Here is a 143482-nt window from a genome sequence, read left to right on the forward strand (position 1 = left end):
TGCCGATGAGCGGTGCCAGCCCTGCAACCCCAGCTCTGCAGGTGCAGTCGTGGCAGGGACAGTGCAGGCCACTCGCCCCTGGGCCAGGAGGCTGCCCCTTTATGTCTGGCGGGAAGTCCAGTCTCTGGCTCAGTAAATTCACAGCCTCTCTGCTGTGGCGGCCAACGGATGGGATGGGCCGGGCCACTACGAATTGCATCCAGCGCCTCCAGCTCATCTCACAGAGCCACTGCAGCCAGCCAAACAGCTCCCGGCTCCCCTGCCATTTCTAGAAAGTCCATCTCTTTACTTCCTGTTCTAAACCACTGAGCGGGGGTGCCCTGTATTGCCGAGCTGCTGCTGTGTTCTGCCCCAGAGGTGGCCGCACTCACTGCAGTGTTGGATGAGGCCTACATCTCCCTAGCAGGTGTGCTGCAAAGCTTAGTTAGTTAATGACACAGGCAAAGTGCTTCGAGCTGCTCCCAGGAAAGGCAGAGAATTAGCGTGAATGACCGTGAAACAGGCACGCGAGAACACCCTGGAAGTAACCGGGTGTCTGTTGGGAGTCCCCGCTCGTTATATCAGCGCCTAACGGACCCGACGGCAAGTCTGATTGGCCCCCATAACCCAGGCACCAGGCTGCACGTTCCAGAGCGCCATCTGCTGGCACCATGTCTATTTACAGCTGTGCAGATGGCGCACGCGTGTAACACTAGCATAAGCCACCTGCCCAGAGCCCAGTTAGGATGACCCTCCTGTCTCCACTAAGCGCCTCATTTTGCACGCTCACTGGGGTGGTACGATGTTCCAAGCTGCAGCCCACTGCTGCATTTGAACTCATGACCGAGAGGGTCTCTGTAGCCAGTCATTCCCCACCCCTAAGCCCTTCCCCCCCAGCCTCTCCCACAGGCAAACGTCAGACTCCAAGCACGTCTCACCGCCGTTGTTTCAGCCAAGCCCATCCTGCCCCCCTCGTCCCCAGGTGGGTAACGTAATCGCCTTGATGTAGCTCCAGTTACAGTCAGTGCCGCTCGGGCCAGAGGTGCCCTGGCAGCCTGGAGAGGTTACGCAGGAGACATTCCCTCTTTCTCTGCCTTTACAACCCGACTCGCTTGCCCTCCCCGCTCCGCCACCGGGAAGGAATCAATAGCATTTCGAGCTGACAAATGAATAACGTTCCTGAGCGGAGAGGAGCTGGTGGGACGTGGAGCTTTTAGCGTGGTTGATAAAAACATGTCGTCGTCCCATGAAAAATGAGGCTGGTTCAGAGACGGGTTTTAATGTAGCCGGATCACTTTGGGGAAGTGACATTGAATGGAGATGGTGGGGAGAAGGTAATACACGCTGCAACCAATCTCTGACCGGTTCGGGACCTTGGACGCCATCCTGTGCATTGCAGCCGCTCTCAGGGTCGGGGATAGAACTCAATCTTGCTCTGAAAGCGCAGGCCTAAACGGCTTTGAGTGTTAGCGCTATAGAGACAATGAAACACGTTGCAGCAGTCTGATTCTATTCAACGGAGGGCAGCGGTGCACATTTCCTACACATCCGTGCACACGTGTGTGCACGCACTGACACACCCACACCCATGGCAGCAGCCAGGCTGTAGAACTCCTTTGCATTTGTATAGCGCCTGCCAGCAGAGGATCCCATAGTGCTTTGCAAACGTTGAATGAAGCCTGACAAAATGCCACTTGGGACAGCGAGAAACCTGTGATCCTCGTTTTACAGAGAGAGAAACTGAGGCACAGAGAGGGGACGGGGCTGGCCCCGGTGGGCAGACAGAAAGGAACATGGGATGGAGACTGGGAACGAGGGATGGGCAAAATCGGCGCAGCGAGGCTCCCTAACCACAAGTACTTTGGGAGGAGTTTGGAGCAGGGTCTCCAGGGCCGATTCCCTTCGTTATTTGCCCTGTTTCCTAGGCCTGGACCCTCTGCAGCTCCCCCATCCTCCCCAGTGCAGCCCGGAGGCTGGCAGCCTGGCAGAGTGAATCAGCACCACAGGGTGGAGCCTGATCAGCCAGAGACATGCCAGAGCCAGATCTGAGGGGCACAGGCCCTGGGTTTGCCCCTCAGTCTCCCATGTGGCTTTGCTGAGAGCTTTGTGCTCGAGGGGGGGATACAACAGCCCCAACACCCCCCACCTCCAGCGTGAGCCCAAGGGCACTCGCCATTTCAGGGTGGGGGGCGCTCCCGGCTCCCTCCTGCCCCGGGGGTGCTCACAAAACAGGGCAAAGGGACAGAGCCCCCCTTTTCCCCCAGTCTCTAAAGCTGCTGTTTCGTTGCATTCTCTTTTCAGGGTCCAGAACGGGCCTCCCAGGGCAGGAGCTGGAGCAGGGGGGAAGAGGGAGCAGCTGCCTCGGAGTCTCCAGGAGATGGGGTTTGTCCAGTCCAGGAGGAGCACTGGAAGGCAGCCTTGAGATGGTGGTAGGTGCTGACCCTGGCTGGCGAGCCCCGTGCATGCTGCAGGGAGCCGGTACACGTGAGGGCTTGCCCCTCGGGGCCTCAGCACCCCAGCAAGGGCCCAGAAAATGATTTTCATACACCCCCCCATCCTGCCCGTGCAGCTAGAGGCCCGACTCACCCAGCTTAGGGGATGACAGCAGCAAGCCAAGCACCGACGGGGGCTGCCGGGTGCACGGCCTGGAGGAGCAGCCCCTCCCTCCCAACCCTACATACTTCTTCATATGCCCATAGGGAGTCAGCCGGCGTTATGGAATGTTAAGAAGTATGTATCTTTGGGCTGGGGTCCTCACGTCCTGCAGGCACCGGCTCAGGACAGGGTCTGCACACCACCACTGGAGGAAGACCACGGGCTCATACTCGTCTGGTGGGGACAGAAGCCCCGACGTGGGACTGGGCCCTGGAGAGAGTGTGTCCCTGGGGCTGGTAAAAAGGAACCAGATCAACTTGGAACTGGATTTGGTCCCCTTCAACCAGCTGCAGTGGCGCATACGCCAGCCTCACCAGGCGACGGACAGCACGCGTGTGCGGCATGCTATGTACATGTGTCTTACGGGCCTGCTATGCTTGGGAAGAACGAGACGTGGGAGAATGGGGCGGCTTGGAGGCACCAGGGTATTTTAATAGGATCCAGTTCGTTCACCTTCCCCTGGGGCAGGAAGACAGGAGCGCCCAGAGTCATTGGAGGACAGTCAGGGCCGGCTTTAGGCCGATTCAGCCAATTCGGCTGAATTGGGCCCCGCGCCAAGAGGGCCCCGTGCTACAGCTCTCCACCCTGCCCCCAGCTCACTTCCCCCTCCTCCCCTCCCCTGAACGCTCCGCCCCCTGCTCCTCCCCCGCCCCTGCTTCCCGCGAATCAGAGGTTCGCGGGAAGTCTGAAAAGAAGCAGGGGCGGGCAGGCAGCACCTGGTAAACTGAGTCAGGGGTGTGGGAGGGGGACGTGAGAAGCGCTCCGGGGAGGCGCGGCGCGGCCCAGTCCGGCCCCGGCCGAGCACCTCCGGCTCCAGCAGCTCCGGCCCCGGGGCGCTGGCCCCGGTTCTGGCCGAGCGCGCCGGCCCGGCCCGCTTGGCTCAGCTCCGTCCCGGCCCCCGCAGCTCGGCTCGGGTCCGGCCCAGGCCCCGCAGCTCGGCTCGGCTCCGGCCCGTCTCCCTCGGCTCGGGCCGGGCCCGGCCCCCAAGGCTCAGCTCGGGCCCGGCCCCCAAGGCTTGGCGCGGCTTGGGCCCATCCCAGTTGTCATCACTGACGATGACAATCCGGCTGCTAATCCTTCACTAGAAAGGGTTTTGAAACATCCCTCTCCAGGAAGACCTCACATTTTAGAAGAAAAAAAAAATTGGCTTTTGCATGTATTCAATTAATGCGCTTTCTTATGCTGGTTTGTTCACAAGATGTACCAAAACAGATCCGTTTGCCCCAGCATCTATAAATCACTATTGTCTCCATCATACAAAGCAAACGTGAGAGTACAGGTCACCTCTCATTGCCAGGGTCTGGAAGTCTAGTAGAAAGTAGCCTGTAAAGATTCAGATTCTTGAACCCACTCAGTCTAAAGCATTCCCTTTATCTTCTTAGTTGTCTCCTGAAGCTCTGCATGTAACTGACACATTCTCCTGTCAACATCACACCTTGCCATTCTCTGAGCAAGACTGTTACTGGGACACCTACTGCTGCTTTCTGCTGTACCTGCTTCTCTTGCCTCTCGCCAAGACGTCAGTAGCTCTATAAAAACTGCTACTAGCAGCAGTGTGTCATTGCCCTGTGCAGGATCCATGCCACCACACCTGCTGGCTTCCTGGAACTAGGTGGATCTTGGGAGTTTCCAGGTTTTAGATCTTTGCAGTCTCTGATCCCTGCCTGGCGAGGAGCAGAGTTCTCCCACAATGCCGAGGGAGAGTGGTGCAGTTTGTAGTGATGCTGTGAACCCTGGGACACACTCCCAGAAGCCTTAGCGTAACACAAATGGATGCAGTGCTAGTGCGGACACAGGGAGTCACAGCCTGCCGCAGCACACACTTGTTGGCTTATGGCATGGTCACGCTGTCGCATGTTAGCCTGAATCAGGAGAAGTTCACTGAGATAGGGTCAGTCAAGGCAGCTCTGTAGAGTAGATACACTTCCACAGCAGAAACCAGTGGTGGGGTGAATTTGTTGGGACAGCTGGAAGAAAAACCATTCTAAGATGGTCTAAGTGAATGGTTACTTCACCCCTCAGAGCAGACAATACTGAGGCAAATCTGCTTTAAGTGTGTAAGGACAGAAGGCCTCCGCTCCGAGTGATGTTCATGGAGAGTGTGCTCAGTATGGGTTAGAATCCAGTGCTACTGGTAATGTATTTTCTGCAGCATCTGAAACTCTCTGCCTCTTTCCTCTGCTGCTTTTACCTGGACCACCGTTTCTGGAATGCCAGTAGAGTACAATCTTCCCACTCCTGCTGCCCCAGTCTACTCCTCTGGGCTGGTCAGAGACCTTCCTAAACAAAGAGGACAAAGGAACCCTTCAGGAAGTGGATCTGCTGGGTAAATGTGTCCTGTTGGAAGTGCCTGCTTTGTGTGGAAGTACTTGCTGATCATTGTAGCAGAGCAAAATCCAGCAAATTTAGACAGCGATTTAGAAACAAGCCTGGACCGTGGAGGTGGCTGCACCAGGAGCTGGCTTCTTCCTCCATGTGTGTGTGTTTAAAATGTGCTGATCTCATTGTAGTGATGCAAATCTTCTCCTTCCCTAGAATCCAGAAGCAAAGCAATGAAAGCAGCAATTGGAGCAGGTTTCGGAATAGGTAAGGGGCTAAGTCAAAGCACTTAATTCATCCAGATTTTTTTGTGGCCCAGCTTCTCCCCCTGCAGACAGTGCAGGTGTCATGCTGAGTGGTGGCAAAGAGACTCCAGATGCGTGAACATGCTGGCCTGTAGGGAGCAGGGACACCTCATTGGCTGCTTGACTCTGTCCCAGTGAGTGGGCAGCGGCTCCAGAGGAAGAGTGGGGTCACTGGCCTGGGGAGCAGAAATCTGCATTTGAACTCATGTGTGTGCCCATGGGGGGCTGAGTCTATTCTGCAGAACTGGACGGCCCTCCAGGCATGGGGTGTCCTAGCCATGCTGGTTCCAGTGATCTGCCTTGCCTGGGTTGAGTCTCCCTGTAGCCCTTCCTGGGAGTCTAGGTCAGGACATGCAGCTTGGTGGGAGCTGTGGGTGGGAGCTGGTTCATGAACGTTCTGGGTGGAGCCAGTCTAAGGGCTTGTCTACACATACACCGGTGCTGCTGTAGCGCTTTAGTGAAGGTGCTACTACACCGACGGGAGAGCTTCTCCCATTGCCGGAGTTCACCCACCTCCGTGAGAGGCAGGAGCTGTGTCGATGGGAGAAGCTCCCCTCTTGACATAGTGCTGTCTACAGAGCTGGCGTTAGGGGGTAGCAAGCAGGGCAGTTGCCTGGGGCCCCACGCCACAGGGGGCCTGGCAAAGCTAAGTTACATGATCGGGTTTCGGCTTCAGCCCCGCATGGCAGAACTCGGGCTTCGGCTCCTTAGCTTCTGCCCGGGGCCCTGGCAAGTCTAATGCGGCCCTAGCTGTCTCCACTGGGGGGTTAGGTCAGTAGAAGTACATTGCTTAGGGTGTGAATTTTTTTAGGTAGTTATACCGATTGTTAGACCTGGCCTACCAGCCAATGCTCTGCTTAACACGGCAGTGTCTCTAACGCAGGAGTTGCAGTCATTGGGGCCCCAGTAGCAATCCGGGCAGCAGGCTTTACAGGAGCAGGCATTGCAGCTGGGTCGATCGCTGCCAAGATGATGTCAGCAGCTGCCATCGCCAACGGAGGAGGAGTGGCTGCTGGGAGCCTTGTGGCAACACTGCAATCAGCGGGTAAGCCTACGAGGTGAAGCCTCATTCAGACCCGTGTCTGGTGCTCTCCTGCCTTGCGATCCTGCCACTGCCACACAAGCTCCGATTTTCCTTTAGAAGGAAGAGCAAAGTCTGTCTCTATATTGTTTGACCAAATGTGTTGCTAACGTGTGACCTGCTGACTTTGCTAACACGTGCCCTGCAGGGGCAGTGGTGCATGTACTCAACAGTATGCTGGTGATGGTGGTGGTCTGGGTAGCCTGGGCCTGACCTCATCGAAATAAGTAGCATTGATCACGTTGTGTATTCAGTATTTTACCAAGTATAGCTTTATAACTTCTGTTAAACTGTCAGGCCAGGCCCCGGTGCTCCATGGCTTCCAGCATTTGCATCTAAAGGTGGAAGTCCCGATTGCCATGGAGGTGGGAGGGATGGAAGGGAGGTGCTTTCTTGAATCCACAGCTCAAGCCATTAGAAATTAAGGCAAGGATGCTGTACATATCCCAACATTGCACTGGGGTGCGTGCTCAGGTCACCGCAGGAACAAGAACTAACCCACCTGTTTGGGTTTAGACACTCAAAGGATTGATTTCCTCTAGGAAGGAGTCGTGAGGGGGAGAGGCGAGAGCTAAAACCCTGGCAGGTTCGTAATAAATACAGTACTAGGGTCACTGTACCCCTGATCAGGGACTCCTCCAATAATGGGTGATGCAAATGAACCAAGGCAGAGGCGCACAGATCAACAGGTGATCAACCCACACGTGTCTTGCAGCTCTTGGGAAGAAAGAAGACTGCACCCAGCGGCCTTAAAATAGCAGAGTCCGTTGTGTCAGTGCAGAAAGCATTAAGGGTTAATTCTCAGATTTCACTGGCAGTCTATCCCTTATCAGCAGAGGCCAGGGGCAGGGGTTAGCTGGTGGCTCTGGGCTAGATTCTATTCTCAGTCATGCTAGTGCAAATCCAGAGTGACTCCACTGATCTCTGGAGTCTCTCTGGACTTACACTACTAAGAGCAGATTTCACTCCTCTAGGAGAGTCAAGGGACTCGTGCAATGTAGTGATACTGACTAGCTGTTCCTCTGATTCCTTGCAGGTGCTGTAGGACTCTCGCCAGGTGCTAAAGTTAGGCTGGGCACTGCACTGGGATCTGTAGGTGCAGCTGTTGGCTTCTGGTTCTCTTAGGATAAATGAAAGCTATGCAAGTCCTGCTGGCATCTGAAGTAGACACTGACCAGTCCTGGAAACCCTTAAGCTGCAAAGCGGGGCCAAAGCAGCAAGCTATGTGATGTGGGGTGGTAATTACTTCGTTGTTGCCTGGGAAAAGCTACTGCAAACGTGTCGCTTGTTCTGCCTTCTCTTTAACGGTTGTTGAGCTGCTCTGATTATGGTGGGGGGGTGTGTGAAAACAATAAAGCTGGTTTTAAATGGACAAACTGGTTAGTTTGAAATTGATGTGGGGAGAGTCAAAGCCCTAGGGAGCGTCGGAGGTGGTTATAAGCCTCTCCCTTGGAGAGGCTTTGGAGTGAATTCTGTGCCCAATCCTACCTGGGTGGCAGGTTGCTATATCAGCTGATCCTCCCTGTATCTTTTCCCTCAAGCACTCCTAGGGTGACCAGACAGCAAGTGTGAAAAATCGGGACGGGGGGTGGGGGGGGTAATAGGAACCTATATAAGAAAAAGCCCCAAATATCGGGACTGTCTCTAGAAAATCAGGACATCTGGTCACCCTACGCACACATATGCCTGTCCCCTGTGGGGTTTTTGAGAAGAGACAATATGCTGAATAGAGAAATCTCACATCAGATGCATTGTCTGCTCCTGAGTGTGGATGCTGCCAATCCCTAGCTAGCCCTATACCTCGCTCTCAGCCAGGCCTTCAGTCGCCCTCCTGGGTTTAAGAGTTTCTATCAAGTTTACTCTCTTGCTGCAATTGAGGGCTATTTAGCCCTCCTTCTGAAATGCTGATAACAGTGTTCTTGTCAGTAGCCTGCTAAGATCAAATCAGTCTGAGTGCCTGAAAACTGCTCCCAGCCGGTTAGACTGGCTGAGCCAGAAGTCTCTAGCTTCTTGGGCATTGGCATGAGAGAAGAGAAGCACTAGCCCCGTGGAGAAGAGATCTGATTCGCAGGTAGAAGTTAGTTCTGTGATGTAAACAGCCTTTGTCAGATGTGTTCATCGGGGCTGATGTGAGAAACCTTCCTCTGAAGCACAAACTGTTGCTTAGCTCATGCAGCTGTCCAACGTGGCAATAGAAACGTTATACACCTCTACCCCGATATAACACGAATTCGGATATAACGCGGTAAAGCAGCGCTCCGGGGGGTGGGGGGGGCTGCACGCTCCGGCGGATGAAAGCAAGTTCGATATAACACGGTTTCACCTATAACACGGTAAGATTTTTTGGCTCCCGAGGACAGCGTTCTATTGGGGTAGAGGTGTAGTTGCAGTTAGTTGTGTCTGCAGACTGAACTATGTGGAAGTGGATCCTTGCACACGAGGAGCTAGTGTGAATATTCAGCCACCGCAGGTTGCTTCATTTTGGCTTTATTCCCACTAGTCCGACAGCCCCATGCCGCAATGGGAGAAGGAGCTAGATTCCATCTCCACCTTGTGCATCGTCCACAGGCTTGCTTACTGCGGTCCAAACAGTTGCCTCTAGGAAACCCGTTGAAGACGGACGGGCTGCATACGTGTCACTGGGGGCAGAACGCCACATGTGGCAGCAGTGGCTGGTGAAGATGCAGACGGAATCCCATCCAAAGCAAGGGAGGTGCAATGGCTCCCGAGCCGATGCTGTTACGCTGGTGGGTGTGGAAGAAGCGCCAGGCTCAGCCTCTCACGGCTAGTGCCTTGCCTTCGGTTGGCTTTAGTGCCCACTATACAGTGAGGTTTAGTTTCAGTTCAGATCCCAATGGACAGTTCCCTGCATCCCGCAACCGCATTTAACTTGCTTCTATCCCTACCCTTTGGGGGTAGTTGCAGCAGAGAAACAAAGGACTGAACGGACCTCAGACTGTGCTTCCCTCTCCCTCCAGCCCAGGTATGTTGGCAGAGGGTCTGCTATGTGAGGACAGCTTCCAATCCAGGGCTGCCAAGCCACTAACCTGCCTTTTTACAAAGGGCCCCTTTTCCTGTCAGGGGAAGAGAAAAGAGGATGGGGGGGGACGACTGTTCAGGGAGACTCAGGAAAGTTTCCGTTTTAATTCTGCCACGTTTCTCTTGAGGATCGCCAGTCAACTTGCAAACCAAGGAAGGAAACCTCACCGAACCTGTCCCCGTGAGGCTGGGGAGGTGTCATGCCAACAGCCCATAGAATAATCTTTTGAAAAGGGTTTTGGGCCCTTGGTTATCCACCAGGAAGCAGCAAAAATAGAGAAAGAGGCAGAACTCGAGTGGCGTGTTTGCTCTGGGCCTCCTTTGGATAACCTTTGTCAGGGAGGCGGACCCATGAGCAGGACGGGAAACTTTCAGAAAATGTTTTTCGTTTTGCACACAGACTGTACCATCTGGCTCTGAATCGCAGGGCCGAGGATTTGGAGGGGGGGGCGAGGGGTTGAGCACACTTTGACTGCTCACAAGTGAATCCTCCCTAAACCTGTGTTTAAAAGGGAGCGCGGGGACCCTGGCATTTTCCCTGCCTTTGGGGTGGGCTGCTTGTCCTGCGGTCTAGACACCCACCCAAAAGCTGGTTCACTGTATATAGCTGGGTCCAGTGCTCCCTATATATAGCGACGTCCCTCGGAGGGTGGACCAGTCCTCTGCCCCAAGGCTGAAGGTAAGCTGCTGCTCTATTGATAAGAGAATTTTACCTTCCAATGGTGGGAGGTTGCATTTGCTAAAAACAAACAAATTGAAAATGACAGGAACCCGCAGCTCCATCAATTTTACTCTTTCCCCCCATAACATAAGTAACATTTTTAACTTTGCCTGGGCTTCAGGTGCCTCCTAACTAGGATTGGAAGGGTTAGATTTTTATTGGTAAATGTGGATTGCCTCATAGGCACCCCCACCAAAAATATTTCCAATAACTGAAGTTTATGGATAGGCAAAGTAAGACAAATGCTGCTGGAGAACTTAGAGTTTGAATGAAGGATATTTATTTACTTTGTATACACCTCTACCCCGATAGAACGCTGTCCTCGGGAGCCAAAAAATCTTACCGCATTATAGGTGAAACCGCGTTATATCGAACTTGCTTTGATCCGCTGGAGCGCGCAGCCCTGCCTCCCCCGAGCACTGCTTTACTGTGTTATATCCGAATTCGTGTTATATCGGGTCGCGTTATATCGGGGTAGAGGTGTATTTTGATATGTGATGTTGACAATTCGTCGTAACGGTTATAAGGCTTTAACTTTTTGAATTATGTCTTCTGCCATTAAAAAATTATTGACTCACACACACACACACACACACCCCCCTACCCCAGTTGCCTGCCCATCCCCAATAATTTTCTGCAACGGTGAAAATTTAAATCTATAAAAATGCTTAAAACCCACAATTTTGCACAACTGTGACCATTTAAATAGACACATTTAAAAAACAATATTGTTTGTTAATTTATTTTTAAAAATTTAATTCTGCCAACCTTATCTCTGTGATGCTCTCCCTGGGGCAGACAATATTTATAACAGATGTGGAAAGAAGGCTTCCAACAAAGTAACTTCCCCGTTAGTAATCTGATTTCTTTCCCGTGCTTAGCCGCACTTCTAAGAAACCTCGTACAGTAGAACCTCAGAGTTACGAGCTGACCAGTCAAACCGCACACTTCATTTGGAACCAGAAATACGCAATCAGGCAGCAGCAGAGACAAACAAAAGCAATTACAGTACCGTGCTGTGTTACATGTAAACTACTAACAAAAAGGGAAAGTTTAAAAAAAAAAAAAAAATGTTGTGACAAGATCAGGAAACTATTTCTGTGCTTGTTTCATTTAAATTAAGATGGTTAAACGCAGCATTTTTCGTTCTGCATAGTGACGTTTCAAAGCTGTATTAAGTCAATGTTCAGTTGTAAACTTTTGAAAGACCAACCATAACATTTAGTTCAGAGTTCTGAACATTTCAGCGTTACACACAGCCCCCGTTCCCAGGGGGTTCGGAACTCTGAGGTTCTACTGTATTTTTTAAGTCCAAGTTTGCTTTTACTTTCGTTTCTTGCAGCTTGGGCTGGGAAATTGAAACCTAGGGATCCTCTTTCACCTGCCTGTCCTCAGTGATTATGCAAACTTCTCTAATGCTCTTGAATTGTGGGGTTTGGTTTGGTTTGTTTTTCGGGGGGGGGGAGGAGGGAAGGGTTGTCTTTGATTTTGGGCCAAATTTCACGTGAGTACCCCCTGAAGAGCCTCCCAAGTCTAACTTAAGTGCAGAGAGCTTCGAAAATTCTTAGTGGATGCATTTGAGTCGGTCTCAGACAATCTTCTGAGACTGGGCGGGGGAGTGAACAACACTGTTTGAAAAAATAGTCTGGAAGGGTTCAAGGCAGGAGGATCTGAAAGCTGTTTCCTTTGAGTCCCTCGCTAATGCACAGCGGAGGGAGAGCACGGATGGAGGAGGTTAGTACAGCGAAATTGCAGGGCAGTTAGGGCAGGGGTGAGCAAACAATGGCCCGCGGGCTGAATCTGGCCCGCCAGCTGCTTTAAGCCGGCCCTCGAGCTCCCACTGGGGAGCAGGGTCTGGGGCTTGCTCCATTCCAGCACTCCAGTCGGGGAGCAGGGTCAGGGCCGCTCCATGCGGCTCCCTGAAGCCGCAGCATGGCCCCCCTCCAGCTCCTACACGCTCCAATGGCCCCGCTCCAATGGCCCCTCCAGTGGGAGCTGCAGGGGCGGTGCCTGTGGACGGGGCAGCGCGCAGAGCCACCTGGCCGCGCCTCTGCATAGGAACCGGAGAAGGAACATGCCACTGCTTCCGGGAGCTGCTTGAGGTAAGCGCCACCCAGAGCCTGCACCCCTGAGACTCTCGCCCTGATCCCCCTCCCGCCCTCCGAACCCCTCGGTCCCAGCCCAGAGCACCCTCCTACACCCCAAACTCCTCATCCCCAGCCCTACCCCAGAGCCCGCACCCCCAAATGGAGACTGCATCCCTTCCCACACCCCAAGGCCCTGCCCCGATCCCCCACCTGCCCTCCAAACCCCTCAATCCCAGCCTAGAGCACCCTCCTACACCCCAAACTCCTCATCCCCAGCCCTACCCCAGAGCCTGCACCCCCAGCCGGAGGGGAAATGTTCAGCAAGAATTTAAATTACAATCTGCCCAAGAATGAGAGGGGTGAGAGGCAACCCCCTTAGCATGGCGCAGCGAGGGCAGGTCTTGCGTGGGTGGGGACAGTCTGGGCAGAGAGCGAGGCTGGATGTGTGCAAGCACAGAGCGATGCATCCCCCACGTGCAATTGGAGGGGTGCACTCACGAGAGCCAAGCGGGGGGGTGGCTAGGAGGGCAATGGGGTTTGGCGAGACAGCTTGCAGATCAGCTGTGAGAATGGGTTACCCCTGGACACTAGCTCTGGCTGCACGTGGGGAAGGAGCTGAGGTCTAGTTAGTGACACTGGGGCATGTACAAACACCAGCAATTACACGGGTAGCCCCACACCCGTGGCACTGGCCCCCAGGGGCTGTATTTGGGAGGATGCTCGGAACTGGACTAACTGCGTTTCCCACTTTCTGTGCAGGGCCAACGATACCCAGGTGACAGACTTAGAGCCACACGCAGCAAACATGCTTGGTGAGAACCTTTTATTTACCTGCGCCTTGAACAAGAATTGCTCCCCGACGAAGTCACCATGCCGTGCTGGCAGCCAGCCACCCCTCGAAAGCCAGAACAGGGGGAGGCCCTGGACACTTCCCGTGCAGCCCCAGCGCGTGAGAACGTGTCTGCCTGTGGCATGAAGAGAATAATTCAGAACTAGCCTCACTGGCTGGGTTCCTTCTACCTGGCGCTGGCAGTACTGAGGCGAATCTGCTTTGGACTCATCACCACCACAGGGCAAACGTGGCCCTGCTCCCACGGATGGCTGGGGCGGGGCCAGGATGGGATGGAGACTTCAGAGCCATTTCTTTTTTAAATGTTCCTTTTGCAACAGACTGGAGCATCCCCAAATCCCTTCCCTCTTGCTCTGCTATTCTGACCCTTGGTTACATTGTGCTGAGGCTCTTCATGGCTTCCCTGACCTCGGCCGCAGCCTCCTGGCCAGTGAGATGCTGCTTTACAGAGACAGGGAACCCATCAGGTAATTCCCCAGCCTCGCTCTCCTTATCAAACCCTTCACATTGGACACAGGCACTCCAGCTGCTTTAGATGCCGAGGTTCGAATAAAAAAAAAAAACCCTGGGGCTCACTAAGGGCACCGACCTCCCCAGCTTTGCATGGTTACGTGTTTATAGCATGCGAATGTCTTTGCTGGGCCACTAACATCAGATTCTCATTCCCTAGACAGTCTTGTTACTTTGGCTGGAGCAGGCGTTGCAGCAGGTAAGGGGCTAACCCATGGCACTGATTGGTTGACACTTGACAGCTGTACTTATCAAAGACTTATTGAAGGGGGATGGACTAGATACCTCCGGAGGTCCCTTCCGACCCTGAGATTCTCTGAGTCTATTCGGCCAGGGACTCTCCTGGTTCACCAGCTGCCCCTCCTAGTGCGAATGAACCTCAGGAGAGTCAGGCATCCGATGTTATTGACCTGTGGAGAGCAAGAACTCTGCCCCTGTCTGCTTGACTTCTTCCCCAGCCCACATGAGGCCGCAGGGTCGGGGGCCGTGGGAGCAGGGAAAGGGGCTGGAGACAATCCCTTTGAAACCCTGCAAGCCCACAGTTCCTTTTGCTGGTGTGAAAACGGAGAGCTTGTACCCACTGGGCTATACTGAGCCTAGGCCTTCCTTGTACTGTACGTGCCCTTGGTGAGAGCTCCATCCCCAGCCATTGCCCCGGTGCTGTCCTTTCAGGGGGCGACCGGCCCCACGGGGATATGGCAAGGTCCTGTAGCATCAATGCACTCTGCTGAGCAGAGCTAGGAAGGCAAGATGCTGCTTCTAAGCTCCACTTGTGCACCCGGCTAGGGCTTGCTTTGCAGATTAGCGAAAGTTCAGTTCAGGGCGTGGTTCACATATGGCTCTGACCCTGTCGCCCTTCCTGGTTGCTAACCCCACGATCCATTGGACCACCCAGGAGAGGAGCTGGGCGGGTGGACGGATGCAGGTCCATGGAGGGCTGGCTCTGCTGCAGAAGCAATTGCTGTAAGAGCCTGGACTGTGCTTAACCTCGCTGTGTCATGAATGCAGGCGTGGCATGCGTTGGGATCCCGGTAGTACTCGGGGCAGTCGGCTTTACTGGAGCAGGCATTGCAGCTGGGACCCTTGCTGCCAAGATGATGTCAGCAGCGGCCGTAGCCAATGGAGGAGGGGTAGCTGCTGGAAGTGCTGTGGCAGTTCTGCAATCCATTGGTAAGTAATGGGGAGCTAACCTTTCATTGAAATGCATGTGTGTCTGGTAGTGGTCTCCTGCCTTATGAACAACCCTGCATGGAGAGAGTCTGACATTTCTGTGCTGGTTCTGATTTCTCTTGCATGTAATGAGGAATAAGTCTCTCCCCTGACTGGCCAAACCTGCTCCCCACAGACCCTGCTAATAAACTGCTAAGCACTTAGATGCAACATGCTCTAGCTTCTCTCTTCACTATCCCTCTGGCTAGCTGCTCACTCCGTACCATGGCTCGCTTCCATTGTTGTAGAGGAACAGTTGGTATCTTCAGAGGCGCTCAGGGTTCACCCATCTCACTCTGTTCTCCCTGGGGATGCGCCCCATTGACTTTAAGGGGAATAGTGTTAGTGCCCTGTTTGAAAATCCCACTCCTGTTCAAGGCTGCACCATCAGGGCAGGGCAGCAAAGTACAGAACTGGCCTCTTGGCTCCTGGTAAAAGGGACTCTACTACCAAGCAACAGTGTAACCTATTGCATCCATACAGAAAGCGTCATGACTTCTATAGTGCCAGGACATGGGAGGGGGATAACTGGCCTGCTAGCAGCGTCGTGATACTGACTAGCTGATTCTCTGTTTCCTCTCAGGTGCTGCAGGCCTTCCTGCAGCTGCCAAAGCCGTGATAGTAGGTGTTGGGGCAGCAGTCGGTGCCTTAGTCTGAAAGCTACAACTGCTCCTTTATGCTCTAGAAGACGCAACGACTCGTCCGCTGGCAGTTTTTCAATTGCACCATCAGGCTAATGCAACAAGTAGCAAGTTAGAGAAATGGCTTTGTAGTTGAATGCAAAAACAAGTGGCCTGTAGAAACAGATCCCGCACGTCTGTTGCTTGTTCTACCTTCTCAACACCAGACATCAAGTTCTGCTGGGATTATGGCTGAATTATTGCTGTTGGCTGAAATGTGACAAATCAATAAACTTTTGCAAATTTAAATGCCCTGAGTTGTTATGGTTGATTGTGTGTCAGTGCAAAATAGCTCACCGAATGTGCACACACACCTTCACGCCAGTGTATTGCCAGGACCAAAGCAAAGTGTTGTCAAAGTGAAAAAAGAGCTAGAATCTCTCGGCCTCTGCCAGAGGTAGATCCATCCAGCATCCTCCTCTGAGCCGGCTTTGCAATAAGCCTGGGGTTTAATCTTGTGGCCACTCAACGTGGCTACAGCTAGCCATTCCTAGCTCAGTGGCGGGTTACGCGGTAGAGAGCTGCCACCTCTGCTGAGTGTCCTTGTTTCTTGATGACTCAGCTCTAAGACATGCAATAAAGCTCTAACAAAAGCAACCCCTGCTACTAGGGCCCTCGGGGAGTGGATTGCTGCAGCCGGTCCTCCAATCCCCCATTACTGTGACAGGCTCAAACCAGGCTGAAACCATTCTCTGTCTAGCCCAGACATCAGAGTTACGTGGGTATTAAAATCAAATCAGAAACAGAGTTTTGGGCCATGTCACTAAAAATCCCTCCTAATTACACACCTTTCAGCCTCTTGTGATGTCACCATTTCACTAGTTCGCCTTGACCACTGAATCGTCTAGGCTAATGTAACAAGCAAAAAAAACGTAACCAAGCAGAATTTTAAACCACAGAGGTCCCCTCTATCCACTCTACAGCCGCACAGAAGAGGGCAGAACCCCGGGGGAGGGGGGGATTCAGTTGTTTTGCAGCTTATATCTACAGACTGTTTCTTGGGCCAGGAGACGGGTGGGTGGGACTCTGCCCGGCTAGGATGTGGCAAGGACGGGGTTTGCTGTCTTGGCATAGAAGGACTGTACCACCTGGGTCTGGATCACAAGGGGAGGCACTTCAAGTGGTTTTATCTATTTGTGCCCTAAGAATGTGAACATGCAGATGCTCCGGAGTCCGTGTGTCCAGCGGCAGGGAGGTTCAAGGGGAGCAGGGCGTGGGATCTTGCCATCCCTGCTATTAGTGGGGGATGCGACGTCCTCTCTGCACACACACCCATGTAGTGGCAGACGCCTGGAAACTGGGCTCCTGATACAGCAGCATTGCCCAGCAATCAATTCATTCTGCTCACCGGACGGACGCTGGAGGTAAGTTGCTGCTGCTCTGAGGGGAAGAGACCCTTCATTGTAACAGCACTGACATACCTCTTCTAAATCTGCCCAGGGCTAGGGCATTTGCATGCTGTGGGTGATGAGTCAAGGAGAAGTGAGGGGATGTCTATAAATTACATAAAGCATTGGGGAGGGGGCTTAATTTTGCTGGTTTGTTTCAGTGTTACAAGGGGTGGATGGGTCAGTGGGTCTTGGCAAAAATCACCAAACTATGTTATGTCATTTATAGACAGTTCCTGAAAGACGAACTGCCAGGGAAGTGACTGATGCCTTTAAATGAAATCCTAATTTGAAGGCCCAGCGTTCCTGATTCATGTTACTAATCGGGCTTTGGAAGAAAGATTCTTTCAGGGCTGAATAAAGTCCAACTTGGGCTGGAAAATAGAAACCTAAGAAATCCGTTTCGTTTCCTGTGTTGTTTGCGCACACAGCTGTAGGCGGGCCTTCTGTTTGGGCCAATCAGCGTAGAGAAGCCCTGTTAGAGCTTGCGTAGCTACAGCCGAGAGGGGGGCAAATCCTTCGCCAAAGCGTCTGAATCTCTGTCTTCTACCAGCTTTTAGGGGAGACAAGGTGGGTGAAGTAATAGGTCTTACTGGCCCAACTCCTGTGGGTGTGAGAGATGAGCTTTCGAGCTACACAGAGCGCTTCGTCAGACCTGGGACAGGTACTCCGAATGTCACAGCTAAAGGCAAGGTAGCACAGATTGTTTAGAATACGGAGTTGACACCTAGTCTAAGGGACCAGTCCAGGTGATGTGGCCCGTTTAACACCCCGGCAGTCATGGGACAAAGGGGTGAGTGGGTTACGGATTGTTGTCATAAGCCAGAAATCCAGTGTCTTTATTAAGCCCAGGATTTTTAGTGTCTAGCAAAATTATGAATTTCAGCTTCCAGGCTTGTCTTTTGAGGGTGCTGTGCTGGTTTCCTTTGAGGACAAGGCCTGAGACAGAGAGATCACAACAGAGTGAGCCTTTGGTGAGAAGCGTTTGCCCCCCGGGTGATAGCATGTTTTGTCTTTAATCATTTTCATGCGTGAGTCCATTCGAGAGCGCAGCGATTGGCTGGCTTCACCCACATAGGGACCGGCAGGGCTTTTCCCCCAGCTGGCTTATTATATGGTTTTTAGAAGCCTCATCCCAGTTTACACGGCAGCTGCTATAGAAGGGGAGGAATTCACACATGCCAAGAGTGGAGCATTGAGTACATGGCTCACTATCGAGTAGAAATGCTCAAAGATGATGGCAAAGTGGAATCCAGCATGTTTAGAGGCAGAGAACGTTCAAACAAAATCCAGGTTACTGCGGCACAGGCCTCTCCCCCTTTCTATTCTCATCTGCTGATCATCTGCTAAAGTCTTTGATGGCTCACTACTATAAACATCTCCTTTCCTAGGATTTATCCCCATTGCTGTTGGAGCAACTGTTGGATTAGGTAAGTTGCAAGCTCAGGACAGTGGGTCAATATTGCAAAACACTTGAGATTGTAACTGAGATTTATTTTGCCTTGGGTTTACTTGGCTCATCTGCTCTCCCGAAGCACAAGGGTCTCTCCTACTGAGGATATGTTGGCCCTTATGGCCTGTGCCTGCCCCAAGCCACGCGAAGCTGCAGGTGCTCACAGGAGAGCAGGGAGAGTGGCTGGAGACAAGTCCTTTGGACTTCTGCTTGCAGCAAGTTTGCTTGGAAATGTTCAAGCCCTGTAATGACTTTTGACACTGCACAAATGGAGCCGTGGGTGGTGGTTCAGTGCATGAGCAATTGAAGCAGCGAGGGAGTCGGTCTGGGGGTGGCTCTGGGGACCGAAGCTGGAGATGCGGTGCTCTGGGATCCCATTTTGTAATTAACATCGCAGCACTTTTTGTCATGCAGGAGTTGCCACCGTTGCTGTCCCAGTAGCACTCGGGGCAGCCGGCTTTACTGGAGCAGGCATTGCAGCTGGGACCCTTGCTGCCAAGATGATGTCAGCAGCGGCCGTAGCCAATGGAGGAGGGGTAGCCGCTGGAAGTACTGTGGCAGTTCTGCAATCCGTGGGTAAGTCTCGCAGGCATTAGGAGCTGAGCTTCATTCGTACGCATCAGTGTCTGAGCTTATGACTGGCAAACGATTCTGCAGTGAAAGATGATCTTAGTATTTCCACATTTGCTCTCACTTCTCTTGCATGTAAAGAAGAACTGTCCCTCCACTGTCTTGGCAAATGAGCTCTGCTCCTCCCGGCGCGTATGGTCCTCCAAACTATACTGTTATCGGTGGTCTGACTAGTGGGGACCTGGGCTCACTGCCTAACTAGCACTGGCCTTATCCTGCACTCACCTAGGATCCTGTTCACAATCTTCTTACATAGTGTAGACCCGCCGATGCAGGACCTCTAGCTGCAAATGCTGTCAGGCAAGAGGTGGAATTCCACATTGCCGTGGGGCATGCTTCCTCAAGCTCACCACTCTAGCCAGCCAGGGATGCTAGCCACATCCCAACACCGAACTGGGTGTACGTGCAATTCCACTCGGCTGCCACTACAGTGCAGCGGTACAGAAACAAGCAGATGCTTGAACGAAAGTGTTTTGGTTTTCTAAGTGCCCAGGAGAAGGGAGTGAGGGGAAGGGGAAGGGATTAGAAAGTAGCTGCGGTTACTCATATAAATCCACAGAAGGCCCTTAAAGATTATGGCAAAAGAAAGCCAGACGTGATTAACTCCACTCTAGCTTTGGACTGGACTCACTCACTATTCTGCATTAGACATAAATGACCCAAGCTAGAGGAACGCAGATTCCAATGTGTTCTGTGAAGACAGGTGAACAAAGCACACAGCTGTCTTACTAGTCCTGGGTGACGGCAGGCCGATTTAAGAACGTAATCAATTACATCCATGCCAAAAACTAAGGAGGGTTATTTGTTTTGTTGTGCCCCCAGTCAGATTGTGCTGGCAGGAGCTTTGCTGGAAATTGATGCACCAATGGCAGGGGTTAACTGGCCTGCTAGGAGAGCTAATGAACTGGGGTAAAATTTCCTCTGTTTCCTCTCAGGTGCTGCAGGACTTTCTCTTGCTACCAAAGGTGCGGTGACAGCTGTTGGGGGAGTACTTTCATTCTTCTATCCAAAGTGAAAGCTACGACTGCTCTTCCCTCTTCCTCCTGCAGAAACAGCCGCTGCAGCCTGCCTCTTGCTTGTCCTGCCTTCTCCACAAACAGCCCTTACAATCGGTTTGGCTGGTGGCTGAAATGTGAGAAAACAATAAAAGCTTTTTGCTGATTTAAATGCATCTGGTCGTTACATAGCTGACAGCTGTTGATTGTGGGCAGAGTGGAAGTTAACCACTGAGTTTGTACACGCATGTCTGACACACACACACACACACACACAAGCCGAGTGTTGTCAAAGTGTGACCACAGCCCCGGTCATTTGGAGTCTGCTCATGCCCAGCACCTTCCCAGAAGAGGGCGCTGCAGGGCATTTGGGGTTCCAGCTTGTGTCCATTCCTGACTTGGGGCAGGGTGCTGGAGAGCACGATGCTACTTCTCTTTCCGGTCTCGTGGGTGTCTTTTCTTTTGTTCAGCACAGTCCACCTATGTGCAAAGCCCCAAAAGGGGAAAGCTCCAACAAGAACTAGCGTCTGCCAATAAGGCCCCTGTGGAGTGGAGATACAAATGGTCCCCTGCATCCAGGCCAATGTGCTGGTGTCTCCAGCTAGCCCAACGGCACAAAAACCATTTCGCATCCTGATTGCCAGGGGCGCTGGATCAATGTGTATCATGGGGGGGCTGAGAGCCATTGAACCAAACTGTAAACCCTGGATATCATGGAAACCACTTCAAGCCGGGGGGGGGGGGAGGGGGGGGAGGTGCAGCAGCACCTCCAGCACCCCTAGTTCCAGCACCTGTGCTGAGCGCTATTCACCTGCTGCCCCATGGGAACAAAGCTTAATCTGATCATCAATTCTGGTCATCTACATCTTGTGCTTTCATTTGCTGCAGCTGAATCAGAAACCGCTGCCTGACTTAGACCCCCACCCCCCTTGCTGAAATGCTGATACTACCACTCTTTGCGTGTAGCTGGATAAGATCAAACAGTCTGAGAGCTGAATGCTCATGTAAAACAGCTCCCGGTATCGGTTACATGGATTTGAGCCAGTGATTATTGGCTCAGCAAATACCAAAGACGCTAAGGAGCCGCTATGGGGAACCAGAGACCTGATTCAAAGGTAAAAACTAGTTCTGCTGTCATATAAAAATATTCTCCACCAGCTGTCTCAGAGAGAGATGAATCTACGCTAACACGGACCATTAGCCTCCAACACAGAAGCTGAGTTTGCTCAGCTCATGCAGCTGGCCCTGGTGTGCACAGAAAAATGAACGGGCACTGCAGTTTTCCTTCAAGAGGCCAGTTCAATGGAGAGTGATGGGATGAACCAACCCCACCCTGGGCCAGAAGGGGTTAATGAGAGCCTGGAGGCGCTCAATCAACCCTGCCCTGCTACACCTGCCCTGTGTGTCAAGCCCAGAGGGAGGCATTAAAGGGCTGAACCTGGGGCAGGTGTGGCTGGCTAGGAGGGAGAGCAGGTGCTTGGCTCTCACTCAAGGAGGGAAGCTTGGCTGGAGCCAGAGTCGTCCTGAAGGTAGCTAGGCCTGCAACAGGGAGCCCAAGGCCGTTGGGAAGGACAGTGGCAGGGAATGAGGCTGCCCAGGATTGCTTGCTGGGTCAGAGACTGCCCTTCCAGGGGGAGAGAACTCCCCTCCTGCAGAATCAGCAGGCAGGCAGCTCTGCAGGGAGTCTGGGGAAGAGGCTTGGAGGAAGTGGACCTGATACACCAAGAGGCTGGGAAAAGGCTGGGAGAGAGGCCCAAGACCGCAACGTAGGAAGAGATTCCACAGAGACAGCAAGGGGTCTGCGTAGTCAGGCCTTGACTGCTGATTCCAGGCTCCCTGGACCAGAACCCAGTGGAGAGGCAGGGCCTGGGTTCCCCTCTCCGCCCACTGAGGAAGGTGGAGCAGAACCCGCCCAACAAGAGGGGAGAACCGATGAAGTCCCCTGATGCCGTGTGTAAGGACTAGTGGGACTGGAGTCAGACCCAAGGCCCACTGCGAGGTTGGTGGACTACTTGTCGGACCCTTGGTTTACCGTGGAAGGAGTGGGACTATGCGTGACCCAGCCAGAGGGCCGAGCCCCAAGCAGAAGCGGAGCAGGGCCCCAGTGGCTGTCAGCAAGGGGTGCAGAAGGAGAGCCTGCAGTCCCAGGAGCAGCTCCCAGGGGATGGGCTGGCTGGTGAGTCTCACTTGTACCTGCTGTTTTATACAAACATGGCCCCCTTCCCCACGTCCGCTCCCTGGGTGAGGTCCGAGTCGCGTGCGCTTGCTGTGGTGACCATGTACCTTTTTATGGCTTTTACTCTGAGCTCTGCCTCCCCAGCCAAGCTGCAGATGCATGAGCAGGATTCAGCTCCTTCTGATGTGTGCTCAGCAGAACTGCGTACCAGGCTCCAAGCCTGCGTGTGACTACACAGGTGTCGCTGTGAGTTGAATTTGGCCTGTAAAACCTCTTGCAGGTGACGGCACATAAGGAAAGCCCCCAGCTCCACTCTCTGATCTGGGGGTGGGGTGGGGTAGTAGGGCTGGAAGTTAAAGGCCTCGCTTTAACTTGCAGCCTGACCACATTTAGTCGTGGAGTCTGGTAGAATGACTACCTAGGACCCCAAAAGGCCAGTTTCGCAGAGTAACACCCCACTTGAAATCCCCTTTTCCCTTGTATAAAAGAAGAGCCCTTTTCCCTGTTGCCTGTGGTTATTCTGTGGGTAAGTGGCTCCCGCTGCTCACCGCGTGGCCGCTGTCTTTTCTGTAACTAGTATTCCATGCCGTGACTTGAATTAAAGATGCATTTCAAACAGCGAGCAAACCAGCTGCTCTGCTGGGAGTCCACTCCAGGTTAGCCCTTGGCCTCCCATCCTCTAGCTCTTGCTTAGAGAGAGAACATGCTGCCTCCACAGCACCCTGGGTATTTGGGCTTTACGTCAGCCAGACTCCTCATAGAGAGGGACTCTGGTAAGCACCCTCCCAAAATACAGAGATGTGACCAGTCAGCTGCCCTTCCCAAGGGAACTGATCGGTGTACTGCAGCATCAGGAAACACATCAGTCACCTGTCACCAGTCTACTTGTAAATGTATCAGAGCCTAGTTCTCCAATGCATGCACCAAGCTACCAGCCTGGGGCCAGAACCAGATCCTCGGCTGGTGTAATTGGAAGTGAATGACAGCACTCTGATCTACACCAGCTGAGGAGTTGGCCCATGCCATTTCATCTCTTTGACCTTTTAAGGACAATGGTGCCTGGTGATAACCTGGATTTAGCAAAGCAGGAATTACTGTTTTGGTGCAAAACCTTGTTACTTGCATTACTGCATACCGAAGCCCTCTGTGCTAGGCACTGTACAAACACAACACAGAGAGGGTCCCTGCCCCAAAGAGCAACAAGTGACAACACATGGATAGAGACAGACACGAGGAGATAATATTGGGCTGCATGATAAGAAATGGTCTCAGCACACCAGAGGTCGAATTTAAGGGTTTTTTTCATAGGCATCACAGAAAAGGAGAGTTTTAAGGGAGGAACTCAAGGCGGACAATGAGGTAGCACTGTTTATATTCAGGGGGAGCAACTCCAAACCTGAGGGGCAGTGGGGGGGGGGGGGGAGAGAGAGCACAAAGTGGCTTGTTTGAAAATGTAACAAGTGGGCAATGGAGGCAGAGCTGATCTCCCAGTAGCAAATGACTGATGATGGGTGGGGTGGGGAGAGGCTGTCAAGGGCTTTGAAAGTAAAGACAAGTAGCTTGGGGGAGGGGGGAAGTTGGAGAAAAGGATGTTTTTGAAATGCATATATGCTAATCACTGCTATTGAATGGCAGAGCATTGCAATGATGGGGAACCCTGTACTGCACACTTCAGAGCTGAGGGCGAAATATTACAGCCTCCTGCGCGTGCTCAGAGCTGGTTTGTTGCCAGTGAGAGATTCTCTCCCACACACACGTTCTAATATTTGCATAAGTCTCGGTTGTATTTGGTGCCCCAAGTGTGGAAACCTGCTGACTCAAACTACTCCTCTGATTAATCCTGGTGGAGTCCAACAAGGTCATGCCGACACTCTCTAAAGAGACCCAGGGTTTCCTTCCGCTGGCAGCACTTCCCTCTGGATGATTAGAGGGGGTGGTGAGGGCAGAGACCCAGCACCTGTTCATGCTTTAAAACTAAGAAGGTTTGCTCAGAGACACCGCTCGACTGACCCTCATTTTATGGGATGTCGCTTGTTTTTTGTCTCAAATTGCTCCATGCAGATTTGGGGTTTTCTCACTCTTGGCACTGAAAGTTATTTGCGTCAGCCCTGTAGAATCATGAGGCTGCTGGTGATGGCAATAGCCCTTTCTGTAAAGGAAGGCATCCTGCAGCACTTTGAGGTTCCTGCATGAATACATTTTCAGGTCTGTCATCCACAGTGTCCCACACTTGCTTACAAACAAGCGAGTTACCCAGCCAAGAGGACCAGCAGCACAGCACCTCCCCAACCTGCTATTCATCCCTTACTTCATTGTGTGTGACCAATTCATTTTTAAAAAGTTTGATGCCGACTTTCAGAGCGTCACGAAACTCTTCACCCCCAAGTAACTGGAGCTATTTTAAAACAAGGCAAATTGTGGGGTGTGTTGTATATTCAATTAAAAAAACAGTTTTGCATGATTGTATGAAAATGGAACCTCTGTTCCTTACCATAATTTATTCAGACTAGGAGGAGGACAATATTTAATTGGTGGCCAGATGCCAGGGCTCCCCTAATCTGCTCCAATCCATGAGTTCAGGCCATAGCCAGCTGTTTCTGCCAGAGAATCTCAGCTCTTCTGATTGGGAAGCAGCAGCCATCAATGCCTAGTGCTTTACCTACATGTTTAAAAACCACCAAAAAGTCCTTTCCACCTTACAGTCCCCAGCAGGTTTCAGTCAGTGATCGCTCCATAAAGCACCCTACTCCCCAGGGATAGACGTAGGAGCAATAGAATAAAATTAAGGGAGAGTTGGGCTCAATATCAATAAAATCTTCTCAATGGAGAGAGAGTAGCCTAGGAACTAGTCTCCGACTGCTCTTCAAGAAGCCCTATCCCTCAAGCCTCAGCCAGTACCCTGGAGAAACCACGCAGCTCCCCAGGTCTCACTGCTCTGCTCACCTACAGAGGCCACTACACAAGTTACAGGTTGACTGAGTGCAGCCTATTGTACCGTTGGGTGTGTTGAGAGCAAGGGGACAGACGGGTGGCACAGGGCATTTGGCACTGAGGTTATTCCAGGTCACTTGCATTAGGGCAGCATGTAGAGGATTCCAAACAGAGATCAGGGCCCCATTGTGCTTGGCCCTGTACGGACATAATGAAAAGGCAGGTCCTGGCCCCAACAGCTTATTTAGAATCCAGCCTGGGTCAGCAATGACCAGAAGTCATTAACTCATTGCTCAGAGACTGCTGATAACGAGATCAGGCCAGTTCCTGATGCACAGATGTCCACAAGAGTTAGTCTCTGGGACCCCAGAGGGTCAGGACAGAGCAGGGAGACTGTCACTTTACCATGTGCTTGGAATAGGGTGGCTGCCGATTTAAAGCTTTACTTTAATTTCATGCAGGATACACGGGGACCTGGTTTGGGGCACTCCCAGCCACTCCTGGTAAACTGGCCCATGGGCACACTCTCTACTGCATTCAAGAGGGCAGCTGAGTTTAGCCTGCTCCTGCAGCAGTGCTGGGAAAGCCTATCGTTCATTGCCAGGTCGGTTGCCTTCTTTCACGCCCTACAAACAAGCCTGCACACCAGCTTATTCCCTTCTCACCCCAACCCCTTACTGTCGGACCCCCTGCCGTGGAGACAGGTCTGAGATGGAAAGGAGTGAAGGGGCAGAGGTTTTGTTCTGCAAACAAGTGATGGGTCGGTGTAAAAATATATATTAAAAGGCTCAGGGAACTTTCCTACATTTTCATGGGAAGGTACTTTGCTCACCCACTCATCTGCCCCCATAACAAATCCTCCCCTCAACCCTGTTTTTTAATTCTTAAAAAGACAGCCTGTCGACCAGCCTCATGATGTTAAAGCTGTATTGGCACACTCAGCTCTCAAGTGACCCTCCAAAATCAGAGCACAACCTCCCAGCCCTTGCAGACCAGCTCTGTTACAGCAGCAAACTGGTATGGGACCAGATTTCAATGCTAAGCTTCTAGGGGAAGCCTGTAAAAGATAACATCTCATTGGTCAATGTGCTGGTCAATGGTAGTATGATACTCTGATGCAGAGAAAAAACAAGTTTACTTCCAGATGCCACAGCTCCGGGGGGGCTGAAAGGACCCCAGGTTCCCCTCCAGCAACCCCAGGCTGCAATCCCCTGCCTCTGTGTGGGATACGCCTCATCTTTATTACCCACTTGGTTTTCACCCCCAACAGTAGAGAGCACGTGGGTCCCCGTCTGAGCCTTGCTGCAGTTAAGCATATTCACATGACACCTGATGTAAAGAATCTCAAAGCAGGACAATCTTACCTCACCCTGTTCACACCAGCCCAGGCAGCTTCGCTGGGCTGTGCAAGCGGCAGGTCCAGCATGTCACGCTAGCTGTAGGGTCTCTCCAGCATGTCCGCCGGCTTGACCTTCATATTGGCGAAGGTCGCCTTTACCAAGCAGCAAAGCTTTACAGGCTGCAGAATATAAAGTTCTCCCTTTGTTACTGTTCCTAAAAATGGCTGACCTCCTGCTGAAACCACCTCTGTGCACCTCCAAAGCTCACCCGCTAATATAAGGCACCTGGTGGAGAAGTAAAGGCTACCTAAGCACCATATAGAAACGAATTCCTTTCAGGTGGGCTTAAGAAAAAGCTCTTTCCCCTTTTCCTACCCAGACTAAGTCAACATAGGGCTGACGTACAAATGAATGTTAACTTGTGCAGAGCACTCTCTATGCAACCTCAATACGTTAATTCGGGAGTGGTCTGCATGATTCCATCAGACACAGCTTTGGGGGTGGAATGGGTAGGGAGAGATGGTTGGCTGGACACACATTAAACATGCAGGGTAAATGGGGAAGAATACTTGGGGCCAGGTTCTGCACTTAGTTACACCAGTGTAAATCCTGAATTCCTCAGGATTCATACTGGTGTAAGAGCAGAATCTGACCAGCCCTTGTTTCCTTTTAAAACTTTCCCCACACACAGATGAGACACTGACAAAGATGTAGGTAGTTTTATTATAAACAGTGTTTAATTCAAATTGTACATGGTGACAGATGACTGACTGGACTGATATGTGAAATGAGACCTTTTTATCGGCACAATATTAAAAAAAAAAACTACAAATGCAGTAGGTACTTAATATACACACACACTTAAACCTGCCACTTTCCCCGTAACCTCCTCACCCCACTGCAATTCCTCAAAACATAGCTACTACACACACGGATAGCAAAGATCAGACATACAACTGTTGGTTAAAAAAAAAAAAAAAAGTCACTACAATAATATGGACCAGCCCAAGAACTTGTATGGATTTATCATTTGTTAATTGCCTAAACACTTTGTTATAAAGAAAATAGACTAACGCTGAAATCATATTTGTATATACTTAAGGCCCTGATCCTGTGAACACTTATGCACATGCTCAACTTTAAGCACATGAATAATCCCATTCATGTCTAGGGTTCTATTCACAAGTTTAAAGTGAAGTCTGAGTATCTCTGGGATTTGAGCCTAAATCCTGGGGAAAAGAAAAATATCATTGCAAGAGCAATAATAAACATTTACTACCTAGAATGGATTTGCTAAAGTATCTTAAATTCTTTTGATATTAATGTGAGCCTTTTCCCTGGGGCAGAAAACCATCACTTGTGTTCCCTTTGAAATAGAGTTCAGAGTAGTTCTGCCTCCGAGGTCAGGAATGTATTTCTGTGCCTTCGCACCAATACTGATGCCCTCCCTAATGTCTAGGTGTAGCAAGCACAGGATTAAAAAAAAAAAAAAAAAAAAAAACACCTCTCCCCTTTTCTCTATTTTGAAGCATGTATAAAAAGGGAGCCTTATCCAGTGTTATACACGTATAATACATTAGTGTGCAAGGTGGTCTATTGCAAACGTTTGTATTCCAGTTACTAGATCTTCTACAATAAACTACCTAGAATAAATGCCTTAAGCAACGGTACTGGTCATCGAGCTGCCATTCCCATAGTTTTGCTATTGCCTTTTCAAACCACATGCCATTATTTTTAACAAAAGACTTGGTTTAACTTTTTCTGTCTCCTTAAGTGAACACCAGCTGTTAAAGCTCATGTTTGGCTCCCTTAAAATGACACTACAAAGATACCAAAAAAATCATACAGAGCTTCCATAACTTGTCTTGATAGATTTGGCTTCCTAAGAACCTCAGGTTACAGCTTTGGAAGCGGGTCTAAAATATCTGGTCACTCTTTCTTTGGTCTACCTAGAGGAAAATCCTGTAGTTCAGTAGTTTGCCACTAAACAGCATTAGTGCAATATTTAGTGCTAAAAAAAAATGGGTGCGTGTATATAAATACTACACATACTCTATCAGGACAGGTATTTGGTGTGGCAAATGTTAACGGCACTGTTCTAAATTTATATCTTTACCTAAACAGAAATGTCACCAGTGGTGTATCATTTCTCGTACCTATTGCGGCACTTAGTCGTGTTCAGCAAGTTTAAATGGAACGGTCATTCGACTTTAAGATGCTTTCTGGGAACCAGGAAGGGGTGCTAGTAGGCTGCAAATATACCACATCGGTTGCAGGATTGGGACCTCTTATACACATGCTTACGCGTACTCGTGTGGGTGCACCCACTGAAGTCAGTGGGACTATTCATGTGTTTCAGGTTAAGTGTTTCTGCAAGTTTTTGCAGAATCAGGGCCTTAAAAACACTCCCACTCGCCTCCCACCCCCAATGTATCCAAATACAAAGGGGAAATGGGGATCTATTTAGAAAAACAGGAGAATTTCACTGCACACATTAGAGGGCAGAAACCACATTTTGGATTGATTTTTCCCCCCCCAGCTAAAGTGATGTTAACATCAGAATGTAAAAACAGCCAGATTGGGTCAGACCAAAGGTCCATCCAGCCCAGTATCCTGTCCTCTGACAGTGGCCAATGCCAGGTGCCCCCGAAGGAATGAACAGGACAGGTGATCATCAAGTGATTCATCCCGTCACCCATTCCCAGCTTCATTACAGCTACATTATCAAGCTGATAAGATAAACTGTAACTGTGGATTTTCAGGGGCAGCAGCTAAATTCAGTTGTCCTGTACCAAGGAATCTAGCTGGCCGTTAAGGATTATTACATGTCATTCATAGCAGCAGACCGGTAATGCCAATTGTGCTCACATGCAGCTGTTGCACTTATGTCATCAGCAACTTTATTTTTACAGTTACCATCAAGCAAAGTGATTGATGGCTTATTACAATGGCAGGTGGCCTTATTCTTTTGTAAATCTGTCCACATAAGTAGTGTAAAGATCCCCAAAACCTTCAGGGACAGAAGTTAAAAATTGTTATAATAGGATGTATATGAAAATTCTTTTGTAAAGCAGGGAAATGGAAAAGGAAAACTAGGACTTGGGCTTAGCTGTATGTAATTATAGAAGAATAGGGGGAACAAAGTGATTTTTTTCCCCTCAAGTTTTGCTGGTGCGTGCCACAACTTTTGAAGTTTCTTGATATAATTATGGTAGCAGTCAGACATCAAACAGGATCGAGTCCCATTGCGCTAGGTCCTGTACAAAACACATAGGAAAACATGGTCCTTGCCCTGAAGAGCTTAAACTTTGGATTTTTTAAAAATAAAAACAGGTTACAAGACATAACTTTAAACTGGGATCCTGCCATTATATGTGAAACAAGGATTTAACCTTTCAGCCAGGTTGAAAAACGTTTAGTCAATTTTCCAGAATACAGGTATTGCGGATAAACAAAAAACATCCTTAGCCAGCCAGCCCAGCTGGCGAGTGAATAACCTGTCTTTTAGGTGCCACACATTTAACTACACCCATCTCCACTTTTTTAAAAAGCTGATTTTTATAAGAGGTATTTATTCACTACTTACCCATTTAGGCCTTTTAAAGTAATACTTTGCAGTTGCATAGCACCTTTCATCAGAGGCCTGCAAAGCACTTTACAGAATTTAGTCTTGTAACACCCATGAGGTAGGAAAGTATATCTAATTGACAGATGGGGAAACTGAGGTACAGAGGGGCAAGTGACTCAAATAAGGCTTTCATCTACAGGACAGGAGCAGTTTTTATAATGTAGCTATGTCTAGGGCTACACAATGAGTCAATTGCAGAGCTGGAACTAGAATGCAGGAGTCCTGTTTCAGTCCTTTTGTCAAACACTCAGAGAATTTTGTTAAGGTCACTAGCTGCCCAACAGATCCAGACTGTGCCCTTTGGTATATTCTGGTTGTTAGAGTTATACACACATGTAGGAACTACTAAAACATGAAGCAGTTCCACACAAGATAGTCTGTTCATTTGTGGATAAGCCATGAGAGCCATCTATTCCATACCCAATCCAGCTGCTGTACCCACGTAGTCTGGACACCGAGAATGCAGGCTGGATTTTGGTCAATGAAATGGACTGTACCTTTATGATGATCTGATTTTCAATGTTTTAAAACTTGACCACTTTTCAAGAGCTGCCCTTTGCATTTTATTGTTTACCCCCCAGTCAAGAGTGAGGTTGGGAAATTCCAGTTGTTAAACACAAACCTCCACCAATTAGCACCGAAAATCCTTAGCTGAATGTTACCATCTTATCAGTGTTTAAGAACTAGGCATCGGAGAATCCAAGGGGTCTGGATTTTATGAAACCGTTAAAACTTTTAAAACCATTCTAGAATTTTTCAACATGTTGGGCCAGATCTACAGCTGGTATTAACAAGTGTAGTTCCATTGATTTCAATAGATGTGGCCTCTAACTTTTATAAATTAAAAAGAAAAAAAAATTGTTGGCCAGAACACCATCATAACCCTCTTCCTCAAATCTAAATAGCAAAAAAACTTGTTAGACAGAGGTTGGAATTCTAGACCTATGAACTTGTAAATTAGGACTACCATAGACTTGTTCCATCTCTGCTGCACATCATGTTGTTGATTAGGTTGGATCTTCTTTGAATAAGAAACACTGCATGCAGAATGATGGAACGCATACACCTTAAGCCTATCTAACATTATTCACCTGCTATACAAAAATCACTTGTCCGCATAAACTGACTCCAAAACCAAACATGATAAAGTATTTGCAACGCAGAGCTCTTGGGAATACAGTGCAGCAGCTGTAGATTCTCCACTTTTATTTAAATATTCCATTACCCCTTGGCAAGTGCAAAATAACTTCCTTCTAAGGCAAAACAACAGAACAAAAAACCCCAAAAAGCATCAAGAGACTTTTTGTTGAAAATCACAGACAAGATTTTACACATGCTCAACCAGACACTGTGGGCTTGGGGGGGGGGGATTGCTGGGTGAAATTCTATAGGCAGGTGGTCAGACTAGATGATCATAATGTTCCCTTTTAAACTCTCATCTCTGAGATTTACAGCTGGAAATCCCAGTTTTAAAAGCAAACTAGTCAAAACAGTCATAATACAACCCTATTGTGCACAAAGTGTGTACCCTCTGTTTTCCAGCTCAATTTTCCCTGAGCAAAAATGTATTCATATTTCTGGTACATGTATGGGTAGGGCTAATTCCTGGCCATGCTTTCCTTGGCTTTACTGAGCTACAGATGGTTCTCAAGCTACTGACCATAATAGAATGAGGGATTAAAATTATTATGTAAAATCTTGTCCTGCTCGGTCATCTTTCAATGAATCTATGAGCAGAGCCATAAAATGGCAATAGACTGCTTGTCTTTGGGTATGCCTACAATTAAACAGCCACAATGCTTCAGTGTAGACATAGGTCATCCACCTCTCTGAGACGCAGTAGCTTGGTTGACAGAAGAATTCTTCTGCCAATCTAGCGCTAGGTCAGTTTAACAATCTCAGGGGTGTGGATTTTTCAGAACCCTGAGAAAGACAGAGCTATGCCAATGTAGATGAGCCCTAACAAGTACAAATTTTACTCCAGTGGTAATACTTGTGTAATGCAAGCAGGGTTTGGCTCTAAAGTTGCAGCTCTTAAGGGCAAAACTGGACTCCATGATTCAGCTTTACTACGGCAGAAGAAAGATAAAACTATCATCCACAGTACATGAAATAAGAAACCAGCAGCTGGTCTGCCACTTCTCACCCAGTAATCCATAATCCAGTATGAAATTGCCATGCCTTGACATTGGCTGCACAATTTCTCTTGAGAACTAAGAAAAGTCTGATTCATGTTGCTCTCTGGACACATGATGCAATTTACAACTAGAGAAGGATTCAATGGGCTTCGAAAGTTTTGTGACTCCAAAAAAGATTTACAGTGGGCTGGTCTACGCTGGGAATTTGCATTGGCATAACTACGGCTCTCAAAATCGACACCTCTGAGCAATGTAATTATGCCATCTTAACCCCCAAGATATAGACAGTGCTAGGCTGATGGAAGAATTCTTCTGTTGACCTAGCTACCGCCTATCTACCTATGAAGGGAGAACCCCTCCCATCAGCGTAGGTAGTGTCTACACTGCACTGCTGCTGTAGTGGTTGAGGTATAAATATACCCAGTATATACAGTGAACATAGGTAGATTCCATCAGTCTTCTGCAACTTGTCTGCTAAATTGGCTGCTCAAACCTAGCTCCTTCTTTCAGGCCTGCAAAGATGTTCCCTTCTACTTGGAACATACTGTAGAGCAGCAGCGGCAGAGAGCAAATCCAGATTCTGAATCCACTGGATTGATCAAGAACATTAAATAGGGTAACACATAAAGCAACAAGAGAATGCAACCATGCTTTGTTAAGGCCAGCCAAACTCCAAATGCCCTCCCTCATTTTATACATGAAGCATGGAGACTGAAGAAGGAGCACAGTACACAAGGTTTTATACACTGTAGCTGTTTTGTAAGGCAACAGTTCATAACCTTGGCTCTAAAGCTTCCTCAGTACTGCTTGGCCATTATATTACTGTACCCTTAGGAAATAAACTGATACCACTGCTGCCATTTTACTTTAAGCTTGTGAGGAGACATGACTGAACTGGAGACTGTTGCCAGCTGAATGCAGATTTTTTTTAGATCAGTGGCTAATGAGGTCAATGGAATAATTAATGAACCATGCATCTTTCCTTTGTGCCTGATTCTGAAGTCAATGGAAGCTGGAGATCAGCACATACAGGATGCTCAGCATATTTCAGGACGCATCCCACTAGAAAATGTCAGAATTGGGCAGCGGACAACCACGCCCCCAAAAGGCATTTTTAAAATCTTTGCAAAATCGATAGTCTCAAATGATTGGCTCTAGCTGTAATTCACTATGTAATATACCCTATAATATATAACTGGGCAGCCTGGCTTCCAGGCCCTCAAGCGAAACAATCTTAACAGCTATGCTGTCCTATCTGCGCCCAGAAAAGAAACACTTGAAAATCATAAGTGTCATTGGGTTAGGAGGCCTAAAAATAAGCAAATAAACCTATTGGCAGGAAGCAGCATCTTCTGTTTGTCCTGCTTGCACTCACCACTGTCATTTCTTTGCCACGTGCAGACTAAAAAAGGGATTTTTCTCCTTAAATAGAACATTTCAAGTTACGAAGAGTATTGCCTGGGCAGCAAGCAATACGATAGAACTATTTATAATAAAAATAAAGGAAGTGTTTTAGGATACCCAGTAACTTTGAAACTATGTGTGTGTAATTAATATATATTGAAATCTTCGATACAACAGATCTTGCCTCAGTGTTGAGTCCAATCAAAACAACCACAGATCTGAGAGGCTGAGGCAGCACTGGAATATCGAGGAAATGCATATTGTCTCTTACAAAGAGCCACAAAGCAGAAGTTGTTACACTGGAAAAAATTGAACTATTGTCCTGTTAATGACAAAAAGAACCAAAACGGCAATTAACTGTTTATCGTATAAAAAATTAAATAAAAAGACACATACAACATTCACCAACGTTGCTTTCAATCCATCAGGCTAAAGTAGTATAGATTTGTTTGCTAAGAGGATATGAGGGGTAATTATTTTTCATTCCAAGAACCTGGAACAAACTGACATTCTGTAGTTCCATAGACAACAAAAGAGTGAGGTTCTCCAGAGAGAAAGAAAAATGAGTAAGTCACCCATCATATACAAATATACTATTTTATTCTACGGGAATATTTCTGTAACTTCTATCCAGGGAAAACCAGAAATTTTTGTTTAAAAACAAACCTAACAGGATGTCTTGACTGTTTCCCTTATTCATTGAAAAAAATTCACACAACTCTCTAATAGAAAGGGAAAAAAACAACAACCTGACAAAGACATTATAGCTGCACTCATGAGGAATGTCCAAGAATTACAATAATTCATGGATATTTCCTGTGATGTGAGGTTCTGGGTAGACCTGCATGCAACTGAAACACTACTTGTTTTATTTTTTAGGGGCAATAGGATTGTGGGGTTTTTTGTTTTTTTCCAACCATACGGTATCTGTTGTCAGTTAAAGGCATAGGGATATTTTTTCTTCCTGAAACACATCAGCTGTCCAAACACAAACTGTGTGTTTGCTATCTAACTACTTTTAATATTACTATAGGGAGAAGGTTAGTATTTATATACTGTAAAATTAATGTAATTGAGATCATTAAGCTTCCAAGTCTCTGGGTAGTTTATTGGTAGGGTAATAATGGCCAGGGTATTTTCCCCCACAGCTTTAGGACAAGATGTGAAGTAAACAGTCTCCGATCAGAAATGACAGACACAGATGGGCTTGGATCATACAGAATCAGGGGCAGGTTTACTTTTCACACAGTTTTCTGTATTAAAAAATACATCAGTGAAATCTGTTACAGGCAGGGACAGGACTACCGAGTACACAACGTCAATAGACTACTTTCCAATTGTCTTGTTTAAATTACCTTTGTTGCTGCTAAAAGTAAAGAAAATTAAAAAAACAAATTTAATTCAAGGCTGTTGATTTTCAACTCCTGAAACTGCAGTGAGAGGGTCAGATATCAAACCCCCTGCTACAGAAGTTGGGCAACTACTGATTTTAAAAAAAGTACAATTCTCTTTAAAAATAGTCTTGTATGACCTGTCGTCCTTAGAAACGAGCATCTTAAGCTTGAGAAAATGGAGAGACAGATGTTACCTAATCAGTGTCCTGTCCTCTGGATACAGTATGGGAGATTCCCCTTTTAAAAGATACAGTAACAGCCAAGCCATTGAAAAAAAATATTTCAATTTCCAACACTATCACTAAATTTCTTTGGGTGGGGTGGGGTAAAAAACCACACAAGGTACTTTTCTACCACAGTTCTGTTGTCAAAAGTAATACTGCACGCGTTGAAAGGGTGGAAAGAGTATCTTCACTTTGAAATGACAAGGCCCTCCAGACTTGCACTGTATAAAAACAAAGAATTAGGTGGGAATGGGGGGGGGGGGGGGGAAAAGGGAAGGAAAGCTGCCTTATGCCCAAACCAAAACAACTCCCTCCAAAACAACTATTTTTGCGCACCACAGCATTTGCTCGATTACATCAACAGACTGCAGAGGCTATTCAGGAGATTTTCTGCACACAGCCCTAGACCCTCGTTCTCCTATATGTATTCCAGAGATTTTTGTCCCATAACGTGATTGCTCTGATGCTTGACTTATAGCATCTCCCCCACATCAGAGATCCAACAGAGTCGTAGTTGTTAGCATGGACTAAGAGCTAGACTCTGGGGTCATGTGACTGTTTGAACGCAGTCCAGGTAGTCATCCACTAGGGTAGTAATCTGGCAGATATAACATTGACTTCTGGCTTAATATCTTTCTTAATCTTTGATCCAAGTAAAAAATAAAATAAAACTTAAAAAAGTGTGTGTATACATAACGGAAGGTGTCTATTTGTCTAGACCTCACTGCACTGTGTCTCCTGTCCACATGCTTTTTGGCAGCAATGGCTGCCAGCCATCGGGCTGCAAAGTCATGTGAGCCACAGTCTAGTTCTCTATGCCCATGGTTACTATGGTAGAATTTATACAACAGCTTTGCTTAAAAATATTTCACAATTTTGTTTTAATCCCAAACAAATGAAGGATTTATGCACCGCTTGAACAGGTTCATTCTTGAGTTTGTTTAGAGAATTTATCACTGCACTGGACACTGGCGTTTCTTGCAGCTTAAAGTAGTTTGCTTCCTTCTGATTCCAGTTTGCACATCCATTGTGGTTCAAAATATGCCTGTGTAGTGACGTTAACTTGGCTTATTTGATACACAACATTTTCTGAAGGCTGGATGTGTTCACAGTTTGGTACTTGCAATGTGTATTGAAAGGAAAATACCCCACTTCAGTTAGTCTGACAATTCAATATCAGAGTCCTCTGATCTGACTTTGGCAAGTTCTTCGTGTACCTCCCTCACCATAAGAATACGTGTTAACATGATGTCCAAGGTCCCGGGGTCTATTGGCAACGTGGAGTACCACATAGGGCTATTAGGTACACAAGAACGCTCAGGTTGAAGGTAAAACACATCACTTCTCTGCTTCACGCTTTCAGAACTGTTAGTGTAAAGAAAGGAAGACTATGTATCAGAAGGCAGCATTAGCAGTCCTGTTTACAGCACAGTTAAAGAGACATAGGGAAAGTAGCTTAGACCTACTACCTGACATTACCTTGAGACTGGAATAACTACAATTTAAACAGTAAAATTTGGATCTCCATTCTAGTGCCTCAATCTCTGCCCTTCATTGCAGCGAGTTGCCAATCCGTCTCCAGCTCAAAGGGCATTAGCTATTTATAGAACCAAACAGAATAGCTGCGTCTCCTTATAGAGGTGGTTCTTCAATTGCAGTTTCATCCCATTACATGGCATCACCATCTTAACACAATTAACGTTCAATCTCAGAACAAAACTGGTTCTAGTGTTCAAGGCAACATGGGAACTCCGGCTAAGTCTATGCAGGCTAACGGCATTACTGGTATTTCCTGGGACACTTGATAACTTTTAAATGTTCTTTGGGATACTGAGGGTACAAGAGCCAGTGATCTACAAAACCAGAGCTTCGCCTGCCTGTTAGTGATAGCAGAATGGTGAACCCATCCACTTGAAAGACTGACCTTCAGAATCAGAGAGTGCCTTGCAGTCTTGCGGAGCAAGGAGTGTAAAGCCTCAGCTCCCTGCTGGGCTTTAGAATTGTCACATTAAAATCCAGAAAGTGAAAGAGGCTTTTCACTGCCACTTGCCCCTACTGCAGAGGCTGAACTATGATGTCATAGGAGGTGGTGCTGCAAATGTGGGATAGCTCAGAATGACACCAGTGAACACAAGGAATGTGTGTGAAAGGAGCAGGGAGTGGAGAGGGGTTGCTGGACGTGGCTTTGCCTGGGCAGGGCTATTTTGCCCTAATTTGGTTGTGTGTGTTTCAGAGAATGATTTACAGGGCTATTAGCGGGCACTAATGATATGTCACTCTCTGGCATGTATGTTCTTTTGAGAGAGAATAATACTGAACTCCATTGCTCAATGATCTTAAGTGGAGAGTGGGGGAGAGACTGAATGATTTATACCAGGGGTCCCCAACCCGGTGCCCACGGGCACCATGGTGCCCACCAGGGCGTCTAAGTGCGCCCGCGTACTGGCCGGCGAACGAGCATCCACCGAAATGCCGCCGATTTTCGGCGGCATTTCAGCGGCGACGCCTCTGGATGCTGCTGCTTGTTGGCAGCGACGCCTATTGACGTTGCTGCTTGTTGGCGGCATTTCAGCGGATGCTCGTCCGCCGCCATGGTCCTCCGTAGCTCGTCGTCTGGCGCCCGCCAGACAAAAAAGGTTGGGGACCACTGATTTATACGTTCATCCTTGTTCTGTGGCTTCCTTTGTGACTTCTGGAGTAAAGTTAATCTCATCTTTCAGCAAGTAAATGTCAGCATCTCTAGTTGTTACCTCTAGTCACACTCTTCCACCCTGCTTAACGAGGAAAGTGCGACTGAGACGTTGCTTATCTTGCGCAATGGATTACTGCATTGTAGAGCTTGGCTCTACTTCTCGGTGCAAGGGGCCAGATTGCAATCATTCTGCAGGGTCCAGAATCCGTGAGCATGAGGGCAAAGGAATGGCGGGGGTTACTGCATCTTCCTCCACCCCTCTTCCCCCACCCAGCCCGGGGAACTCTTGGCAAAGTTAATGCAAACCACAGCTGTATTACCATGTGACAGCATTTCCCCATCACTGGTTGAACCCTGGAGGATCTGCTGGTGCCTGGCTCCATTTGAGCTGTGATGTTGTTGAGGAGGAGTAGGGAGCCTCAGAGCCTGTGCAGAGGCAAAGGGCTGGGTGACCCTGATCCTGAGGGGCTCAATAGGGATTGGGGGATGGATAACTTCCTTGCTTCTTTGCAGGGTAACTGTGTGTGTGGGAACCCCCTTCTTGTGGGGTGTTTGAAGAAAACTCCCCCAGAGGAGCTGCAGAGTTGCCCTACCCCACCACAGGTTTCCTTGCAGGAGGGCACAATCTGGTCCAAGTATAATCCAAAAGTAGGCTGTGCCAATCACTCACCATTTTGACAAGTAAAACTCATAGAGTCGGACTGGACATCTCAGAGGGTTATCTGTGTTTTCAGCCATTTCCACTGCTGTTGGAACCTCCTCGTCCTCACTCCGTTTCCTTTTTCCTACAGATAACTTATCTGGATACAGGAAAATGACACATGAGCTCAGTGGAGAACAGTCCTCCTCTGTGACAGTAAGCTGAAGCTGGTTGGTTTAAGTTCTGCACCCTGATGGGGCTTTGCGCAGCGCATAAATGACGTGCTGTTTGAGAGGATCACTTTTCATGCAAACTGGCACTGCCAAGTCAAACACTGGAAACAACGTTATCAAATGAATGCCATCATTTGTGTCGCTGATAGTTAAAAAGGAGCCCAACATAACAGAAAGGATCTGTTTCTACACAGATTGAAATGCTGGATCAGGAAAATGTAATTGCTTAAACAATATTTAGTTTCACCTTCTTAATGCTGGTTTACAGTGACTGATAAGACCCTCGCCCCCATCCACAGCTCAAATGCTAGAACACCATAGTACCAATGCATGGTCATCCTCGGTGTGTCTGTTCCCCATCTACCTCCGAGTGCGTACATCCTTTCCACGACACATCCACTTACCTGCCACTATGCTTTTCTCCACCTGCTGCACCTTCAGAGCATAGACCCCCACTGCTTTTAATAGCAGTTGTATAAAAATGAAATCAAGATCTACCACACAGTGTATCTTGCTTATGCAAATGACCTTTGCCAGGACACAGAATGAATTTTTGGTAAGTTCCAAAACTAAGGCTATATCTGTATATGCAGCTGGACCAATACCGCGGCGGCATGTGTGGTGAAGATGCCGATGGGAGAAGCTCTCCCACTGACATAAGCGTGTGTGTGCACAGTGCTAGGACGGTGTAACTTATGTTGCTCAGGGGGGTGGAATATTCACACCCCTGAGCGACATAAGTTTTGCCAACCTAGGCTATGTCTACACTACAGCCTAAGACATAGTGGCCCAATTCTGCACGGACTTGTCACACTATTGGAATCAATGGAGCTACACACGGTGTAAGTCAATGTAGAAATTTGCCCAGTATCCTCCAGAGCCCATAGAACAATCAGACCAGACATATTACAAAGTACCTCCCCCGTGAAAGATTGTATGAATAAAATGGCACAACAGCAGAAACCACCTGACCAGCATTTAAGAGAGACTTTATGGTCACTCACTTAGAAAATCAGTAGTGCATGTTATCCATCTTATCAAGGACTTCAACTCGAGGAGGGAAGAGTAGAAGCGTTACTCCCCTCCTGGAGAAGGTAAGAAGACCTAGCGCACAAACAATAGCATCTATCTTAATAGAGAGAATTCATAGCTTATCCGAATTAACTCAAGTAGGCAGTAGCTTGATGATCCTGCTTGCTGTCCTTACAAAGGACACTGTCTGATGAGTGGCAGTCAGCACGCTTCCACCGAGTTTTCGATTCACAAACAAGTCAAACATCACCACCACCAACTCCTCTCCCAGGGCTCACTGCCACCCCTCACAGAATCAGATGGAGCTTTAACATTTCCCAGCTTACTAATACACTGCTCAACCACTACCGCAGCGAAGGAAAGCTGCATTCTCTCTCTCTCTCTACATCTGGGGCCTGCAAAAGGAGAGTTTCCACTCCCTCCTCCTGAATTTCATGTGTGTCAACAGCTCTGGCTGGCTTGGCTTTATCTGAACTGTTGTCCTGTGGCTGGTCTGTCTTAGGGCCTGCTCCAGTGTGATAGGGTGTGCATACTACAAAGCAGATCCTACCTAAGCAGACTAACCTCAAGTGCCCCTGACTTCAATGGGGGTAAAAGGTGCTCAGCACCTTAAGGAGCCTGGTCCTTTGAGCTATTAGCGCGTCAGGAAGGGAATGACTCTTCTTCTAGGTTTGAATTACTGGATGTGCTTAGGCTGCTCTAAAAATGATAGTGAAAATCTTTCAAATATTTTGGGCATCTCATCCACAAGTTTCTATCAGCTGTTGGGGCTCATACAGAATTTTGGTTTTAAACCCAGCTAGAAGTCAAAAAGAAAGGGGGGGGGGGACAAGGGGAAGGAAGTTAAAATATCAGCAGAAGCCCAAATATTACTAAATGTGCAAAATGCACAACATTTTTTCCTCATTTTAAAATAAAGCATTGGCAATGCTCCTGGGGCTATGTAAATCCAAATTAAAACCACCTCAAGTAATTAGAAAGCAGCAACACACCTGATTCTACCTCTTGTTTTTGAAAAGGTGGGAAAAAACGCAGGTATGTCATCTTGGTGTTGTATTTCAGAGTCCGGGTGCGTCTCATAACGTGGGCAAAGGACAGCTTCAGATGCTCACTGACATTCTTTAGTTGGAAGTATTTGGTATTGAAGAACAGAAGTGTGTTCAATAAGACTATAGGGGAATATGCACCGAGCTGTTTACATTCCCATAAATGTTCCTCTTCAATTCTCGAGAACATGTAACCTGAGGATAATGGGTAAAGGAAAAGTAAAAATCAGCTCTTTCCTAAACAGTCATCTCATTGTAAGGGCAACTCTCTGCCCTCAGGTATGAGTAAGCAGCTTCAGCAGTGACTTGAGGGCACAATGTGATCCCTGAGGATTTTCATAGGTTTAAGGAAAGCAATAAACCCCTGTTGGATGGGGGGGGGGGGGGGAGTTACATTAAAAAGGCAGGTCCTGCCAAATTATAATATAAATGAAATCCTCCTAGACAACCTGATGCATCAATGAACTGTACATCAGGTCAAACTCAGATCTACAGTAAGTAGATTTAACTTGACTGAAATCAACAGAACTGCATACACTTACACAAGGGATAAATATGACCCATCAAGCATGAGAAAGACCAAGCTATTGATCAGTGAGACTTTTCAAAAGCAAATGGAAAGCAGCCATTATTTATCTCAGTAAGACCTCAGCACAGTTTCATGTTGTATAGCTCAAACAAGTGCTCAAACATTACACTTCTTGGGTGTAGAGCATGGATAATTGTGAGATACCTCCACGTGGAGATAAACTGCTGTGACATAGTGAACCTGAAAGCAGGTAAAGAAAAGGTATTATGGAGGTTAATCACAGGGTACGTCTTCACTACCCGCCGTATCGGTGGGTAGTGATCGATTTATCGGGGATCGATATCACGTCTTGTTAAGATGCAATATATCGATCCCCGAACGCGCTCCCCATCGACTCCGGAACTCCACCGGAGCGAGCGGCGGTAGCGAAGTCGACGGGGGAGCCGCGGCCGTTGATCCCGCGCCGTGTGGACCCCAGGTAAGTCGATCTAAGGTACTTCGACTTCAGCTACGTTATTCACGTAGCCCAAGTTGCGTATCTTAGATCGATTCCCCCCCCCCGGTGTAGACCAGCCCACAGATGTGTTAGGCAATCAGAGGCCTTGGTGGATGTAGCACCGTGTAAATGCGTGGTTTTTTTTTTTTTTTTTAATTTATTAAAGGAAATACACAGAGAGATGGTCACGGATCCAGGTATGCAATCACCACAATCACTAAAGCTTCTTTGGTATCCTGAAACCAATCTCCTCTATCCAAATTAGTTATATATATAAAAAAAAAAGTGTTCAGCTGTTTTAGTTGTATTTATAAAATTACCACCTTTGTTTCGTTCAGTGCCCTTCCCAAGTATATCAACCAGCCAACTCTGCAGGAAACAGAGGGAGGATTTATAACAATATTTTGAAAGCCTCCAATGAAAGATGCTAGATGAAGAGCACTTCAAACATTAATTCATGAAGCTCCATGACATATGGCTAAGGGAAGCGTTATACCCATTTTACAGAGGCATAACCTGAGGCAGAGAGATGGTTAAGTGTGTCTTGCTAAAGGGCCCATAGTAAGTAAGTGGCAGAGTTGAATACGGAATCCAGGATTCCCGTCTCTCACAAATGACTACATGTTGTGGAGAGGGGAGGAGGATAGCACCTCACAGTACAGATCATTCTCCTAATCATGGTAGACTTAATGGAGTAGTTCAATGCTGCTGTTCTTTGGCCACAGCACTCTTCAGATGACCTGTACTGTAAGGCGCACCCCTGAGAACTCATTCATTTATAAAGATGGGTTTCACTGTCATGCAGGTACATAAAAACAACACAGTATGAAAAATAATTGTCCTACCATTTGGAAGTATTGTAGGTTCCCAGATTTTCAATAGTTTTGTAAGTTCAATCATAAACCTGGAATAGGGCTCGGTAAATATGTTATCTATTCTACCATTCTCAAACAGGTACTACAAGAGAAAAGAAAGGAAGAGATACAATTCATAGTTACATAGAAGAGTGCTGACAGGTTACAGGGTGTCAGATTTATTTTGGTTCTCTCCTACAGTATTTCTCTTTGCCTTCCTTTACAATTATGCTCAAAATGAATGTGCATTTCCAAATGTGTTATGCTCCAAAGCATTTTACTGGCATCCCAGGTATGATAAACAGAGGGGCAGTGGCCTCTCTTATTAAATGGGAGATGCAGGCGAGAATTATTATTAATGCACAGATCTAGACCAGTGTTCTGAAAATTCACCATCCGTGAACACAACAAAATACATCCCCAAATATGGCTCTGTCTACAGATGCCGGCGTAATCATTTTAGCATCTTTCTAATGAACTGGGCTTAAATATGTTAATACAACGTCTCTTGCCAACACAGACAGCATCTTATATAAGCCTACAAAGGGCACAACCACAGACTTATTATGATGTCACAGGCAGGCTTGTTCTCAGTAATCGGGGTGGGGGGTAGGGGAAAGTTCAATCTTCATCATGAATGTATTGTCCTTTAATGGCTAATGGACTAGGATACATTCTACTCCAGTCTGGAAAAAGAGTTCGCTTGAAAAGAAAATGCAATGCTAAGAAATTTCTGATCTTCCTGAATGCTGGTCACAGGCAAACCAAATTTATAGCTCTTCTTCCATTCTGTCAAGCATGTCTGGTGAAAAAAGTTAAGGTGACAAATCAACAACCAACCAAATGAGGTTTAATGCCCGGGAAAGCATTTGATCCCTAATCTCTGAATGGTTACTGGAGACAGTGAACAAATATGCTACCTAAGGAAAAACTGGTCCCACCCTGAACTGAGTCACTTTGCGTTTTATAAGGTTATAAGGTTCTGGGGTTTATCATCGTTTCAGCTTACAGTAAGCAAGCAGGCCACAATAACTAGTTACATTTTTTGTTCCTATTGGTTAATTCTAATTTTATTGTTCTCATGATATTATTTCTGTAAGTGGTATCTCTGTGATAACTGTCTAGCAATGGCAGTCCAAGACTTTTTTTCAGATATGCTAGCATGTTAAGGAAGGGTGTTCCTTAACCACTCATGATAGGGCCTGCCCTTGCTGCCAGACAGGTTTTAGAGGTATGTGTGAGGGTTTAAGAATAAGCCAAGTGGCCCTCATCTCCAAAATAAATTCCCAACAGCTACCAATTACTACAGACACTACATTAAAAAACATCTAATTTACACTTGGCAATGCAGTAGTTCAATGAGTTACCTGCTGAATTCCAAGGCACAAGTATAAGATGCTGTCGGGATCATATTTTTCACCGTTTGGTCTCCGCACCTCTTGGATAAACTGGCACAAGCCAAAACTCAGCTCAGCAAAAGTGCATGAGAGAATATCCTCCTTGAGTTTCACAGGCCGAACTGTGGGGAATAGAAGCACAGGAGACGTAAGACTCCATTCTGCAGGTCAGTCCTTCTGTACTTCCTGGTCCCGTACATCACATGAGCAGAGTTGTTACAACAGCCATCTCCAACACACAACTCAACTCACACCTAAAATAACAGTTCATCACTTTCCCATTTGTTAGTTAACAATTATGAAGCAGTTATTATTTTCTGAATATTTACTAACAACCTTAACTGCCACCATATGTAACCAATATAAATTTTAACTGACCAATAAGAAAGTGGGTACTTAAAACTAAGCAAGACTGTACAGTAGTGTGATCACTGAACCCAAGGAATAGTGACTTATACTTTAGGCTGGCTGTGTAGGTTTCATAAATCAATTTCATTTCTATAGCTGGATTCAGGGGAATATTGAATGGGAGAATGATCTTGAGCATTTCCTAGTAGCTCCGGAAATGAGTTGGGTGCAATATGTTTGACTCATTTACTTAAAGAGAGGAAGGAATTAAAAGTTTAAAGAGCCAGGATATGGAGAGTGGGAAGAAGAGCAAACATAAGAGTTGGTTCCAGAATAAATGGTCAGAGAACTCTTGCACTGGGCTTGCTCCCTCCATCCCATAGGCAAGACAGAAAGCCTAGAAGTCTTGCTTCTGCAGACTAGACAGAAAGCCTTTGTGGGGTAAGTTTGGGCATGGAGGCGGCTCCTCGGTGTATGCAGGAAGATGAGTGAAGTTCCCTCACCCGCAAAAAATAGGATAGACAAAAAAACTTAATGGATTGCATTTCTGTGGGGACCTACAACCAGCTGTTCTCATATAACAAAAAAATTCCAAAGGAGCACAGGGGAAGCGTTCTCTTCCTAATCAGAAGATTTTCCCACTTTCTTATATAAACCCCTCACATTCTGTTTCAGAAAATTTTTAAAAAAAGTTTATTTCCCCAAAAGTATTTTAAAAATCTATGAGTTTCTTCACTTCCCTGCAACCAAACCACTGGACAACTCCCAACTATTATTTCTAAATTAAGGGCCAAATTTTCAGTTGGCCTCTGAAAGCATGCCCATAAAACTCTTGGTGTATTCCTAGGTCAGCCTAGGGAAGAGGGAAAGGGAAGCAATGACATTTGACTCAGACTCTGCCAGAATTACTGGATGCTTCTGTTAAAAATCATCACCAGTGAAAACGTTAACATGGTTGACATTTCAGCCATCATTATTAGGCTCCAGAGCCAACATACCAATGGTAGGAAAGGAATGGTTCATGCTTTTCGGAGCTAGTTTCAGGTTGGCTGTAACATGGCATTGGGATGCATTTGGAAGATTTTCTATGTAACTGTGAGGGCAAGAAATGAAGGGTCCGATTCTCTACTTCTTCATTCACTATAAAACCAGTGAAGAGTTACGAAATTGGCATATGAATGCTTAAATTCTGGAGAAACAGATGGGGACAACACAAAGGTCAGTACAGGGTCCTACCCTATGCTAGCTCAATCAGAACCCTGCACTTTAAAAACACACCTGTGCTTCAAATCAAGTACAAATGTGCATAAAATTAACACTTACAGGGACATGAATGACTAATATTTATACTGTTCAACTTCCAAATTTCAGTCTGAGTCCTGCTTCAACAGGTGACATAGATTAAAAGCAACAGACAGACAAGATACTTAAAAAAAAAAAAAAAATATATATATATATATATATATATATATCTATATATCTATATCTCAATAGCCATGAAACTTGAGACCTGTTTCCTAAAATCCTTACTCCACTCACAGGGACATGGGCCTCAGTACCAATGGCATGCCTCCAAACTCCATCTTGAAAGCTACATCACAACAGCTGCCCTCCAAGTAGCAGGTTTTGCTTCAATAGAAACAAGTTTACCTCCAAATTTTAGTTCCCCTTGGTCTTCCTGTGCATTCTTCCATTGGACCCAATTCCTCCAGGCATTTACCCCATACATGTACTTCAGAGTCATCCCGGAAACAGAGCAGCCGGGATAGGAACCCTGCATAAGATTCCGAGGCTCCACAGAAACTATGGACTTCTTCCTCCCCTGCAGGAAATCCAAAAAAGCTCATAACACAGTGCCCAATTCTGGACCCCTTTTAACCTGATCTCACAGGAAAAGTGCATTACACTTTGACCAGCTACTAGACGCTTACACTCCTGACGCTCCTGTTATAACACAGTGTCAGAGGACTTCACAAAGAGTGGAGAAATATTAACTTCGTTTTAAAGAAGGGACAACTAAGGCACAGGGAGGTTCTGCACACACAGCTAGTCAATGACAGAGACAAAACAAAGAACACAGGTCTCCTTGCCTAGTCCCCTGCCCTAATCACTGGACAACAATGCCACAGCCCATGATTAAAATACATAAACGAGTAAAACTTGATAGTTTTCTCTGCATTATTATACAACTAAAAATACAGGCTCCAAAGGAGTTGCTTTTAAATGCTACACACTCTTTAAATGCTACCCCATAAAAAGAACACTGATTCCCCCTAGCAAAAATACCTAATTTTATAGAATAAACATAAAATGTAGATAAAATATTTCAAATCCTGATCTTTGTTTCCTTATTCTGATGAGTTTGTTCAAACTCAAGAGATGTAAATATGCACGTAAGATTAGCACCTTAGATACATGGAGTTTTTAATAAGATGGAAGGATGCTTTCCTTACCCGTCTTTTTGGCTGTGGGAAGCCATCTCTATGTCTCCGCCTTGCTCGCGAACGTGAGTGGAGACCCAGTCCTTTATTGAGCGGGTCAAATGAGTCTAAAGTCAAAACAACATCAGCACAAGTTAAATTAATTATATGATTTAACGGGGCCATCTAGAAATGAGAGTTTGAGTCATTACTAAGTATCTTAAAATTAGAGATGCCACATCTGGATATTCCTATTGCATTACCACTGGATAATTAAGCAGTGGTATTAAAAGTTGTAAAAGCAGCTCTGTCTATGTCAGCTAGAAGGAAGCTCTGAGATGGAGGACTCCCATGTAAGGGACATGGAATTCTCAGAGTAGGGGGAAAAACCCCAACACACTGATGTGCTTCTGTACTTAAACTGATATCCTTTGTACTCATGAAAGACTCCCACCAGGACAGAGAGGTGACAAATTCACAAGCAGTCAAGGAAGAGTAACCACTATTCTCTATCAAATCATCTAAACTATGTTTTTTAAAGTGTAAACAAACGTGCTCTATCTTATTGGGATCAAGTATCTCTATTAGAGAAGATGTATTTCAGCTTTAACAACATGCATTTGCCCTTTGTGGGCAAATTAACTTCTTGCAATAAAGATACTGGAAGGATAGTTTCTAGCAAATCATGTATATTTTTTTTAATACGTGACAGTGTGTTTTTCTACATGTTACACAAACCTGAGGGAAAGTCTGCCTCCAGGTCCTGCTCCACGTCCCCTTTGGAGAACTGCCTCAGCTCGGGGTCTGGATCCTGCATGGCATTTGATCGTAAGGCATAGTGATTCAGTTCATCCTCCCAGCTGTGTGGAGTTGACACTGCTTCCGATTCTAGATCTCCACTGTAAGTGCTGCCTTGATCTGTAACGAAGAGGACCCATATACAAAATGCACCAAAAGGAAAAAGATGTACAGTAGGACCAAAGTCCTCTCTACAAATGAAATACCAACCTTTCTCAAATATCTTAGGGTCCAGGAACAGCTCATGCTCAGATGTTTGGGATCCTTAAGAAAAAAAACAACTAGAATTCATATGGACATGAAGTATTTTACTTATTTAAAACAGTAGCTGAAATGCAGAATTTCTTAGCTCATACAATTGATCCAAAAGGTCAGGAGACTAACCGGTCAATCTTGGGCTAAGAATAGTGGACTGTGTTTAAAGTATTCAAGAAGGCATCCTGGCTTTAAGAGAGAGGAAACCAAAATCCCTTATGGAGTAAGACCATTTTCACTACATTTGCCCTTGGGAAAATAAAACAGCAGCTTGCTGATGGGGCAAAAGGAAGGCTTATCACAGCATGATGCAGGGGCATCTGGTCTGATGCAGGGAAAGCTGACATTTACCTACCTTTCACAGGAATGCTTCCTTTAGTATCCTTTTTAAAATGATCACATACCTCCATGAGAGTGCGTTTTTTCCTTCTCTTCATCTTCTGCAATCATTTCTGCCATTTGAAGGAGATCAGCCTCAAATGGATTTGTGGGAATCTTCTCCTTGATATCCTGAATAGTCTCTATGATCTTATCGGCATTGTCCAGAGTAGTTGGGATAAGCATGGGAACTGGTACCTAAACACACGCAGGAAAGTTTAGATTTCTGAGCTTGACTTGTTTTGTCGCACATGAAGTAGTTTTTTGCGTACCAAATGCATTAAAGAGGATCCAGCAATTTTTCTTCCTCTGGCACTTAGTCTGTGTTGCCCCTTTAGTCTATCTGCAGATTGGACAACTTGCTGTATCTCTGCAATAACCTGAACGATTCCTTTTACCACCACCCCTTTCCCCTGCTGCCCAGCTTTATGACCCTGCGTAATGACCAAAATCAATCAAGCAGAAGAAGACCGGATGGGATTCCCTCCAAACCCCATAACTGACCAGAGATTTGAGTGCCAGAAGAACTCAATGTCTGAATACATTGTCTTTGTGGCACTTCCAGCCTCTGAAAACTCTAGGACCTACAGACCAGGATCTGAATCTGCACCTGAGATTCTCACATTGGATTAGCCTATGCTAACTCTTTTCCTAAAAGGATGTTTACAGTACTTTCCTTGCTAGAGGTTCTGAAAGCTCCCTGGGAGAGTAGTAGAAATGCTACATAACCAGATATTTGGTTATAGATAAGAGAGACTCAGGCTGAAGATTTTAGGAAATCTCTCTCTAATTCAAATCTTTTGATGATGAAGTTGGAACCCCTGGGTTATAATTTAAGGCACAGCAGCAGAGGAGCTTTTTGAGGCTGGGTATTAAATTTTAAGTGACCTCTAAGGCAACGTGACATGACTGTAGCTCTTGCAACCATCTTTTCCCCCTGAATACTGCCTACTGGGACATGTTCAGACAGAGTAAGAACAAATATAACCCTCACGGTTCTTTGTTCTAGTGAAACCAATCTTTAAACTGCAGGCCACTGAACAGAACCATGAGTTGTCAGATGAGCTGAAGGGTAACTTACAGGTACTGGGACCCCAAGTGGAACTGGCGTATACTGGGTGAAGAGGTGAAGGGGCACTGGCACAAACACTGGTACAGGAACAGGCACCACAAGGATTTGGGGTCGAACTTCATCTTCCTCTGTCATGTTAAAAAAAATAAAAGTGGTTTGGTTCCCAGAGGCAAGGGAGCGTCTGACAACTCAGTAATATCTTGGAGTGGTCCATGAAGAATTATTATTACTAATTCCATTAACAGTGACTTCTGCTTGTATCTCCCCATGCACAACCTGGTACGTTCATCCCAGTGACTGACACGTCTACATAGCTGTGCGCACACCTCCTGCCCCTAGCTCTTAACAGAGGATTACATGCCAGGTAATAAGACAGATTTACCTGAAACAGGACAGTATTCCTGTCAAGACAGATAAATGTATGTATCATAGAAAGTCAAGAGCTATGACTTAGACCACTCTTCACTGGACTAGCTCCCACCCCCTTTGTATGGCAAGGGCTAAATCCTGGTCGCAAAGGGTCAAATGGGAGTTTTACAATTGATTTCACTTGAAATAGAATGTAGCCTTAAAATGTTTAGGCCAATTATTCAAAGAGGATGCCAAATTTGTGCCTGTGTCTGCATCAATAAAAGCCAGCATTTTATTTAAAAATTGCACCTACACATGTCAAATGGATTATTCCATATCTAACTATTTAATTCACCCACACTGGATTTAAGTTTGACACTCCACTCTTTTTATGGACTTATTCTAGCAAATCCCCTGCATCTTCCCTGGAAGTGACATTTAACTTTAGTGCTATTATTAGCAACTGCTAGGTATACAATTCAGATGTAAACAATATTGTGAGCATATACATGAACAATGAGGGAGAAAGAGGTATTTCATACACCGTTCTGTATATCAGAAGAAGGATGATTGCAATGAATACTAGACTGTGTGATCTTGTGTCTTGTACTCAAATTGGGAGCCAAAAACTCCTTAATTCTAATCCTAGAGCAACACAAGCTCCCTCTGTAGCCTTGAGCATGTCACTTGACCTCCCTGCTTCACTTTCCATATCTATAACCTGATGATAGCACCCTTGTGAAAGTTTGAGCTGATTCCAAGATGCATTCCACATGCAGTTTTCATGGACTTCAAGAAAAGCAGACAGAGATTGTCTTATATAGTTATAACACAAAATGATGCTTAAAAGCACTACGCAATCAAGCAAAACCCTTTTATTTTAATATTAAAAATCCTTGTCACACACTATGTTACTCATTCACCTGCAATACAGGCCTTTTTTTTAAAAAGGAAGACAATCTGACACATACCTGTCTGGCATTCCTTATTCTGGGTATGAGGTTTGCAAGATGTGGCCTTGGTCTGGGTGATTGGCTTGCACAATAATGCTTTGTTTTTTAAAAGCCTTGGAGGTTGTGATGGTGGTAGTTTCAGGGCGTCTGTCTGAGTACTAGCCTGGTTTTAAATACAGAAAAGAAAGTATGGTAAGTTCAGTACATTTGGCTATGGTATTTTGTTACAATATGAGATGCAAGCCTCCTGCAATATAATACAGATGTAATTTAAAAAATGGAGAATTTGGTATGCAACATGCTTTACTGTTAGTGTGGTAACCACAAAAAAAATTGCAAAAATGGTATCTTATTTGCTCCTCGTGTGTCTTCACATCTCTCTCTTATTTCTGTCAGTGAAGCAAAGGATGTTTTTGTTTATTACTGTCAACACTGCTGAGAATAAACCCGCAAGAGTGTCTGGTTTTAGATAACAAATAATGTTGGCTAAGTTCTGATTTTGAAACCTTAACTGTTTAACAAATATCTAAGACCCAGAAAGAACATAGCTTAGTTTTCAGATGCCATGTGGGGAATGCAATTAGAAATATCCCATCAACTAGGAAAGCTGCTGTGAAGTCATTAAAAGGGAAAAAATATTAAAGTAGAACAAACAAGCCCGTCAATTTTAGGATCACTTTTTTGACGGTAAGCAGACTGATTAGTTTTGCTTCTAGTTTCCTGCACACTGTGCTGAATCTCTCTCTCTGTCATCATCTATTCCAACAGCATGATCAGATTACAGTAGAGACTCCACTAGGGGGGAACATATATTTGCATTAATGGGCATACTGTAGTTTAGAACATCAAATCAGCAGTTTACCAGTGTACACCAGAAGAAAGACTTCTCTATGCAGTAAAAATTCTAGCTATCTATGAAGATATTCGCAAGTTGGATGTATCTTGAATCTCAGTCACTGTCAGAAAAAAATCAGTTCAAATAACCGCTGTAACGCTACATATGGAACAGAGATATTTGATGTTTGGCTAATATCTCTAACAAATCAGTGTGTCTGAGCAAAGCAGAGGGAGGGAGACGGGGGGCAGGAGGAAGTTTAAAGGTTCTTTTGCAAAAACTTACATCTCCAATGATCTTTGCTGTCACAGTAGGAACTGCACCTGTTAATTAGAACAGCATAAACTTAATTTCTGTATTGCCTAACAGCAAGGCCCGCATCCTACAGAGGTCAAGTATTAATCTCCATTGGGCCCAATTCTCTGTTGAATTTAATTAACATTGTAGTTATTTACACCTGTGCAAAGTGAATGTGACAACCTCGCCATTCTAATTTGGTAGCATTTTACATTCGCTCTGCAGTGGTGTAAATGAAGGCACAAAGTACAGGGCAATGAAGAACTGGGCCTGTTATCTTCAATGGGAGCAGGACCTAATGCTGCCTATCAGACCTATGAACAACCAAAATACAAGCTCAAGAAAAAAATATGTAAAGACTTTGAAACTGCATATTGAGAAATTCTACCTTGTAAGACGTTGTTGGAGTTAACCGTGGGCTGGGCAGCAGGGGCACTTGCTAGGGATACCACGTTTGCTATAACCGGAGTTGAATCCTTCCTTAGAGAAGGAGGGCCTGATGAAGAAGTTGGTGTCATGGAAAGGTTTGCTGTTTAGAATGAACAGAAGAAATCTAGTGTAAGCATTAATATTATAGTTGTCTAACATATTATGCAAGATCCACCCTCCACTCCAATACATACAGTCTTATAGTTAAAAGCTTGTGTAAGTATCAACTGCAGGTTTTTAATTCAGATTAAAAAAATCTGTTTCTTTAAATTCCATATGCAAACCATGCTACCCAGTCAGTGGGACATCTCAGAAGTTGATCACAGCATGAAAGGTCCTATTTGTATTATTATGTTTTATTACATAAGTACCATGGGGCCAACTGAGAACGGGACCCCACTGTGCTAGGCACTGTATAAACAGTAGTATAAGAGACAGTCCATGCCCCAAAATCCTTATAATCTAAATAACTCAGGTGAATTGTAACACTGCCCTACGAGACTCTTCACTGTCAAAGGCTGGTTTAAGTCCTTGACATTCATAATCCCCATGTTTACCATATTTCACCAAAGGTACTGTTCCCAGCAGTCTCTGGTACTACCCCGGACACATGAGGCCAGATTGTCAGAAGTGTTGCACATCTGTAGCACATCTGTTTCAGATGAAGTTGCAGGTAACCTGAACTTCTGAAAATCAGGGCCATGGTACCTATCACTATCCTTTCTACTTAAAACACACTAACTGACAAACTTCACACTAGACCAGGCGTGTCAAATGTTTTAGTAACGGCGTGAGAGTATAAATTAATTACTGAGTTACATATTACCCTCAATCCACAGCAAAAGTCCCACTGCTATCAATAGGAGATTTGCACAAGGATCAAGGGTAGAATATGGCCTAGAAGCATACAATACACTAATATTATTTATTATCTGGTGAGTAACTTAGTGTTGCAGTCACTATCATTCACTGGCAGAATATGCCCCTCTTTAGGACCACTACTATTTCTCCCCTTTGTTTCTCTTCCTCTTCCTGTCTTCCTCCCCTCTAACACTTCATTCCCTACAGCAACTCACAGTTCCTATTCCTTTGGGACGAATTGTCACCATCCTTCCCATTCCATCTGTTCAAATAATCAGTGAGGAATAGCTACAGCTTACATCAAGCTTAACACTAATATTTTAAGAGTCAACACCTAACGAAACTGGAGCTCAGAGTCATTGTTTCAAAATGTCTGCGCATTTGGGAAGACAACTCAGCACTGGTTAAACTGAGTTCACATTTGAAAGTTTGTCTTCACAATCATGAAGTTTACAAATGTGTATTTTTTAATGAATACTTAGATTCTGCCAAATATGATGCTGCCATGTGGGCTGCTTGAAGAAAACCAGGTGCCTGACATCTCTGCAACAGATATTGCTCTAATCAAATGGGCTTTTGCAAACAGTGACACTCAAAAGTAATTTTTAATTTGTCTCGTTTTCTCTACATTAAGCATTTGTGTCTACTTAACACGTAGAGAAATCTTGTTTCTCCGCTACAGAGGATTAAAGTCACAAGAGGCAGAAGAGCCCTAGATCAGTGTTTCTCAACCTGGGTGGGGAGGGATCACAAGTACAAGGCTGGCATTAGGGAGTGGGAAGCAGGGCAACTGCCCGGGGCCTCACTCCACAGGGGGGCCCGTGAAGCTAAGTTATATACTTCAGCCCCGGGCAACAGTGCTCGGGCTTTGGCTTAGTAGAGGGGGTCACAATTTTTTATTTATTTTTTGTAAAAGATCAAAGGAGGTTGAAGGGAAAAAAGGTTAAGAAACACGGCCCTGTATCATAGAAGCATCCGAAGAAGTGAGGGGTTTACCCACGAAAGCTTATGCCCAAATAAATCTGTTAGTCTTTAAGGTGCCACCAGACTCCTTGTTGTTTTTGTAGGTTTAGAAGGGACTGCTAGGGTCATCTAGTCTAACCCCCTGCCAAGATGCGGGATATACCTGAGTCCATCCAATGGCTATTCTCTCAGTAGGGGATGTGTGTGTACATTATATGATTTATGAAAAGGTCCACTGAACTGAGTTTTCCCCGAAATGGTCATACTGCATTATCCAAAGCAATTGTTCTGTTCGTATGTTCTAATTCACATCCTATTTTACCTGTGTTGTTCTGAGGTGGGGGTTCAGACACAGTTTGCTGATTACAGAACATCAAAATACAAAGCAGGTTGCAAAAATGTTTGATCTCCCCTTGCCATTTCATAGACTCACTGAGTTTACCTTGTCTTTTACAACCATCACACTTTGCCATCTAAAAAAAAAACAGCACGGGGAAAAAAATTAAAAACACTCAAATACCAGGATAACAATGAATGCATATAAGTGAGCCCCTTCCCACCTACCTCCAAAAAAAGCTTTCAGCTTATATGCTGGTACTTTTAGAATAGCTGCAACATTTATTGGCGCTGCCACAAAACAGCCTAAAGAATGAGAGCATTAGATTGTGTTCTCCTGTAAGATTCCTTTATATGTAGAACTGGTGTTCACAACAACTTGTGGGGGGTGGGAAGGACATTCAAAGGCACAAAGGGAACCTGGGCATCCAATTCCCCTTTCTGCCTTTGGCTATCTCCCCTGCAAAGCCCAGGAGCAGCACCAAAGCCAATAAACAGGATTTTATAATTATAGAGGCACAGGGTGGTGAGCTGAGTGTGCCCCAGAGTGAGACAGAGAACAAGCAGGGCTGAAGACCCAAATAACCTGACTAATTCTGACAGCAAATGCAAAACACCAAAGAGTGAAGACTTCTTTTTCATTCAGCTCCCACAGATATGCAAGATCTTTAAAGGAAGCAGAGGTCCACTGCAGACAGTTTCACGCAGCTCTTGGGCTTCAGAAGTTCTTTTGTTATGGCATTTACATTTCAGAAAGTGATGCATGAAAGCTACTTACCTGATAAAACAAAACCGTAAATTTAGACATGCATTCTTCTGAGCAGAACTCCTCCATCTTTCCCCCAAAGTGATTCTGGACCAGTTTGGGGGAAGCCTGTAAACAGTAACTGCACATTTTACAGTGGTTTCCCCAGCGTTTAGCCAAGTCGTGTTTATAGAGCAGTTTACAACCTAAGACATCAAAGGAAGAACAAAAAAAAATATCAAATTAAGGTGTTTGTTTAGTTCTTGCTGTTAATTGTGACTTTACGATAATTTATTAAAATTGATCATGAAAGTGTAAAGTATGGACAAAGACCTAGTTAGGTTAACAGATGAGATTTCTCATTTTATTGCTCTAATTTTACGGCAGGATGCTTTCTGATAGGATTTACCTGACACACAGGCCTGCCTTTTCTTACCTTCACTACAGAATGGCTTGTCTATTCCTGAGAATCGCACGGTCTCCTTGATAATCTTCTCAATTTTGCAGTATGCACACATTGCCATTACACTACTTCTCTTCTTGTATTCATCACAGCAGGTCTTCCCACAAAACTGAAACATTTTACCCTGTAATTACATGAGACTAATTCAATTATGCCAAATCTTGTTTTCCCCCCCAAAACCAGTATTTTTAAATAGTTTAAAAAACAAAACAAAAAAACATGTAAGAGATTTCTAGTGCTGGTGAAAATCACCATTTGATAATGCTGGAGAATAAAGTCCGCAGAACAGGTGCAGCACAAGGAGGGAGTGGAAAGGTTCCTATAGATGCACCTACCAATGTGCTTCACTCCTGACCAAAGGGATCATCTCTAGAGGCAAGAAGGAACGCTGCCTACATAGTCATTTAATCCTTTGCCTTTCTTCTGAGGCAATCAAAAAGGAAGCAAATCAATGCCAATTTTGATGGTGGTATTGCTGTACCGAACCTACTACCCAAATTGCAGGATAGCTGGCCATAGCAAGACACCAAAGGACTATTGCCAGATTGCCCCACATTATGGTTTTGTGTCTGTTTCGGATTCAGAAAGATCTGCATTCAAAGCTCTAATCTTTATTACCTTGTAGTCAAGCAGCTCAGGTTTGGTTGCAAACAGTCGGTTACAGTGCTGACACTTGAGTTTCACAACAGTGCGGGCGAAAGTGACTTGCTGGGACTGAGCAGCCAGCCTCTGGAGACCAGCTGCAGCTGAGCTGCTCATGGAGCTGGGGGAGACAGTCGAGGTAGTGCCACCTGATGCGGATACCGTTGCCCCCGAGGGAATGCTTACAATGACTTGACCCTGCGACAGGGGCACCACAGAGGAGTTCATTCCTGCAGGCTTGTTGAACAGGTTCTGTTGGAAAGCAATTAGGAAGGTGTAGTTTGCAACAGGAAACCCATCTCTTGGCGATTATAGCACTAGTCTGCCATTCTATTAATGGAACTTTGAAAGAAAGTCTAGACATGATACCTGAAAAGCTACAACGCAGCTGTAACTGCAGAAATTGCGTATACTCCCATCTGACATCGCCAGGTGATACTGAGGGATTGCTGAAGTTTTACAGCTGTTACACTGAACTTGGACACCTGATGGAAAAACAAAGAAAAAAGAAAACCCAGTGAATAAAGCCACACAAAAGCATTGCAAATGGCTTTATACTGTGTGTACAAAAAACACCAAGGACTCTGAATGACCAAGTTAGATATAGCTAAGAAAGAATATGACCAATGTCCTATAGAAAAAGAAGCAGTAGCCAGAGTAGATTGAGCACTTTATGATAGGTTGACATGAGCACTGCAATGGTGGTACATAGGTGCCTGCATAGTACTTTATAGCTAATTAATGCTCACAGTATTGGTGGCAGGTCAGTAAGCATTTGCCCATTTTACAAGAGAAGCATCTGAGGGACGGAAGCTAAAGCCAAAGGGGGAATGAGTGTCAATCTGGAATATTAAAATGCAAACGTTCTGGGGCCCACACCTGTCATTTGTGACCTGTAAAACCCCCAACCCGTTTAAAACAAAAAATAAAAATACAAAAGCTGCTGTTTAAACAATAATACATTTGAAGGGCTTGGCAGAAACGTGATCACCTATGTACAAGATACAGGAAGCAGAGTACTAGAGTGATTAAAGTCCACCCAGTGCTTTTGACTATATGAAAAGCTATAATTTTTTAAAATTAAAATTGTAGTACTGGAATACAGTGTACACAGAACGTGATAGAATGTATGTTCCTTGATAAAATCCCATGGTTAACTGGCTGAGAAAGAACTTGGCCTGCAAAGAACTGGAGTGTTTTACAAACAAAGGCCAACAAACAAACCATGCACTGGTTATCACCTCAGAACCATCATTTATGCACAATTTCTGTAGGCATGCCCATGACAAAACAGTACACCAGACTAGTGCACCCTGCCACTCACACCACACCTGTCTGTTTCATGCTTGTGAAGAGGAAGTACATTAAGATTTACAGGTATCTTCCTGCTCTCTGAAGTCATAGGAAATTCTGCACAGGTTGTTATTCTAGCAGACAGGGAACAGGATGTGCATTAGATACCAACACAGCAGATAGATCCACTTTTAGGGTTATCAGCATTCAAAGCATGCAAGTAAGTTTACACCCAAGTGCACAAAAAGAAAAAGAAGGAGTAAATGAAAAGTTGATAAAACTTTAGCTTCTTCTTTTTTCTGGCAAAATAAGATAATATTTAAACTGGAAGCACTGCAAAGTTAATAGTTGTATATACAACAGGAAAAAAAACATAGCTCTTATTTCAGCCTATTATTCAAATTATTTTTTAAGCTTTGTTTTCAAGATGAACTAAGTTTGATCTAAACTAGATGGAACTATGGATGTAAAACAAAACAAACAAACAAAAAAACCCCAAAGGAATAAAGTTACCTGCAGATGTAACCATTTTAACTCTGTAGGCTGACAAGCAGTTAACAGAGCAAAAGAGTTCGGTCTTTCCTAAATTATTTGTGCTCTCTATCATCTCAGCTGAAGATCTCAAAGACTTGCACAGTGCACAGGGTGTAATTTTTGCTGATTTCTGTGGAAAGAATAAAATAAGTCACTCATTTGCAGGTTTGATGCAAATTTTAAGCTCCAAATTAACCACTAGCACATAAAATGTACATAAAATATGAGAGCCAGTGTATGTGACGTTTGATTTCTTATGAAGTTATTGCAGTGTTTATTACTTACAATATATTTCTTCACTGTAACCTTATGCTCCCTCATGTTTGTTTGTACTCCTGGTTTTATATCTAGGTTGTAAGCCCCTCTTTTTATGTGTTTAAATAGTACCTAGCATAATAATTCTGGGGCCTCTAGCCACTGCTGCAGCACAAACAATTCCACGCATCTAGTAGCTTTTGTTGGAGTGTCTCAAATATTTTGCTAACATTAACTTTCAACACACCAGTGAGGTAGGTACACACTATTGCCATTTTTGCAGATGGAAAGATGAAGGCACAGACAGGTGAAGTTACTTGCCTAGGGACACAGAGTCAGTGGCAGGGCTGAGACTAGAGTTAACTACCATCTCCTATCCTTAAAAATGCATTTTGTTCTGTAATCAAGTAATATCAGAATTTTGTGGAAGGACACAAGGGAAAGATAGACTATATACAATTTAAGGATTTAAAATATCACAGACAAGCAGTTGGTTAGAACTGGTTTATCAGTTGCGATAAGTATTATTTAAAAAAAAAAAAAAAGTTAAAGGGATCAGAAAGGGCAGTGAATCAAGCAGGGTTGGGAAGAGAGGAAATAAAGCCTCTCAACTCATTGTCATATGAAAATATTTGTGATACATGTTCGTAACTCAGTACAACCGGGTTTCCTCCAATGATATACAACATAAAACTTAGTTTGAAATTATTTTTTCCTAGATTTCTACTGCATAAAGACACATTTTTCTCCCTTTTCCCATTTAAGACCTGTTCCTTGCTCTTTCATTCAGGTTTAGGCTACAATTTTCAGCAATGATCATTGTTTTTGAAGGTACATTTTTGCATCTGCACATCAATTAACTGCAGATACAAATGCCACCATTTAATCAGCCAAGTACCTGATTTGCAGGCAGAGTCAAGTATCTTGACATCTTAATGGTGATTCCTGAATGGACAATGCAAAAATGGAGGTTACATTTAAAATATCAGGGCCTTAGTATTTATCTTCTATACAATGCTATAAATCTACAGGGTACCATATTGTGGTAGGTAGGTTTCAAACAGGTAACTGGTCCCTACACTTAAGGACTTACAACCTGAAGACAACAAAACAAGGGGCATAGCCATTAGAGCTTGAATGTTCAACATAGGGTTTTCTTAGAGACGGGCTTGAGATATAGTTTGGATGTCAATTTGAATTTCTCCAAAGTTGGTGGTGTCTGGATATAAGACTTTGGTTCAGGTCTATTTCTAGTTTATCAGAGGTGGAGTCAGAGGAAGCTTAGCATATGCTGGTAGCCGTTCTAGGCATACAAGGTGGCATGAAAAAAGGTATGGAGACAAAGTGACATGTTTGAGCAGAGCTTGAGAAATTAAAGGGCAGAGAGGTATTCAGGACAGAGTTAATGAGAACTGAAGCCTTCTATGAATAAACCAGGTCTATTCCTTAAATGGTCTATTCTAAAGTCCACACTGACCAATTAAAGTAACTTCTCAATCAATGGGACACATGACGTTTTATAAGTATCAAAGTACCTGTTTATACCCAGTAACACATGTTGAACTGCAGAACTTCTTTGACTGTCCTTCTATTTGAAGAACGTGGCATTGGCCAGAGCCACTGTAACAGTAGCCCCCACAGTTCTCACAGCAGTTCATAGTCAAGTTATTAGCAGAACGGAACTTGGAGAAGCAGGCATCACTGCAGAGTTTGTGTACAACATTCTGATAATTCACTTCATGTCTAATCTAAAAGAATAAAAAGTAAAATAGTTGGTGTCCGAGACATTAAACTGTTCTGATCTGCAGGAAATTCAAACTAGAAAGTAGAAGTTACATATAAATTACCACTGCATTCTTCTGGCACATGCTGCACTTGGTTGAAATGCTGTTAGTATGAATAGTAACAACAGGTTTCCTTTTCAATTCATATGTAGAAAGACATGACTGGCTGCAGAAATCCTTGCTGGAGTTTGTATTGTCAAACTGTGCAGTGATCACATCCTTTGGATTCAGGATCTCTCTATTTAAATTAAAAAAACAAACAAACAAAAAATCCCATCAGCTTGATACACCCATGGCCCTTGGCAGACCAAACACATTATCTGGAATAGTAGTAGTGCAGTAATAAGAGAGCATGACAGTGTCTCACTCCCGTGGGCTTTATTTCAATACAGTAGCCTTCCTCAACTATAAACCCAGCAGAATACACTGAGACAAACTTCTTTGTTTAAAAATCTTACTCTCAAGGTGGGTTGTGTTTTTGCGACTGCTTTACTCATTAACTTAGACAATCTGGTTTGCTTAGATGTCACTAAGTAACTTGGTTTTTAAATGCAGTATGGAAAATAAGGTGATGTAGACTGTGCAAGAGAAACATTTGTCAAAAACTTCAGAAAGCAGGATACATAAATTCAATTCAGAAGAGTGTTCCTTTAACAAGGAAAATACTCATCAGAGGGGAAAAACAACAACAAAATACACCTCCTGATCACTGTGAAGCCCATCCCAAGATGCTTTGACAGTGCTGTTCAAATCCTTCTTTTTCACCTCTTGTGCTGCTCTATTTGATTCTTAACTGCTGAATTTGACAGAGACGAGTTAGTTTTTCGTCTTATTTCCTGCCCTGCCTGCCCTCTTAATTACTGCAATTCTTTTGGCTAAAATGCTTTAAAATTCTTAAAGAGCAAATCTTCTATGCCAATGCTCTTGATGGAAGGCTTCTGACAGTAAAATCAAGTTTAAAATAACACTGCACTTATAGCAGATGAGAACTACTTTTCTGAACACAAATGTGAACAGCAGACAACTGAACATTGTTGTATGGATTTTTCACAGTGATGCATTTAAACAAACCAAAATAACAAATTACAGTTTTATATTTAAACTCAGCTGACCCTGTAAATCTGAAGGTAACAAATCTGTTGTTGAGGGAGTCACAGTGATATATAAACAAAGCAGAATTCACTTTGCAAAGTGACTTTCATAACTAAAAATACCACATATGAATAATGTATTAATTAGATATTGATGAAAGCTTGAACAGCTACACCCAAAATTTCTCTTGGTTTAGTTTGGAGATAAGGACACAAAAGAAGATATGGTTTATAGGAATTAGAACTGCTTCTGCAGCAGTAGACAACAAATGCTGGCTCAATGCTACTTTCATATTCAGAACAGGTTTTTCAAATTATGCCTATAAAGGGCAACGTTTCTTTTTCCATACTTGACAGAAGTTGCGAGCATCTGATTTAGGTCCTGATATCCCCCTAAACCAGAAACTTATTTCATGCTCAATAATTTCATCTCTTCAGCTCAGCAAGGGTTAGATATTATATAATGAAGTGCCACCAGCGTGCTTTCAGGTGGCTTCTTTGGTCAAAAACTTAATGGACAAAACCTAACCTTGCAAAAGTGGAGAGACTACCCCTATTGCTAAGTTTGATAAATAGCTTAGAGAGCTAGAATTTGTAGGGAATCTCATGAAATACAATCTATCAATTACAGTCAACTACTAAAACTTGATTTTACTTCATAGACTTTAGTAATTTAATTGTTTTAAGTTGAAGAGCATCTGTTAAATGTATTCTCAAAATATATTTAAAACTTAAAGAAGAGTAAGTCTAATTTTGTATATGATTATTTTAAGAATGGGGGAAGGGGACCAAGTACCTTTTGAGAGGCAAACTTTTATTTCCTGTTGATTTTAACTGGAAAAAAAGAAGGTGTGCATATCAGGGTAAGCGTTTTAAAAATATATATGTAGTTGCATACAACAGCCCATTTGCAGTGATGGAAAACCAAGTTCACACTACCATTTGCAAACAGCTAAATCAGCAGAGGCAGAGAATGAAATGTATTTCTGAAAGAAAAGACTGGTGGTAAAAGTGGGTACTGGGGGGAGGAAGAGATGTAAAATAGCGATCCCTAACAAGCTAACTTTTCTTCACAAACAAAGCCTTTGATTATTCATCTGAATGTTAGTTATTACTAGAACTAGCTAGAACACTGCTTTACTTTGAGCAGCTTGAGCACGTCTTCTTTGTAGAAGCTGGTGGACGAGAAGCTGGAACAGTGTATCCAGTGAGGCACAGTGTGGAGCAGAAGAGCTGAGTAGACCCTTTCCTCTGGTACGCCGTTTGTCCCTTCTGGAGGATTTTTTTACAGCCAGAACAGGAAACCCGAATGGCTGTGGTTGGAACTGAAGGCAGCATTTTACTCATGCCAGAGGATGCCACAGCAGGCTGGAAACCTGATGTCAACTGTGGAGCTAGAAAAACAAGAGGAAATATATGTTAACAGCCAATACGTGCTGGGTGAAATCACGCTGTGCAGAAGGCCAGCCTCTGCATTTGAGGGACTAACTGGGACTTCAGTAATGCACAAGCTTTGTCCATACATACATATATATGCACCTTGTGCTGGCCTTCTGCACAGGAACAAATTCCACCCACTGTTATAACTAAACACATACTTTTACATCCCTTTCAGATTTAATTCTCTCTTGGGTTCTGAAATACAAGCATTTGTAGGTCTACAACTGAAGAGTGTCTAGAAGCTGAACCAGACTTCATTTCTGCTGCAGTTAGATAGCAAATGAAAAGCATGCTAACCCATGGGGTCATTTTTTGAAGCTGAAACATGTGGAAGATTTAATTAAATTTGGTTGGTCTTGTTCCTTACCAAGAGGACTGCCACTGACTGAAAATACAGCACTGATCTTCAGCTCCCCTTCCTGAGTTTTTGGCTGCTGGCCATACTCCTGAACAAAGGAAAAAGGAGACCAAATAAACAAACCTAACTAAAAGTGACATTAAAACAAATGAAATGACATCAATTCCTTCATAATGTGCTACTGAATACAAGGTCCAAGAAACCAAAAAATGAGAACTCTTCATAAACGTCTATGTCAAAAATCAAGGGCCACTGCATTCACAAAGCTCACATTGGTGTATGCAAATTGTGTAGTGGTGTGTGGAGATTTCATAGCACAAATTATATGTTCCCTTCCTTGGTTATATTTTCAAGACACTTTGATGGCCAAGCCTTAAAACATCTCCATGCTTCTCCCCAAATAATTAGCAGTTATTAGAGAGCTTTTCATCTACAAAGCACGTTGCAACTTATTGTTCTTGACCTTGCCTTGTAAAATAGAGGCAAGTATAATACTTAATCTCTGTTTTCTCATATGTAAATTGAGGGACTTCCTCATGTCCATAAAGGGAGTAGGTGTCAGAACTAGAATGAGGCGTTCCTGTCTTCTATTCAAACCATGCTCCCCTCCTTGCTCTCTCCAGACATTTAAACTAAACAGAGGCCACCACCCAGAAGCAAGGCACATTCTATATGCAGATTCTAAAGTTTAAAAAAATAGTTTCATGGAACTATATAAATGTTTAAACAATTTTCAAAACAAACAATACATTCAATGTTTTATAACAACAACAACAACAACAACGAGGAGTCCGGTGGCACCTCAAAGACTAACCAGTTTATTTGGGCATAAGCTTTCGTGGGTTAAAAAAAAACACTTCTTCAGATGCATGGAGTGAAAATTACAGATGCAGGCATTATTATACTATATTAGTTATATATACTAATATAGTATAATAATGCCTGCATCTGTAATTTTCACTCCATGCATCTGAAGAAGTGGGTTTTTTTACCCACGAAAGCTTATGCCCAAATAAACTGGTTAGTCTTTGAGGTGCCACCGGACTCCTCGTTGTTTTTGTGGATACAGACTAACACGGCTACCCCTCTGAATGTTCTATAACGGAATCTACAAGGCAGATAAAGTTTATCCTATTTCCAGGCATGTGGGGGCAGTAAAATCCACATACTGTGTATAATGTCAAGCTTTATATTTCTATTGGGGCTGGAAGTAAAGAAGTTTGGAATTTTCCAAGGGCTTGTCTACACTATGCAGCTTTTTTTTTTTTTTAAAAGTCAGCGTGTGAGAACACTCTCTATCGATATTTTGTCGGCACTTTTGCCGACAAAATACCTCCAGCCCCATAAGCGGCATAAGCTTTGTCGGCAGGAGAGCGTTCACACTGCTGCTTGCGTCAGACAAAAGTTTTGCCTTGGGGTGGGGGGGTGAGCTTTTTAAAGTACCTGCGAAAGACAAAAGATTTGGCGACAAAGTCACAGTGTAGACAAGCCCTAAGAAAACTGAGTTACATCTCTTAGAATTTCCCACAAGAACACCCAGGGATACTAGTCCCCTTTGGGAACTGATGGACTGCAACATTTAAAGTTTCTCCTCTTTTAAAAGTGAAGATTTATCTGTGTGCAACAGAACAGAGCTTTTTTTTTTTTAACTATAAAAAACTTAAAACAACTGAAAAACACTATAACTTTTAAAGTTTACAAATCAGCTGTAATCAGATATTTTAACAACTTTAATTATAGTGTTAGCTGCAGGCATTGTTGGTAATGGGAATTGGATTACACCCTGATGTCCATTATGCATGATTAGGTCCTTAGAGAGCAAAATGTCAAAGCAATACAATTGAGCTGAAATCTAGAAAGCATCAACCTTAAAAATCACTTGCAGCAAAGTGTACTGTGTATTTCAGATTGGAGAAAAAACACATTCCCAATTTAAAAAAGCCAAATTAAGAAAATCCTCACCAGCTTCGATATTTCTCCTCAGTAACGAATAAAGATAATTTACTATAGGATTCTTTTACCCAAGGGATTTGTGTGTCTAAGAATTTAAACTTCCTATATCTAAGTTTCCAAGTCTTCACTGACATTCATTAATATGACTTTTGATAAGCAGAGGATATCCTGCATTAAGTTCTGCTTTCATAGCCAAACCCATGCAGCCTGAAATAAGAATCTGCAAATTATTTACATACAGGAATGAATGTTTAATTACAGTAAACAAAATAAATAAAACAAACAAAAAAATCAATGTTGTATTCTCCAACCAAACACTGACACAGATACCAACTAGCAAGTCCTAGAGTAAACAAAATTCATGAAATATTTTGTCAAATAATTTGGAATAATACATACACATGAGAAAAAAAAAAAATCACAAAATATTCATGAACTTTGCACAAACAAAGTGAGGTGAAATTTGAATAAATAGTTGTTACAAATGATATTTCCAGCTTTAACCAGTACACAGGAAACTTTTTCTTTACATTTATCTATGAATAACAACTTTGTTTATTTGGACCCAGAAGGCACCGTAGTGCAAGTTTATAAAAAATTTTAAAGAAAAAGAAATGGAAAGACTAAAAGGGGCAGACACAGAAGAAAGAGTACAAAAAGGTACAGAAAGAACAAAAAACCAGAACTAAACAAACCCCACCACTAAACAAAGACACCGAAACACAGGCAGCAGTGTCAATACTGTATTTACAAACACTAACTTTGTTCTCCTCTTACCTAGGGAAGAATTACACACACACACACACACACACACTTTATTTTGAAAAGCCTTAGGCAAACACTAATTAACCATCATAATACCCTATGAGGATATTATACCCATATTAGGAATGAGGAAGACTGAGGCACTGTCAAACCAAATGATTTGCTTAAGGCCACAAAAAAAAAAAAAAATCAAGTGGCAAAGATAGGTTAGAACTTTTAAAATCCTGCCCACACCTCCCTGCCACCACATTCAATCCACTAGCCCAGTGGTGCCCAACTTATTACACAGGAGGGCCACATAAACCTAAGCACAACCTTGTGTGGGAGGCCAAACAGATTCTACATATTTTAATAAGATTTAAACTCACCTGTATTGATTTATATTTTAAGTTCAGTTTGTTTTGTATGTATTTAGATAGACAATACTGTATCTAGAAACAACCTATTTATACATTTGTGTAATCTAAAATGATGTAAACATGACAAAACACTAATGAATCGGCCATTAGTATATTGTGCTGAAGCAGGCTGCGGGCCTTATGAAATGCTCCGGTGGGCCACGTATGGCCTGCTGGCCGTCAGTTGGGCACCACTGCATTAGACCAATGGTTCTCAACCTTAGAATCATTAAACTTTTTTCTGTATGGTCACAAAAATTTCTATAAAGCTCAAGAATTCAAGAAAGCATTTAAGCATACACTTAAGTGTTCTTATAACTGAAGTCAAGTCAATGGGAGTTAAGTATGTGATTAATTGCTTTTGTGAATCAAGGCCTGTACGGGTACGTCTACACAGGGATAAAAGATCCGTGGCACAGCTGTAGCTGGCCCGAAGCAGCTGACTTGGGGTTTATGGGACTCAGGCCCTGGGCCTGAAAATACTGCTATGTAGAGGTTTGGGGTCGGGCCCCATGAGCCTGAGCCAGCTGATCTGGGCCACCCACAGGTTTTTTATCCCCGTGTAGACATTCCCTAAGCTCTATTTCCAAAAAATTGTTTCTAGCCCTTATGCTTGTGAAGGTAACCTTTAGGATGTAAACAGCAGATGTAGTCTATTTTTATATACTGCTATGGTGTGACAATTCACAAAATAAATAGTCAATAAAAACCATGAATTATACTTTAGATTTTTTTAAACAGGACATAGACACGGGCTGGACCGAAGTGTCTACTTTAGCCACAAATGACATCATAAACTTATATGCAGTGCTATGTTTTTAAAAAATTATGTATTACAGCATTTTGGTTTTTACCTAACAAACAGTATGAAATATTCTGAGATATGGGGTCATGGGAGGAAAAAACGTTGTTTGGTTTTGGGATTGGGGCTGGTAAAAGATAGAGAATCCCTGCACTAAGCTGTAATGCCTGTATGGTTGAAGCTTCAACCACCAACCAAGTGCAAGATTTAATTCATATCCAGTTTATAGGACTGAATGTAAGAAACCAGAATATAAAAAGTAATGGCAGACTTACCTCAGAGTTATCAGGTTCATCTTTAATTTTGTCTAACAGTCCCTGCTGTGGTGCCATAGCTTTATCATATTCATCATCCAAAGGCTCTTCCTTAATTCTAATATTTGATGCAAAGGAATTCCCCAGCTCCTGACCAATGGAGTCCTTGCTAGCAAACAGGTAGCTAGGCTCCTGAGGCACAATAATATGAAAAAGAATTACACAATCTCCAATGTTTAGATGACCATTTCCTATAGGTCTGTAACTATTACCTTCCCTCTTCAAATGCTTTGGCTCTTATAAACAAAGCAACAGACACTTAAAAACAGTAGGCTCTACAAATCTAGGATGAAATCATGGCCTCACTGAAGTTAATGGTAAAACTCCCACAGACTTCAGTAGGGTCAGGATTTCATCTATTAAGTAGTTTCTCCCGCATAAGAACGGCAATAATCGGTCACCAAAGGTCCGTCTAGCTCAGTACCCTGTCCTCCAACAGCGGCCAATGCCAGGTGCCCCAGAGGGAATGAACAGAACAGGTAATCATCAAGTGATCTATTCCATCGCCCATTCCCAGCTTCTGGCAAACAGGGACACCGCAGAAGAGCTCACCAAAAAGCAACTACTTGTCTAGTAGTTGGTCTCTAAATTATGTGTACAGCAACTTTACTATCAAGGGCCCCCATCCAAAGAGGGTGGGCAAAATTAAAATAATCTGCATTTGATCTTTCAAAGTAGTAAAAATGTATATGGAGACAAATGCAGTTATTTTGAAATACCCAAAACAAACATTTTGCTATACAAAAAAAAAAAAAAAAAAACCCCACACACCTGAGAGTTCCATAACTTACCCTGAAGTTAGTTTCTGGAATCTGTGGTGCTAACTGCGTCCGTAACGTTTCTTCTACTTGATTAGTAACTGGGGAAAATGTATATTAAATAAAAGTTAATACAGTTCTTAGACAAAACTGCTTCAAATCCGTCTAGGGTCTTATACCAATGTCCATCAGCATAATATCTGAGTATCTCCTATGTATTATATTCAAACTTTTCCTCCTCTTCCTTCCCAAAGCAGGTCAAATATAATGCTCAAACAGAATTAAGATTTTTGTTCTTCTATTAGACAATTTATTTCCCGACATCAGTGAAATGGTCATAAAATTCTGAAGCAGATATCCCTCCCTGTGGGTTATCTGCATCTGAATAAAGTGGATCCTGCCATGTTTCTGCATTTACATTTATATCTGGCTATTGATTTTTTCAAAACAAGGAAGCAAAGACGACTCATCTATTTCTTGCTTTTCTGCCCCTCTCCCTCGCTCCATAAGTACTAGCAGCTAATACATGAAGAGATGTATTCAGTGCATGCTCTTCTTAAAATGTTCAAAAGATACTGCATTTGTTACATAATTAACAAAGCAAGTTTGTGGCTACTTTACTCAAGGTTGCAAAAATAGTTTCTGAGAGTTCAACTTTAAGCTCATCATAATTTTCCAAAATATGCCCTTCTGGGGCAGAAATATTTTGTTCTTGGTCTCTGCCCAACGGTGACGTGGTCTGGGGAAAAAAATCCCATTCATTTTTTTAAATTGCCCTTGTGTTGTTCCCTTTACATATTCTGAGATTTAAACAAACTGAGATTGTAAAACATTGATTTTAAAATTCTTGTAGAGTTACAAGCCTTTGAAAATGCAGGATTGGGTATGCACAGCAGTAAATACCGGAGTTGTAAGTTGTACAGAACACTAAGAGGCAGCAATCAGAAACCTCTCATTCCAGGGCCAGCCCTACAGCCTACTTTCTCCCCATCCCCAGAGATTTCTGAACATGATTAGATCATATGTTAATTCAGCTTGTTCTGTTACTGTCAAGCTTTGCATCCCACACTGTACTGAGGCTTCCAGAGCCTGGGAAGTTTGAAATAGGTGCATGGGTAGCAGGATCACTAGGCCACTTTCAGGCTCTCTTGACTGAGGAGAGGATCCCCAGGCATCCCTTTGGCCCTGTCCATGATGGCTGGAGAGAGAGTCTGAGAAGCAAATTCCTTGTCCCAGTAGAGAGTGTGTCTCAAAGCTGCTCTCTAGCTGACTACTTGGAGGCACCAGTGTAGCTTTAATAAACCTTCCCCCAATGCCACTCTGAAAGGCACATTCCTTGAAGGGCACACATATTAATAGCATGCATTTCACAGAAGCATCAGTGCATTACTGACAAACTTTTAAAGACAAAAATCATGGAAGAGAAGAATGGAAGTATAAAGAGACTGCAAAGAACATGATCAAAATCACAGTAAGAAAGCTTAAGGTGACATTGAGCTCACTTAATAAAGCCACAATAAAAAGGTTTAGGTTGAGATATTCAAAGAAGGCTAAGGGAGTCAAGCACCCAATGCCTAAAGGCTAGAATTTTCAGAAGAGCCTAAATATATAATTTCTATAATATGCATTTGTCATATTTCAGGGTTCAATGTAAAATGCTTTCCCTGCATTCAGGTGGACACATTACCCTCCCCAAGATAATGGGTTACCTAACTAATTCTTCGAGTGGTCTGTATCTACTTCTCTTTTTCCCCTCTCCTGAGCTGTTATTTCTGTGGGTTAAACTGTTACCTGCTTTATCAAGGAAACTGCTTTTCAATCTGGAATCCAACTCTTTAGGAATTTTTTCCAAACGTTTTTCACGTTCTTGGAAAGGTCCTTCTCTGCTTTTCTCTTTTGTTGAAAAAGTCTCTTTACCATTATCTCTTGCTATGCTAAAATCCTTCCGAATGGGTTTAAATATAGGGCCCTGATCACATGATGAAGTGATGTCCTTTTGGATTGCATTTTGTATTTGCAATTCTTTTTCACTGTCCAATTCATGTTCTGTAACTCTCTTTCCGTCCTCCAGGTTATCTTCAGTGTGAATCGTAGACGGGAGACTGTCTTTTGGAGTAAAATTTTGATCGTCCTCATTGTCACTCCCAACAACTGGAATCCCTGCAAGATCCCCTGAGTTCAGAAAATAATCATCTTCATCCAGCAGTGAGTTTTCAGATCCTGTTCGATTCTGCATTTCATAGGATATGCTTTCAAGGGCAGGTATTAAATTGTGATCCGCGTCCTCAGACATTTCTGCATCCAGAATATCACCACCTATGAATAAGGAAAAAGAGTGCAGGTCTTCAAAAACCACCATGTTTGGGTTTAACAGAGAATATGCATACAGCATTAAACGTTAGCTTACTCATAAATACATATATAAATAAAAGAAGCACTTACATTTCTCTGTAATGTCAAAAACTGCATTAGATTTGTCTTCAAACTGTAAGAAGGAAAACATTACATGATTATCCATGGCAAGTGTGGTGTATTGTGGTGTAACTTACCCTACAACAAAATTCACCACCCACCACTACCAAAATTGTCAATATAAGATTTTGTAAATTAGGATTACTTTATTCTGCAATATAACTACATTAGAAGTTGCAAAGTGACATTTATTGTAGCTGCTTTAGTAGTGTACAGAAAAGCACAGCATGGAGGTTTAGAAGTAATACTGCCTCACTTCAGAAAAAGGGTAAAAAAAACAACAACAACAAAACAATTTAGTTTAATCCCTCCCCACCCCCACCCCCAAATAAAACCAACAAAAAAAACCCACACGCCCAAACAAATAAAGATCAGGGATTTCACCCAAGGGAAACTAAGGCCTAATGTAGACCAAATTAGCCTTTGTCATACCCAAATACTAAGGTGACCAGCACACTACGACTATAGAGACACCAGCACACAGAACTTCCATTGACCTTATGGGCTGCATAACCACATTTGGCCAGGGAAATCTTCCCTTTTCCATACCGCACATAGAAAGTACGGTAACACCTTCTTTCCTAAGAGTTTTGACAGTGCATGAGAGTAAGGCACAGAACTGAAAAGTGCTTGTGTTTATGTATTGTACGGAACATGTGTTTTCATTACACATTCCCTGACAGATGTTAACATTGATAGCATCCTTTGAGGCTTTTCAAAGCCAAAACGTGCACCAAGGAGAACCAGAATGTCCAACAGAATTATTATTATTTCTTCTGGTGACATAACTTTCCTTTCAGTGGAAATGGTAACGCTTCCGTTTTAAGTCATATCTGCTTTCTTAAGGCAACTGTAAGAGGTAAAGAAATTAAACTTCCCATCGAGGCTAGAATAATCTTTGCCTTCCTCATCCGGAGCACAAGCAATGTGTAGATCCTGGAAGGTTTGAGCTTTCTTACTGCTGCAATGAACTGGGCAATGTCTGGTGAGATGCAAATCTCAGGCTGGTCTATGGGCCCAATTCTCTCCTCAATTACACTAGTGTAAATCAGGAGTATTTCCACGGAAGTGAACTGAGTTACATTAGTGTAAAATCAATGTCAGAATAAAATCAGGATCTATAAATCCAGAACTCTTCCTAGCGCTGGTACCTAGATGTTGAGAACTCAAGAGAGAAGGATGCAGTACTGGAAGTGTCCCTGGTAGCAGAATCTCAGTAGGCACTTGCTGCCATTTCCCCAGGGTGTGCAGGTATGTATCCAGACTGGAAGTCTCCTGGAGATACAAAAAAGGAGCAAGGTTCAGTTCTACATCCAGGTCCAGTAGCAATGTTTTCACTCTTCTTCATGAGGACAAAGAACATACCAGAGAGAACTTGCTAGTGGGGCATTTTAAGTTTCCAATGGAGGTGAGGCATTAGATCAAACTCATTCTCCTTCTTGAGTTGCATTAAGATCTTAAGTGATTCTTGGGCTCGTTTGAGATCTCTTGAGCATCTCTGAGAACTAATTTTTAGGATCCACCATAGCCTTTGGTAGTCATCCTAAATGTGTTCAGAATCTAGCTCCCAGAATCTTCCTCCTCTCCGGGTCCCATACGTGCTGAAGTCCTGTAGTTACTGGAGGCTGGAGTGTTAGAACCCTAATTATTTCTGCTCCATGGAGGGGATTCAGAACCATAAAGTGTTAGAGATGAAGAAGGGGCCAGAGAGATATTTGCTTTATGGCAGATTTGCAGGATGTGTCCTTTATAGAATTCAAAACTTTGTCATGATCAATCTGACATGGAATCAGATGATAATGGAGTCAACATGGAGGATGTTGAAGCTGGAAAGCTGCACTTCAAGAACACATCAATTTTTCCATCACTGAAGTCTTTTGGAAAGAAATCTCTGTTAAAGAGACATTTATCCTGTAGAGGACCTCCCTAACTTGGGCGCTTCAACATAGTACTGTACAATCCTTTGTCACTTTATAGGAGGTGAGAGATCCTGTGAATTGTCACTGTAGGTTTTGCCCCTTCAGTAAACTAATTGCTTCATTCAGGGAAACGAGAGGTTCAACTTAGATTGTAAGCAATGTTTGTACAGCACCTAGCACGATGGGACCTTCGGCACCAACATACAATACCAAGTTCTTTTTCTGAACAGGTTGAAAAATATTTGCAATTCAGACAGCTTGGAATGGCTCTTTAAAGTGTTTACCACATTTTCAACCATCAGATTGTTCTTGAAGGAAAAACCTGTTTTGGATTTCTTGTCTCTTTCCTCTATGGAGCTGTCAGAATGAGAGGTGATGTGTACGTTTGCCTTGGGCGTTATTAGATCCTTTTGGATTTATTCTTTTTACAAGATTCAAGGCATACATGAAAACATGAATAGATCACTAGTACATTTTTATTTCTACTTTGTTTTACTTCTGCTGGCAACCATTGAAGGCCCTAGTTTTATATACAGTATATCACACAATCCACCTTAGAATTAAATATCCTTCTTGATAGGTTCCCTTCTTGGGACCCTTAGCAGACTTGGAGGAGCCTTCAACCACAGCAGGAACAAGGAGTAATTGACCTGGGAAAGACATACTGGAGTGTAACTGCTTAGATCAATGCAGAAGCAAGAACTGGGAACAGAGGTACCAGGTCTAGATGTATTGGAGAAGCTTCTCTGCCTATTGCCAATAAAGCTTCAGAACATAGGAACTATAATACCTGATCGGTCCACCTTGTCCCGTATCCCATTTCTGATGGTGGCCACCACCGAAACCCTCACAGGAAGATGCAAAAATCCTCAAAATGGACAACTCAATGACCAGCCTATTGGGACTGGGGAAAACTTCCCCTCCCAATCAGTGGTTTAATTATGCACTGAAGGGTGAGGGTTTATATCCCTTTTTTTCTAACTAATATAACTGTGGATATTCTCACTACTCATATACATTTCTAATCCATTTTTTAATCCTATTAAGCTCTATGGCTCCATGTGATCTCTTGGAAGTAAGTTCCACATGTTTATACATTTTGTTGTAACAAATAATTATTTTTTAGCAGTTTTGAATTTGTTGTTTTCAATTTCTTTGGGTCCCCCCACCATTCTTGTATTATGAGAAAGGGTAAATAAGAATGCCCAACTGGCCTTCTCTATACCTTCTTTACTTTGTATACTTCTATCATGCTCTCTCTTAATTGTCATCTCTCTAAGAAGTCCCAATATTTCCTCACATGGAAGTTTTTCCATGTCCCAAACAAATGTCATCTATCTCTGAATGGCCTCTATTTATTCTGCTCTAGCCTTTTAGAAGGTGCCCAGAAATGAACAAAGTATTCCAAGTGTGGATATATATTTGACTTATACAATGATATTAAACATATTTTTTCATCCCATTCCTTATGCATCCCAATATTGTTTAGCTAAACAAAAAACACTGCTGCATATTGAACAGGAATTTTCACTGAACTTCCAAGGAAACCCTAATAATGGCTTGGCCCCTACTTGTTGGAGAGCAACCCTGGTTCTTGACCTATCCAACCTCCCTTAATCTATCTACACTCCTGCTCTTCTTTACCATCACACTGTTGCATTAAAGGAACAGACCCCAAGAGCCATTTGGAGGCACGGACTCAAATTGCTCAGATTGTCTCCGGAAGAGGTACCGACCTCTTCCTATGTGTATATAAAGACAACTTCTTCATTTTTGCTGCACTGAATAACTACCTAGCAAGTACAGCACCTGCATTCTCTTTTTTCCCTTTTCAGCCACGACCCCCCCCAAAAGCCTCTGACCTTCCAAAGTTGAGGCTAGACTGCCTAATTTTCTAAGAGCAGAACCCTGTGACATGATGAGAACCCCCAACTCCCACAGAAGTCTTTGAAGGTTGAGGGTTCTGAGCAACACACATCATCAAGTCCTAAAAACATGAGTCTGCAGATTGGCTATTGCTTTTTCAAAAAAGGCAGATGTTTTGCTTGTCATAGTGCAATCTTGGGAGGCTCACCCTTCAAGTGTCTGATCTACCACCAGTGTAGCTCTGATGAATGGTGCACAATCCTTTAGAAAAACATTTCTAGAAAATTTTAGGAGAAAAATAATATATTCCTATAGTTCCATAATGGGGACAAAGAGCTGGCTTCAGAGTTTGAGGTTATTTTCATATACAAAATAGTACATAACTGTATAGAGCAATTTGCTCACAGGACAGTATCCCACTGATTACAAGAAGCAGTACACAACTACTACAAACTGGGATAATGAGAACATAACCATCTTATAGGAAACAGAAAAAGTCAATATCCAAAACCAAAGTGTTGTTGCATTGAGTAATATAGTGAAATTAAAATAGCAAGGTTTTTATAAATTACCATATTATGCTAATACAGATGTTCTGGTGTGATATTCTAAGTAGACTCACAACAACTGCAATTAACAAACAGGAGGAGGAGGAGGGAGGAAAGTTTTTCCCCATAAAAACCTGCTTGACCTGCACTGTCCCAAAGCAGTTTTAAGGAAGCTGGCTGCAAAAATTAGCAATAAAATAAGATAAATGAGTGTTCTTGCTACTCACATTACAACATCACTTTGTAGTCCTGACTTGACTGCACATAGTTTTAATAAACGACAGCACAATTGACACACTCCTTACCATTGGATCATAATACTCTCACACTAGTTACCACAGGCCTTATTGGGTGCTTCTGCATGTAGTCTTTTTCCTATACTGGAAAAAATGCTGTGTTGCATTTAAGGCAATGTTCTGATCCTCTCTCCTACTACAATACTTCATGGTAGCTCTACTGTAATTTCTACAGCTCCAGTCAACATGAGAAAATTGTTAGTCCATACCAATTCTTTAAATTCTTCTGAAAACTGCCTTCACTTTGCCCTAAGTTTGGTCTCCTGACATCGCTGGCACTGTGTTTTAGTGAATCAAAGTATGGAACTGGAGTCCATGCATTTCCATCACGGCTCAACTGCTGACTCACCGCATTACCCAGAGAAAGTTAATTTGAACATTGCACCTCAGTTTCCCAAACTAGCATGAGGATGCCAGTACTTCACAAAGATGTTGTGAGGATCACTTAATATCTGTAAAGCTATTTAAACATGCAAGTTGCTATATAAGTAGCAAGTATTATTTTGGAAACCAGATCGTACTGCTTATAGGTCTGATCTTGCTGAATATCTTCAACCCCTATTCAAGATGGTGGGAATTGGGGGCATTCTGCATATCATATGAAGTATCCCACATATTGCAGGGCAGAGCTCCATGTACTGTATCTATCACCCACACTTCTTTATGATGCACATTTATTATAGCTAGAAGGACCTGAGAGCAGCTGCCTCCAGATTACAGACCATGTTCTGGGCCAGTGATGAGGAACTGTAAAAGAGGATGGAGCACACCAAACTCCAGTAGTCTGTGCCTGAAGTTCCAAGTGTATTCCCAAAAGTGATCTTAATAATTAAGGCAAGATGTAGGATTACTGCACCACTTTGCTAGCCAAAGAGCTTTTTTTCTAAGTGAGGATATTTTATTTTGCTATGTATTCATGTCACATCATTTCTATGAAGTGCACTTAGTGTGATAGGTATTACTTAAAGTATGCTTATGACAGCTAAATTCTGAAACTAGCAAAAGTTACATGTAGCTATTTTTCATAATGGAGATGTTTTAGAAGACTATGGGTTTTAGGTATTTTCTCTAGTTTGAAGATTACATTAGCTTGTATTCTGCATACCCGAAGTGCAAAGAGAAAAATGCTCTTCAGCTGTGCACACAAGAAGCCTGGTTAGGTGTTAGCTTGTCTAAAGAAAATAAGGGTTTTGATAAGCTGGGCACCAAAATATTTAGCAGAATTGTCAGATTAATTTAAGTAAATCCGATATGTTGTGCTTTAGTTTAATTCTTCCTTCTAAGTCTAAGCATCTAAACAACCACACTGCTGTGTAAAATGTATTTTACTCAAGTTGCAAGGCACATCAGAATTATTAGACACTAGAATGCTTACCACTAGCTCCTTTTTTGCCTGGCATGGGTGACAGAAGGGTATTAACTGTAGTTTAGTATTATACACTTTAATTTGTAATAATTAAAAACTTGCTCATAATTACAATGGCATTCAAAACTGCAACAACATCCATTAATAATAATTAATAATTATTTTTGTGCAATACTAAGAGCAAGACTGCCTTGAGGCTGGCAATTTCATTTTTTATGCAAAACAGGTAAGTATAACATTTTTAAAAAAGAAACCATTAAGTTCCCGCCCTTGTTCCTTTGTAACAACCCCTTGGAAGCTTGAAATATTTTTTCCCTTCACCGTTTTTCACCACATAGGTTTTAGGGCTGATTATGAGCAGGGATGCTAGGTCAACTGTAATATATATATATATTAAATCACAGATTCCACATTTTCCTATCTCCTATGCAGTTTCCCTTGTGCACACACACCACAGCCTACGCCATCGCTTTAGAAAACAGACAACTTTTACAGAAGACAACTTTTTTTTTTTTAAAAGGTCATTCAACATTTAATTAATATTCCTGAACCCAGGTATAATGAAGTCAGGAAGTGCTCCCTGACCCTTGGTGCATGACATCACTGGAGGGTTGTTAGGCACTCAGCCAATCACATTGCCCCTCCTAGATTTGAAACCTGTACAACACAAATAGTTAAAATTAATCAGTGGGCCATTCTTAGGGCTCCTTTTGCAGAATAACAGAGAGACCAATTGATTCATACCTTCAAAACACCTAGAGAGTGAGGAGAGCAGAGGGTAACAAAGAGCCAGCCTGCTGCAAATACCTGCTACAGGAAAAGAAGCACTTCAACAGGAAGAGAACCCCTAGAGGTCAGAAGAGCCATAGAGATCTGTGAATAAGAGAGCCACAGAGTTGTGCATTAAAGACTGCTATTTAATTCTACAGAGCCCCCTAGCAGTTTCAGCAGTTTCAGCTGCCTGTAGCTAGCGTCTTATTTCTGCCATTCAGTTGCAGTGGGTGTGTAATGTATTTCTGTGTTATTTCTGGAGATAGTTGAAATAAAGTTTTGCTATAACATGTCTCTGGGATTTTAATTTCTACTACATTGTAAGCATTTTTAGATACAAATCTATTCTGAAACAGAAAAAAATACAACTAAATTTAAATTTAACAATGGGGAAGTATCAACAAGTTGCTGCAACAAGACCCTACCATTTCTCCACATGTATGGGGGGAGGGGGGTATTATATATGGGTTGTCAGTGAACATGCCGATTTTCTTTTTAAGTCAAAGAAACTGCATTACAACATGCATTTTAGAGAATAATTGCAAAGTACATAAACGTGGTAATACTGTGAGGTATAGCCTTTAAAATCAATGGGACTGTAAATACTCAACACCTCATAGGATTGGGCAAAGATTTTTTTTAAATCAAAATGTTAGCCTAACTTTGATAATGTCCCTTTAATTACTTTTTTTTTTTTTAAAGCATAGGCAATTTCTAACAATTCTACATACATGTTAAAAAATACTAAGGAAGACATTTTTCTGTTTCATATTGCTTCTGACCTTGTTGTTCACAATAAAATGTAAAGTTATACTTCATCCAAGGATATTAGGCCATCTAAGCACCAAAATAAAATTCTCAAAATATCCTTAATAGATTAACAGTGAGTTGCTAGCATCTTTACCCAAACATCTAGGCTTCTACTATACATGAAACCTAACCCTGCATTATGCTGCACAACCCCCACCCACCCAGAAATCTCAGTTGCAGATTGCAACAAAACTATAGGAGGTCCGGCAAATGGTTTCCTCGCTTGCATACACACACTTTATTGCATATTTTTTCAAATTATTTGGTACTCTTAGTTTGTATCCAATAAAAGCAGAAGGGGCTCCTACCCCCATAAAAAAAAATCCTCACCAAAAAAAAATGCAATAGTGGGGGGGAACCTTCCTACCTGGCCCAATGGCCCCCTATAGGAAGGCTGTGGTTTGCAGCAGTTTTGTGCTGGTTGCAAAACCACCAGCCTAGTGCACATGGAGCGGAAGCCTGCCAGTCTAGATGCCTGGAATCTACAACCATTTAAAACAAAAACAAAAAAAGCGGGGAGGGAGTGAGGGGAATTGGGGGGTTGCATCAGTTACATGCTGAACATCCTTCCTCCTCCTGCCATTTAAGTCATTCCACACACATCCCCCAAATCCCTGGATTATGGTGAAACACATTTGCAACTCACTTAGAATTTTAGAAGAACTTTCACTTACATCAGTGTAAATCAGGAGGAACTTCACTGAAGTCAGAATTATAATGGTATAAAAACCAGGATGAAATCAAAATCAGGCCCTGTACATTTTAGCAGCAAATGTTACTGATGTGATATTCATTAGATGAATTATTCCAAACCAAGATTCACTTTACATATTTTATTAATTCATTAGAATGCTTGTATTTTCCAGATTGAACGTGTATGCTTAGAAGGATTTGTCCGCAGCTTCCAAAAAATTAACATTTTTTCAGTTAGGAGACTCTATCCTGCAAGGTGCTGAGAGCCCTCTGCTCCCATTTAACTCAATGTGAGTTGAGGTCACTCAGTATCTCACAGGATTGAGATTTTGATTACATTAGAAAAAAACAACAACGCATGCATTTAAAAACAGACTATCTGGGTCCAAATAATACAGCCAACTGACAATGACGACTACAAATATACTGTTTGGGGCCAGAGGACCAGCATACCAGAATCTAAGAGTCACACTTTCCTTTGCTCAGTGTATCTCCCAAGAGGTTAACTAGTTAACCACACTAACAATTGTTTTGTCAGCAATTTATATTACTAACAGTTTTGTCAGCAATTATATTACTAACAGAACATAAGTTGTTTTATTAGACTTACGACAATAAGTCTTTGAAGACAGTGATAGAAACAGACTCTTTAGATTTTTCTGGTTTTGGCTCTAGTCCACCCCCAAATAAGAGACCTACAAGACGGCTTTGCATATAAATTAAGACAATACGGGAGTGAGGTATCCTCTGGTTGCTGAAATATTACTTCAGGGGTTCTCAGACTTTTTCACCATGTGGTCGACATTATATTAATAGGTTGGTTGGTGGACCAGATAACAGTCCTGTGGTCTTTGCCTACAGTTGCCTCCCTTCCCATAACTGTCCTGTGGCAACTACAACAGTTGCTTATATGGAAGATAGGAAAGCCTTTATTTGTTTTTAGATATCTCTACTACAATGTGTTTTGTCCTTACTGAAACAATGTAATCAGGACATTGACTTTAGCTCTTTAATTCATCTTCCGTACTGATGCTTTCTTTTACCTGTTCCTCCTCTCCCTTTTACATGGTGCCCTGCCACCTGATCCTCTCCTTCCCCTACTCTCATAATCCTGAACATTCCCCTCCAGCTGGTGGCTAAAATTCCAGTCCAGCTTGTGGTTCTAGTTCCCATGGTTGGCTCCTATTTCCTCTTCTCCTCCTACATAGTTGTGGCTCTTAGTAGAGACAGCTAGACTGGATGCTCCTCCTTATTTCCAATGTCTGTTATACGTAGTCTGGATACCTCCAAAAACAGGTGGAAACCAGAACACCAGTATTATGTGACCCAAAAACTCTCCACAACCCACCAGCAAATGCTCCACAGGACAGTTTGGAATTGTTGCACCACATAAATAAATGGGAGCACAAAAACAAGACAGTCTGTACAAGATGCCCCAGTAAAAATAGCCAACATAAATTAAACATGCTGGAAACAACTATCCAAGATGAGGACCCTAGTGGTAAAGATTACACTGTTTCTCCTGTAGCATCTGGCTCCTATGACAGCATTCAAAATTACTGTTACCAGCTGCCTAGAACACCTTCATCCATTGTGATACTTTCCAGAAAACTCACTCCATGGTCGACAGGAGTGAAGCAATTTTAGGAGACAAAAAAGATATAGAAATTCATACCACAATGCAAGCACATGACGCTCCAATGCCCTTTCAGAAAAATAAGGTGTTGGTCTACATAGCAGATATTTTGGAAAACAAGCTAAAACTAAACTCAATCTCACTCAAAAACAAAACATTGTAAAACTTTAGAGCCTACAAGTCCACTCAGTCCTATATCTTATTCTGCCAATCGCTAAGACAAACAAGTTTGTTTACATTGACGGAAGATACTGCTGACTGCTTCTATTTACAATGTCATCTGAAAGTAAGAACAGGCATTCGCATGGCACTTTTGTAGCCGGCGTTGCAAGGTATTTACATGCCAGATATGCTAAACACTTGTATGCCCCTTCCATGCTTTGGCCACCATTCCAGAGGACATGCTTCCATCCTGATGATGCTCATTAAAAAAATAATGCATCAATTATATTTGTGACTGTACTCCTTGGGAGGAGAACTGTATATCTCCTGCTCTGTTTTACCCGCATTCCGCATATATTTCATGTTATAGCAGTCTCGGATGATGACCCAGCACATGTTCATTTTAAGAACACTTTCGCAGCAGATTTGACAAAACGCAAAGAAGGTACCGATGTGAGATTTCTAAAAATAGCTACAGCACTTGACCCAAGGTTTAATAATCAGAATTTAAGTGCCGTCCAAAATCTGAGAGGGATGAGGTGTGGAGCATGCTTTTAGAAGTCTTAAAAGAGCAACACTCTGATGCGGAAACTACAGAACCCGAACCACCAAAAAAGAAAATGAACCTTCTTCTGGTGGCATCTGACTCAGATGATGAAAGTGAACATGCATCAGTCCGTACTTCTTTGGATCGTTATCAACCAGAACCCATCATCAGCATGGAAGCATGTCCTCTGGAATGGTGGTTGAAGCATGAAGGGACATATGTATCTTTAGCGCATCTGGCACATAAATATCTTGCAACACCAGCTACAATAGTGCCATCACCTGTTCTCACTTTCAGGTGACAATGTAAACAAGAAGCAGGCAGCATTATCTTCTGCAAATTGTAACCAACCTTGTTTGTCTGAGTGATTGGCTGACCAAGAAGTAGGACTGAGTGGACTTGTAGGGTCTAAAATTTTACATTGTTTTATTTTGGAATGCAGTTTTTTTTGTACATAATTCTACATTTGTAAGTTCAATTTCATGGTAAAAAGGTTGCACTACAGTACTTGTATGAAATGAATTGAAAAATACAATTTTTTTGTTTTTTTCAGTGCAAATATTTGTAATAAAAAATAAATATAAAGTAAGCACTGTTCACTTTGTATTCTGTGTTGTAATTGAAATTAATATATTTTAAAATGCAGTAAACATCCAAAAATATTTAAAATAAATGATATTCTATTGTTGTTTAACAGTGCGATTAATCATGCAATTAATCATGATTAATTTTTTTAATTGCACGATTAATCGCGATTAATTTTTTTAATTCCTTGACAGCCTTAATAAACATTGGTGTTGAATTTTAGTAAGTAGCCTGAGTATTTGTATATATGATTTCAGATCGTTTTAATTCAAACAGGTAGATGAACTTTATGCTTTCTAGTTAGAGAATTAAATTTATATGTAGAACTCTGTTGTGGCTTTTCCATCTAAACTGAAAAAGCATAGGTTTGATGTTTGCTGTAGTGCCGTTTGATTGGGACTTTTTTCTGAATGGTGCTCTAAAAAGGATTGTTTGATTCTGAACTGAGAGAGTCTGGGGTTTAATTTTTCTATTATTACTGTGTGTTTAGTACAGAGGCGTTGTACTTTGGCCTGAGGAATAATGAGGCTGTTAGTGGTTCATATCCCAGACTCCATTGTGCTATACTGTCAGTGTTCAGTTGGACCAGCCTCCGCTGTCTCTGGAGCATGACTGGAGATTCCCCTCGGTGATTTATGAATAATTATGGATACAGCTCTAAGGGGGAAATTTTATGAATGCTGTATATGTTTAATCGGTCTCAAATGCTAATTTCAGGAATTACCTTTTGTTACTGTTTGTACCTAAACATTTCTTGGTTTATTTTTATTTACACAGTGAATATCTCTACATTATTTCTACCACATATATTTCACTGTTTACTTGATATTAACCTTTAGATGGGAGTCTTTTGAACATTAACATAGTAAAGACTGAAGTAAAAGCTGATTATATAATCTTCCCAAAGACAGCTGATTTTTTTTGTTTGTTTTTTCTAAAACCCTACTGATTTCCCTAAACAATTTTCTAGCTAATGCTACATTTTTTGTCATGGATAAAGTGTCATTTTTCATAAAGAACCATGGCAACTTTCACAGGGTAACATCAAATTTCATAAACATTCATGTTAATAGCCAGTATCGATTAAACAATACTTCATCATGAGCTGAAATATTTCAGTACGTACCAGAATGAAGAAGTAAAGAATTTCCATTTACTTTTTTTAACTTGTTGGAACTTTGAAAATATTCAAGAATCAAAGGGAGAACTTATTGAAAAAATAAGAATAAATTTCAATAAAAAATGTAAACAAAAGATACAGGAACAGCTAGGAAAATTTTTGTTCAGCTGAGTTCATCATGCCACAATATTCTGGGTACCACATGCATTACGAGACTTAAAGTTGGTATAGATATTATTTACTCTCATTTTGAGTCCCTTTGCCAGAGTAGTGTAAAGTGGCCCTATTATAAATGAGAATCCAGCCCAAATTCTCTGGTCTTATGCTCCCATGTTTAAAATTCTGCAGCGCAACATAGTGTGAAAAGGTTATTTCAGCACTTGCATTGTGGACTGGCACACAAAGACAACTGCAACATTTGTCAAATCAGAAAAATTATCGAAGTTCTTATACTTTGCCAATCTCAGTCTGGTGAATTATGGCGTAAATAAGAGATTTTCAGAGGATGTGGGGAGAAAGACGGGACTGCTGGACAGCTAGAATTTTATGTTTTTGAAGCAAGTGATAAATTCTATGATTTCCATAAAATTGAAACCACGGTTAAGAAGTTTTAATTACAATGATATTTGAATATCATATATATTTTTCAATGAAAATTAAGAGTTACACATAGACACTTTGAAACGTCAAAACGTGTTCCAATTTGCATATGCTTCTGAAAGGCCACTTAAAAGTTTCTAAATGTGCAATTTCATTGCAGTATTATTGAGTTAGAGACAATACTATTGTCAGAGCGCTTCTAGAATCTGACTGCTAGTTCTCTCTGGATGAATTAAAAAAAAAAAACAACCAAAAACATTTTTGATATGTGACCATCTGTGATTTTACCTTTCTAATTTATTTTTTGCCAAAAGCCAAAGAAAAGCAATAATTTTGCACTGATAAATCAAATATTACATTTGAGATTTGCTTTCTAATATGTAGCAAAAATGTATGGAAAATACAAAGCAGCTATGGGTTTCACAACATTACCAGTTCTCAACTGGTCTAAACAAAAGGCAGTAAGTAGCATGCATTTGTTGAACAAACAACATTTTTCTAACCTAAAGCTACAGATAAGAAGTCTTTAAAAAACTAGTTACTTTTATTTTTGTTTCCCTTGCAGTTTCTGGGAAGTAGCATTTGCAGAAAGCCAGCACTAAGAAAAAGGAAAGGGTAAATAGAGAACGAGATGACATTTAAATTATGAGGTGAGCACCATTCCCTAACCTTTCTTATGGCTTACATGGGTGTCCTTTTCCCTGAGAGGGCTAAACAGCAAATCAGGGTAGCAGACCTCCTATCTCTCTCAAACTCACCTGTCATGTGGTCTTTGCTTCAGCGTGAACTATGCTGCTAGCAGTGCAGACACTACCTGCTGGTGGAACCAGTTCCACACAAGAGGCCAACTCGACAGACTTCCTACTGCATTCCTGATATAATCCATTTAATCTTCCCTGTGGCACAGCTCAATTTCTTCTCCAGGTAATTCCCCATATGGATCCTTGCACATCCTTTTTCTGTTCCCTTTAGACATCTGACATTAAAAAATGCACTTCTGTTGCTGTTCTCTGCCTGTCTCCCTTTTTCACCCGTAGAGACATGATGTTGCTTTCACTATAGAACGGAAAGCAAAAAATAGGCTAAGACACTAGAAAGCAGGAGCAGCTGCCACCCTAATGACAAGTGCTGGATGAAAAGTCTTCTACTGGAGAAGTCTTACTTTAACAGGTATAGACAATTACAAAGCACAGATGTTATCAGCAAGATAGCTCTGTTTCTATGCAGCTAGGAACTTGTTATCAAACGGACAGACGGTAGCCATCTGCATAGAGGGGGCTATTGACAGGAGTCCTTCAAGAAAATTCAATAAATAGAATCAGCTACAATATTATTTAGACATTATTAGAAGGTGAAGATGGAAATAGGTCCATTTCAAGAACGTTGGGCATGATTCTCACTGCAAGGCCACTTTACACAGCTCTCTAGTTGTGTGAAGGGCCTTAAAGTGTGCTTAAGTATATTTTACTTCCACTTGAAGACCCCTTTACCCTGCTCTGGCAATGTAAAGTGGCCTTAATGTATAAGAGAATCAGGCCCATTACATTCACATATAGCAGCCAAGTGTGGAAGGATAACGGTAGCAACATGTTCTTTGAGAAATGGATTGTGACAGTAAATGCCTTTGAGAATCATAGAATCATAGGGTTAGAAGGGACCACAAGTCTAACCCCCTGCCAAGATGAAAGGCTGTTTATAATGTCTTTGCACCACTGAAGGAGGTTCCGCAATAGCAATTCTCAAATGAGAGAACATTTCCTTCCATTTTCAATGGCACAAGAATCATACTGAAGTTAACAAATGTTTGAAGATATCTGCCTTATTAATTTAAGATGCCAGCTTGTCTGTCAGCACTAATTTAAATTTCCAAGGCCCCAGGGCTGCCCAACTTTACTCACACTTAGTACTTTACTCCACAAATAGTCCCAGAGTGACAGAATAAGAACCTAAATAAATACATGGCCTGTTTAAGTTGTAATCTGTTCAAGAGAGGGACATTACAGTTAACTAAGAGGAAAGTGCCATGCGCATTTGAGGCACTTAAAAAAAAAAAAAATTCACTTCTTAGTAGACGATATATTAGTGGACAACCTTCAACTTAAACCTTTAGCATTTATAAATACAAAAGTAGTTTTATAATAATTTAAGTAGGTTTATTTATAGTCCTTATAAAATGTATCAGTGTTGTTTTGGGGAGAACACTAATCTCCTTTGATAGCGATTTTTTTAATATTAAAAGTTGCAGAATATTATTAAAAAGCAAATAGAAGGGCAGCTTTTTGGTTTTTTGCAATGGCAAAGTTAATCTTTCTTTCATTCTTTGCAGATGTTCCTGGATCAAGTTGCAAGATTGCATCCAATGGATTTAGGAAGATGACTATTTCAACATGTACAGAACTATCACTCTGGAGTGACAGTCCTTGCAAAAGGTATGGGACGGGGGGCATGGAGGAGGTTCATAACACAGATCAGGGCAATTTTTGAATATGTAAGCATTATAACTTATTAGGCTACTAGAAAGTTTAAGGATAATTAGGATATCCAGAAAGGAAAGGGATTCACGATTTTCCTCTTTTCACAATACATTACCACTGCGTATCCCAAATATCTCCTCTCAAAGATGGAATACATTTGGCAATAAACACTGCATAATGTACCTAAGAGAAATATACGGTTCACAGAAGAGCTATATTACTAACATCTGCATCAAGTGGAAATTAAGTTTTGCTTTGTATTTTCTAATGTATTTCTCTCAAGTCCCTCCCCTCCCAACTTCTTGCTAACATCTGAGAGCTTGATCCCATATATATATATATATATATATATATATATATATATATATATATATATATATATATATATATATATATATATATATATATATATACTTTACACTTGTGGGCAGTTGCACCAAGTTGAATGGGACTGCTCCTGAGTATAAAGCTACACAAATGTATAAGTGTTTGAAGGATCGGGGTCTAAGACAACATTATGATGTTCCATGACCCTATGGTAGTTGAGCAATATAAAACTACTTACACAGTGTCGCCAATTACATCCAGAAGATTCACATATTCTACCTAACAACTAACCAATCACAAGGTTCATGTTATTTGAAGCAAATTAATTAAATTTATTCTCATTGAGTCTAACGTCCAGAACTTAAAAGGACTTCATCATAAACAGCATCTCTCAGACAATGGAAATGGGACAGCTCAGAAGAATGGTAATGGGATATGGAACTTTCATTTCTAAATCAGAAGCTCAGATCCAGGTTAGCATTGATTCCCTTATTACTGACAGTTTTCAACTGGAGTTATACAAGTGCAGAAAAGATAAAATAACATGCCTGATATTCATGCAGACTTAACTGTGGAACTGAAGGACCATGTCTCAATATTAGCTGGGCTAATAGTACTTCTATAGTGGGTGCAGTCTGAGTAGCTAAGAACTGGATGAGCCTGCCATGTGAGAACTCACTTTGGTTTGACATGGACAATTAACATAACTTTTTAAAAACAACTACAGTGTGTGCTTAAACAAGGGAAAGCCAGACAATTAAATCCCGATGATGAAACCTAATAAACTTGAATTGTGTTGTTTGAATAATGACACCCGGAGGACCAACTGACACTCCCTTACAAAATTTTAAAGAGGTAATATCACTCAACTGATTTGCAGCGGACAATTTTAGGGAAACCTAGAAAATTTTAAACACTTGAAATGCACCTTAGCTACCGGATTCCATACCCTTAATTAGTGGGGACTTGTTGGGTCACTGCATCCCACATGAATCCCCAGCATGCTTTATGATGGCATCTCACTCCCAGCCAGGTCAGGACCTCCAGCCATAGACTACCTAGGCTTTAGCATGGGAGGTTGGCGGGGGAAGGGGAAGAGAAAGAAGGATCGTTTCCAGACAGCCATCTTTTCAAGACCACTATTACAAGGTGCCTCCTGCTCTCCCATCATCCACACGCCAGGTCCCGATCACCGCCCCCCTACCTCCCACCCTCCTCAACAGCAGAGGCGGGCTGCACGATCCCTTCACCGGGGACAAAGAGGAACGGACGCTTGAGTCCCTCCCACCAGCTCAGCCCACTCCAGATACCCACCCCGGCTGCCCCACTCCCTGCCCCTCTGCCTGCAAGCGCGGCCCCCTCCTCTGCGGGCCGGCGCCCTCCCCTTCCCCAGGGCGCCTCCCACACGCCCCCCTCCCCTCAGCCCACTCCCCCTGACCCCCACCTGACCCTTCCCCTTTGACCTCCCCAGCCTCCCCCGGGCCCCCCCCCTCCGCTCACCCTGGCACGAGCTCCGGGTCCCTCCTCCTTTGCCTCCGCCATGTTGGGCCCCCGCAGCCCTCACACCCCGGGGGGGGTCTCTGCCGCTCGCCCCCTGTGGGAGGAGGTGACACGGAGCGGTGGGGGTCGGCCCCGAGCCCTGCTGCGGGGGAGGGAGCTCCGACCGGGCTCCCGGGAGGGGGGGTGTCTAGGCTGCTCCCTGGGGGGGAGGAAGGGGGGGGCTGGTCGGACCCTCCAGGCCGCCAACCTCTTAAAGCTGCAACGACAAGCCCCAGCGCGGGGGGGACTGAGTGCGCATGCGCACAGCGCATGCGCTGAGGCTCAGCTTCCCCCGCCCCCTCCCCGCGCATGCGCGCTTCCCCCCTTGCTTCTTCAGGTCTAGGTTGGCCCCCTCTTAAAGGGCACCGCATCCATGTCTGGGCTGAGCTGGGAAGGGAGGGGAACACAGCCTGCAGCCTCAGTGGAGACCCATGGTCTCTGCTTTAAAGGGAGGGGGATGGGTTGGGTATAATATTAGGGGTTGCCTACACCAGGCAGCACTATCCGCCATGGCCTGTCTGCAGGGGGACCATAGCACCGCATGCCAAGGCGTCCCCTGGAGCCTCAGCACAGTGCCCCAGTGGCCTCCCCCATGCTCCAGTACCCCAACCTCATGCCTCACACTGGGGTACCCCAGTACCCCCCTCACCCTCTGGCACTCCCACCTCCCATTTTGCACCGTAGCACTCCCCACCTCACACCACAGCACCCTGGCCATGTCGCCACAGCGCTCCCTTGCACGATGACGCTCATACTTCACACTAGGGCACCCCCACCTTAGGCCTCACATCATGGCATCCAGGCCATGATACCAGTGTCCCTGCCTCTCCTGATACAGTGCCCCCATCACACACCACAACATCCCCACCTCATGCCATAGTGCCCTCCCCTCTTGTACCTGGGACCAATTGGCCTCAATGAAGTCTGGCTGCATGTCACCACCCTCTGTGGGATTGCCTGATGCGGTAAGGCAACTTTGTTCCAGTGACCAAGCTGTTCACAAGTCCCCATCGAAGTCATGCTTGAAGTCACCTCGTGGTATCATGACATTACTCTTGGAGGCAGTATGTATTTGATTATTTAAAGGAAGCTGGCAGGTTAAAAATAATATATTCTTACAAGCAAATTTCCTCCTCTATGTTGCTCATGACATCTTGAGTTCATTAGCACTGAAAGGATGTTGTTTATCTTTCATCTCTGAGGCAATCTATTTTTATTATTAATATTTATATTACGACAGAGCCCCGAGGTGCATCTCTCCCATCCTGGGATTAGCACCCCATTGTTTCAGAGGCAAAAATAGACACAGTCCCTACCCTGATGAGCTATTTATTGTTTGCACTTCACTTGGACTGGCCAGTGAAACTAGATTACTCAGTTTTGCTTTTGTTTATAGTGCCCAGGCTATGTCAGTTACTAATAATAATATCATAGTCAGTTTCTAGTTAATGTCACTTTTTATCAGTGCAATACCTGGATTGCAAATATGTGGAGGATAATTTATTTGTTTTCATTGGAGTTTTTCTAATTTTGCAGAAAGATTTCTATTGGTCATAGGTTCTGCAAAGATCTGTTTCTACAGAAACTAATCCCCCAATCCTGCAAAGATTTGCACGTTTAACTTTAAGCACATAAGAGGTCTCATTTTTAAGTACATGAATAGTCCCACTGATTTTAAGTTAAACTTAGGCATGTGTGTAAATCTTTGCAGGATCAGGGTTTAAATCTTTAAAGCTTTGTAATGGTGGTCATCACCTTGATATCTCCCACCAGTAACAGGACATATGCCTTTCAAAAAAACATGAAGACTGTAAGTCTTTCATGCTAGAGACTGTCATCAGTTTTTACCTGGTATAGTGTCAAACACATTGTCAGCACCCAAGGATAATAATTATGAACAACATAATCCCAGTTGTTTACTAGTTAAATAATCTAATTGTTAATTACAATTTTTACTAAATAGTGTATTCTTCATTTCCTATCCTAATCTTATGTGCACTATTGTTGAACAGCTGTTAAACAATGCATTTCAGTGGTGGTTAAAATGATCCCTGCATAAACTGTATCCTTCACTTCCTACCCTAAACTGTTGTGTCTTGTTGTGATTCATTATTAAAATGCTGTCAAGTCTCTCTCTAGAGGTGGCTGCATTCCAGTAGTGGTGAAATAATTCCTGTATCTAATAATCATTAATAATAAATTATTAATTATCCTTTACTTTTCATCCTTAAGTGAATTAACTATTTAATAGTTAATATATCAGTTTCTTACATCTTAAAGTACTTTGGGATCCTTCACAATGAAAAGTGCTATATAATATAAACAATAAATTTGTTGTGAGACTTAATTAATATTTATAAAGTTCTTTTAAGATTCTTGGATGGATGGAAGTGCAAAGTATAAATATTTATTAGTGGCCCAAAACAATGGAGTAACAATATTGTCAAATCCTGAAATATGATGAAGTTGTGTTAAAAATTATTAATTAAAAAAAATGTGAAGTTCTTTTTCTTTGACTTCTGGTTTCTGAGCCTGTAAGTTGCATTAGGATCACATCTTCAAACTTTGCTCCACAATCATGAGGGCTAGAGCTCCAAATGAAAGCTGAGATTTTTATGTAATCACAAGACTCCAGGAGCTGGGGCTTTAAGAAATATCACCAGACTCTCAATGAAATCACAAGTGTTTGCAAAACTGATGTTGCGCACTGTCATGTCTGGAACAATGTTGTAGAGCACTATGACACTTTTTATGAGTTGTTCAGCGCACAACAACAGGAACAATAAGCTTTTTCTTCTTGTGTTTTTCTCATCAAAGAAATAAACTGGGGCGCTGAGGAAATGTCAGCATAAGCCCCCAGATCTGACAGTATACTGAAAACGCATACAAAACACTGAGTAATATTTTTTGTTAGCAATAGGCCCTGTCATTCAAATTGAATGTTACAAGACAATGTGCTGTTAACAAGTGCGCCTGATAAAGGATTTTCTTGTATTGGTACGGTGTTACTGATAGTGAGGTTTATTATTTTGTGGAATAATCTCCCACTGGAAGTAGGGAAAATCATGTCACCTGAGACATTTAAAACTAGATCAGGCAGAGCCCTGGAGCATAGATTCTAAAGTACAGTCTTGCATTAGCCCCTGTTAGGAATGGAGTAGACGAACTGATGGGACAAATTTTCAAAGTTGCCACAACTTGGCTGAATCTTGCACCTAACATAAACCATGTTTGGATTACAATCGGTATATGAGATTGTGCATAACTCTGTTCTTCCAAAAATACTGCAGGACATGCTGCTCAGCTATAGTAAAACTCTAGCTTTGCCTACACACAAATTTGCACTGGGTTAATTAAACCCGTGCCCACCCCCGTGTGGACACTCTTATTTTGGTTTAAGAATGACTAGCTTAGACTTGTTATGAATTGATTTAAGATAAACTGAAACAAGCCCTATTTCAACTGAAATAAGGGTTTCCACACAGCCTTTGGCACTGGTTTAACTACATCCGTTTAAAATCACATCTTAAGTTAACGGTGTGCAGCAGCATATAGGTAAGATTGTGACCAGTGGAGTAGAGTGAAAGTCCTAAATTACATCAGTACATTTCTGTGGTCTTTCTCTCTTCTTATAATGAAGCGTCACTCCATTAATAGTAATTTTTCATTCCAGTGTGTTCAGATGCCACTCTGCTAAGTCCTCTGGAATACAGCATTTTCCACCTACCAGATAGATGCATTCCAAAGAGACTACCATCACCCACTCCCCTGCTCTAGGGGCCTGATCAGCACACGGGAGTCTATAGGTATGTCTATATTGCATTGTATGCCCAGGTCTGTGACACCTGTGCTTGTGGACTCTGTGTTTCCAAACACATGAGCCATAGGTGCTAGAACTAGGGGTGATGGCTTGAAGTGGTTTCCATTATATACAGGGTTTGCAGTTTGGTTCAATGGCTCTTAGCACCCCCACTGTACAAATTGTTCCAGCACCACTGACCTGAGCATCCACACTCCACTGTAAACCTGGGTTTACAATTGCTGAATACAAGTCTCATAGCCATGGTAACCCATCGATACTGAAGTAGGCAGACCTTGTGACTCAGGTTTGTGGCTTGAGCTGTATCCACACAGCAAAATGACAGGGCTTGGACTTCAGTCAAAGAAAGATTCAAGCTCTGACCCACCACAATAGCAGGATCTTAGAACCCGGGTACTGTGCGCTTGCTGACCCAAGTCAGACTGATTTTGTGTGTGGATGGAACGGGGGCTTAGGCTCAAATCTGAATCAGAGCCTGGACTTAGTGTGCTATGTAGACATACTCTGTGGGAGTTAAATAGGATTTGGATCAGGCCTAGGTGATAGAGGAGGGTTAAGAGAAGTGGACAATATCCCATGGCAAAAGGCTAAAATGGCATCCACTGACTCCCACTCTTGGTGCATCTGTTTTTAGGGTGGATTAAAAGGAACTGGATTACTCTTGCCACAGCTGTTTCCCACTGATAGCAACAACACACAAAACTGATAATGACCCCCTAAAATGCAAGGGGTGAAGAAAGGCCTTGCCATTGTTCCTGGGCTGAGATGGCGGGAGCAATAACCAGGTAGGCTCTCTCCTGTTATAGCGAAACTCCACTTAACTGTGACTTTTCTGTGTGAAAATAAACACTCCACTTCAGGACTTAGATTATGTGGTGATGGACACTATAGAAAGAAAAAAAATATAGACAGACAGGTAGATTAGACAGGCAGACAGATGTGAGGGCTCAATTGTATACTGATTTATAGTTGGTTTTAATTTACAGAAAGAAAAAAACCCCAAACCATAGCCTATGGCACACCTCTCTTTAAGAGCATTGGTCTTTAAATGATTGACATTTTTTTAAAAAGTGATTGTGAAACTCCAATCGTGTGCAGGCTGCAGTTCAATGAATTGAATGCATGATCATTCCACATACGCGCAGGCATGAATAGCTGAGTGTGGATCATCCAAATAAACCCCTCAGCATTGCACATTCTTATCTACGCACTCCTTCCTCTATTTTAACTCAAGTCGATTCAAAACATTGCAGCTGCAATTTCTTGGACCATTTAAAATTGTTAAATACAAATAAATAACAATAATAATGTTTTCAACCAAATTTGGAAGCAGATTCTGTAAGCATCTTTGTTTTATTTTGTGGGATTCTCTGGAAGGAACATGGCTAGCATGGCTCTGGAGCACACTATATACAAGTTGGGAGCTCAGTTTTGAAACGTTGGGACCTTAATAGGACAATATATTAACAGCTCTAATTTTAAAAAATGGGAGTTTGGAGTTAACAGAACTGTATGTCTCCTATAGAATAAAACATATATTGCTGTATTAGCAAAGAACCAGGCCAATTTTCAAGGGATGAGAAATAGGTCCGGGAGAAAAAATTTGGTCAAATAGTTTATTCAGTGAAAAAAGCAGCTTTGTGGCAAATTAAACTATTAATGAATTTGGTGAATAGTTTTGGTCGAATAAAAAATTGAATTTTTTAAAAAAGTCTAAATAGTTAGTTTTGACATTTTCACAAGGAAATGTTTTCACTTTTTGTCTGAAACAATGTTTCCTTTCTAAATTTAGCTACATTAAAAAAAACCATTCAAAGTGTAAAAAAAAAACCCCTGAAATGTAATAAATAAAACAAAAATTTCATTTCAGGTCAAAACACTTTTTTCTTTTCCTTCCAGATTTTTTATTCAGCCGCCAAACCAAAAACTCAATTATTCGCTCAGTTCCAGTGAGAACTCCTTTCCCACAAGTTTATAGAATACAGAGACACTCTGATATGATGGTGATGAGCCTGAGACACAAGCCTAGACAAATTACATTAGACAGAAAAGTTGCTCAGCAAAGACCTTCCTTTAGTCACCTCCTGTTGGAGTGATCTGGAAAGCATGTTTTGAGTTCGGTCTCTTAAGGCTGGTCCACACTAACCTCAGTGTTAATGAGGAGGGTTCAGCTCCATTTTGCTTATTTATATCAAACCAGTTTTTTTCCCTATAGTTTTTAATAGCAAAAATAATGACTTTGATTTTCCCTCTGATGGAAACCTCTGAGTGAGAGAGAATCCCCTTTAAAGAGATACGTCCCAAGCTGTACTCACTGTTGCTTGTCCTCGCACTGCGGTGCTCTTTATATTCCCGACATCTGCCCCGGGAAGTTTGGAAACACCTGGACTAGCATTCTCATCAGCGAGCGCTGGATCCACCTCTGCATTCGTGGATGGCTGGGAAGTGCAATATGGAAATGTTATATTGGAGTCTTGCCTGCAATAGGAATAATTCCTAAACCGTTTTTGCGTGTGGCTTGTCACAATGAACATACACCCTTACCACACAAAAATGCTTCCTATTGGAGCTCAGACTTCTACTCCCTGCTGCCAGCCCTGCAGTTGCTCGTATTCTCAGTTTGGGGACAGCTTTCTTCTTCAGAGGGTTTCTTTTGTATCCACAGCGTCATGCCATGTCCGCCATCATTGAGAAATCACATTCATCAAAGGGATCTTCACAGAGCATGCTATTTTGGCTTGGCTTCCAGCTCATTTCCCTTCTGCAAGCCTCAGTCCATGCTGCTCTCATTTTCCCCTTGGAAGGGAAATGGTAAAAGAATTTGCCACTACTCTGCCCATTAGTACAAAAGGGAAACACACAATACACCATCCTGACCAGGTATTTGGTTTGCTTTCCAAACCAACTTGCAGGACAGATCAGCTGTGCAATCTCTTTCCTTCTCCTCAAGTCTGCCACCCTGCGCAAGGCCTTCTTTTTATTCACAGCACTGCATTTCCCCTACCTTTACTCCTCCCACTACCAGCCAGCAGCCAGTTTACTCGATCCATTCATGCCATAGTGTCCAATTGTTTCAATAACCACCATCACTCCACAGTCCAGCAGGGAACTCTTGGGGTAGGAAACGTGGGGGTTAGCCTGGGACTGTTTTGTCTCCTTTCAGGCAACACAATGGGTTGTGGGATTGGCATTCCTGGCTCCCCCTCTCCTTCCAGCATAGCAGTAGGGGCGGGAGTGGGTGAATGTTAGGGAAAATCTGTAACTATTAGTGGGGATGCAAATGGGAGTGTGGGGAGGAGCTAAGGTTTGCTCTGCCAGTGAGAGGGAGATGAATGAAGTACCAGGTCTACATTAGAAAAGATGTGCTGGTATAGCTATACCAGCCTGGCTATACAGGCAAACCCACCTAGTGTACACACAGTTTATACCAGCAAAAGAGTGCTATTGACAGTCTAGCTTATACTAGTTCAGCAAGCGAAATAAGCTATGCCAGCCAAAGCACTTTTATGCCAGTATAACTGTGTCTGCACTAGGACTTTAGCTGGTATAGAAATGTCACCAAAATACTGCATCCCTAATGGCTCTTACTATATCGCTAACGTTTCTAGTGAAGACCGGACCTAAGAGGATTGCTGGGCAGGCACACCTGGCAGGGGAAAGCACCTATTCACAGTCATTTCACCCGGGGATGGTGCCAGCAAGGTACTGTGGGGTCTCAGGACTGGATCACTTGAGAGGAGGGGACAGCAATGCCCAGAGGCTGGGCCTTCCTGCCTGTGGCAGGATGTGGGGAGAGGACAGTGTTCACGGGCTCTGAGGAGGATGGCAGCAGGGAAAGGGGAACTAAGATTGAATCAGGGCTCTCTCCCTAGGCAGAAGCTCGTGGGATCTAGCAGCTGAAGTTTAGACTGCCTGTGGATCTTGTAGCCTTTGCTCCTGTCTAGCTCCACCAGAGTAGCTGCGGTGGCAGCTCTAGTGTAGACAAGGTGCTGGCAGTATCTGTGGGTGGGGCTGCATCACTGTTAGCAATGGAGAGCAATAGTTCAGAAAAAAACCTAGTGTAGACACAACCTTTGTGCCGTGGCAGCGCAGGAGGGAAAGGAGGAAATTAAATGCAGGGAGCAGCCTAGGTTTGTTTTTCTTTTACACAGTTACCATTGTTTTATCTCAGAACCCTCCCAGCACAGGGCACCGTTGGTGGGGAGAAGGAAGCTGGCAGACTGCGGGGACAGCAGGAGTTCAGATTACAGTGCGGTGATTTGCATTTCCATGGCACTAGTGATGTCACGGGCCTACACTAAGCAAGGTCTCCTGAGGCTCTGAAGACAAAGGGGAGCGACAAGAAGCATGGAAAGGAAACAACATAGACTTAAAGGACAGAAGCCAAGTTTAAAAAAGAAATGCATTCAGCAGGCGCTCAGTCATATACTCACTAACACAGGAGTGATGGCAGGGTCATAATTTTTTTCTTTGCAGTTCACCTTTAAACTCCCCAGGCACAAACGCCTCCCAGACTTGCAGGGCTGGATTTGTCACTGAGATAACATCCCCTTCCCCCAACCTTCCACTGATTAGCGAAGGAGCCCGCGTTGCAAAAAAAAAAAAAAAGGCAGCTGCTACAGTCTCCCTGCTAGAGAGATGCCCAGGAAGTGTCTGATGGTAGGTGGATCGAAAGGAGGAAGCGGAACTCAAAAGGGAATATTCTAGCTTTCCCTCCACAAACAGATGCCCTTCTGCTGCTGCATTTTAGTCAATAAGGTCTTGTGACAGGGACTTTCTGTAGGGATGCTGGCCCAGGATGGGCTATTCACTTCTAGATCTGTGATGGATTTGATTTGCTTGTGCCACATTACCCCCAAAACACTGCAGGAACTAGAGAGTGGACTTATGTGAATAACTAGGGAAGAAAAGCAACCATATTTTCATCAATCATCCAATAACATTTTTTTGCTGTGGGAATGATCAGGTGTCAATCATCAGATGAATTGTTCTATGGATGGACCCGACAACCGGAATTTGACCCAGAATTTAAAATCAGTATGAGCATGCTTTTATAAAACCTAAAACCAGTGGAATCCTTCCACCGTTTTTTTTAATTCCAAAGAAAACAGCTGTTTTATTAAAATATGCCAACATTCAGTGTTTGCAACCCAAACATGGCAGTGCTAAGATCCCGAAAGTGAAACTGACTGTAAGTACAAATTAGGGAAACTGATTTCAATGATTTTCATTGTCCAGCCAGAGAAAAATGCAAAAACTAAACAAGGAGAATATAAACAGTGAGAAGTACAATGGGTTTTTAAAAAATCACAGTCGGTAACTTTAAAAAATTAACTTGTTTGTTTACATAACAAAAATTTTAGTTGACGGTGGCCAAAATATGCAAATTTGGGTGTCTATAGTTAGGCACCTAAATCCATGTTTAAAACACCGGAGGCTAGTCCAGGCTAATGGTTATGCAGGTCTATAAAATCATGAATGGTGTGGAGAAAATGAATAAGGGAATGTTATTTACCCCTCCACATAACACAAGAACCAGGGATCACCCAATGAAATTAATAGGCAGCAGGTTTAAAACAAACTAAAGGAAGTAGTTCTGCATACAACGCACCATCAGCCTGTGGAACTAATTGCCAGTGGAAGTTATGAAGGCCAGAATTATAACTGGGTTCAAAAAAGAATTAGATAAGTTCCTGGAGCATAGGTCCATCAATAGCTATTAGCCAAGGGGGTCAGGGACACAACCCCATGCTCAGATGTTCCTAAGCCTCTGACTGCCAGGAGCTGGGACTGGATAACAGGGATGGATCACTCAGTGATTGCCCTGTTCTGTCCATTCCTTCTAAAACATCTAGCATTGGCCACTGTTGGAAAACAGGATACTGGGCTAGATGAACCATTGATCTCACCCAGTGTGGCCATTCTTATGTTCTTGTGTTAACCTTTCTTGGTCCACACACCCATTCCCCCCCCCCCCCCCCCACGGACAACAAATCATCCCATGACTCACCCATTCTTCCACTGATTTGCAGCTTGTTTTTTACATTAGAAATTCAGGTCTCATCTACCTTGGAAGACTCTGTGGCAGGCCTGTCAAACTCATTTGGAGGAGAGGGCCAGATTCCATATTTAATTATGGTCCATGGGTCAGGATGTATATTGAGGACTTCATATCCTCTCAATACAAGCAGGTCTCCCACTGATGTCAGAGGGAGGTCTGAATAGAGAACAAGAAGGGAACACAACCTTCATGCACTAACTCAACTTTTATTAAGTATCAGAGGGATAGCCGTGTTAGTCTGTCCACAGAAACAATGAGGAGTCCGATGGCACCTTAAAGACTAACAGATTTATTTGGGCATAAGCTTTTGTGGATAAAAACCCCACTTCTTCAGAAGTCAAATTTTATTATTTATTATTCAGTATATTATTGTCACACTCAGACCTGGTCTGCACTAGAAAGGGTTTGCAAACGCTCCTAGTGGAGACACAGCTTTTGTCGGTATAGCTTATACTAGTTCCCTGAACAAAATAAACTATACCAGCAAAAGGACTTTTTTGCCAGGGTAATTGTGTCTACATTAGGGTATGATTTTTTCACACTCCTAAGCAACATGGCTATGCCGTGAAAACTTTAAAGTGTATGTCAGGTCTGAGTGAGAAAGTCTGCTCCTCAATAGGCTACTGCTATTTCCGCCCTTCGGTTCCCTTCCTTTCACTGTTTCTCCCTCTTTTCTGCCTTTGTGCATCTCCTGTTTTTTTCACTCAGCTTTTCTTTCCCTGCAGCCATTCCCAATCCCCATCCCTCAGAGGTTTTATTCCCACCCCATCCCCCATTCCATCTGGTAAACTGATCAGCAATGGAATAGTTAATATTGACATTGATAGATCTTCATTGGGCTTTCCAGGTGAGGCTCCAATGAGATTAATAGGATACCAGAGAGTTCATCTCTCTGATTCATTGTGTCAGGCTGCTTGCAGGCTCAGGCAGATATCACAGCATCAGGTCAGGTTATCTCTGCAGTCATGAGAAGGGTGCAATGTTGTTGTAGCTGTGTCAGTCCCAGGATATTAGAGAGAGAAGGTGGGTGAGGTAATGTCTTTTATTGGATCAACTTCTGTTGGTGAAAGAGACAAGCTTTCGAGCTTGCACCAAGCTCTTCTTCAAGTCTGGGAAAAGTGGAAGCTTACATTTTTTTAAATGAAACTTGATTTTGCACAATCTATGTCTTGAGGGCCACAAAAATACATCATGCAGGCCAGATCCAGCCCCCGGGCTGTCTGTTTGATAGCCTAGTTATGGTGACTGGAATTATGACATCTAAATATACAAGACTGACAGCAGGCGATTGAGAGGGGAAAAGATTTTACTCAAGGCTTATCTATATGGGGAAATTTACCAGCAGAACTATACTAGGATAGTGATAGCACTGTAGTTATACCTGTATAATTCCCAAAATGGGCACTCTTAGGGCATGTCTTCACTAGCAACATTAACGTGGCTGTGTAATCGCGGCACCTCCACGAGGGGTATAGCTACCAGTGCTGGGAACCCGGCTCCCGGTGCTGGTGCACTGTCTACACTGCCACTTTACAGCACTGAAACTTGTAGTGCTTATGGGGGTGTTTTTTCACACCCCTGAGCGAGAAAGTTGCAGCGCTGTAAAGTGGCAGTGTAGACAAGGCCTTGGTCCAGAATAGATGTGTCCACATGGGGAGTTATACAGTATAGCTATAGAGGTATAATTATACCAGTATAGTTCTGCCGGTAAATTTCCCCACGTACACAAAGTCCTTGGACTGTTTTAAAAGTCTGCTGTTTGTTTCTGTTAACACTTACTGAAGTCCAGTGATTAGTGAACAATTGAGAGAAAGGATGTCTTTGTTAAGGATCCAACCCTCTTTCCTTCAGTTAAGGTGTGAGCCCACAGTACACATCTCTGACCCCAGCTTCCCCTTCCACAAGAAAGACGGATAGCAAAACCAGGGAAGATCAGATTGATATTCAATTCCTGATACTTCTAACATAAATAATAAGTGTGCAGTGTGTGTTTGAAATATAAGAATTGCTGTACTGTATCAGACCCGAGGTCCATTTAGCCCAGCATCCTATCTTTGACAGTGGCCAGCACCAGAGGCTTCAGAGGAAGTGTAAGAACAGTGCAGTAGAAGATGTAGGATAATCTGCTCCCCCCATTATTCTCATCCTGATCTGCAAGAGTTAGAGATCAGCTTAAGGCCTGAAGCATGAGGTTTAATATCCCTTTCAAATCGTTATCACCATTGGTTATGATAACTCCAGACATTCTTGTTATCTATACCGATGTCCAATCACTTTTTGAATCTTGCTAAATTTTTGGCCACAACAACTTCCAGTGGCAATAAGTTCCACAGTCTAATTAAGTGTTGTATGAAAAAGTATTTCCTTTTATCTGTTTTGAATTTGCCACTTTTTAATTTCAGTATATACAAAACAACCTTTCAGGCCCTTTTATACATCATAAAGAAGCAAAAAGAGGGCATACGCCCAATTTTAAAAATACTCCTTTGCAGGTCTCCTTCAATGGACCCTATGTCCATTGAAGGGCACCTGAAAATTGGGAACAGCATTATCCAAAGGTGCCTTGGGACAGTACTGTTTCTTAAAAATCTGTGATGTGTACTTTCTTGGGTTTGTAATTCTCTAGTCTTGTGTGTGTTTTTTATGTTCCATCATTTCATTCCAAGTTTATATTTTGGAAATATTTTTTTTTAAATTGAAAGAGAAAATAAATCACTTGTCCTGTAAGATTCTCAGAAAGGTGAGGCAGTGTGGTATAGAGGGTAGGGAGAGAGATGAGCCTGCACATCCCTGCTGTCCAGCAAACCCCTTTGGACAGGCTGACATTGACTTAAGCAGTAGGTCAGGGCTGCTGGAGCTTCTGCATGGTTGATATATCTGTTTCCCCATCAGCCCTTGGCTTGCTCAGTAGGAATGTCATTATTTTTGATAGCTACTTTTACACTTGTATAGCTTATTTCTTTTTAGTGACAAGATTTGAAGTTCTCCTAGCAGAAGAAATGGAAAGAGCATTAACTGTAGAATAACGATATAGTTTATATTTCTAAAGCACATTATGTCATGGTGGCGCTCAAAAAACTTTACAAATTGATGGCCCACTCATGAGTGCTTCCTACAAGATGTGGAGCACTCTTAATCCCAGTTGCCTTGACTGGAAGATGAGGGCACTTCCACCCTCCCAGGAGGCACACTCATCATGCTGGAGTGTGTCTTTAACAAACAGACACAAGAATCATTCCATCCATCAGTAAAATGCAGCCACCTCTGGTGAAGAATGCACACAGCTGGAAGGAAGGATAATTTATTTATTTATTGTAACAGCTAGGAACTCCAGTCATGAGCCAGACCTCATTGTGCTACGCGCTGTGCAAATACAGAACCAGACAGTCCGTGCCCCAAAGAGCTTACAAGTTAAGTATAAGGCAAGAGACAACACATGAATACAGACAGACCAAAGAGGAAACAATGAGACAGTGAGTACAAGGAAGCAATAAGACAATACTTGTCAGGATGATAGGCAAGGATGGTCAAGTGGTTAGGCTGTTAGACTAGTGCTTGAGGGAGCTGGGTTCAATTTGCTGCTCTGCTACAGACTTCCTGTGTGACCTTGGGCGAGTTATTTAGTCTCTCTGTGCCTCAGTTCCCCATCTGTAAAATAGGAATAACAGTACTTTCGCCTCCCAGGGATGTTGTGAGGATGAATACGTTAAAGGAAGAAAGGTACTCGGATGCTGTGATAATGGGGGCCAAAATAAGAACAGTAGATAAATAGGTCTACCCATGAACCTCTGGTTATAAAAGCAGGAAATAATTCTCGCTTCTTTGTGGCTGGGGTTCATTTCCTTTTAGTCCCAATATATCTCCCACTCCCCCCAACCTCACAAGCTAAGCCCCAATTCTACAAACACTTGATCCCATGAGTAGTCTCAGTGAAGCCAATGAGCAAGTAAAGTTATGCCAGTGTTTAAACGTCTATAGGATCAGCTCTTAGGGCTGGGTTCTCTGATCCACTAAGCAGCTCAGAGTAAGTGTAAACCAGCCAGAGATTCCCCCTGTGGACTCCAAGGCTAATTGCACTGCCCAGCCCACCATGAGAAAAAGAAGATGGTGGGGAGGGACAGGGCCGGCTCCAGGCACCAGCTTACCAAGCAGGTGCTTGGGGCGGCCACTTCGGAGAGGGGTGGCACGTCCAGCTGTTTGGCGGCAATTCGGCGGACGGTCCCTCACTCCTGCTCGGAGCGAAGGACCTCCCGCCGAATTGCCGCCGCAGATCGCGATCGCGGCTTTTTTTGTTTTGTTTGGCTGCTTGGGGCGGCCAAAACCCTGGAGCCGGCTCTGGGGAGGGAAAAGGAGGGAGCATGGCAGAGCAAGATTCTCTTCTGCCCAGTTCCTCACTGGTGTAATGTCCCTAAGTTAAAGCTGTCCCACTGCACCTTTAAACTACACAAGCCCAATTTTTCCTCCTTTGTAAGTCACTTTTATGGCAGCTTTGAATTTTCACTGTGGATCTGAATCTGCTGCCACTGACAGCAGCAGCAAATCTATCAGTGACGTCAATGGGAGCAGGATTGTGTCCAGAGAAATTAAACACAGGAAAGTACTTAACTCACCTTGTCCTCCCCTGCCCAGTCTCCAACAGAATGTACAGTCCCTGTAATGGCAATACTCATACAACAGTTTCCCTTGTAAATCTAAGATTTTCTTTCCTTTTTTCCTAAGATGTGGGGCCTGATTCTGATCTCCTTTACCTCAGTGTAAATCAGAACTAACTCACAGCAAAACCAGTGTTAGTGAGTGGAGAATTAGGCCCCCGATCTATGTCTTTGCCTTACTGTCACTGCAGTCACCTAATCAGCCTTTCTGGTTAACAACTGACCTGCCGGCATGTTTGTTATGGTGCACAGGAAATACCACTGGAGAGCAGAGTTAATCAGTGCTCAAGCCAGGAATTAAAACTGTAGCGGAGGGGAAGGAGGACCAGGAGGACTCCTATTCTCAAGTGACCTAGGAAAGTTGCTCAATTGATCGGAAGGGCCTCTAGAGCAGTAATTAGGCACTGCTGTCTCTTATCTCTATGTACTGTATGTTGCTGTATGGGTGTTTTTCACCCTCACTCATTCTTTTTATTTAATAAAAGGGTCAATTTGGTGTTCATAAACTGGGCTTGAGCCCTGGCATAATATGGATAAACGTGCAAGCTTCCCCATGTACACCCCTGACCTGGAGCTCCCCTGCTATTCCAGACATGCCCCCCTGCACTAGTTCTCCCACTGTGCACTTCCGTTCCGATCAACAGTGCCATCTGGGCATCCCATCGCCAGTTCAGAGCAAATCCCTCCACTTCACCGCAGCACGTGCAAGCATCTTGTCCTCACCTTCCAGGTTCTTCATAGTCGGGTGTCCTCATTGGTCCACTCTAGTCTCTTGTGGCTTGATTTTCAGAGGTACTGAGCATCCACAGCTTCCCTTGACTTCAGTCGGAGTTGTGGATGCAGCCACTGGACCATTCTGCACTGTAGGTCAGCCTGGTATTGGTAATGCCCAAGCATAGGCTTGTTAACCCATGGGTGTGCATACACTATCTCCTCTCAATATGCCATTGATTATTTAGTTATTATGACATATTTGTCTTTGGCATATTTGTCTGGAAAATGTCTCACCGTTTTCTTCTTGTTTGTTTTTGTGTTTCAGCAGCACACTGCCTATTGTGAATAATTACAAAATCGGGCACTGTCAAGAGAGGTTATTTTGTAAAAATTCCCAACTGCTTAGCCAATGTGTCTTTGATTTCATACCCATCAAAAATGCTCACAATGCACTTATAATGTCATGAGACATTTGGTCATATCCTGCTCTCTGTTAGATCTGCGTAAATCCAAAGTTACTCCATAGACTTCAATTAAATTAGTCTAGATTTATATAGGTCTAACTGAGAGCAGAATTAACTCCATGGAAAATCATGGCTCTAGGTCTCAGTCATGGTAATTGGCTGTAATGTGGTAATTGGCTCATGAATTCTTGAGACTGGAATGGAATTAATCTGTGTCACAGGTCACTTGTGCTATGCACTATGGCCCCAGTTCTGTCAAGATTTACAAACATGCTTAACTTTAAGCACATGTATAAGTTTTTGAAGGCTTGTGGCCTATGTCATGTATATGAGGAAGTGGGGGAAGGTGCAGGGAGAAAGCAGGGGTTTCTTCCTGACCTAGATGTCAACCTTCTTATGTGCTGAAGCATGAGGACTGAGAGCCTTTATAATAGTCATCTATGCTTCTGTCACTGCAGATGCTGTTCTTATTCATATAAGTGTTTAACCATTTTATTTAGTCTTTCTAAGATTATACAAATTATTACCAGAAGAAAACTGTTAAATATATAGAAGAAACATAATGTGTCAAATTAATTCCTAGTGTAACTCCAGTGAATTTAGTAGAGTTACACGAGGGATAAATTTGGACCATTGCACTTACACACAATATTTCTGTTCCTCCCCAAATGCATGAGCACTTTCCTAAGAACTATTCTCTGCAAAGATTTCCTGACAAGTCTTTGCATACAAATAGTTGGCCACTTCTTCAATTTGGCTTGTTCTCTGCACTTCCCGCGCAGAGATAAATGGTAATTGGGATAAAATACAATATGCCTTTACAAAAGGTAAATCATGTCAGACCTATCTGATCTCTTTCTTTGAGAAGATAACTGAATTTTTAGATAAAAGAAATGTAGTAGCTCTAATCTACCTGGATTTTAGTAAGGCATTTGATACAGTTCCACATGGGAAATTAGTAGTTAAATTGGAGAAGATGGGGATTAATATGAGAATTGAAAGGAACTGGCTAAAGGGGAGACTACAGTGGGTCATGCTAAAAGGTGAACTGTCAGGCTGGAGGGAAGTTACTTGTGGAGCTCCTTAGGGATCAGTTTTAGGACCAATCTTATTTAACGTTTTCATTCATGACGTTGGCACAAAAAGTGGGAGTGTGCTAATAAAATTTGCAGTTGACACAAAGTTGGGAGGTATTGCCCTTTCTCCCTATATGCCACGTTCCTCTGTATTTGTAAAAGCCCTCTTAGCCCATTCGATAGCATTAGCTTATTTTGCTGTTTTTCTATATTCCTTGAATACCTTAACTGATTCTGAGAATTCTTGTTTGGTTGCCTCCTCCTTTTCTATTTCCAGTTCATATGGATATTGACCTCAGAACACCTTGTGAAGCCATATGGACTGATTCTTATTCCTTGTATTCTTTTCAGAGAAACTGTAGTTGTAGTGCCTCATTTATAGTGTCTTTTAGGATACCCTAGCATTTTTTCACACAGGTGGATTTTAATAATTCCTCTCTCTGCACCTTACTCACCAGATTTAATAATTGCCTAAAATGAGTTTTCTTGAAGTCTAATGCCTTGTACTACAGCGTTTTATGAATTCCTTCTTTACTATGCTCAATACAAATACTGCGTGTGTGGTCATTGGTCCAACCTTCCCAATTATTCTCGTATTCCCAGGAAGTTCCTCCCGATAGAGCTAGGTTGAAGTCTCCCCTAGTTGGAATCCCTGCTTTATGGAGTTATAAAATTGTTTTTTATGCAACTCAAGGATGTCCTTGATATTGCCTATTCAGCTGTCTTTGTTAGTCACAAGATATCTTGTTTACATCCCACATGAACACAGCATCCTGACACTAAAAGTACATTGAGTGTTGGTCCCAAGAATTGCCCCTTGTTTCCATGCTCCTCTTGTCCTCTAGACTTGTAGCCAATGATCATAGTTGTTACTTTGTATCTAATCCAAAGAATGTTGTCAAATAGAAGCTCCCTAAACTAAAAATAGTTTTCACTTAAGACACAGCAAAGGCTGAAATTGACTATATATTGAATATTCTCTGTTTTCACTGCCTACTGAATGGAAATAGTCCAGTGTGAGGGAGAAAATGACAATTATTTGTATTTTGGTTAGACTGAGTTTAAAAAACTCTTTCTCCTGTCATACAACCACTGAGACACCTAGCGGTGGAAATGTTTACTGCTCTTGGCAATTGGAACTCACATTTCAGGAGAGCATCCATTTTAAAACATCGTTTTGGGTTCCATCCTGCTGGAATTAAGTCGATTGAAGTATCATGCCTGTTATGTATATAATGTTTTGAAAAATAATTAGAGCTGTAAGAAATCTCTCTTTTAAAAAAACACAAGTCATAGTGGAATCCATGAAACTTTGTTTCATGTACATATTCCATGCTCTGCCTTGGATCATCCAAAGGGTTAACAAACAATTTCAACAAACCTGGGTCTGCTTTAGAATTTCACACCAAAACCACATGAATGTTTTAGTTTCGGTGTGAAATCAAGCAAAACTTTTGGTTTTGATTGAGTTTTGCTTTGAGTTTTGGGTCTCCTAATATTCAACCTAATATTGAATGTGAAACGGCGGGGAGAGGGAGAGAAATTGCAAATCCTCATGGATTGAAACACTCAAAACTAAAACTATAGAATACCTCTAATAATAGCAAACTAAATGAGTCCATGGTGTAACTTCATTGCAGTTAATGGTGCTATCCACTTTGGCCTACTGTCTATATTGAACTGCAGAATGTTGTGACAGCAGTATTATGGAGTAGTGATCTGTGTAGTAACTCTCTAGTGGGGCTCCCCTGTTACTATTTTTGGGTCCCAAATCTGCTTTTTCCACCAGCTAGTTGACATGGGTTTTTACCGTACACCCATCTTGGGGCTGGTACTAAAATCTAGCAGTTGGATAAAATGGATAAAAGCTCAAGGTCACAGCTTAAATGTAATGACTAGTTCTATATAATAGCACGGGTTTATTAAATGGCTTTATTTTTCTAACTTGAAAATTTTCATTTGTGATTAAAATTGGGTGAAATTTATCACACTAAGCTTTTTTTGGAGTGAAAAATGCAGATTTGGTGACACCAAAATGTTTTGTTAATTTGTGTTGATTTTGCCAAATAGTTCATTTAGGAAAAAACAACACCCCCCCCCCCCAATATCAAAATGTTTTGTTTGACATTTTGAAAGGAAACATTTCAGTTTCCCCCACAGAAATATTGAAGTATGGTACAGAAGGACCTATTTGGTACAAAAAGATGTTGCCTAACATGTTCAAAAGAGACTTCTGATTTTGGGTGCCCAGACACCATTTCCTTTTATTTTATTTAAAATAATTTTAAAATGTTTAAAAATGGTCACAAGGAAATTTGACCTAAAATCAATTTTTTAACTTTTTGATTTGCTGGACATTTTCCAATCTGAAATGATTTTTCAATATCTCAAAATTGCCAGCAAACCAATAATCTGTTATTTACCCAGTTTTACTTGTGATGCCTTCCTGAGCTGTAGATCAGGTTAAATTTAATAAAAATGTTAATGATTTTCCCCAACCAACTGTTCCGTGGATAAATGAAAGACTTCCAAACCACCCACCTTCAATAGCACTAAAAACTTACATAACAGATGTCTAATTAAAATGTTATTACATTCTAATGCTTTTTTATATTGTGCCTACAATTATTTCACCATTTATTTATTGTTTACGTTTATTTATAATCTCTTCTGTGGACATGTAACTGTAGTTTCTGAGCACCTTAGACATACACATTCCCCACTGAGATAGTATTTTACAGAAGGGCCTATGATCTAGTTTAACATATTCAACAGTGGCCTCTGATTTTTGGGTACACAGACACCACTGACTTCAGTTGGAGCTGGGGATATTCAGCCCCTGTGAAAATCAGCCTAAAGTGGGGACCAAGAAATGGATGAATGCCAATCAGAAGTTGCTTTTGAAGGTAGCAGTGAGTCTGACACAGAATTTTGAGCATTGGCCTGCTAAACCGAGGGTTGTGAGTTCAATCCATGAGGGGACCATTTAGGGATCTGGGGCAAAAATCTGTCTGGGGATTTGTCCTGCTTTGAGCAGGGGGTTGGACTAGATGACCTCCTGAGGTCCCTTCCAACCCTGATATTCTATGATTGAAAGAGAATCCCACTATTCTGAGTGCCAGACCAGTGCCTTATAACCACAAGAACAGTCTTCCTTGGTTATTATAGGACCTCTTGTAGCAATCAGTGGCCACCTTTCTGTTTTGTATGGGTATTAATTAGCCATTGACACAGCCAGAAAGCAGACCCCCTCCTCCACACCACACAGTATGCGACCCGGGCGGCTCAGGGTCATGCGCACCACGTGGCTGAGGCTGCATGGAGGATAGCGGAGCCATTGGTTACATTGTGGCAGTTGACAGACTCCTCGTCTTCCCTGCATAGCCGGTAGCTTAGTAGCATGAGTGACTCCGCTGCCATCCAATCGTAATACATATTGGCTAATGACCGACCCGCCTGCCAGTCAAATTGTCCAATCAGCACACAAGAGTATAACGGATCATCCCGTCGGGTATTCGGAGGTCAAACGGACCAATCAGCAAGGAGCAGATTTCCTACCAACGGGAGAAAAGATGTGGCATAAGAGGTGCGGCCTATTGGCTATTAGATCTATCAGTCTTTACAAGCTCGGATCTCTATTGGTTACTTGAGAATGCAGGGTGGTTTCCGGGGGCGGAGAAGGTATATAAGGGGCGGACAAAGGCGCCGGCGAGGCCGTTTGGCGTAGCCGCCATTTTGTGCGCAGGGCTCCGAGCCTGAGGAGAGAAGAGCAGCAGCGGCACCATGTCTCGGGATCGGTTCCGTAGCCGAGGCGGTGGCGGTTTCCACCGGCGGGGAGGGGGTGGCGGAGGCCGGGGAGGCCCCAACCATGATTTCCGGTCTCCACCGCCCGGCATGGGTCTTGGCCAGAACCGCGGCCCCTTGGGGGGCGGCCCGCCTGGCGGGGGCCCTAAGCCCGAACCCCCGAAGCCGCCCGTCTCGACCGCCACGCCGCCCGCCTCGTCCTCTTCCGCCACTGCCACTACCTCGGGCCCCTCCGGCAGCCAGGCCGGCTCCGGGCCCCCCGTGGGGCCTACACCGGCCGCGGGACAGCAACAGCCGCAGGCCCAGGCGGCCGCCGCTGCCGTTCCCCCTTCCACCCCGTCCGTCCCTGGGGGACAGGCGCAGCCGAAGCCGAGCCCCACCCCTGCCGTCGGCCCCAAGAAAGGTCCGGGCCAGTCTCCGGGCGGGGGGCCCAAGGGCCCGGGGGGGGCCCAGCAGGGCCCCGGCGGCCCGCACCCCAAGGGAGGGCAGGGACACCGCGGCGGCCCGGGCGGCGAGCAGCGCGGGCGCGGCCAGGGCCAGCAGCACCCAGGGCAGAGCCTCAATTTGCAGCAGGGCTCGGCCGGAGGCAGCGGCGAGAAGGCCACGGACGAGGTGAGTCCCTTCCCCTCCCCCGCAGCTACAAGATGGCGGCGGCCGCGCTCAGACTCCCCGCGCGCCCGACGCCATCTTGAAGGGAGCCGAGCCGAGGGGAGGGCGAGGCGGGGATGTGCTGTCGGGGGTGGCCGTACAGCGTGGCGCCGCGCGGAGGGGAGGCGAGGGCCGGGGGGTGGGAGGACGTGGCCCTGGGGAGGGAAGGTGGGATGGTCCCAATTGAACGGGGCTTTTCCCTACCCAGAGTGCCTGGCCTTGCCTATATGCGGGATTGACAGACCGCGTCGGCACACTTTGGTAACTAACCCCAGTCCCACCTCGAGGGCTTGCTGAGGTACCTGTGACCCTGTGGTCTCTTGTTTGAATTAGTGCGACGTGTGATTGGCGGGCGGAGCCTGTACCGTGAGGAAGAGGGTGGCATCTATTTTGAGCGTCTTTGGTTGAAGGCTTGTAACTGGTATAAAAGCTTGAACTGGTCTCTCTTTTTTTGTAGGGCTTTAAAGCAAATCTCTCTCTTCTGAGGCGACCTGGAGAGAAGACTTACACCCAACGTTGCCGTCTGTTTGTGGGGAACTTGCCTGCTGATATTACAGATGAAGAATTCAAAAGATTATTTGCTAAATATGGGGAGCCTGGAGAGGTTTTTATCAACAAGGGGAAAGGATTTGGATTCATTAAATTGGTGGGTTCTCCTACTATAGCCATTTAAATCTGTTATTGTTCAGCTAAATTACAGCAATACAATTGTTTTGTTGAAACTGGGTCTCATTAAATTTTTCCAGGAATCCAGAGCACTGGCTGAAATTGCAAAGGCAGAACTAGATGATATTCCTATGAGAGGCCGACAGCTTCGAGTTCGTTTTGCCACACATGCTGCTGCTCTGTCTGTGCGTAACCTTTCACCCTATGTGTCCAATGAGTTATTGGAGGAAGCTTTTTCACAGTTTGGTCCAGTTGAAAGAGCTGTTGTGATTGTAGACGATCGTGGCAGATCAACAGGAAAAGGCATTGTTGAATTTGCATCTAAGCCAGCTGCAAGGAAGGCATTTGAACGGTGCACCGAAGGAGTATTCTTGTTGACAACGTAAGCTGTTTGACTATATAGAAATGTAGCTTATTTAAACATGGCAGTTAGAGGTAAATGTTTAGTCTTTTGTGTTTTATCACAAGTTAGCTTAAGTGATAATAGTTATAAACAAATTTTCTTCTAAAAGCTAAAACCCGCATTCATATTGAAAAAATCTGAATTTTGTTTGTTTAGTACTCCTAGGCCAGTTATTGTGGAACCACTTGAACAACTGGATGATGAAGATGGTCTTCCAGAAAAGCTTGCTCAGAAGAATCCAATGTATCAAAAGTAGGGGCACTCTTTGTTTTCTCCGCATAGAGATAACGCATATTGATGTCAAATATATTACAGTACATGCTATTTGCAATATGATAGTTTAGCATATGTATCTTATGACTTTTAAAACAAACTTTGTATAAGCACTGTACCCAGATGTACAGACATCTTTTCTTAACCTGTGTATTATATAATTTTTTTAAACATTAGTTTTAATAAAATTTTTACTGTGAAGCCAGCATTGAATTTGACAACCTCTCATCGGTTATTTTTCTTTCTATCCACTAAAAGGATGTTAAGTTAAAAATCACCCTTCTGTATTAAAATGGCTTACTCTACTATTTTTACAAGGAAAACAAAAAATATTTTTCTTTGCTTGCTTTGTGCACTTCACAGCACTTTGGCAGTTTTCACACAGCAACAGGGAAGAAGGAAATTAAAAAAATTGCAAAACCACAAACATTGGAGGGGTAGTTTTGTAGTATTTAATGCTGGGTAAAATGTTCAGGTGTACCCAAATCATTATTGAAAATGGGACTGGACTTTAATTCTGAAAAAAAAAATTAATAAAAAAAAAGATTTCAAGTTGATGCCACTTTAATGAAATGTTTTAATATTAATAGTCTGAAGCCAACACAGAAAAGTTTAAAGAAAAATGATCTTTCAGAAAATTGCAGTGATGGTGTGGATATCATTTGACTTTTCAATGAGCTGTGGGTGTAAATACCCTTTCTTAGTCCAGCAACTAAGTTACTTTTCCTTCTGGGCAGAGTCCTTCGTTTGTTAACTCTCAGACATAATTTTTTCTAGTTCTAATATTAAAAAAAAAAAATGTTTTGGACCTAGCTTACAATGTGTTCCTCCTTTGGTCATTAATTTTCTGAAAGAAATTACTACTGCTATTACTGGGGGTATGTCTACACTACCTGCCGGATCGGCGGGCAGTGATCAATCCAGCGGGGATTGATTTATTGCGTCTAATCTAGACGCGATAAATCGAGTCCCGAGTGCTCTCCTTTCGACTCCGGTACTCCACTGCTACGAGCGGTGCAGGCAGTGTTGATGGGGGAGCAGTCGACTCACCGCAGTGAAGACACCACGGGATTCTCTAGATTCTTTGTTCTGAACATCTGGCCTGTGGTAGAATATATAGTGTCAGCAGCAGTGTTTTAAAAAGGTCTTTAAAACTCTATTGTTAAGCATAATTCAAACATTTCTTGAAAATACTGTGACTTAAGAAGAAACTGGTTAATTTTGAACTGAGTATTTAAATGAACCTGTTACTCAACTTCTGTCTTTTAAATTCATTATTAGTGAATATTTTCTATTCTATTTGTAGGGAAAGAGAAACTCCACCCCGCTTTGCTCAGCATGGCAGTTTTGAATTTGAATATTCCCAGAGGTGGAAATCCTTAGATGAAATGGAAAAACAGCAAAGAGATCAGGTGGAGAAAAACATGAAAGATGCCAAGGACAAACTTGAAAGTGAAATGGAAGATGCCTATCATGAACATCAGGCAAATCTCTTGCGTCAAGGTGATTGGCACTAATTCTTCTGTTGCCATTTGTTTTCTAGTTGTGTGTGCTATCTATACAAATAGTCCTGTTATATGGATGTTTGTGTTTTCAGTTTTCATGAACTGATCCATAGTAAACAGGTGGAGCTTGAGAATTGTTTTTAAAAAGTAGCTTGCAACTTACATTACATCTTGCTTCCTGCTCGCTGTAAATTTTATTTTGCATAAAAATAAGGGAGCCTAAAAATTGGCTTTGTGTACTCTGGATTTACAGAGTTATTGTGGCTCTGTGAGACTGGAAATTCTCGTTGCTCAGTAAGGATGCTGTGAGGAGAAAAAGCTTCCCACAAAGTTGTCAGTTTTTTCATTTTTTTGAGCATAACTCAAATTCTGTTTGGCCAACTGTAATTGAAAAGGGGAATGGTTTATCAATGACTGTAATTGATAAGAAAAGCAGTCATGTTTCAGTATCAGTTGTGTGCCATGCAGAGCTTAAATGGGGCTAGGGTAAGTGGTTGAAGTGAGGTAACACTTTGTGATAATAAAAACTTATAAACAGAAAAAGTATGTACAAAGGGGGTATTGACAAACTATTTTTTCAGACCTTATGAGGCGTCAAGAAGAATTGAGGCGTATGGAGGAACTTCATAATCAAGAAATGCAGAAACGCAAGGAAATTCAGTTAAGGTAGGCCTGAGTTTGATAAACAAGATTTTGTCACTAAAAACTAAATTACAACAATGTTCTTTGCGCAAATGACAGTTGTGCATGTGCTGATACAATTTCAAGTTGAGGTTTGCATGTTAAAGCTAGCTTATCTTTGTAAAAATGCTATCATTTTTTACTTGAACATCTTGAAATTTGAATCATGTTATATTTCTCAGTGGTGTCCTTCAACAACTACTCTTAGCACCATGTGGTTAATCTTTTGTAGCTCTCACTGAAGTTGAATTCACTTGTTAACCTTTTCATCCACCAATCACCAACACACATTGTAAGATGCTAACTTTGTTGCTCATGTTGGTTAGATACATATTAAAGGTGTAAATATTGTGCTTTTTGAGGTATAATAACACACCAATTATCAGGCAGGAGGAAGAACGTCGTAGGCGGGAAGAAGAAATGATGATTCGCCAGCGTGAGATGGAAGAACAGATGAGAAGACAAAGGGAAGAGAATTACAGTAGAATGGGTTACATGGATCCAGTAAGTATAAACAAAATAAAACCTTGTGGTTTATGGATAATTAAACTGATTTGAGATGCTACTGGGATTTTCTTAGTTTCAAAAAATAGTTCAAAATAACGAATGCTCAAATTGTTTTGGTAGGTGAATGGATACTGTTAAATGGTGCACCTGCTTCATGAAATGCAGGCCTTCAAAGGGGGGACAGAATTGATTACTCATTCTGATCTATTTTTGCCTTTGCAGAGAGAGAGAGACATGAGAATGGGTGGTGCCAGCACAATGAACATGGGAGGTAAAGGATTGTTAAATATCTTTACATGGTTAACATATAACTTGGCAGAATATGATTATGTATTTTTCTTTCTTAGATCCCTATGGTGCAGCAGCTCAGAAATTCCCACCTATGGGTGGTGGTGGTGGTGGTGGCGGTGGCGGCATAGGTTATGAAGCCAGTCCCGGTGTTGGCCAACCAGCCATGAGTGGTTCTATGATGGGAAGTGACATGGTAATGTATCCTGTGATGGCTTTACTTTAGTATGGGGGGAATTAAGTCAGGAAATTCTCAACTCTACCAATTTTTGAATGGTAGATGGTATAAATCTTGAGTACTGACTGCCCTTTTTTTTTTCCAGTCAGTCTATGTAATAGCAATATTAAGGACTAGTCTGGAAGTATGTACAGTAATAGCTCAGTTCTTATGAGTATGGTCATTTAGACAGAAGTTGTCTGTAAACCAATTCAAATGTGCTATTAAGCATATTTGCTGTTAACCCTGTTACTGGTTGGGTTTTGAGTACCTGCATTATCTTTAGGCTTGGAAGGATTTTTCATGAATTTTGATGTTTCAAAATACTGGATTGATTTCCAACAGCTTTTGCTCTAACAAATAAATTTAAGGCTTATTTATCAAGATGTGATTACCATAGAAATTAATTTACAACAATTTGACACAGGAGAGCTTGCAGCTTGTCAATTCTATCTAAAAACTTTCATAATTGTATCAAGTGTCCACAGGTGTTACGTGGTTCTACTCTTGTTCTCCAAAGTGTAATTACTGAGATCAATTAAAATCTGGTCCTTCCAAGCCTAATTACAAAATCAGTGCACCCTTGCATTGATACACTGCAAAATGCAAATCTGTACTCTCATGTATCTTTATGCAACAGATTACTCACAAGTTGACAGTGATGAGTAATCAAATGGCAAACAGTACACCATATGCTGTGTGCTAATGTTTGCCATAATATCAAAAGAGCAGAAATGCAGTTGTTAGCTTTAGGCATGTTTAAATATTCCCAGTACTCCTTGACCTTAGTCATTTTGTGACTTCTATCTGACAAAGGAATAATGATAGCCTGTTCTAACTTCTTGTTTCCCACTTGTTGGGCATGACTGTAGGTGCAGGTTCTTAATCTACTGCATACCTCACATTTAGAGGTATGTTTCCAAACAATACTATTTTTGGCACACTACATGTGTGCATGGGGTTGGAGTCTGCTTGGTGCTATCCCACTGGAGCAGTACTGACAGCAATGCTTTAATAGGATGGAAGTCTGTTCTGGGTCAAGTGGTTGATGATAGTATGCTTCCACCCTCCCTGTTGAGGGTACACACCCTCTGGCACAAAATACAGAGAATTTTTTTCTGGGTGGGTTTAAGGTTAGACTGTACTCAGGCCTCTGGCTTCATATGGTGTGCTACCACAGTAGCTTGCCAGGTATCTTCTTTTTATGGAAACCATACCTATGGTATTTAACTTTGCAAAGCATTGATTCAGTAGATGATGCTGCCGGCATTAATGCATCTATAATCTACTGATAACATTTTTAAGCAATTCATAAGCGTTTAGTGAACAGTTAGGTAGTCTGTGGTGAATGCTGTGTACATTCTTTTCCTCATTCTAAAAGGCTTGGTACAGGTGCATGTTGAACTTGTGTAATATTTTAAACAACTTGATACCATCAAAACGTGTTGCTGTTAAGATGGTTTAACTGCCTAAAGTTCCCTAGGACATGACTCTATGCCACGCAGTGCTGTCCCCGTTATTAAACTTAAGAGTTGCAATTAGGTTTTAGCTGGTGTATAAACTTTTGTAAAGAAGACACAAATTATGGAGAAGCTAGAAACTCCTTATTTTCTGAAAATTCCTTCCTCAGAAAGATTGAAGCTAACTTTCAAATAATTGTATACCAGTAACTGGAGAAAAGTCTGAATTAACCCATGATCTGTATTTACAGACTTAGGCCTTGGCTACACTGGCGCTGTACAGTGCTGCAACTTGCTGCGCTCAGGGGTGTGAAAACACCCCCTCCCCCCCCCCAGCGCAGCGCTGTAAAGCGCCAGTGTAATCAGCGCTGCACGCTCGCTCGCAGCGCTTCAAGCTACTCCCCTCGGAGAGGTGGAGTACTTACAGCGCTGTGAGAGAGCTCTCGCAGCGCTGGCGGCGTGACTACACTCATGCTTCACAGCGCTGCCGCGGCAGCACTCTGAATTGCCAAGTGTAGCCAAAGCCTTAGTTTAGTAAACTGAAATTACTATTGTTCTTTTAGGGGGTAGTGAAACTTTTATTTGAAATGGAAGTTGAAAGCTATCTTTGACTTCACAGTATTGATGTAACTTTTAGAGATCTGCTACCAGCCACACCTACTTATCTGGTAGCTTAGTAGAAATACGTGCAGCTAGATGCATTAGTAAAGATATTTGAAGTCTCTGCTTTATTGCAGTCCAATTCAGTGCTTACAACTCTGATGGGAGACAGTCCATGAAGTCTTTCAATAATTGTAAAGTCTTAGTGGACTTTCCAAGAGCTTGTGGTAAAGCTGGGAAGGGAGGGGGGCTTTAATGGGTGCACCTAGTGAAATGCACAAAGGGCAGACTTGAAACACTGTGATTAAAATGTAGTTCTGTGAACCCATTTTTACATTTGGTTATATAGCAGTAGACCTGAAAATGTGAGAATAAATGAAGGTCTTTTCATCAAGCAATTGTGTTGGTTAGGTAAATCACTGCTTATTAGTCTTTCACATTTTTCATTCTTGTAATCCAGTAGCACTGTATTACAGTTGTTTGTTTTACTACTTAAGGCTTCTGCAGTTTAGTCAGCAGATGTAGTCTTAAACCCATCTTGAAAAGCACATGGTCTCTAATGCAGCACATGCCATTAACTGGTGAGTAGGCATCCTCTTTACAATGACATTTTATTAATGTCAACTGCTACTTCAGTGAACTGAATCTGCCTTTTCTGGCTAGGCTTATTTGGAAATAACTTATTGACGTAAACAAAACTTGTACTGAACTAAAGGTGAGAGTTTGCAAGCTATTTGCGTAAACTTGGTTGAAAATTGCTAGAGCTCATTTTGGAAAGGGTGTAAATTCACATCTGCACTAATGCTTACATTTCTAGCACTGCAGGGAGTATCTGTTCTTTGTAACAGATGTATGAGAATGCATCAAGTTGGGAACATACCTCAAGGCATGTATTACAATAAACTAATTTTTAAATTACCCTTTTTTCCTTTCTATGTTCCCGGTACCTGTGGATCGGCTCAATGGTGATTGTATCGACGAACCTTGACTACGGAACCTTCTAAAAATATATACTTAACACACATGGACATCAACTACATAATAATGAACTGTTAACTGTTCCAATAGCGTGCTGAACGCTTTGGGCAGGGAGGTGCGGGGCCTGTGGGTGGCCAGGGTCCTAGAGGAATGGGACCTGGAACACCAGCAGGATATGGTAGAGGGAGAGAAGAATATGAAGGCCCAAACAAAAAGCCCCGATTTTAGATGTGACCAGTAGAGTTTCATTCCAGTTTGTTTTTGTCTGCCTTGTTTAGACACCAACTTTTAAATTCTTGCATTTTAGTAAGAAAGCTACATTTTTATGGATGTTAGAAACTAGTGACCTAATATTTGTAAGTGGTCTGTTTGGACGAGTAAAATTTAATTATGTAATGCAGTGTTTCAAAAAAAATTAGCTGTTTTTTTGATGTATAACATCCCTAACTTGATGGCAGTGTACCAACTTTTTTTTACTGTGCTTCAAATAAATAGAATACTAAATGTAGTAACTATTCTATCATAAACTCGCCATTCATGGTTCTAAATATGAGGCTAAATGCCATACCTTTCAACATAATTGAAACGAGTCTTGGATTTAGAGGTCTGATTTAGACCAGGATGCAGAAAAGTAGCTTAAGGGTGAGGCCTCCTCCCATTATGCCTCAAGCTTTAAGTTTGGGTCAAATAGTTGTAGACTGATACTTGATCTTCCAATGGGTACAGATTTTCAGAGCATTCGTTATACTGCAATAAGGAAATGGAAACTTTGCAAGTGTTGTAAGATGCAGTAACGGAAACTAAACAGCAAATGATGCTGCTGTCATGTAATGAGTTTTAGATTTTAACAATGGAGGGTGGGATGGTGGCAGAGACTTATCTCTTTGGCATCCACTGCTTGAAATCTTCTAAAGAAGTTGAAAAGGTCACTTTTTAAAATCCACAGAATGGCTTGGATTGACTGACTTCCCAATTAAAGGGCTGTAAACGTGACACATGTTTGTTTTATACGTAAACTGTCTGCCTGAGATGCAGGATTGGCCTGGTTCAGTATTTAATACCTAACTGAAATTGCTTGGCAAGAAGACCAGGGAGTATTACTTAAGTAAAACAAGGAGATTTTTAATTTGTACTCTGTAACTTGCTTATGTCCTTATGCTAAGTGAGTGGACTAACTCTTACAGTTCAGAAATCAACTGGGGTTAATTTCAGGGGTCTGTAAAAACTGAAGTCTTCTTTCATAGACCTTGTAGTACTTAAATCCTAAAATGCATCATGTTAAATTCAGATAAATAAATAGCCTCTTGCACTGTAGCAGGGTTCTCAGCTTTTTTTGAGTCATGTCCAGTCTTAGCATTTCTTTTTTACATGGAGCTTCTGCTGCCCATGTGCCAGGTCACAGTGCCACTTAAGTTTGGCTCAGCTCACCGCACCTCCTGGTTGAGAACCCCTGTTCTGATATTGTCAGATATCTTAATGCTGACGTTTGGCAGGCAAGAGTAGGACTAAACCTGGAGTTCAATAGCTAATGCTACATAGTACAAATAAAACTCCCTCTTAAGATTCTGACAGAGGAAATGGTTTCATGAATTTACAGTTTGCTGTCCACTTAATTAAACCCCATAAGATGCAAGGTATTCTGGACTCTGTTATTAATGTAGTTACTTCATTACTGTGATTGTACCTGACAAGCTGGGAGCATAGCTTCCCAGTGTAAAATGCCTTGGTATTAAGACAGGATACATCAACCTGCTTGTGCAAAGTTGGCAAACTTATTTGGTTTGGTTGTATTTTTACCTGACTCCCAAAATGTTGAGCATTCTGTGAATAGTTTTAATTGTTAGGTCTTTCCACTGTTTGTGCTAAGCATTGGCTAATCCTAAATTCTGTCTCTATGGATAAAAGTTTTAGTGTTTAGATTTCATTATCTTGGAATACAAACAGTCCGTCTTCAGAAGTGAGCACTGTTTAAATGCTGACTGTTAAACTTTAAATGTAATACTGGCAAGCTGTGAAATGTTGATAATCAGGTGTGTGACTAAATATTAAGTGTCTAAATAGAGACTCAGCCAGTTTGGCAAATCTGTTCCTATTTTCCCAGAACTTTTAAAGAGGGTAGATGACACTTTACCTCTATGAATTGAAATGTAGGAAATCTTGGATCAGCAGTTCTTAAACTGGAGATCAAGTGTCTGGGATCCTTTGTATAGGATTCTTAGTTTAAAATCAGCAGTCCAATTACAACTTGTATGAATTTTATAGTAGGGGCTCAACGCAAATACTTTCAAAAGGGTGTTCGTGGACACCCACAGAGGGTGAAAATGTCTGAGATGGGGAACTCTGACAGTAAACATTAAATTAATTTTTTTCAGTTTATTTTTCAGATTACATGTCATTCTTTATTAAAGAGATGCTGGCACATATCCCAAAATGCTTTCTTTTGTAGTACTGTAACTTTGAAGAGTGAAGGATGCTGATGTCCTAATCATTACCTTCCAGAGGTTTTCTTTTTAGTGCCCTATTTGTATGTAAGCTGTTGCTGGGTCTTAAAAATAGACCGTTTGCTAAACTGTTTAGCAAACATATACTGAAAGATTCAGCAGTTTCTACAACATTTGAAATAGTTTTATTAAACAGTGTACCCTGTGTTGTAGTTGCATAAGCAGACTTTTTAAAACAATCAAGTCCTGCTTTGAGTTGCATACAGTAGCTTCTGACCAATTTGATTTCAGAACCTTTTTAAAGGTACTATCTTAAAAGCTGACAGACAAATGTCAGAATTTTAAAATGTTATACCCAGTTATTAAGTTGGTGGGAGGTGTTAAGGAAGTTGTCAAGTTCCTTTGGTCTTTCCCCATGGTTCTGTGGTTTTGGAGTATTCACAAAGTCAGGTGATTTACATAACTGAAGTAAAGGGTTTTCAAATCCATTAAGAAAAGTCCTTGGTCTGGCAGACCCATTTTGCAGATGGTCTAGACCATATAGAACTTTTTTTTGTATTGGACTTAGACTAAATTGCAAAAGCCAATATTTTCTCTGCTTTAATTAAATTGAGCCCATTTAAACTTTTAATCTGTTATGCAGCATATAGAAATGGGTATCCTTTTGCATGTTTTCACACTTCCTTAAAAATGAATACAGAGCATATCTACAGTACTATGTAGATACATCACACCACCTAATAGAAATACAGCTTATGAGAAATTGAAACTGCTTTTGTGAGATTTTGTGGTATTTTTATGGTAGAAAAATTCTTGGCTTCTCCTTGGCGGCAACCACTTACTGTGGCAGCAAGTTTTTGCTGGAGTTTTTGAGACTGCAATTTTACACTCTTAAAAGTAGTGGCCTGCTACATAACTGCACTTAGCCAGCATTTCTGCAGTTCATAACTGTGAGGAACGTAGTACCACAAATGGCAATGGACATTAGGACCCGGATGTAGTATTCCTGCTTGCTCCGAGATTCTCATTGCCGACTGCGTACAGGTAGGTAACAAGCAATATAATATAACTTGGTGACTTTCTGTGTAACCTTATTCTGTGGGTATTCTGACATCACACTTCCGACTATGAAATTACAGTGCAGCACTCTTCATACTTGTATGTTTAGCTTGCATCAAAGTTGCGTGGCTTTCGGTTTTAAGCTGTATCTTTTTCAGCAGCAATAAGCAACTTATTGCGATTCTTAGATAAGTATCACAGACCCGATTCCTTTGTACATATATGACTTGGCTTGTGTGGATTTTCTTAAGTACATTGTAATGAAGATATTCTTAGGTGAGCTCTGTGGGGAAGAGGGAATGTGATTTTTAGAATCATTTAACTAGTCAACTAGGTGCAATTTGCACCTAGAAAACCTGTCACTTGTATTAACTTTCTGTAGTAGCAAAATATCCCATCTGCAGTGCATCCCCTTTTAGAGTCTTGGCTACTTAGAAAATATATTGGTAATCATTGCTCTAGCCTTCAATGAACTAGGCGATAAAGATGTAAAGCTCACTGTAGTGAGCTTTAAGACTTGGGTGTAAGTACTTCTTAGGTCATAAATTGTGTTCAAATATCTCCATTAGTTTTCAGGGTTTATCAACTTAAGATATGTTTGTTTTAATTTCTAGGTGGCAGTGATCATGATATATGTTCAATTAAAGGCAACTGACTATGCTGGGAATCTATGGATTCCTGTCTTTAAATATTCATCTTGGTAGTGAATGTACTGATCAAAGTAGCTTAATTTTTCATCAAAATATCTTTCAAGTGTGTGCTTATTCTAAATTCTTCACTGCTAGAAATACCAGATACGGTGTTTCGAAAGGTTACATACCTAAATGTTTCCAAACTTCCGAATGTGTTGACCTTCAGCTCCTATCTGCTTTGTTGTGCTAGTTAGCTGTAACTCCAGAGTCTGAATGTCATACGTTTCCTTATTTCATCCCCTGATTTGGTTCTTGGCAATGCATAAGAAACCTTTCAGAGGTATTGCAAGGGTTTTTCTACTTGAGATGCAAAGTTTTACTTTGCATACCTGTTTCTGGTGTACATTTTTGTCAAATTTGGACATTAAACTTCTGTATTGTATCTTCCAAGAAAGAATCTTACTCGTTGGTAAGCAGTTTATAAACTAGATAGGCTTGCCCTCTGCTGTTTGTATTCATGTTCTGTTGAAAAATCAAAGTAATTTCTGCACTTCATAACTCAGACAGTAACAGCTCTTTAGTTACATTGAATGTGTAGCTGAACTTCAGCTATTCAACCTGTGACACCATTCGTATCTAAGCCAGTTTGGCTGTTGCCATTGACTTTAGAGCTTTTCTATGAATAAAATTCAGTAATGAAATCGATAGCAGTATGTTTGCTGTGAAACTGCAAGAATTGGATTATTAGGTATCTCTAAACCAACAGTCAGGTCTGTTCAGTTTTGCCAGTGTGCTGAGTATTTACTAGACACGTGACTTGCCTTCAGGAATATCATGGAGGGGTTATGTGGACACATCTACCTTCTGCATACTTGGAATGGTAATAGGCTTTTGACACTCTTGGAGCAAGCAATTTGTGACAAAGCAATGGGTTTCATACTAGCTTTGAATTGTCTTCAGTAACGAAACTTGGTGCAGTAGGTCTCTTAAAAACAAATAGGCATGTCTATTTTAAGCAAACAACTTGTAATAAGTGGGTATGAGAAATAACAGTACACTGAAGTGCTTGCATTGTGTTTCATCTTGGTTTTATCTTTTTCTCTATGAATTATACTTTTCCCAAAAGTTTATCTGAAGCTCGGAAGTGTGGTGCCAGAATACATATGCGTACCTGTTAGATCAGATTCTGGTGCTGTCAGGGGAGAGCACAGCACAGTGTAGCATATGGGGGCTTTTACTGTAACATTAAGCATACCAAGTCTTGCTTGCAGTTTCCCCAATAGCAAAACACTAAACAGCTAAATATTGAGGCCTGTGAGTAGTTTTAGGACTTGAGCGGTATTGGGGTTGCATGTCTGTTAATCATTGCCAGCTGCAGTGACACGATCAGGAAGGCCTGTGTGTTGTAACATGTTAAATGAGGCTAAGCATGTTGGAGAAATTGCATAAATAGTGTGCTGTTTTGGACTGTTACTTGGCTTCTTCCACTACTAGCAAGGCTGGAATCAACTGATCAGCTTCTGATTTCTCTCATATCAGCTAGTGGGGTTTTTAAATGGCTGCCTACTGGAAAAGAAAAAATGGGAGGATTGGCCTTCTCTCCCGTCTGTCATTGCTGCTAGATAATGATTGACAAGTTAGGACTTGATTGTGCAATCCCACAGTGGGCTGTGAATACCCCATCTATAAATGTTGCTTTTGAACACCAGTACTGAAGAGCTAACTGGGGAAAAGGGGGGTGGCTACAAGTGCATAATCTGGAGTGTTAAAAAGATGCACAAAGATATAGTATCCCTTATGCATGGTGTTTGGTGCTACAGCATAGAAAACAATGTGCATACTACATTTTTTTGTCGACTTATAATTCAGTCTCAACACTGTACCAAGAGGTGGGTTTGATACTAAATTTGGGTGTCTCATCCACTTGGCTGGCTAAGTAGCATTGTGAAGGCAGTGTGCTTTGCCTCCAACTAATAGTGTGCACAGAACTTTGTACAGATTTGTCCCTAGTTGCTGATGAGTAGATGATCTTCAGCCCCTGGCAGTTTGCCCTCAACAAAGCTGTAGTGTGAGGCTTAATATGCAGAGGGGGAAAAAAGCTGTGACATAGAACAAAGGTAATAAGCGCATGACAAACTCTAGTGTCTTCCTTTGGATTGCAATGCACTTGTAGGATTCTTGGGCTGGGCACAGCTAGTATCAGGGACACTTTGCTTCATCCATATGGAGCATGTAATATTACTACAGATAAGCCAAACTGTGGTTAAGTAACCTAGTCTAGTTTCACAGTTACATACCTTCACATAAGGGATAGTATACCTCTGACTGCAATCAAACTTCATTGTATTCAGACTGGTGAAGCTAGCAGTTATGGCTTGGTGTTCAGACTAGGTGCAGTTCTTCACTCAACCACCTGCATATTCTTTTACTTTCTTACAAGTGTTTAGACTAGCCTACTTCTGCCCCTTATACTACTTCCACCTAGTATTTTGGAATAATTTGTAAATTCCCTCATAACTAATCAGTCCATGTATCTTTTAAACTTTTACTTTAAAGGTTAGAATTTTGTAATGGGTTAGAACTTTGTTTTCAGAAACTTTCTAGTGTATATTTTTATAATAACTTCAGTTGTTCTCCTTTAGGTGAAGATGATGCAAGCTGAGTGAAATCAACGTGCTCATCCATGTGAGGTAAGCATATCTGTTAATCTTTCATTTAAAAAAAAAGTTCAGAAACTGGTCTAAATGACTGTGGAGTAGTGCTGGTGGTGGTGGTTGTTTCCAGTAAATTGAGTTAAAAAGCTAAACTTATATTTTTGTGTAAGCAATTGCGATAGTTGCCACAGGCAGCCCATTATAATGGCGAATGGGGGGGAGGGTAGGTAGGTCTCAAACAATCTTGTTGATATGGTTCACCCTCTGAATATGTTTTGGGGAACCCCTGCCATACAGTTAACATGCTTTTTACACCTCCAGATAAGTAGTTACAATTATGCACACTGTCATTTTTGGTTGGTCACTTTAGACTCCAACTTCCTCTTAATTCCATGGCCTCTACTTCGCTGAGATGCTGCACCTCATAAAAGGAATGGCCAAACTGAGAGTCACCAAATAAGTGACATATTTGGGGGTATAAAATCATTTTATGGAAGACATTAACTTAGGTAGTTTTTCCTCATATCGCAGTAGGGCCTGAGCACAATCCAGAATGTGACCTGATGTCCGGTGATGTGGAGTAGCCAGACTGCGAAGTGAATGGGTGAGTAGTAGATTAATCTTGGGATACTGAATTTGTAAGAAGAAATGACCCCAAGTGTACTTAGCAGTTTCCACCTAAAATTTGACCTGATCTTAATATAGATTCTTAAGATCAGAAGTCATTCTTTAATGGATTTTATATAAAACCTTTTAATCTTTCTTTTGTAGAACCAAGATAAGCATTGTTTGAGGCTTTCCGGCTCTGCAGCATCAATAAACCCTGCTCATTGAACTCTACAGATGCTCAGACACACACAAGGAACCTAACATGTTAATTTCAAGCACCATAAGAAAAGCATGGTGCATTAGGAGGAGAAAGGTCTAGGGCAGATAGCTTAACACTTGAGTAAAAACAATTGCATAAATTAAACTTGATACAAAAATATTGGTTCTGCTTTTCATCTTCAAAACATTTTACAAACAATTGAACTTCACAGCATCCCGCAAGGTAAGTGAATCAATATTATACGTGTTTTATATGTGGGGAAGCAAGCAGACTGGAGGTAGTATGCAGGGACCATAAGAAGGAATCTGCAGAGCTGGAATTAAACTAGAAAATTCTTTTTTCCCACCATTTGACCCAGACCTCAGTCTAAAACACTTACAAAATATTATGCCAGTATTTAAAACCACAGGCCTGGGGGAAACTTGCTAAATATTTTCTTTTGCACTGTTGATGGTTGTATGCATCTGATCTATCCTTTAGGCAGAATGAACACTTAAAAATTGAAACCAGTAATGTAAAGATCCTTATGATTTGATCCTAATGCTATATAGTCCAATTCAGAACTGCTTCTATGTCCCTGTTTCTATGCTATTCACTTAATCCCACGTGTATCCTGAAAGCTTATATACATTGCTAAAGAATGTTTGTTCCAGATGCATGATTTTTTTGTGTTCATTCAGTATTTGTTTTTTAAAGTGATCTATGTATGAAGATTGCTGGTAACTTCTCTAGATTTTGGGGCAACTTTGTGTTTTTGCATTCACAGGAAGAAGCAGTGTTTGAAGTCCAGAACCCAGTGGAGAGGAGCCAGGGACTTAAGTGGCAATGTTTATCTTTCAATAAAATATTCAATTGCTATACAGATGACACTTGTTTTCTTAAGTTTGTTACTCCAGAAGTTCATTTAGTTGAACATATTTATGTACTTTGGATATCACTGCTAAAAATGAGGTGGCGATGGGGGTGGAGCATAAAGATAGAATCTGTGAACCTCCCCTAAGATGCATCTGTACTGAACAAGGCAAACCCAAGACCCTAATGAAGCATAGAAAGAAATAGGCAGCTGCATGAGCTGGGATGGGAGCTTGCCTATCATGCTTACAAAACTAGAAGCCTGATCCTGAAAGTTCTTACTAGACACAGCATCTTGTTCCAAAGTGCTCCCTTACAGAGATCAGGTTCTTAATCAGACCAACTGCTTCTCCAGCAGTAGATCTCAAAATTGCAGTTACTCATTAGCCAGAGTCAGCTACTTACTGCAAAATAAGGTTGGTTGTGTAGCAAGCATGAATCCTACAGCTGTCCAATCCTGTTGTGATGCTTTATTGCTTCAGTGTGTGGATAAGGATTTAAGTCTAGCAAAGAAGGCCTATCGTGTCTTCACTTTTCTCCAAGGAAAGAGTCAAGCTAGCAGCTAAGTTTATACTCTCATGATGACAAATCACAAAGGTGTGTGGCTTCATTGCAGATAGTTTCACCTGGATTGATCTGTCTAGGTCTTTAAAGTGGTTTGGCTGGATATTCAGTTTATCACTGGTAGTCTTCTTGTGCCATCAAACCTTTTGGCGTCCATGTGATTGCAGACCATGTAGCAGCAGTCCTTGGTGAACACACTTGGGAATTTGTTGGTCTTCCAGTCTAATATGTCTATACCAAGAAAGCTGCCACAACCAAATCAGTGCTGGATGGAAGGTGGTTGCTGTGTTTGGCTTTGAATATCCATATTTCTCATCTTGTCCTGCCACGTAATATGGAGCAGCTGATGAAGATTATGCTCTGCCAATAGCCATTATTACATGTACACCTCTATCCCGATATAACACTGTCCTCAGGAGCCAAAAAATCTTACCGCATTATAGGTGAAACCGCGTTATATTGAACTTGCTTTGATCTGCTGGAGTGCGCAGCCCTGTGTGCGCCCCCGAGCACTGCTTTACCGTGTTATATCCGAATTCGCGTTATATCGGGGTAGAGGTGTATATTCCTTTGCTAGCCAAGGTTTGGGAGTAAACATTACAACAGCGCAGGTTACTGTAATTACATTAATCCACACTAACAAAACCAGCTAAATTTTCCCCATGTGTAACCAACCTTCAAATAAAAGATCAATCATGGGTTTCTACAATGTTGTAGAAAATTTCTTAAAACAGCTTGATTAATGGGTTAGAGTGGAAGGGTGGTAGCGGGAGAAGCGGCCTTTTGCTTCATTGCTCATGGGTCAAACTGAATAGCAGCCTGACAAGCCATGGAAATTTGAGTAGGAAACCTGCTGTCAGCCCCATGGAGGCCGGCCTAAGTTTTAAAAATGGAGTTTAGTGTCTTAAATGTCCTGGGAACATTCTTGGCAGTCCTTGGGGTGTTACTTGTGAGGGGAGGAGAGTACCGGATTGGAGCATGTACATAACTGGGGGAAGTGTAACCATGCTGTAAGTGAACAATCGGCCACATGTACATTACAGGTGCTTGAAGTGTAATACCAGCGACTTCTGTTTTGGCTTTTGGTTTCCTAACCTCGCTCCCAAAAGTAGTACATCAAGTGGGACAATAAGTGGTATAACTGAGCTTCCAATCGTGTGCTCAGTCAAACTTACCGAACCGCCCTGTTTAGTATGGTTAGCAGTACCTGCTCAACAGGCCCAGAGCTGGGGGCTGCAGGCCAGTAGTGAGGTATAGTGGCAAAGCAGCAGTGGGAATCTAGCCCCACAGTCACAATGCGGAGTTTGCCATCAGGCTTTTCTGCATTGAACTGAGCTGATTTCCAGTTATCCATACAATCACTTAAACATTTGTTCAGATACAGGACAATCTGTCCAGGAAAAGGGGGATTTCAGTCAGTTATTTGGCATCTCATAAGTCATTGCTCTTTTGTTCAAGCAACTACAAAATATGAGGGTTTCAGCTGCAGAGGGATGTCTAATGTTGCATTTTCTGTGTTAATGCAACCATTTGTCTGGCAAGATTGTAGGCAAGTCCTCATGTTACATACACAAGCTAACGTCCCTTTAGGTTTGGGTGGTAATTAGGTCCCATTTTACTCATCACTTATGAATATTACATAGTTCAGCTGAATTATTCATGTTAATTTAGACCTGAGCTAAAATGGAAGCGGGCAGATGCTCAGGGAAAGAGGCTTAGAGAACTCTTCCAGGACTAACTCTCACCACCGCCTTTGGGAAGTTACTCAGTGAAATGAATGAACGTGGCAGAACGTTACACTTAGCAATGCCAAAAATATCCTTGGGACTGAGCAGCCCACTTGTTCTGGACTTGCAAGCAAGGAAAGGGACCCCTGCTCACCAGACTCTCTCTGAATCCCCCATGAATCCTGCTCTTCCAGATGCTGAGTATGTGGCTTTGTTGCCCCAGCTATCTCGCAGATGCTCTAGCCTTCGTCAGCAGCAGAGCAGTTGGAAATTTCACTTTGAGAGCAGGTGAGTCCCCTACCACCACCTGTGTTTATTGGTGTGTAACATTTTTTTAAATACTTGAGATCTCTTTACTGTGCCTGATTAAATCATAGGAACTAGAAATGGGGTAGGGGGAGAATAGGTCTTACCTTGTCTGTCTGGTTGGCTAATGCAGGACTGTGGTTTTCCTCTTCCCACCTCCTTCAGACGAATACTCTATTCTGCAGTGATTTATCTTAGCTTTGTCACCAGCAGTGGGGCTTCTACCACTGCCTTTGTGAGACTTCCACTATCTAAGGCCTGGTCTACACGGGCGGGGGGGGGGGTCGAACTAAGTTATGCATCTTCAGCTATGTGAATAACGTAGCTGAAGTTGATGTACTTAGATCGACTTACTGTGGTGAGTCAACGGGAGAGCGCTTGGGGGTCGATCGCTGCCTGCGGATCCGGCAGGTACTGTAGACACACCCTAAATGTGATGTTAGAATCCAGGACTTTCAATTAAAAGAATCCAAACTCAGCTGTCTCGCTGCAAACCACCTTGCAAAGTCAGAAAGCAAAGGTAGGTCATGCACACCTGAGGCAGAAATGTGGCTTTAGCACTTGAAGCTCAGCTCAAGTCAATTATTCACCTGGCATAGCTTGCCATGCTGCCTGGGCCCCCACCCAGGCTCATGCTGTTGCTTTATTCTCAAATGGAAACTCAGCATCTCTATGCACTCTGCAGCTGCAGTACTTTGGAAATCTTGAGGTACCACTGCTGTGTTCCCAATGTATCAGGGATGCCAGAGTTCTCTGCCCTGGAGGCAGTGCAGGGCACAAATGCCATGCTATGGATTGTAATTGCCATGAAATTGCAGAGCTACTAACTGGTATGTAACTATCACTTAAATCAGCCTCTACCGGATGACGTCAGGGTAGCTAATGTAATGGCTGATTTTTTTAAAAAGGCTCCAGAGATGATCCTGGCAATTATAGGCCAGTAAACCTAATTTCAGTTTCAGAAAAAGTGGTTGGAACTAGAGTAAACCGAATGATCAGACACAGATGAACAGTCAAGCTAGAAGGACATATCAAGTGGTGTCCCACAGTCATCAATTCTGGGTCCAGTTCTGTTCAATATCTTCATCAATGATTTAGATAATGGCATAGAAAGTACACTTACAAAGTTTGGATGATACCAAGCTGGGACGGATTGCAAGTGCTTTGGAGGATAGAATTAAAATTCAAAATGTTCTGGACAAATGGTCTGAAGTAACTAGGATGAAATTCACGAAGGACAAATGCAAAGTACTCCACTTAGGAAGAAACAATCAGTTTGCACCTATACCCAATGGGAAATGACTGTCTAGGCAGCAGTACTGCGGAAAGGGATACGGGGGTCATAGTGGATCACAAGCTAAATATGCGTTAAGTGAAACACTTGCGGGGGGGAAAAAAAACACAAACAAACGCACACAAAACAAACAGGGCTGTATTAGCAGGAGTGTTGTAAGCAAGACATGAGCAGTAATTCTTCTGCTCTACTCTGGGCTGATTAGGCCTCAACTGGAGTATTGTGTCCAGTTCCAAGCACCACATTTCAGGAAGGATGTGGACAAATTGGAGAGTCTAGAGAAGAGCAACAACAATTAAAAGTCTAGAAAACATTACTTTTAAGGGAAGATTTTAAAAAATTGGGTTTGTTTAATCCGGAGCAGAGAAGACAGAGGGAGGGATAGAACTGTTTTCAAGTACATAAAAGGTGGTTACAAGGAGGAGGGAGAAAAATTGTTCTTGTTAATCTCTGAGGATAGGACAAGAAGCAATGGGCTTAAATTGCAGCAAGGGCGGTTTAGGTTGGACATTAGGAAAAACTTCCTGTCAGGGTAGTTAAGCATTGGAATAAATTGCCTAGGGAGGTTGTAGAATTTCCATCATTAGAGATTTTTAAAAGCAGGTTGGACAAAAACCACAGGATATTGGGCTCAATGGACCATTGGTCTGACCCCAATGGCCATTTTTTTTGTGTGGATCAGAAATGGGACTACAAATTGTGGAGGAAGGATGCAGTGAGGTGGGAATGGAACTGCCAAGAGCAGAAGAAAACTAGCTCAAACAGCCAGAGGAGCAGGTAATGCTGGGGGAAGATGTCTGGCGGTGGGAGTGGGGAAAGTGTGCAAAAGGATGGCAAGGGGGACAGAGCCATGAGTTGCTGCAAAGAAGTGGGCTAGGGGCTTAGGTAGTGCTTGGAAGAGAGGAGCAGCGGTTGAGGTAGATGGGAAAGGGGGGAATAAGGCCATGGGGGTAAGAATTAGCTGAGTTTGAATACAGCGCTGCCCCTTGCTGCAGGACACAGCATTTCTGCAATCCCCAGGGAATAATACCCCCAGTGTCTCCCTGCAAGGTGTAAATTCCATATCCTCAGCAGCAGTCCCTCTCTCTAAGGCTGTGTGACCAATCACTCCAGCCATAGGGGTGAAGCCATTACAGCTTCCCTACTTTAAAGGGAGTCAAGACTGGAGACTGTAGATGTCACCCCTGCCCCCTCCACCCCAAAAGCTTTGAATGGAATGAATTGTCTTTGTACTGCAAAGCACTTGATTGTCCTTTTATGCAGGTGAATGAATTAACCTGCTTGTAACAAAGCCCAGCTTGCCTGTAGCAAACGCCTAGCTCCTTTGGCCTTTGTCAAGGGTGTCCAAAGCAATCGGCTGTCAGCTTCAGGGTGTCACAGAGAGCTCCTTAGGGCTCACGACTCCCCCCCATGGCTATATTACTACAGCAACGTTTCTCAACCTGGGGTCTGTGGGCCCCATGGATCAACTCCTCTCCCTCTGGTGACACAGAGGGGCTAAGGCAGGCTCCCTGTCTGCCCTGGTCCCATGCTGCTCCTGGAAGCGGCTGGAACGTTCCTGGGGGGGGGGGGGAGGGGGTCAGGGGTGTCTCTGCCCGCTGCCCCCGCCCTGAGCACCGACTCCGCAGCTCCCATTGGCCGAGACCCCTCCCTGGCTCCCCCACCTAGGAGCCGCTGCCAGAGAGATGTTGGTCGCTTTTGGGAGCTGCCCAAGGTAAGTGCTGCCCGGCCGGAGCCCGCACCTCTCATCCCCTCCCATACCCCAACCCCCTGCCCAGCCCGGAGCCTGCACCCTTCACCCCATCTCCCTCCCAGAGCCCACATCCCACACCACTACCTGCACCCAAACTCCCTCCCAGAGCCCACACCCCTACCTGCACCCAAACTCCCTGCCCAGTCAAGAGCTCCCTCCCAGAGCCAGCACCCCAAACCCCCTGCTGTACCCCAACTCCCTCCCCCAGCCTGGAGCCCAGCCCCAAACTCCCTCCCAGAGCCCTCACCCCCTTCTGCACCCAAACTTCCTCCCAGAGCCTGCACCCCCACCCTCTGAAAGTGAGTGAGGGTGGGGGAAAGCAAATGACAGAGGGAGGGAGGATGGAGTGAGCTGGGGGCAGGATGGGGTGGGGGTGGTGTCTTGGGGGAAGGGGTGAGGGGCAGGGCCTGGGGCTGAGCGGGGCGGCTTGGGGGTCCCCAATTTTTTAAAAATCAAAATGGAGGTCCTCGGGTTGCTGAAGTTTGACAATCGCTGTACTGGGGGTTTCCCAGACTACACTGCATTGTACCCCCAGGAGGGGATGGAAGAGCTTGAGAAACCACTGCTCAAAATCACCAGTTCTCAGACTTTGGGCTCTGGTGTCCCACATCTCAGCTGTACAAGTACCTGGCATGTCACGCTCGTGGTTGCGAGCAGTGTAGTCCGCATGGATTCTTGTTCTGCCACCAACCTAATTTTGGCCGCATGCCACTGCTGTCTGAGACCCACTCTCAGAACAGGAGGGAGACCTTTGAATCTGGTGTAGGCAGTGAACTCACCCCCAGGGCTGCACTTGGCCCACTCCGAGGACTCCACGGAGACCGGATGGATGTTCCTTGCAGGAAATGGAAATGACACCTCCCAAGAGATCGATCCCTGCAGCCTTCGCTGCTGCCCCTTCCTGTCCTGGGATTGTAAAGAAGAAATTCTGGTCCAGTAATTCCAAGGCTCAGATTCTGGCATGATGATAATGGACCCCAGCACAGACCTGCAGACATGCTGCAACAGCAGAGCAAAGTAGTGCCTGTATTTTAAGTGCCTACAAACCCCAGTTACATCCTCCCCCTTGAACAGGAGCAATCATTTGCCTAGAGTTCCATTTCCTGAACAGGGGCTGTCTATGTATCCATATGAGGCAGGGGACATCATGCTGTACAGGGGGGTCAGGACACCTGGGTTCCATGTCTAGCTTTGCCACTGACCTGCTGTGTCATTTCACCTCTTCGTGCCTATAATGATGCTGACCCGACCGTTATAAATCACCTTGTTGTGGCAGAAGCGGGATAGCAGCTCTCGACTTCTCCCTTGTGCGCCTCTTGCTGGGCAGAGCATTTCTGAGAGGGGCAGCAGCAGTTGGAACCCGGCCCCTGCTGAAGGCAGCTCATGCAAGGACCCTGACATTTCAAAGGTGGTGGTGATGTGGGAAGAACCCCACGCCAGCACAGCCAACCCTGGAGTGGGAGTCATCCCTGACTTGCTCACCCAAGTGCCAGCAGCAGAGAGGGCAAAGGGGTTTGCAGCTCCAGACTTTGCAGAGAGGGTGAAGGGGAAATGGGCTCCAGGCTTCCAAATTGGCAGGCAGCTGGGCCCTGATGGAGTCTTTCAAAGGATTTCAATGGGCGTTGGATTGGGTCTTTGGCTTGGGGTTTGAACTCTTGCTCTCCTGTGTCTGCTCCCTGAGCTAACCCCTGGTCTTGTCTTTAAAGCAGGTGCAAAGCTTTCCTTACCAAAAGTGAACGCTCTGCTCTGCAAGGCCTCCTAAAGAACAGCAAGTTACCCTTCCTAAGACCTCCTCCAGGGCTAATCTACTCCACAGGTAGCAGAGCACAAGATGGCGGCATTTCCAACCTGAGGGAGAGGACAGGAACCCATCGAGGGCCGAGGAAGCAACAGGCCTACGTGCACTTCTCCAGTCCCATCCGACCAGTTGTCAAGACATCTCCCAGCAAGTCGAAGCCTAATGGGAACAGCCTCCCAGCAGGAGCAGTGGCCCAGAGGAATATGCAGCCAGCAGCACTGAAACCCTTTCCTGGTGCTACAGCGCAGAGTTTGCTGGTGTGTGGGCTCACTTGCCTGCCATTGGCCTGGGGGGATCTGCCTTTGCTGCCCCAGATCAGAAAATCCAGAGTAGAGATCCATGTCTATATACCCAGAGGGGAAGACAACACAGACTGTGAATCGCTGGGTGAAGATATGGACAGTAAGCTGAGTTCATTGAGCTTGCAAGATGAGAAGTGAGTTAGTTCACTGGGAATTTAGTGTCTGGCCTTGAATGCACTAGCAATACAGTCTCAGGTGTGGTTCTGCTGTATTGCAGTTTGGCATCCCTAGCATGTAACCATGGATTCTGTTCCATTATAAATCTAATGACGACGGTCGGTGGGAGGGAGGGGAGAGGGGAACCATCTTGTGAGATCCTTTTCTCTAGGGAGTTTAGGACAGAGGGAAGGATTCCTGGGTTGTATCCCTAGCCCCACTGCAGTGTGTCTTTGGGCAAGTCACTTAACCTCTCTGCATCTGTCTCTATATAATGGGGATAACACTGACCTGCTGTGGGGTTTGATTCAGTAATACTTGTAAATTGCAATCAAAAGTTGCTGAAAGAAGTGTTAGGAAAAAATACCCTAGTATCCTCCAGTAATGGTCCAAAACGCCACATGTCAGCGTCTCTCCAGCGTTGATTGCTCAGTGCAGCACCCAATTGGCACATTTCTGCTCTCATGCTATTGAAGTCATTGGATTTACAGGGGTGTGGTAACCTATAAATTCCCAGTCTGGATCAGACCCATGGTCTACCTAGTCCAGTGTCCTGTCTGAGAGTGGCCAACACCACATGCTTTAGAGGACGGTGGAAGAACCGCCCCCTCCCCCAGACAGGTGTGGAATAATCTGCCCCTGTGATGGTCTCATCCTGATCGCTGATAGAGAGAGGCTTAAGCCCTGATTTTTAGAGCACAGGCCAAAGTCAATGCAAACTGGGCACACTCAGCTGCTTTGAAAAGCAGGCTCTGTGCCTCCCAAGAAGAGGTGGGGTCTGCACAGAACATCTTTAAGATGTGCTGGAATGTAAAGCTGTTGGGGTAAATCATAACCTAGGAGGTTATCCCCTCTGTAATCTCCGTTTTTAAATGCCTGGGGGGTGAATTCAGGCCGAGCATAACCCCACCAAGGCTAGGGCTGTTACAGCAGCAAGATATTTGATACTTATGGCACTTGAAATGGACATCTTATGTTCTTGGGTGAGGGGGAATTAAATGGTTCTTGCAGCATTTTAAAAATTAAAACCAGGCCTCTGTTTTGCACACTAAGCAGTCCCAGCAAGAGAGAATTTGGATCAAAATTACCGGGAGTTTCCAGAACACATGAAAGGATTGGGGTGTTACCTCTTCTCTATTTAAACACAAGCAGATTCTTTTTCAGCTGAAGTAAAATGATTTCCTCGGGCTGGCTTCTCCTTTTGCTCTTCTGCTCTCTCCTGCTTTAACAAGAGTCCTGGGAGAACTGTTTAATGTTTCATGCAGTGATGTGCAAGGTATTAAGGACACAAAATCCCATCCTGGAAGAAGGGAACGAGGTTGCTTGATGCAGGAATCTATTATTTAGAAAGGATTTTTAAAAAGGCTTTCACAAAAAACCCCACTTGAATTCTGCCCTTGTCTCTGCTGCATTTCCAGTTGTTGATTAGTTTGCAATCCAGAATAGCTCGGGGTGCTGCAGACTAGCCTGCTGGTGCCCTGTCTGACCAGCTCTCCAACCTCTGAAGGGTCGGGGAAGGAAAATACGACTGACAGAACTGGGCTGTGTTTGTTCTATTCTACTCAACAGTCCCATGTGCTAAACTCTTCAAAGGAAGGACTGATGGCAAAAAACTCTGTGCAGAAACCTGACTCTGGTTTGACCCAAATAAATACCTGTAAAGGCCAGGTGCATGCCCTGAAGCTGCCCGCTTGTCTCCAGAAGCCAAGTGTAGTAAGATGAGGCCCTGAAACATAAACCCTTGTATCAGAGGCCTGAACTAAAGTAATGGTCATGACTTTGCTAACATAAAGCAAAGTTAAGCTGAGAGCCAGAGGCAGGCCCTGCTCACAGAAGTTGGCAAGAAGAAGGCTGCTAATTGCATGTATACATGTGCCAGGGTGGCACCAGAACATCCCAGTACGAACACATTCCACAGAGCTAATGAGGAACGGGCTGGCCCATCCTAAAGACAGGGTCAAAAGGATAATATGATGGATAGACTTGTTCGTTCAAACCAACGTGTACCAGGAGAGAGGCAGCACTCTAAAACAGGGGTAGGCAACCTATGGCACGTGTGCCAAAGGCGGCACGCGAGCTGATTTTCAGTGGCACTAACACTGCCTGGGTCTTGGCCACCGGTCCGGGGGACTCTGCATTTTAATTTAGTTTTAAATGAAGCTTCTTAAACATTTTAAAAACCTTATTTACTTTACATACAACAATAGTTTAGTTATAGGTTATAGACTTATAGAAAGAGACCTTCTAAAAACGTTCAAATGTATGACTGGCACGCGAAACCTTAAATCAGAGTGAATAAATGAAGACTGGGCACACCACTTCTGAAAGGTTGCCGACCCCTGCTCTCAAACGTAGAGGGGGTTGAACCTCAATGTCATCCTGGCCAAGTGGCTTAAGCTCTCAGTCTGCCCAGCGGGGACCCCCCAGCCCTGCGGGGCTCTGACGCTAGGGGGGCGGGGGTCGCAGGGGCAGGGCGGAGCCTGGCTGCGGGAGACAGACACGTGCTGGCGGGGGAAGCCCGGGGTGTGCCCGCCGGGACCCGCCGCCTCTGACGCGCTTGGCCCCCGCTGCGCCGAGGGGTGGGGCGGGACTGGCCGGGGAGCAGCAGCCGGAGCCGCGCCCCAGCCCGGGCTGTGTCTGCCCGCGGCCATGGCGCTCGTCTTCCCCGCCATCCGGGTGCTGCTCGGCCTCTTCTTCCTGCTCACCGGGGCGGTGAAGCTGACGGACCAGATCTCGGCCGAGCTCTACCAGCAGCTGGTGAGTGCGGGGGGCGCTGGCCCCGGCCCAGGGGGCTGCACCGGGCTCGGCCCCGGCCCCTGGGTTTGCAGCGGGCTCGGGCGGGGGAACCGCGGCTCCTGCAAACCCGCCGCGGCGGAGCGTGGGCCGGGCTCGGATCCGGGCTCTCCCCGGGGCGGGGTGTTTGTGCCAGGCTCTTGCAAGCGGCAGGTCGGGGTCGGGCTGCGGCCGCGCTGGGAGCTGGGTCGGTTTCGTTTTCCGCCCTGGGCGGGAAGCGGGGTTGGCAAGAGGGGCTTGCCGCCCTGCAGCCTCCGAGCGGCTCCCCGGGAGTCTAAGCCCGGTCCAGTGGGGCTGGGCGGGGGCAGCTGGCGAGCCCCGACCCCATCACCGCTCCCTGTCTCTGGCTGGGACTCTGGGCAGCTGGCCTGGCAAGTACCCCCAGAGCCCCCCTTGTGGAGGAAGGGGGGGTATTTCCATCTCCCCCTTTCCCATTGCCACCGTGCGTTTAACCCCCCCCCCCCCCAGCACGCCCGGTTTGTGGGGCGGTTCCCCCGAGTTGTAAAGAACAGGAGGCGACTGACTCCTGCAAATGAAAGTGCATCGCAGATAGGGTGACCAGACGGCAAGTATGAAAAATCGGGATGGGGGTGGGGGGTAATAGGCACCTATATAGGACAAAGCCCCAAATGTCGGGACTGTCCCTATAAAATCGGGACATCTGGTCACCCTAATCGCAGATGCAGGCCAAGGCTCTTCCCAGTATTGTGACCGGTGCTGTGTGTTCTCGGAGAGCTCCAGGCATGGGGCAGCACCCCATTGTGCTGGGGCAGGAGTAGGATCAGGGCCACAGAGGGAAATATTTACCACCCAGCGGGGGCACAACTTACAAACATGTATCGAGAGATCAAAACCTCAGCTTAACATTGCGCTCTGCCTGAAGGCTTGTTACCTTCCTTAGTTACACATTAAACCCTAGGATGGCAGAACTGGCCGGGACTGGAGAAATTATCTTTGCTTTCCCGCCAGTTTGTTTCTTTGTATGTCTAACAGCATTTTGCCTGTAGTCACTTGCCCCGTTCCCTTGTCTAGTCAGTAAGTTCTCCCTGTTGGTTGTGTGGCTTTCTCACAGCAGCAGGGGAAAGCAACTCCCCCCTCCTCCCCCCCAAACAAAACCCAACGGTATTTACAAACCCAGAACTGGTGGGGGACTCGGGCCAGAGGTGCCATCTGAAAGGGCTGTAACTGGCTTGAGGTGGGGTGGTCCAGTGGCTAGAACACTGGGCTGGGGGGCCGGCGAACTGGGTTCTATTTCTCACCTCTGTCACTGGGGTCAGATTTTCCAAAACAGCTCAGCACCAACAGTGAGAGTTGGGGCGGGCGCACAGATTTTCAGAGGAGCTCTGATCATGGGCTACATGTTGGATGCGGCGCAATCTGGAAAATCTAGCACCGTCCATGGCTGCAGGGCAACTGCATTCAGCCCACCCAGTAGGCGCAGGGATCGGTTATAAACCACAGTTGGGAAAGTGCCGGGGCTACGATAAACTGATTCTACGTTACTTTCCATGTAAATGTTGTTGAGCCCCAACCTGTGCAGTTATCGGGAGAGTAAGCGCTCTCCGGAGTCACGTAGGCACAGACTGTCCAGAGATCAGCAGGTTCGGTGCTGAGCTTAGAAAATCTGACCCCGGATGTGGGTGCTGAGCACTTGAAAATGGGGGTCCTGATTCTGTTCTCAGGTCCACCGATGTCAATGAAAACTAACTCCATGGAGTGACACTGGTTTTACACCTGTGCAGGTGAATGCAGGATCTGCCTCACAGCCCTTAATATCTGTTGCTAGTAGTGTGGGATTGTTATGGCAATTTTTCAGGAACTGCCAATGTTGCTCTCCACCGCCCTGCCAAGAGGCTTTGCAGAAACTAACTGACAAGATAAGAAGTGAACTTTCCCTGATATAACACACAAATAAATGAACTTTGATTTAAGCTGAGGCCAACAGGGAATAAAGGAGCAAAGAGCAGAGGTTTCCAGTTCTCTGTGGCTAAGGAGCAATATTGCCAGCTGGCAAAAACTATCATGAGAGGAGAGTTTTAGCACTGGAATGTCACCTAGAGCTGCAGGGAAATAAACTGTCCATATCAGCGCAGCAAGGCATTCTCTGCCACCTTGAAAAATTCCACCTGTAACCTCACCTGAAGCCTTGATGATGATGATCTATTAGGGTCGCGGCACGTATACACGCTGGATGCACTGGCGTTGCCTTCTGGCATAGTAACACTTAGTCCTTGTATAGCCCCTTCCATCCAAAGAGCACATAGCTGCCCACAATGGGAAGTATCATTAGCCCCATTCTATAGAAAGGGGAAGTAATTTGCCCAAGGTGACCCACAGATTTTGTGTCAGAGCTAGGGAGAGAACCCAGGAGTCTTGGCTGCTTAAGCCACCCACTCAATGCACTGTAAGAACCCGTATAATTAACATTCCCTAGGGAGGTTGTGGGAAGGATTCTTAACTACGCCCCCCCCCCCCCCCCTTACCTCCCAGAAAGACCCTCAAGCCAGTCCAAAAGCAGCCTGGGAGATGCAGGTTGGAGTTCCAAGCGCAGGAATGCTAGGCTGGGACCCTCTTCTTCAGGCACAGAGGGGGCACCCCCGGGTTGAATTTGCTGTTGGATTGAAAGGTCCGGCTGCTTGTTTCACAGCCTGGCTGGGCGCTGAGCACTTCAGAGAGCCTGGCCGGAGGTGTTGGGAAAAGAGGTTGGGCTGGCAGCCCGGGAAAGTGGGATCCTACGGGATGGGAAGGTGCCGGCCAGAGGGTGGGCGGAAGGGGGGATTTCCGGCGGGGTGAGAATTTGCTACGCTATAGGGCAGGTTGTTGTTGCTTAACCAATAAAGAATACGTCCCTTCTAGGCCTAGGGCCTGATTTCTGGCAGTGCTGCGCCCCTGCTGCCCCATTGACTGCCCTTGGGGGCACCTAGCGCTACTGCAGACAGGCCCATTACTTGGGAGCCCCCCAGCTGCCTTTCTAGACCTCAGAGCAAGGGGCGCCCTGCTCCTTTCCTAGCCCCCCGTGGGCTCCAGGCTGCCCATCTCTTCTCTCCCATGCACCGTGACTGAGCCCCTGCCGTGCCGTGGGCCCAAACGCCCTGTTCCCGGGAAGGGAACCGCCGCGGCCCCATACCCACTGAAGCTCCCTTCCCCGTTCCAGAAGTCCCAGTTTGTGCAGTTCGCCGACGTCTTCCCCCTGAAGGAGTTTGGCTACAAGCCGGAGCCGGGGCAGTACCTGCAGGTGGTCGGCTGGATCGAGGTGGTGGCTGGAGCGCTGCTGGCCTTTGGGCCCCAGCTCCTGCAGGAGATCAGCAACTTTGTGCTCACCATCGTCATGATCGGTAGGTGTCGGCCGCCGGGCTCCTGGGTCGAGCTGGCCAGCGGGACTTGTTACTGAGAGTTCCCCGGCCCTGCTACCCCCTCTCCTCCCCGCCCACCAGGGAGTCCTGGCTTTCGCTGCAGGAGCTCCAAAATAGATCTTTTCTCCTCGGTGGTGATGCCACCCCGTCCTCCAGAGCTCCCAGCCCCCAGCTCTAGACAGTAGCTCCCAGAGGTGTGAATTGCCCACATCCATCTCATGGGGTCTGTTGACTCTGAAGTGTAATGACAACGGTTCAAAGCCAGGGGGCCACCTTTTGGAGCCGGGTGCTTTGGGCTGATGGTGAAGGGGTGGCTCTGACCTTTCATTGGTCCATCTCCTGACTCTTCCCCTGCATGTTTTCTTCTGTCTCCCCAGGTGCCATCTACACCCTGCTGGTGCTGAAGGAGCCCTTGGCCATGTGTGCTCCGGCTACAATCTGCCTGGGCCTCCTGCTGCTGCTCAACATACGAGGAAGGGGGGGCAGGGCCAAGTCCAAGTTTGAGTGACTGGAATGAAATGGGGGGCCGGGGCGCTGGATTGGCAGGAAATGGTGTCCTCCCCCCAACAAAGTGTTGCAATGACATGGCTTCCTGCCAATGAACTCGCCGCTTACGCGCAGTACAAACTCAAAAATCCTGGGGCGGGACCAGCAGAACTAGGGCCCAGTGCTGACTAATCCGGGGACCTGGGGGACCTGCTGCGGTTTGCTTGGGGAGCAGCTGGCTGGCTGGAAGCTTTGCACAGAGGCTGGGAAGTTTCTCTTTCTGCCCTGGCTTTGAAGGCGGCCCGTCCTGACCTGCCAGGTGGGGCAGGGTAATTGGAACTGGGTTGTGGTGCATTGTGCTGGGACCTCATGGGGGGAAGCTCTGGAGTGTGCCCCAAATGGGTAACAGCTGTGTGAGTTCCCACAATGGGTCACCCTCCAGCGTGACCTGGGGTGAGTCGGGGGGGGGAGGGGTCAAGCTCCCATGGCCTAGCGAGCCCTTCACCTCTCTGCCAGCCAGTGCTGGGGGGAGAGTCCGCCTAGGAACTGAGCTGAGACCCAGAAAACTTATCTCGCGTCCAGACAGCTCCTGGCTGGATTTGAACCACTGACATCCCATCACTGATCCCCATCCAGGCCCTGTGGGGTGCTCTTGATGGGAATCTTTGCGGCTCCCATTCCTTGGGAGCCGCAGACAGCTTGGGTTTTCAGTGGGAACAGCTGAGGTGAACACAACCTTTGGCTCCTGGGGGGCCCACCCTTCTCCGCTGGCCAGGGAGAGTGGTGTGTAAGGCCTCCGTGCAGCGGGAATGAAGGAGGAACCTTCCCACCCTGCAACGTCCTTGCTGCTCAGAGCCAACGGAGATGCAGCTTGGTCCTCTGAGGCGGTGCCAGAAGGCTGCGGATCTTGCATTGGGTTCTCCGGGGTGGATGTCGTGAGGTCTCTCCACTCTGACGCCTATGACTCCAGCACAGGATCCTCCTCCATTCAGGTCAGCCCCAAACCTGCACTGAGGTGCCACCACTGCCAGCGAGACGTCTTGCCCCCTCTGTTCTCCAGGCCTTCTGGGCCAAACCCCATGGGGCTGCTCCCTGAACTTGGACATTTGCTCTGCAGTCTCAGTTCTCCCCACACGCTCTTCTCGCCCCAGGAGCCAGCCCGGCTTCTCTTGCGCTGATTCCTTCAGGCTGCAGGGCTCCAGGGCTGATTCCCAGCGGCTGCCCGCGTTGCTTTTCCCTTCTCCCCGCTGCCCACCCCAGCTTCTCCAATGAGAGCCCAAGTCTCCTCGGTCCTAGGACCAGCCAACCTGGCAGACACAGGGCAGGAGGAGCCGCCTGGCACTGCGCTGGATGTGCCACCAGCCTGAGATGCTCTGCCGGGGGTCAGGGGCTGCCCACTTTGCTCTGTCGCTAAGAATCGTATCGTGGTGCCAGTGCCCCGTGGTGCCAGTGCCCCATGGAGCTGTCTGGCCAGGCCTCGGGGGAGGAGGTGGTGCTGACTGCTCCGGACGGGGGCCACATAGCGCTGACTTTTAAATAAAACCTCTATTTCCAACTGGCTGCCTCTTGTTCTGTCCCCGGTCTGGGCCTCAGCGGCTGCTGCAAATGGGTGAGTCGCTGCCATGGACTGTGCTATCCTCGCCGCTGAGGAATGGGAAAGGGGCGGGGGAGGTGTGTGCTAACCCCATCCTCAGCCCTTGATGGGCAAGGCATGTGGTGGAGGAAATGGGCCTCTTGGGAGACTTCCTGACCATGCCGTGGATGGGCGATGCCTGCCTGCAGATCCAGCTGGGGCCAGGGGAGGGTGCAGATGGGGTGTGAGCATAGGGTGGGGCTGGGGGGGCCAGCTGGGCGGAGCTTGCCCATGGAGGGGCCATCCAATAGCTGTGACACTCCCCCCTTCCCCTAGAAGAGGGGCTGGGCTCTGAGTCACACCTGGCGGGAAGCAGCAGTGTGCCCCAGAGGTCAGAGCTGGGGAAAGCCCCAGTGAGTAGCTGTGGCCAGAATGGTGGTGAAGGTTCATGAAGGGGCCTGTTCTACAGAACTGTTTAAGAAAAGACATACAAAGGAGACGGACGGACGGACTGAATTAACATAAACAGAGGGGGTCTGCTGCTTGCCCCCGAGGACTGGGTTAAGATTATGACTGGTAACCAGGCGGAGTAAGGGATGGGAAATTAATGGACCACAATTGGTGCGTGGGAAATTAGGCCTAATTGGTAGGCAAAAAACGAGGTGGGACCATTCTCCCCATTGCCCCTTTTGGGGCCCCTCAAAAGAGGCTTGGGGAGAAAGGAAGGGACTTCTTCTACCACCACGGCTGGGGCAGGGTTTTTACTGCCACGCTCAGACCTTGATACTCCAGTGACGATGCTTGACCATCTTTGCTGCACCAATGAGGACCCTAGCCTGCTACATGTGACAGCCTGCTCTGTCTGCCCCCAGCCCCTGGGTGTCTTTCCATTCCCCGTGATCATCCTGCTCTCCTCTCTTGGCTTTTCACCTGATCCTGGGATCGGCTGCACCGCAGGCAAGATGAGATGCCCCAGCCGGCTCTGAGGAAGTGCAATGAAGCAGAGGGACCTGCCGTGACCAACCAGATGATGTCCCCAATTGGGGAGGCAAGCCAGGGTCCAGAACAACAGCTGTCACAGCCGGCCTGCCAGCCCAGAGCATCCATTCGTAACTGATCAACCACCCTGTATCCTGCGAACGTCAAAATCTGTATTTCCCCCAACTGCTATCCTATCTCTTCTCTCCCTTCAGCGTCTGTGTGTTTTGTCAAACGCGGGGAACTGACTTTACTGACTCAAAATTGACCAGAACTACCCATTTCTTCCCCAGCTGGGAGGGCTGTTTGGCAGAAGACTCACCCACCATCACCCTCTCTAGAAAGAGACTTTGATCAGGTTTCATTATTTGTGTTGCATCATCCCTCAAGTCCACTTTCAGTGTTACCCTTGTTTTGATTCTTTTCCTTTCCTGGGCTTCAGTCTGTAAATTTCTAGCCTTTGGCATGGATTTCCTGCGGTGTTTGCTGTAGTCCGGAGCGGCCAAGGTCTCCAGCTTACCCCCACCCCATTTAGCGCAGTTAGTTGATGTTGGACAGTGACCGAGTCGTGTTCATGCTTTGGGTCTGCAGCGTCCATCCAGATGAATACGACGACATGGGCTGTGCCACAAGGCCCCTGCAGCCTAGTTCAGTCACATGCAAGCAGGCAGCCCAGCCTAGCTTGTCCTGCCCTGCTGCCTCGGGCTGGGGTCTGTAATGGACAAGCCGGAGAGCGGTTTACATTTCCCTTTCCTCTGGGCATGCTCAGTGCAGCTGTGACCTGAGGCTGCAGCACTGTGGTGGGAGGCAAGCGCCCAGGTATCAGAGCGACATTGGCAGTGCTGCGGGTCTATGGGCAGCGGATTCTAGTGGGTCACTAGTGGTCAGCTCTGGTCTCAGGGGCCTCTCCCTTGCCCCTGTAACTGCATTGGCTGATGCACCCAGGGAGGGGAGGATCCGGCCACGGGGTGGGGTCACAACTCTGGCTTGCAAAGGGCTGTGGCTCCCAAGAGCGAAGCTGGCGACTGTGGTAGGTGCCCTGGGTCCAGGGACGGCGCAGGCCTCCTGGTGCCTCGAGGACGAGGTCTCCCGCAGCCCCTGCCGGGGGCTCTCGCAGGGCAGAAGGGGGCTTCTAGCCCCTAGGTTGCTTGAGAAGATGCAGCTGCAGCAGGGACTGGTTTGGGGACAACGGCTTCCTGCACGAGCTCAGTCTGGCATGCGAGGGCACGTGTGTAAGCTGCTGGCATCCCCAGAGCAGGCGGCGCGGCCCCTGCTGCGCTCGCAGGATCACAGGGCAGGTGCTGGCAATTTGGGGGGGGATGACAAACCCCTGCCTCACTCTCTCCTCTGCACCCCCACCTGGCAGCACTTAGCTTCCCCCGCCCTGACAGCCCCCAGAGCCCGGCTGCAAGGGATTCTGTCTGCAACAGGTGCGGCT

The 143482-nt window shown here is 44.3% G+C and overlaps 5 protein-coding genes across 14 annotated transcripts; 4 read left to right on the forward strand and 1 right to left on the reverse strand.

Moving 5' to 3' along the window:
• The first annotated feature begins 9882 nt into the window (after positions 1 to 9882).
• LOC135893765 (interferon alpha-inducible protein 27-like protein 2A) lies at positions 9883 to 15688 on the forward strand. 8 transcript variants are annotated; one of them, XR_010562338.1, is made up of 5 exons: positions 9883 to 10057; positions 12946 to 12998; positions 13711 to 13745; positions 14555 to 14716; positions 15339 to 15688. XR_010562338.1 is itself a non-coding variant. In XM_065421694.1 (5 exons), exons 2-5 carry the CDS (start codon positions 12992 to 12994, stop codon positions 15410 to 15412), a joined length of 282 nt encoding a protein of 93 aa, XP_065277766.1. In that variant the 5' UTR covers positions 9901 to 10057; positions 12946 to 12991; the 3' UTR covers positions 15413 to 15688. The 8 variants fall into 8 exon arrangements, 6 of the variants coding, with proteins under 6 accessions (XP_065277766.1, XP_065277765.1, XP_065277767.1 ...); XM_065421694.1 differs by having other exon boundaries at positions 9901 to 10057; positions 13707 to 13745; XM_065421693.1 differs by lacking the exon at positions 9883 to 10057 and adding an exon at positions 11466 to 11833.
• A 1056-nt stretch (positions 15689 to 16744) lies between these two features.
• On the forward strand, positions 16745 to 20073 carry LOC135893918 (interferon alpha-inducible protein 27-like protein 2A; the record flags this gene model as incomplete). Its single annotated transcript, XM_065421887.1, has 4 exons — positions 16745 to 16799; positions 18215 to 18253; positions 18691 to 18852; positions 19842 to 20073. Coding segments are annotated over 4 exons (336 nt in total), but the record flags the coding sequence as incomplete, so codon positions are not given.
• A 16148-nt stretch (positions 20074 to 36221) lies between these two features.
• LOC135893919 (zinc finger MYM-type protein 4-like) lies at positions 36222 to 87680 on the reverse strand. The gene is made up of 29 exons (XM_065421888.1): positions 87639 to 87680; positions 70389 to 70431; positions 69738 to 70262; positions 67980 to 68047; positions 67150 to 67320; positions 62966 to 63044; positions 62300 to 62552; positions 60131 to 60305; positions 59819 to 60031; positions 58008 to 58158; positions 56571 to 56686; positions 56178 to 56453; positions 55533 to 55683; positions 55130 to 55302; positions 54338 to 54488; positions 52151 to 52291; positions 51751 to 51788; positions 50649 to 50793; positions 49336 to 49454; positions 48281 to 48452; positions 47832 to 47885; positions 47562 to 47741; positions 46857 to 46951; positions 46054 to 46225; positions 44026 to 44177; positions 42650 to 42761; positions 40726 to 40974; positions 38499 to 38628; positions 36222 to 36501 (listed from the first exon to the last, which is right to left on the reverse strand). The coding sequence occupies exons 1-29, from the start codon at positions 87678 to 87680 to the stop codon at positions 36294 to 36296; spliced, it is 4554 nt and encodes a 1517-aa protein (XP_065277960.1). The 3' UTR covers positions 36222 to 36293.
• A 20567-nt stretch (positions 87681 to 108247) lies between these two features.
• On the forward strand, positions 108248 to 124967 carry SFPQ (splicing factor proline and glutamine rich). 3 transcript variants are annotated; one of them, XM_065421572.1, is made up of 13 exons: positions 108248 to 108880; positions 109374 to 109562; positions 109663 to 109964; positions 110142 to 110237; positions 111565 to 111761; positions 112345 to 112429; positions 112831 to 112948; positions 113174 to 113222; positions 113299 to 113435; positions 123269 to 123316; positions 123812 to 123884; positions 124052 to 124331; positions 124876 to 124967. In XM_065421572.1, the coding sequence occupies exons 1-10, from the start codon at positions 108248 to 108250 to the stop codon at positions 123290 to 123292; spliced, it is 1830 nt and encodes a 609-aa protein (XP_065277644.1). In that variant the 3' UTR covers positions 123293 to 123316; positions 123812 to 123884; positions 124052 to 124331; positions 124876 to 124967. The 3 variants fall into 3 exon arrangements, with proteins under 3 accessions (XP_065277644.1, XP_065277645.1, XP_065277643.1); XM_065421573.1 differs by having other exon boundaries at positions 123815 to 123884; XM_065421571.1 differs by lacking the exons at positions 123269 to 123316; positions 123812 to 123884; positions 124052 to 124331; positions 124876 to 124967 and adding an exon at positions 116585 to 116994.
• Positions 124968 to 135477: 10510 nt separating this feature from the next.
• TMEM35B (transmembrane protein 35B) lies at positions 135478 to 141049 on the forward strand. The gene is made up of 3 exons (XM_065421655.1): positions 135478 to 135618; positions 138809 to 138989; positions 139385 to 141049. The coding sequence occupies exons 1-3, from the start codon at positions 135511 to 135513 to the stop codon at positions 139513 to 139515; spliced, it is 420 nt and encodes a 139-aa protein (XP_065277727.1). The 5' UTR covers positions 135478 to 135510; the 3' UTR covers positions 139516 to 141049.
• Positions 141050 to 143482: the final 2433 nt, after the last annotated feature.

This window comes from Emys orbicularis, chromosome 23 (genome assembly GCF_028017835.1).
Source record: "Emys orbicularis isolate rEmyOrb1 chromosome 23, rEmyOrb1.hap1, whole genome shotgun sequence".
NCBI lineage: Eukaryota > Metazoa > Chordata > Testudines > Emydidae > Emys > Emys orbicularis.

Coding starts and splice junctions, on each gene's coding strand:
- LOC135893765 (XM_065421690.1), top strand. CDS start 13,284: ATGGCTGGGGCGGGGCCAGGATGGGATGGAGACTTCAGAGCCATTTCT. Junction 13,746..14,554: donor TGGAGCAGGCGTTGCAGCAG/GTAAGGGGCTAA, acceptor TCATGAATGCAG/GCGTGGCATGCGTTGGGATC. Junction 14,717..15,338: donor GGCAGTTCTGCAATCCATTG/GTAAGTAATGGG, acceptor GTTTCCTCTCAG/GTGCTGCAGGCCTTCCTGCA.
- LOC135893919 (XM_065421888.1), bottom strand. CDS start 87,680: ATGGCGGAGGCAAAGGAGGAGGGACCCGGAGCTCGTGCCAGG. Junction 68,048..69,737: donor CAGTTTCCTTGATAAAGCAG/GTAACAGTTTAA, acceptor CATTTTCCCCAG/TTACTAATCAAGTAGAAGAA. Junction 47,742..47,831: donor CCCTAAGATATTTGAGAAAG/GTTGGTATTTCA, acceptor TCTTCGTTACAG/ATCAAGGCAGCACTTACAGT.
- SFPQ (XM_065421571.1), top strand. CDS start 108,248: ATGTCTCGGGATCGGTTCCGTAGCCGAGGCGGTGGCGGTTTCCACCGG. Junction 109,965..110,141: donor GGAGTATTCTTGTTGACAAC/GTAAGCTGTTTG, acceptor TTGTTTGTTTAG/TACTCCTAGGCCAGTTATTG. Junction 113,436..116,584: donor CTATGATGGGAAGTGACATG/GTAATGTATCCT, acceptor CTGTTCCAATAG/CGTGCTGAACGCTTTGGGCA.
- TMEM35B (XM_065421655.1), top strand. CDS start 135,511: ATGGCGCTCGTCTTCCCCGCCATCCGGGTGCTGCTCGGCCTCTTCTTC. Junction 135,619..138,808: donor CCGAGCTCTACCAGCAGCTG/GTGAGTGCGGGG, acceptor TCCCCGTTCCAG/AAGTCCCAGTTTGTGCAGTT. Junction 138,990..139,384: donor GCTCACCATCGTCATGATCG/GTAGGTGTCGGC, acceptor CTGTCTCCCCAG/GTGCCATCTACACCCTGCTG.